The sequence below is a fragment of the Hemitrygon akajei genome, chromosome 25, assembly GCF_048418815.1.
Source record: "Hemitrygon akajei chromosome 25, sHemAka1.3, whole genome shotgun sequence".
Classification (NCBI taxonomy): Eukaryota; Metazoa; Chordata; class Chondrichthyes; order Myliobatiformes; family Dasyatidae; genus Hemitrygon; species Hemitrygon akajei.
Genome location: NC_133148.1, coordinates 16,420,563 through 16,564,741, shown reverse-complemented (window position 1 = coordinate 16,564,741; position 144,179 = coordinate 16,420,563). Strand labels below are relative to the sequence as shown.

Here is a 144,179-nt window from a genome sequence, read left to right as displayed (position 1 = left end):
GAAATAACCAGCAGGGTGGACAAAGGAGATCTAGTGAGTATTATTTACTTGTATTTTCAGAAGGCCATACATAAGGTACCACTCATGACGGTGCTTAACAAAATGAATTCCTATGGCGTTACGGAAAAGACACTGGCATGGATACAGGAATGGCTGACAGGCAGAAGACAGCGAGTAGGAATAAAGAGGATCATTTCTAGTTGGCTGCCAATGACTAGTGGGATCATTATTGGGACAAGCTCTTTTCACATTGTTTGTCAATGATTTAGATAGTGGAATTGATGGCTTTGTGGCAAAGTTTGCGGATAGTACTGAGATTGGTTGAAGGGTAGGTAGCGCTGAGGAAGTAATGCCATTGCTAAAAAAGTGGCAGATGGAGTGCAATGTTGGGAAATGTATTTTAATGCATTTTGGGAAAAGGAACAGTAGTGCGAACTACTATCTAAAAGGGGAGAAGATGCAAACATCAGAGGTGCAGAGGGACTGAGGAGCCCTCGTGCAGGACTCGCAGACAGTTCTTTTACAGGTTGAGTCTGTAGTAAAGAAGACAAATACAATTGTGGCAGTTATGTCAAGAGGAATCGAATATAAAAGCAAGCTGAGGATTTATAAGACACTAGTCAGGCTGCACTTGGAGTATTGTCAACAGTTTTGGACCACGTATGTCAGAAAGGATGTGTTGTCATTGGGAGAGGATCCAGAGGAGGTTCCCAAGGATGATTCCAGGAATGACGGGGAAAACATAACGTATGAGCAGCGGTTGGGAGCGTTGGTCCTGTACCCAATGGAATTTAGAAGGATGAGGGGGGGATCTCACTGAAATCTAGAAAAGACTAGATAAGGTGGATCTGGAGAGGATGCTTCCTGTGATGGGGGTAACTTAACTAGAGGGCACCGCCTCAAAATTGAGAGGCAACCATTCAGAATAGCGGTAAGAAGGAATTATTTCAACTGGAGAGTAGTGAATCTGGGAAATGCTCTACTACAGACTGCAGCGCAGGCCAAGTCCTTGGGTACACCTAAAGTGGAAGTTGATAATTTCTTCATTGGTCAGGGCATCAAAAGATAGGGCGAAAAGGCAGGTGTGAGTGGGATGCGGGATCCGCCATGATAGAATGGCGCAGCAGGCTTGATGGGCTGAATGGCCTAATTCTGCTCCTAAGTCTTATGGTTTTGTGGTCTAGTATTCGACTGTGGTCTAATATTCAAATGCAGAGCAAGGTTTTTATTCATGCCGTTGAGTTTGGCATAGAATTCGTCGACCGAGAGAGAGAGAGAGACAGACGGAGGTATATTTATTGTCAACTCACATTGATTGCAAGGCATCCTGTAGAAGGTCAGGAATCTGCACGCACTGTTTTCATAGTTTCCAAGTGACACCAAGCTTACCTCATATAATCAACAGGAACTGCAAACAAACGCTGACACACCGCACTAACCCATGCACCTGCATTCAAATTCATTCATTTGCCAGCACAGTGTTATTCTCTTCTGTTTGTAGATGCCTAAATTTCTCTGCGTAACTTCACTTATGGATTTAGCTTCCGAGTTCTGATACAGAATATGCAGCGTAGATATTTCAGCACAGCCTTTCGGCCCATGATGCTGTGCTGACCTTTCAAAGGGCTCAATGGTGAATCTAAACCTTCCCTCCCACATAGCCCTTAATGTTCCTATCATCCATGTGCGTGGCTAAGAATTTATTATAAGCCCCTGTTGTGTCCATCTCTACCACTACCCCTAGCAAGATGTTCCCTGTCATCTTAAAATTATGCCCCCTCCTATTAGCCATTTCCGATCTGGGGATAATAATCTCCGGCTCTGCACTCGATTTATCTCTCCTATCATCCTGCACATCTCTATCAAGTCACTGATCATCCTCCTTCGCTCTAGAGAGAAAAACCACTAGCTTGTCCAACCTTTCCTCAGAAGACATGCTGTCAAATCCAAGCCCTGGTAAATCTCCGCTGTCCCTCTCTGAAGCCTCCACATCCTTCTGTAATGAAGCAACCAGAATTGAACACAATATTCTAAATGTGTTCTCACCAGAGTTTTACAGGGTTTCAACATTGCCTCTTCTTTTATATTTAGCAAGCACGCCTGTGTGTATAAACGTACTTACTCGTTGCCTTACTGTTTCGGTCCAACAATTCTTTACTCCATGGATATCTGACAGTATTTACTTCACCTATCGTGTTTTATATTCATTTCCGTATCTCATAAACATTTCCGTGTTTCTTTGTCTGTGCTTCTCCAAACAGCTAGCCCCACGTATCTCTGTCACTGCAGGGACTGACATTCACCAGGAGGCAAAGGAACGTAACTAAAAATGAAATCTCTCTATCATTTGATCACTATTACAAGCAGAAAAGAAGAGTTTTACTAAAGATAAAGAGGCATTCGTGTACATAACAATATGACGACTTTGTTTCCCCCAATAGCAAAACATTGACAGACGAGGGGTGGTTGATAAGTTCGTGGCCTTAGGCCTAAGGCCTAAGATGAGTCACACAGCTCTCGTTAAATGCACATGAAGTTAATAAATCATCTCCTTCCACTTTAGGCCACGAACTTATCAATCAGCCATTCGTGGACACTTTCTGGAGGTCCAAGATCCGTATGCTCCATGACCGGGGGACTAAGTGTGTAAATGTAGGAGGGGACTACGTTGAAAAATAAATGTGCAAGGTTTTCTAAAATTGACTCCTTCTACCTTAGGCCACGAACTTATCAATCACCCCTTGTATTTCGATAGGAACAGTTATGTTTTGCACAATCTAACGGGATGGCACGTTTGAAATGTTACGCTATTGCCTCCAGGCATTTATCGTGCATGCAATTTCGAGTCAACTTGGATCCGACACGTGACAAATTATTCTCCAACACCCTAAACCTTATATGTTGAAGCAAGATAAAATAATCTGCTGGAGGAGCTCAGCGGCTCGAGCAGCTAGGTGGGTGGGGGGGGGGGTGTAGAAGTAGTAAGGAGCCAAGTGTATGGTTTAACATAATATTTATTAAACCTTGGTTACACTGGGTTACAAATATATGATCTTAGCGTAGGGTTCTCTGACGTGATACGAGGCAAAACAGAAGAAAAGAACTAGAATCCCCGCAGTCCTTTTCAGCACCCGCTTCCTTATCAGTTTCATGGATTCTCCCCCAGTTTCCACGTTCATGAGTTTCTTGCTGTCAGAGTATAGTACACAATATAACTTCAGAATATAATAAGTATATTTTCCATTCCCTCGATATTCAGTGCAATTTCTGGCATGAGGAACTATCGACAAACGTGGTTACTACAATGAAAAAGACAGGAATGATAGGACCAGTACTAACAGCCAAATTATAACGGTGAAAACAACATGATACCGGGACGTCTCCAAGCATGTTCTATGACGGGGTGGGCAACAGCAATGTATTGGTCAATGGTGATGAAGGTCATGAAGTGGGGATTAATTGTAAATGGTCGATAGGAGCCAAAAGAAGGGAAATGTGATGAACAAATTATAATTGACAACCCGACATGATGTAAGAACTGTGAGTAGATGACATGATATCCAACAAGTCGATAATGATTACATCAAACAGGAGGACGTGAGTTGTTGACAAGACCTTCTTTGGTGGCATGATATGCCGCAGAGCAAGAGGGTTACCAGCAATGCACAATTACTAAACTAACGATGCAAGTCATCATGATCACCAGTGTTCCGCCGAATGTATCCCTGGAAGACTGCAGGGTTACACTTCCAGTCTGATTGGCTGAATTGATTCCTGACCAGGGCTCCATGTATCTTGCATCCCAGCTAAATGAGGTAACCATTATGATGCTTTGAGAACTATCTGGGAACAAACGATGGGGAATATGGTGAAATGAAGAAGATACGTTATACAGTAATAGTTGAAATGGAATGCAAGTAACTTGAAGGACGAGGTTGCATCTCTAATACATTCATCGCATCGCAGTGCATCAGGTTGTAGTCTCCAAAGTCTTTGGACCGGATGCAAGGAAGTCTTTTGGAATCAGAAAGGAAACGAATACTGAAAAAGAATAGAGTTCGACAATGTTATTAAAATGCTGCGAGAGTAACAAACTATACACAAGAAACGTATATATGGACTGGCGTTTCAACTCTGCACTAAGCAGAAAATGCCAGTCAGTTGACAGGTACTTCGTCACTTCATTCTCCCAGAAGAGAATGCGCGCCCAAAAGTCTTTTCTCTGTCCTCTTATCGAGTTGTTTATAAACGCAATAGTGATCGAAAAGACTTTGTCTAGGGTATGAGAAATAAGTAAGGTATGACCACGTTAATGGGACTATGTTACAGACGGCCCAAGAGTCCTAGGGATTTAAACTTCGAGACATAGAAACCCTACAACACAATACAGGCCTTTCGGCCCACAATATTGTGCCGAACATATACTTACATTAGATATTACCTAGGGTTATCCATAGCCCTCTATTTTTCTAAGCTCATGTACCTATCCAGGAGTCTCTTAAAAGAACCTATTGTATCCACTTCCACCACCGTCGCCAGCTGCCCATTCCACCCATTTACCACTCTCTGCGTAAAAAAACTTACCCCTGACATTTCCTCTGTAGTCACTTCCAAGCACCTTAAAACTATGCCTTCTCGTCTTAGACATTTCAGCCCTGGGGAAAAAAAGCCTCTGACTATCCACGCGATCAATGCCTCTCATCATTTTATACACCTCTTTCAGGTCACTTCTCATCCTCTGCTGCTCCAAGGAGAAAAGGACGAGTTCACTCAACCTATTCTCATAAGGCATGCTCCACAATCCAAGCAACATCCTTGTAAATCTCCTCTGCGCCATTTCTATGGTTTCCACATCCTTCCTGTAGTGAGGTGACCAGAACTGAGCACAGTTCTCCAAGTGGGATCTGACCAGGGTCCTATATAGCTGTAACATTACCTCGCAGCTCTTAAACTCAATCCCACGGTTGATGAAGGCTAATGAACCGTGTGCCTTCTTAACCACAGAGTCAACCTGCTTAGCAGCTTTGACTGTTCTAGGGACTCGAACCCCAAGATCCCTCCACACTGCCAAGAGTCTTACAATTAATACTATATTCTGCCATCATATTTGACCTACCAAAATGAACCATCTCACACTTGTCTGGGTTTCACTCCATTTGCCGCTTCTTAGCCCAGTTTTGCATCCTATCAATGTCCCGCTGTAACTACTGACAACCCTCCACACTATCTACAACATCCCCAACCTTTGTGTCATCAGAAAATTTACTAACCCATCCCTCCACTTCGTCATCCAGGTCATTTATAAAAATAATGAAGAGAAGGGGTCCCGGAACAGATCCCTGAGGCACACCACTGGTCTCCGGCCTCCATGCAGATTATGACCCGTCTACAACCACTCGTTGCCTTCTGAGTGCAAGCCAGTTCTGGATCCACAAAGCAAGGTTCCCTTGGATCCCATGCCTCCTTACTTTCTGGAAAAAACCTTACATGGAGTACCTTATCAAATGCCTACATGGAGTACCTTATCAAGTGCCTTGCAAAAATCCATATACACTACATCTACTGCTCTAACTTCATAACGTGTTTAGTCATATCCTCAAAAAATTAAATCAGGCTCGTAAGGCATGACCTGCCTTTGACAAAGCCATGCTGACTATTCCTAGTCATATTATGCCTCTTCAAATGTTCATAATTCCTGCTTCCAAGGATCTTCTCCACCAACTTACCAACCACTGATCAGAGGGACAAATTTCTAAGGAGATCCCATACTACTACAAAAACACCTTAAGTCTTTATAGTTGGTGATTTTAACTTAGCACGTATTGACCGGGAATCCCATACTGTAAAAGGACTACGTGGGGCAAAGTTTTTCATTTGTGTTCAGGAAAGTTTCCTTCATAATACGTAGAACTCCCAACTAAAGAGCGTATGATACTGCGTCTGGTACTAGGGGACGAGACAGGGTAGGAGAAAGAAGTTTCTCTAGGGGAACACTTTGCAGCCAATGCTAACAATGCCATTAGTTTCAGAGTAAATATGCAAAAAGATAGGTCTGGTTCGCAGGTTGAGACTCTAAATTGGAGAAAGGGCAGTTTTGATTGTGTCAGAAAAGATCTGGCAAATGTGGATTGGGGCACAAAATTTCAAAAACGAAATTTTGAGAATACAAAGCTTGTATGTGCCTGCCAGAATAAAAGATAAAGACAACAAATGTAGGAAACCTTGGTTTTCAAGAGATTAAGAGGCACTGGTAAGAGAACAAAAAGTGCATAAGCAGGAATAGGCAAGTAGGAACGAGTGAGGTGCTTATAGAGTACAAGAAATGTAAGAGTCAATTAAGAAAGAAATCAGAAAGGCTAAAATAAAGCATGAAGTTGCTTTCGCAGACAAGGTGAAGGAGAATCCTAAAGGATTCTACAGGTATGTTTAGAGCAAAAGGATTGTAAGGAACAAAATTGGTCCTCTGGAAGACCAGAATGGTCATCCATATGTGCAGCCAAAGACGGATGGATATGTGAAAGGACGTGCTCGGAATGATCCAAAAGGAAAAAAATATGCAAAAAGGAAAATGCCACTAATATTGTCAATTACGGTTTTAATATATTAATCTCTCTCTCTCTCTCTCTCTCTCTCTCTCTCACACACACACACACACACACACACACACACACACACACACACACACACACACACACACACACTCTCACACACACACACACACACACACACACACACACACACACACACACACACACACACACACACACACACACACACACACACATATTAAATTGCACGGCACAGTTTGCTTTTCCAAAGGACGTTCATCAGGTCGTCGTGCAACGAGATTACTTCATACTGAAAGAAATACTGCAGTTAAACATCAATTGGGATTAAAATTTTTGGTTCACAGCCTGAGTTACAAGTTACGTGCCAAAAATGATTTTTTCCAGTACTGTATTTACTCCTGTTTCTCGAAGGCCATTTTGCTTGCTGTGAGAGGGAGGCAAGGAATCGCATCAATAATGGAACAAACAGGCAGAGTGATGTTCTGGTGGACAATTAAGGAAGTAGTTTCGGTTGTTTGATTGCTATGGTGCACGTAAAAGGTACTTGGTGTAGGCTATACATCCACTGAAGAACAGGTAACACGTCCCACTTTGCCCACAGAAGATGTTTACCCCGGCATGATGTGGTACAAACAATCTGGATTTTAGAAGAACTACATTCCACTGATTCAGTTCCAGTGCCTTGGTAGTCTACCCCACCAATCCTAAATATCCCCTCCTCTCCAGCTTCATTCATTTGCAGTCTGTATGCTCCTCTTTCTATCGGTCACTGGTACCGATATGAACCTTTGGCTATCCTCTCTCTCCACTATAATAACAGTGCACCCAAACCACTCCCGAATATTTTCTCAGGTAGCTGAGAAGTGATACCTTGATATTGGCAGCGAGGATAATTCCACCAGTACCGGAAATACGCCTGCTGGATGGTTAACGTTCTACTGTTGACAGTTCCGTTTTCTGTTTTACACCTCAGTCACGCACATCTCTTTCCTAGGACTGTACTTGCACAGAAATATGCTTCTTTCCTGTATTCAGCAGACAACACTTGTCAGAGAGCGAAACATTCTTTGAAATTTTCTGAAACGCCCCAATAAGTAAGAGCTGGAAAATGATAGGCAAGAGGATCTTATAGAAATCGATGTTCAGTCCATCAGACTGGAGACTAGTCAAACGGAATATGAAGTGTTCTTCCAACCCCATTTCGCTGAATTCTCCTCCGTTGACAACATAACTGGTCCATCAGCTCGCTCTGGTTTCCATTTCCTTGCCAATATCCCATGGCCCACTGTCCCCTGCTATCAGCATCCTTCTTCTTCTGCTCTTTACTTTGTCTACTGTCACCTCCCAGCTTCCACTCTCCCCAGCCACCCTCCTCCCCCCTCAAAGGAGGAATTAGTTGGCACGAAGAAATATGGGTAACTGTCGGATTATGTGAATGGGGGCTTTAAGAATGACACGACAAGAGAAGAGAAGGCACAAAGAAACTGTTACATTGTCATTTGCTATTTTAATATACTGAGCTTACAAATATATTTTAAATTGTATTGGGAAGTCTCCTTTTCCGAATGAAGCGCAGGTGCTCGCCGTGTAATGAGATTGCGTCATAATGAATAAGATACTGGAGTTAAACATCACAGGGGATCAGGAGCCTATTTCAGTGTCTGCGAATAATTTCCACATGGATGCAAGCTGATTGTCTCACTGTGCACGGGAGCGAAGAGTGAACTGTTCTTCTTCAGTAGTTGCTGTTACTTCTCCAAGGGCGTTCATTAACGACAGGCAAGTATGAAATTGCATAATGTGGCGGCTGGATACAGAGAGCGTCAGCAGCACGAGATGGCATGTGGAGATAAGTTGTAGCATTTGTTATAGATTATACTGCTGCCGGGCACTAAGCTGCAACACTGAATCCAGAGGAATACTTTTCTGCTTCCACTCCCCCACCCCCAGCCATTTTCCTTCTTCCTGGTGTTAATAACTTGTTTGCTCCTTCCAAGCAACGGCGGAACAGTTACCCATTGGGTCACTCACATATACTGTGATGAAATGCTTTGGGAGTTTGTTCACAACTGGAATTAACTCCTGCCTGAGTATGATTCCGGGCCCGCTGTAATTTGCCTATTGGCCTACGGCGGAGGCCATCTCATGGGCCTCCAAACGGCTCGCACCACCTGGACAACAGCAACACCGACAAAATTCTGCTGCTCGTTGATTATAGTTCAGCCTTCAACGCCATCATCCTCTCAGTACTGATCAGCAAGCTTCAAAACCTGGCCCACTGTACGCATAACGTGGATTATCCTAACTTGCCGGTCGAAAGCCACTTCTGCCGTGCCGCTCGTCATTTCGCATTTCAAAGGAAGCAGCAGCATTTTCCAATTGGTTGTCTAGTGTGCCACGACAGCGGTGCCCGGTTTCAGGGGTATAAGGATAGCACGTGCGAGAGACTGACCGGGTTTCCTTTGTCTCCAGGGGCTTATCTTCGCACTGATCAGCTGAGGAAGAATTGGCCATGTTGCAGATACATGATACGCGCACACTTAGCCATGTATCTGTTGAAAGATTAGTTTTGTAGTTGTGTAATTTGTGGATACTCAATGAAGTACCTTTTGAGTTTGAAGTGTTACTGAATATCTAGCGGCATAGTGTCAGTGAATATCTAGTGGCATCGAGGTTTTGTTTAATGCTTTACTGTTTGTAAATAAATGGTTATTGAATTTATTCGTCATCGTTGTCTTTAGTCTCACTTACCAAACCCGTGAACCTGTTTCCTCGTAACATTTGGGGCTCCGAGCAGTGTGATTGAAAGGAAGATGAATATCTTCAGAAGGTTTTGTAGAGAGAGAACCTCCTGTGTAAGCAGTGCCGAGTCCCGGGTGGACCGACAACACCTCGGGATTTGGTAGTCTTGCCAACCTGCTAACCGATTACGGGACGCCTGCTGACTGGTCAGACAAGTTAGACGGCCGCGGGGTGAAAATATTGTGTCCGTACTTAAGCAAGTGTCTGTGTAGCGGTGTCCGCGCCCAGGTTTCGGGACACGAGGTCCCGGGTTGGAATCCGGACGGCCCCTTCCTCGCTTTCCATCCGTGCCGGCTTGAGAGTCGAGCTAGCAACTCCGACTGGTAAAACAGAAAAATGCTAAAGAAACGGCCATGGTTGCCACCCGATGCGCCACAGAAGGCGCGGGGAGAAACTTTACTTTTGCCTTTTACTTAAGTAGGTAAGTGTGAGGGTCACTAGCGAACTGAAGTGCAGGAACCACAGAGACTTCGGCAATTCAAACAAAGCTAAAGATTTGGCACAGGGAAAAAAGTTAACAGGAAAGAAAATTTAATGAGAAAAACTAACAAGAGCTCGGGCAAACCATACAAAATATTGATAAACTGATATCACCCACGTTACATAGAAGAACTTGGTCTGAGTTTCACCAGACAAGAACCGGCGACGACTGAACAAAGAGAGGTTGGTATTTCAGCCCTGGAATACACACTGGAGCACGTAGGAATTCAGGATCAATCAGACAACAAAGGTGTCCAGACGAAGCAATAATCCCCAAAACCAGCAGCTTCAATACAAGATATCGACAATCCAGTGGCAATTAAATTATACCAAACTGAATAAAAATGATAAATACAAAGAGAGTTTAAGTATTCCCATAATACCAAATGAAGTGAAAAACCACAGCGAGTCCCAAGACAAACAATGAGATATAAAAGGTAAACAGTCCAAGGAACATTGCATGCGCACGAGGTGACACTGAGAAAATACAGTCCACATACTAAGCAAAAAAAATCTAAGTGAAACGACCCTTGGTTGTGATAGAACACCCCCCCCCCTCTAAAACCGACTCCTGGTGGCTTAGGGCGATCGGAGTGAAGACGATGAACATCATTAATCAGATCAATCCCGGAACAAACCCCAACTCCTTTCCTCCGGACAATTCCTCCCCCTGTCGACCGGAACTGCCTCCTACCTTGCCGGGAGTCACACAATCTGCGGACAGTGTAAAGAGGTGCTCTGTCTATGATTCTAGGAGGAAGGGCAGGCTTCTGGGTAGGGGTTTAAGTTTAGAGACGTGAGTGGTGGGATGGATTCTATAAGTTACAGGGTTGATCATTGTAAGAGCCCTAAAGGGCCCAATGAAGCGAGGAGCTAGCTTCCGGGATTCTATTTTAAGGGAGAGGTCTTGGAGAGCGAACCAAGCTCGCTGGCCCACGCTCGGATAAGGACCCAGGCTTGGAACTACTGCCTCACCGAATCATGTTCTAAAACCCTCTTGGATTAAAGCCAACGCTATTTACAGCGTTCGACAAACGTTTTAGCAGACGGAACATCGACTTCCGCTGTCTGCTCAGAAAAGAGTGGAGGCTTAAACAAAACTGACATTCGAAAGGAATGTTAAGCGAAGAATGGTGAAGAGTGTTTTGAGCTATCTCTGCCCAAATTAAATGGTCACTCCAAGAGGATTAGTTACCAGAAACAATGCAACGAAGAGTGCATCCCAAATCTTGGTTAGTCCTCTCGTTTGTGGGTGAAAATCGTAACAAGGGCGAGAGGTAGCTCCAGTAAATTTACAAAGTGAGTGTCGACTTGGACACAAATGTTAGGGACAGTTTCGGAAGGAACTCTATGTACTCTAAGCACCTCCTGCGATAAAAGGTCCACAATTTCACGGCCCGTGGGCAATTGTGTGAGGGGAAATATTTACAAACCACGACAAAAATATTAGTAAAGGAGCGGGAAGGCGTTAAACGAGAAATGGGACGAGGGGCTGGAGGTGATGGAGAAGACTCTGCGGAAGAAAATGGGAATCTTTGGAACGGGCACAAACGTCAGAGCTTGAACAAATGACTTAACATCCCTATTAGTACCAGACCACCAACAACGTCTTTTTATAAATTCTAGGGTGCGTGAAATTCAGGGTGGGCTGTTATCCTGGATGCGTGCCCCTAGTTGAGGACCTCCGACCGACGTTCGGATGGCACTAACAGGCGACCTTGGGGAACATTACGAGGAACTGGATTCCTCGAGAGCTTGTCTGACTTGGAAATCAATATCCCAAGTGATAGGAGCCAAAGGTTTATTCACCGAAAGTATCGACTCCGGCCTGTCTATCGAATCGGCGGGGCGTTGGGGGGGGGGGAGCAAATTGCATAAGTAGAGCGTCAGGCTTTACCCGGATGATAAGTAATGACAAAATTAAAACGGTTAAAAAAACAATGCCCAATGAGCTTGTCGTGAGTTAAGTCTCTTGGCATTCTGGATATAAGCTAAATGCTTATGATCCGCCCAAACTATAAATGGATGCTCCGCCCCTTCCAACCAGTACCGCCACCCTTCTAAGGTCAGTTTAACTGCCAACAATTCCCGGTTACCTATATCATAACTGGATTCGGTTGGTGACAATCCTTTCAAAAGGTTATCAGAGGTATGTAACTTTTTATAGTTGGTGGAACACTCGGTCAAAACAGGGTGGAACGCTGGGACAAGACTGCTCCGATATCGGAAGCGTCTACATCAACAACTAAGGGCACATCCGGTTTGGGTGGGCACAATGTGGGAGCAGTGACGAAACGATTCCTAAGTTCATTAAAGGCTGACTCCGCCTCTGCCGTCCAACAGAAACGACCCGGCCTTTTCTTGGTATGATTAATTGGGGGAGCAACCAGAGAGCTAAAATGCTTAACAAATCTCCTATAAAAGTTAGCAAACCCCAAGAATCTCCGAATCTGCTTGACAGAAGTGGCAGTGGGGCAGTCCCGAACGGCACGAGCTTTATCCTGGATCTCCCTGGGAAACTGCGAATCCTGAAAAGGAGACATTAGGAACACAAATTCACACTTTTCTAGCTTAACAAATCAGTTATTATCTAATAAGAACCTAACCAACATGGGATGCATGTTGCAGATAAGAATTTCAAAAGAAATCGTTTGGGTACACAAAGACAAACCTGTTGAAAATCTCCCTCAAGACATCATTAATGAATGCCGGAAAAAACTATTGGGGCGTCAACAAACCCATAACTAGTTATTCAGAATGCTCGATGGGGGTATTGAATGCTGACTTCCATTTATCACCCTGATGAATCCGAATTAAATTATAGGCATTGCTGAGATCCAATTTAGTCAAACCTTTGGCCCCTTGCAGCAAATCGAAGGTTGAGTTCACTAGTGGTAAGGGGTGCGATATTTAATGGTAATCTTGTTAAGATCCCGATGATCAATAGAGGGTGACAAAAGAAACCCTCACTCTGCAGGGTTTGAAAAGCCCCGCTGTCAATGCTCCTTTGCCAATGGTCCACAGCTCACCCCTCGGGATGAGAGAGGAAGAACAGCCTCCTGTGGGAAGGGAAGGAACTCGGCAAAAGCTCAATGACGCTATCATATAACGACCCCTGATTGTGATAGCAGGGTTCCCAAAGAGGAACGGGAGCCGACGGTTAAAATCTGGCTGCTTGCAACCATAGTAAGGCAGCAGCATGAGAGGATAGTACAGAGAGAACAGGAGATAGCAGATACTTTGAAGGAGGGGGATGTGATGCATTAGCCCTGAGACATCATGGGAGAAGTCATCGGCTTGGCCCGGACTCGGGCCACAGAGCTGGAAGACAAGACTACGGAGATAGCTTGTCGGCTAATGACGAATCAGCAATCGGATGCAGCCCGGCGGGCTATTGGCAAGCAGATCCCGTTAAGTTCCTAGCCTTGATGCGGCAAGGCGATGATCCCAACGTGTGGGCGGCGGATGGTAATGTCTGGCTGGATGGTGTGTATGGGGAAGGGAGGGTACAGTGGAGTCCTAGGATTTTCCCTCGACTGATCACCCTCTCTCCTATACACCTGAAAGCATTCTCATCAGAACACTTCCACCTTCCCCATACTGATGCCAGTATCCCACGCCAATCTTTGCGCCACGCATTTAATTCTCTGATCTTATTAACCCCGTGCAAATTAGCACGTGGCCCTAAAAACGATCCTGAATATGTGATCCTTTTGGTGCTGCGTTTTAGCCTGGTCCCAAGCTATCGAAATTACGTCCACAGAACCTCTTTCCGCGTTATTTTTACGTCATTGGTGCCCACGTGGATCACGAGAACGGGATCTTTTTCCTACCAATGGAAACTCTTCTGCCGGTCAGATGAGATATCCTGAACCCAAGTAGCAGACAGACAACATGGCCTTCGGGCCAACCAGTACTTGCGAGTGGGAATTTGTGTCTATTTCCCAGACTGGACTATTCCCAATTACAACCACATTTCTCTTCTCACCCCCTTTGAGTGATTCTCTGAAGCACGGTGCCATGGCTGGGTTGTTCATCCTGCCTGCAGGGGGCCCCATTCTCGTCCTCACAGGGAACAACAGTCTCAGACCGGCTGGACAAGCTGCAGGGCTGAGGATCCTCCAGCATTACCTTGTTACTCCTCCTTACCTGCCTCATTCGCAGTCCCTGGCCACAGACGGAATTTAAAGTAGTTAATGTCTGGCTGTCTCGAAAACACATTGTCCAGATAACTCTCCCCCTCCGTGATATCTTGCGTGTTTGAAACTCGGATTCCAAATAATCAATTTTGACCTACGATTCTGGTACTGTATTTAATGTACTGTATTCCTGCATTATTTAATTAGTTGTAATTAAACTATGTCCACTACGGGAACGGCAAGGCACCTAACCACAAGAACCGACAAGGAATTACGAAGACTGCACAGAGGATCACCGGGGTCTCTCTTCCACTCATCCGAGATGTTTTTAGGAGCACAGAGTACGCAGGGCCCTTAGCATTGTCCAGGATCCCACCAATCAGTCTTACAATCTTTCTGACCATCTACCAATAAGCAGGAGCCAGCGCATTAGGAGAAGGATTTTGGGAATGGGAAATCGCTTCTTCCTCCAGGCGGTGAGACTATTGAACTCCCTGCCACTACGCAGGTTTCCTCACGTATCAAGCGCCAGTAGCGTTACGCTGTTTACTTGTCAATTTGTGTCTCTTAAATGTCAATCTTCTGGAATATATTTTACTATTTAATAATTTATTTGTGGTGATATTGATTCGTGTGTTGTGTGTGAGTTATATGTGCACATTGGTCCGGAGAATTGTTGTTTCGTTTAGTGGTATACTAGCAGTTGGCTCCAACAAACAGAGCGAGTATCAAGACTGAGCAACTGACAGACGCAGCCACCAGACTTAAGCACCTCTCAAGCAGCCTCAGGTGTGTCTCGTAAATCCAACTGAGATTCCTCCCAGTGATTAGGGGTGAGGATCTCCGCCCAGACAGATGACATCATTGCTCTTGGAGGTGTCAGCGCCGCCTGCTGAGTGCTTGAGGTGGTACAAAACCTTATTTATTCTTGCCTCTGATCCGAACCCTTTCGAACCAAAGCCCCAAACGTCAGACAGCCACACTGGTCCACTCACACAATGGCCGCTCCAAAACAGAGTCAGGAACTTTGGCCTCCAACTCTTCCCACCAAAAGCCTCTTGAGCCATAACCCCAGTCGCCCATTCTAACTCTGTCCACTCCAGCAATGGTTGCTTCGTTTAAACTTAATTATTTCATTGGCCTTTGCCGGTTGTCTAATAACCCAATAAGACATGACACCATAAGATGTAGGAACAGAATTAGGCCATCTAGTCTGCTCCGCCATTTATCATGGCTGATCCACTTTCCCTCTCAGCTGCAATTTCCTGCCTTTTCCCCGTATCTCTTCATGCTCTGACGAATCAAGAATCTATCAAGGTCACCCATCATATACTCAATGACGGCCTCCACAGCCGCCTGTGGCAACGAATTCCACAGGCTCATTACTCCCTGGCTAAAGAAATTCCTCCTCATCTCCTTTCGAAAAGGTCTAAAAGTCAGCAGAAATTCCCGACTGGTCCCGCCTCAGAGAATTTTCCGCTAGGTGTGAAGTTTCTCATCTCCAGATTATCTTAAAATGTAAATAATTTTAATCTGTATCACAAATCAATCGACGAATGCACTCGAAATCGTTATCAAATTTATAAGATGGTCGATTTAAGTTGGTGAATAAAGTAGTTGAGGTAAAAAGATGGCAGGACACTGAATCGAACAGTAGCTTGAAATGGTTAACAGTCCCATATAATCGTGCATGGACAAAGATACATAACATATCCCTGAAGTTGGGAATATATTCTGCTTACTACACCATGTCTATAGACTCAAGCAAACTAGATAAGAATGTGATGTCACAGGGATTTTCTCTTTCAGTCATTATTTCACGGTTTTAAGGGAATCCCACTCGTACGTCACCCATCATACACTACACGTGAGTTCCATAGAGGGGGCAATGTTGGGTTTTCTCTTTATAGCAACTCATTCTGACACTGACTGTTTCCTTAACCTCTACTCAACTTGATATGTTGCATTATCTTTGGGTGGTCCTTGTTCAACAGTGTGTAAGGAATTGCAAACTACATCCATATATACACACAAAATGCTGGAGGAACTCAGCACGTCGGGCAGCGTCCATGGAAAGGAGTAAACAGTCGACGATTCGGGCCGAGGCCCTTCTTCAGGCCTGAGAGGGAAAGGAAATTACCTGACCTACAGGGTGAGGGGAGGGGAGATTGATGGGTAACGCCAGGTGGGTGGGAAAGGTCTAGAACTGGAGAAGAAAGAATTTGAGAGTGGACAATAGGAGAAAGGCGAGAAGGAGGGGATGCGGGGGGAAGTATTAGGAAGGTGAGAATAAGTAAAAGGTCAGACTGGGGAATAGAGGGGGAGGGGCGTGAGTTTTATTCACAGGAGCAAGAAATCGATATTCATACTATCAGAAAGGTAACTCAGACAGAATATAAGGTGTTGCTCCACCACCTGTGTGTGGTCTCATCTTGGCACAAGAAGAGGCAATGGATCGACACTGCGGAATAAGAATTGAACTGGAATGAAAATGCTTGGCCACCGGGAAGTTCCGTTTGTGGCGGATCATACGAAGGTGCTCGGAAAAGCCGTCTCCAATTCGCGATGGGTCTCACCAACGCAGAGAAAGCCTCATCTGGAACTCTGGACACAATAGACGACCCCAGCAAATTCGCAGATGAAGTGTTGCCTCACCTGGAAGGACTGTTTGGGGCCCTGAATGGAGCTGAGGGAGGAGGTGTACAGGCCGCTTGCCGGAATAAGTGCCTGGAGGGACGAATGGACAAGGGAATCACGGAGCAAGTGGAGTAATCCCTGCAGAATGCGGGAGAGGATGGTGGAGGTATAAACATGTTTGGTGATGGTTGATGGGGTGGTAGGTAAGGACAAGAGGGATACTAACTATTGCAGTGGCGGGATGATATGATTGCGTAATGTACAGAAAAAGAAATAGATGCAGATTGAATTGAATTGAATTTCGGTTTATTGTCATTTAGAAACCACAACTACAATGCAGTTAAAAAATGAAACAACGTTCCTGCAGAATGATATCACAAAAGCACACAACAAAACAGACTACACCAGAAAATCCACATAACGTTTGGCAATCCCCAAATCGAGAGTCCGGAGAGGCTGCTGCGTATTAATATCGCGCTACCATCTCAGCGCGTTCCCCGGAAAGGAGCTCCAAATCCACCAGACAAAACAAGACTACCCAGGCACACCAAGTCAGGAGACCAACTCTACCACCCAACAAACCAAAAACTAAAGCTATAAGACCTACACAAAACCACATAGTTACAACATATAGTTACAACAGTGCAAACAATAGCATAATTGATTTAAAAAAAAAACAGACCATGGGCACAGTAAAAATAGTCCAAAGATGTTAAAGGACTATAAGTTCAAAAGAAATCACATAGTTTCCACAAGTCCCCAGGGTCCCGACAGACTCGCCATCCCACGCCGGCGGTAGAAGGGAATACCCCCGCTATGGACTTCCACGGCGCCGCCCGACTCAGCCTCGCAGACGCAGCACACAGTGAAAACGCCCCGACTGGAGCGGACTCCGACCATCCCCTCCGGCACAGCCTCTCTGGGCACCATCCTCTGCCGAGCGCACTGTGATGCCCCCGCCACCGGCAACGCGACCCCGAGGACTGTGGGCCTGTTCTTCCCAGCAGAGACCCGGACCTCACAACAACAGCTGCAGCAACGAAGAAGGCTTGCTGGAGATTTCCAGATGTTCCTCGGTGCTCCCACGTCCGTTTTTCATCAGATTAGGATTGTGCACGGCACCCCGCTTGACAATAACAGATATCAACTCCGGAGAGGCTGCTGCAAACTACGTCGCGCCGCCATCTTGAAGAGACAGGATGGGGGCATCATCACTAGCCGAGGGAGGAAAGCTCCGTTCTTAAAAGAAGGAGGGCCTCTCCGATGTCCTGGAGTAGAAAGTTACATCCTGAGAACAGATGCGGTGGAGGAGACGAAACTGAGAACATTTAATAGCATTTTTACAGGAGAAAGGGTGGGAAGAGGTGTCGTCAAGGTAACTATAGGATTTCGTGGGTTTTTGAACGATGTCCGTTGACAGCTTGCCTCCAGAGATGGATAAAGGGGAGGGAGGTGTCAGAGAAAGATGAAATGAATTGGATTTAAGTGAAAGTTAAAGACAAAATTGACTAACTAGGCGAGCTGAGCATGCAGAAACATAGAAACATAGAAAATAGGTGCAGGAGTAGGCCATTCGGCCCTTCGAGCCTGCACCGCCATTCAATATGATCATGGCTGATCATCCAACTCAGAACCCTGTACCTGCTTTCTTTCCATATCCCCTGATCCCTTTAGCCACAAGGACCATATCTAACTTCCTCTTAAATATAGCCAATGAACCGGCTTCAACTGTTTCCTGTGGCAGAGAATTCCACAGATTCACCACTCTCTGTGTGAAGACGTTTCTCCTCATCTCGGTCCTAAAAGGCTTCCCCTTTACCCTTAAACTGTGACCCCTCATTCTGGACTTCCCCAACATCGGAAACAATTTTACTGCATCTAGCCTGTCAAATCCCTTTAGAATTTTATACGTTTCAATAAGATCCCCCCTCAATCTTCTAAATTCCAGTGAGTATAAGCCTAGTCGATCCAGTCTTTCTTCATATGAAAGTCCTGCCATTCCAGGAATCAATCTGATGAACCTTCTCTGTACTCCCTCTATGGCAAGAATGTCTTTCCTCAGATTAGAGGACCAAAACTGCACACAATACTCTAGGTGCGGTCTCACCAAGGACTTGTACAACTGCAGTAGAACCTCTCTGCTCCCGTACTCAAATCCTTTTGCAATGAATGCCAACATACCATTTGCCTTTTTCACCGCCTGCTATATCTGCATGCCCACCTTCAATGACTGGTGTACAATGACAACCAGGTCTCGTTGCACCTCCCCTTTTCCTAATTGGCCACCATTCAGATAATAATGTTTTCCTGTTCCTGCAACCAAAGTGGATAACCTCACATTTATCCACATTAGATTGCATCTGCCGTGAACTTGCCCACTCACCTAACCTATCCAAGTCACCCTGCATCCTCTTAGCATCCTCCTCACAGCTAACACCGCCGCCCAGCTTCACGTCATCCGCAAACTTGGAGATGCTGCATATAATTCCCTCGTCTAAATCATTAATATATATTGTAAACAACTGGGGTCCCAGCACTGAGCCTTGTGGAACCCCACTAGTCACTGCCTGCCATTCTGAAAAGGTCCCGTTTACTCAAACTCTTTGCTTCCTGTCTGCCAACCAATTCTCTATCCACGTCAATACCATACCCCCAATACCGTGTGCTTTAAGTTTGCACACTAATCTCCTGTGTGTGGGAAGCTATACCAATGCGGTCATCAATGTCGTGCAAGAAGAGTTGGCGAGCGCTACGTGGGAAGGATTGGAACATAAACTGTTCTACATATCCGACAAAGAAGCAGACATAGCTTGCGCCCGTGCGAGTGCCCATGGCTACCTCTAGGGTTTGGAAAAAGTGGGAAGGGACGAAGGAAATGTGTTCAGGGAGGACCAGTTTTGCCAAACGGAGGCGGTTAATGGAGAGGGACTCGCTGGTTTCTGTCATGGAAGAAACGGAGGGTTTTAAGGCCTTCCTGCTGGGGAATAGAAATGTATGGGGACTCAACACCCATTGTGAAGATGAGGCGGTCAGGGCCAGGGAATTGAAAGTTACTGAGACGATTGAGGGCATGAATAGGGTCGTGGATGTGAAGGAACTGAACCAAGGGAATGTAATGGGATAGATAGCCAGAGGTTCTAAGTAAGATTCTAGTAAGTTTTGTTTCCCACTCTTTGTCTAATAGTACATAGGGAGTGCAGTGAGGATGGGTCTAGGGTTCCTTGTGCGAGATGTGGTGATTCTGGGCCTCCTTCAATCTTCCTGATAACTACAAATGCACGAAGTGCACTGAGCTGCTGCTCCTTGGAGACCATGTTAAGGAAAAGGAGATGCTGCTCGAATACCTTTGCCTAATCCGGCAGAATGAGGAGGTCATAGATAAGAGCTACATAGAGGTAATCTTGCCTAAGCTGCAGGAGGCAAGCATCTGGATGACTTTGTCGGGGGGGGGGGGGGGGGGGGGGAGGAGGAATAAGCAGCCAGTGCAGAGTAACTTCTGGTCTCTCCCCTGAATAATAAGTATACCACTTTGGATACTGCTGGGGGGGGGGGGCGACCCACCAGGGGAAACCGCAGCGACTGGGTTTCTGGCATTTAGTCTGGCTCTGTGGCTCAGAAGCGAAAGCGGAGCAGCAGAGTGAAGTAGTCATAGGGGATCCCATAGTTAGAGGAGCCCACCGAATGATCTGTGAACGTGGAAGAGACACCGGTATGGTATGTTATCACAGATGCCAGGGTCGGGGAAGTCTCAAATCGGATCCATGGCATCGTAAAGGGGGAGGGTGAGCGGCCGGAATTCGTGGTCCAACGACGTGGATAGTAAAAGGAAGGAGGGCCTGAATAAATTGTTAGGGAGAACGCTTAAAAGCAGGAAGTTCAGTGAACATACAGTATCTCTCGATTGTTGCCTGTGCCACACACCAGAGAGGGTAAGAAGACCACGATATGGCAGATGAATATGTTGCTGAGGAATTGGTGCAGTAATGATATTTCGAGAATCGCTAGGTTCTAGAATGGTTCCGGGAGACTTTTTTTTTGGAATATTGCAATGTCATTCCACTCGGAGAAGCGAGCCAGGCATAGGAAAAAAAAATATGAGCCAGTTAGCCTGAATTCAGTGGTTGGGATGATGTTGCAGTCGATTGCTAAGGATAAGACTTCAAGGTACTTGGAGGCACATCATAAAATAAGTCAAAGTCAGCATGGTCTCCTAAAGGGGAAATCTTACAGGACAAATCTTTTGGAATTCTTTGAGGAAATAACAAGCAGGATAAAGAAGAGTCAGTGGATATTTTAGTTGGATTATCAGAATGTCTTTGACAAGATGCCGTACATGAGGCTACCGTACAAAGCAAGATCCCAAGGTAATGCAGGGGAGATAATAGCATGGATAGATGGAAGCAAAGAATGAGAATAAAGAGAAGCTTTTCTGCTTGGCTGTCGGCGATTGCTGGTGCTCTGTAGGGTTCTGTGATGGAATTGATGGCTTTGTGGCAGGGTGGGTAGTGTTGAGGAAGCAGCAAGTCTACAGATGGACAGTCGAATTGGGAGAATGAGCAAAGTGGCATTTCCATATACAATGGTGGGGAAGGCCTTGCTGGTGATGGTCTGGGCTGTGGCGATCACCTTCTCTGGACTTTACATTCTAGGACAAAGGTGCGTCCATTGAAGGACATGATGCAACAGTTATAATATTCTCCTCTGTGCAGCTATGCATGTTTATCAATCTTTTTGGGGTGATGAGCCGAATCTGCACAATCTTCTGGGAAACTAGAGATGCCTTTGTACATTCTTTGAGATGACACTTATGCTCCGCTCCAGGACAGATTATCTGATGAGTTAACACCAAGGAATTTAAAGCTACTTGCCCTCTCTACCTCTGTTCCCCTAACGAGGACAGGCTTCTTCCTGTTATGAAAAGGCATATCGAAAAGAATATTAAATGGCAATAAATTAATTAAAAACCTGTCTGTTATTGAATATTACATATCTATTTTACCCATAACATGGGACGCTGAATATTGCCCTTCATACATCACATACGAGAGGGTCTACTTCGCACAGATCAGCAAATTTTAAGCCCAGAGATCACATAAACTTTTTGTCTTGTTTATCGTCTTCTTCTTAAAACTTTGTAAAGCTATTTGGTTAGGCCCAATCTGGAGTACTGTGTACAACTATAGGAAGGTCGCCTCACTATAGAAAGAATGCTCAGGATTTAAAGAGGGTGCAGTGGACGTTCACTAGGATGCTGCCTGGTTTAGAGAGCACGTCTATCACGAGTGTCTGGATAAACTTGGGTTGTTTTCTCCGGAGCGTCGGGAGTTGAGGGAACATCTGATAGACGTTTACAAGATTATGAGAGGCATAGATAGAGTGGACAGTGTCTGCTTTCCATGGTTGAAATGTCTAATACCAGAGGCCATGCATTGAAGGTGAAACGGGGTAGATTCAAGGGGGATGTGACGGTGAGTTTTTTACTCAGGGAATCGTGGGTGCCTGGAATGCATTGCCTGGTATGGTGGTAGAGGCAAATACGTTAGGAGGTTTAGGAAACGTTTAGCTAAGCACATTGATGTAAGAAGACGGAGGGTTATAGACATAGTATAGGTAGGAGGGATAAGTATTTGGAAGTTTTTGATTTGCTTTTTAGCTGGTTTGGCACAACTGTGTGGGCTGAATGGCCTGTTCCTGAGGTTGTCTTCTTCCTTCTTCTTTCTCCTCCTCCTTCTCCTCCTCCTCCTCCTCCTCCTCCTCCTCCTCCTCTTCCTCCTTCTTCTTCTTTTTGCTCCTCCTCCTCCTCATTTATATCCGCATCCAGGAACCTAAAAAGAATATTGTGGTACCGTGTCTCAGGGGCTTAAAATCTAATGTTTATTTCTAAAATGTCATTATATTGCAACATCACATTCCATAATTCTGCAACACTAAAATAGCGTGTGAATCACGTTGTTTTCTTTCAATCTCCGTTATTATTCCTTGCGCTTCTATCATACACACACTCAAGATCTCAGCTATACTTGGATTTCTGAAAAAAGTACGTTTATAAAGGTTAAGAAGTTTAGTAATCCACATAGGTTTGATCTGCTGTGATTTGCAGCTCACCGGGAAGTTGAAAGCCCAAGGTCTGCAAATCTGCATGTCCGCTGAAGCCTGAAGGACGAGGATGACCTCTCCTGGGATTAGAGGACTGTGCGTAAGGCAGGGAGGAATGGGACATATTTTGCTGTTGTTATTTTGTCCTTTGCCTTGTTCTGTTTTCGATGGGCATGCTATGTTATCCGCCTGAATCTGTAGCCACCAGCACGTCCTTGGGTGTGTTGGTTGTTATCACAAACAACGTATTTCTCTGCACGTTTGGATGTACATGCAACCAGTAAATCTGATTCTGAGTCCTTTTTGTTATAAATTGGAATTGGAAGGGCTGAATTTGTTTCCTTTCGAGCTGTGGAAGATGAGGGATGCTGTAATAGAGATAAACAAATTATGAGTTGGTTTGGGCAGGGTATATAGTCAGAACCTTTTCCCTCTCGTTGATGTGTCTAAAACAAGAAGTGATAGATATAAGGAGAGAAGTTGGAGATTCAGGCGCATTTAAGGGGATTGTTTCTCAGGTGAAATCTGAAGAATGCTGTCTGAGGTGATGGAGGAGGAAGGTGCACTGCAGCACTGAACACCCAGGCTAGAGAGTAGCCAATGTACCACCACGATGTAAAAATCGAGGGAGAAAGAAAGGTAACTATCGAACTTTGATCTGAATGTCAGAGATTGGCCTAACAGAATGTCCTGGGCTGCCTCTTGAATGTATGCCATGTAAATGGATGACTACGTGCTGAAGATGTTTTAACAATCCGTAAGACACTGTTCCATTACAATATGAACATTGAATCACACAGAAGTAGGCGAAGGCCTTTGACAAGTTTCCACATGGAAAGTTAGTTAGGAAGGTTCAATCGTTAGGTATTAATATTGAAGTAGTAAAATGGATTCAACAGTGGCTGGATGGGAGATGCCAGAGAGTAGTGGTGGATAACTGTTTGTCAGGTTGGAGGCTGGTGACTAGTGGTGAGCCTCGGGGATCTGTATTGGGTCCAAAGTTGTTTGTCATATACATTAAGGATCTGGATGATGGGGTGGTAAATTAGATTAGTAAGTATGCAGATGATACTAAGGTAGGTGGCGTTGTGGATAATGAAGTAGGTTTTCAAAGCTTCCAGAGAGATTTAGGCCAGTTAGAAGAGTGGGCTGAAAGATGGCAGATGGAGTTTAATGCTGATAAGTGTGAGGTGCTACATTTAGGTAGGAATAATCAAAATAGGACATACATGGTAAATGGTAGGGCATTGAGGAATGCAGTAGAACAGAGTGATCTGGGAATAATGGTGCATAGTTCCTGGAAGGTGGAATTTCATGTGGATAGGGTGGTGAAGAAAGCTTTTGGTATGCTGGCCTTTATAAATCAGAGCACCGAGTATAGGAATTGGGATGTAATGTTAAAATTGTGCAAGGCATTGGTAAGGGCAAATTTGGAGCATTGTGTACAGTTCTGGTCACCGAATTGTAGGAAAGATGTCAACAAAATAGAGAGAGTACAGAGAAGATTTACTAGGATGTTACCTGGGTTTCAGCACCTAAGTTACAGAGAAAGGTTGAACAAGTTAGGTCTTTATTCTTTGGAGCGTAGAAAGTTGAGGGGGGGACTTGATAGAGATATTTAAAATTATGAGGGGGATAGATCGAGTTGACGTGGATAGGCTTTTTCCATTGAGAGTAGGGGAGATTGAAACAAGAGGATATGAGTTGAGAGTTAAGGGGCAAAAGTTTAGGGGTAACACGAGGGGGATCTTCTGTACTCACGAGGTAGCTGTGTGGAACGAGCTTCCGGTAGAAATGGTAGAGGCAGGTTCGATGTTGTCATTTTAAAAAATTGGATAGGTATATGGACAGGAAAGGAATGGAGGGTTATGGGCTGAGTGCAGGTCGGTGGGACTAGGTGAGAGTAAGCGTTCGGCACGGACTAGAAGAGCCGAGATGGCCTGTTTCCGTGCTGTAATTGTTATATGGTTGTATGGTTATAAACATCTTTAAATGTTGCACGCATTGCAGCATTTGTTTAAGCCAGATCTTAAAGGACCGCAGATAGGTATAGACATGGAAACAAGTCAAATTGCATGGTTAGAATACTCAGGATATATTTAAGCAGAGATGTTAAGTGGGGTAAATGTAGTGGGTGGAAAGACCCAAGGATGAATTTTAGTGGGAAAGAAAGAATAAAGCTGTGTATAATCGGCGCCTGAGGAGGAGGACGCTGTGTAGGAGAGTTTAAAAGAAGGTGAGGCAGTACACCCATATAGGGGCTTATGAGGGGGGGGGGGTGTTGATGCGGGTAATATGTGTAGCCGAGATCGTTTACTTCTGTATGCATTTGTGCACCCGTGAAAATAGTCCTGATGAAAGGTCTTGGCCGGAAAGGTCGATTCTTTATTATTTTCCGGCGATGTTGCTTGGCCTGTTGAGTTGTTTCAGCATTTTGTATGTGTGTTTCTCTGGATTACCAGCACCTGCATTGTGATAACCGAACTGCATCAGAACACAGTCTGAAGGAGAGGTTACAGGCAAGCAATAGCGCTTCAAGAGGAAAATTGTTGCCACCTAAACTATCGATGATTTGTGAGCGGGAAATGATAGTTGCCGATTTCAATTACATATTAGAATCAAATTACATATTCCGAGCTCACGGAGAAAACTGATTCGTTCTCTTTGCTGGTTAATTTAATAACAGCATATGCAATGGGAAATGTGCAAATATGGATCTGAATGATGTTTGTTTAACGAGCGTAAGTAACGTATGAACTCGTCTCCTTTTGAAGCAGCCTAATTGTCAGTCTGGGATTTCATACACTATAAAAAAGATCGCATGACTCTCAGAAGCGTTAGACATTTACGTGTGCCTGGAAAACACGCACTTGATTCTAACAGCAAAATGCACGGACATACAACGGGACCTTTCTTCTCCATTTACTATCCTGTACTGGCAGCGGTTGGAGTTCCAGGTAAAGTTCACAGATGTTTTGTGCATCTAAATTTCAACTGGGTCTCTACTCTCCGCAATTGTCTGGCCATAGCGTTATCTCTGCACGTTTCATTTTCTGTGGAGCTATCTGCTCAAAGCCGTTGTCTCAGTTAGCAAAGTCTCCACAATTTATATTGCGGAAGCCAATTTATATGTGGTGCCAAGAGAGATGGGGGAGATCCTAATATTTATTTTTGCCCATGATTTACTCAGGAGGGTATAGAAGTGAGGCAAATTGGCTTCAACTTCATGAACCCTATACAGATTACTGAAGAGGAGGTGTTTGCTGTCTTGAGGCAAATTAGGGTGGATAAGTCCCCAGAGCCTGACTAGGTGTTGCCTCAGACCCTGCAGGAGGCAAGTGCAAAATTGCCGGGCCCTAGCATACATATTTAAATCATGCTTAGCGACAGTTGAGGTGCCAGAGGATTGGTGAATAGCTAATGTTGTTCAGCTGTTTAAGAAAGGCTCTATAAATAAACTAGGAAATTATAGGCCCATGAGCCTGACATCAGTAGTGGGAAAGTTGTTGTAAGACATTCTAAAGGGCCGGATATATGAGTATTTGGAAAGACATGTCCTGGTTAAGGATATTCTGCATAGCGTCTGAGTGGTAAGTCATGTCTAACTAACCTTAAAGTATTTTTCAAGGACGTTAACAGGAAAGTTGATGAAAGCAAGACATGGGATGTTGTGTACATGGATCTTAGACAAGGTCCTGCGTGGGAGTTTGGTCAGAAAGGGTCAGTCGCTCAACATTCAAGATGAGGTAGTAATGTGGATTAGAAATTGGGTTTGTGGAAGAAGCTGGAAAGTGATAGTAGATGGTTGCCTCTCTGACTGGAGGTCCGTGACTAGTGGAGTGCTGCAGGAATAGGTGCTGATAATGTGGTTAACTGGTTCAGCTGTTTTGCGAGTGACACCAAGATTGGAGTGCCGTGGACAGTGAGGAAGGCTATCACGGCTGGCAGTGGGATATGGACCAGCAGGAAAATGGGCTAAAATAGTAGATGGAATTAATGCGGACAAGTACGAAGTGTTGCCCTTCGGTAGGAACAATGAGTGTTGGTGTTACACAGTGAACGGTAGGGCACTGAGGAGTGTGGTAGAACATGGAGATCTGGGAATACAGGTCCATAGCTCTTTGAAAGTGGCATCACAGGTAGATAGGGTCGTAAAGAAACCTTTTGGCATATTGCATTTATAAATCAATGTATTGAATAGAAGAGGTGGGATTACTATGTTGAAATCATATAAGACATTGGTGAGGCCTAATTTGGATTATTGTGTGCAGTGTTGGTCACCTACTTACAGGAAAGATGTTAATAAGGTTAAAAGAGTACACAGAAAATTTACAAGGATGTTGCCGGGTCTGCTGGACGCGAGTTATAAGGAAAGATTGAATAAGTTAGGACTCTTTTCCTTGGAAGGTAGAAGATTGAGAGATTTGATAGAGGTATACAAAATTATGAGGGTTATATGTACGGTAAATGCAAGCAGGCTTTTTTTCCACTGAGATTGGGTGGGACTACAGCTGGAGATCATGGGTTCAGGATGAAAGCCGAAAAGTTTTAGGTAAACATGGGGTCTTATGGAACGAGGTGCCAGCGCAAGTGGTGCATTCCAGCTGGATTTCAGCGTTGAAGTGAAGTTTGGATAGAAACATGGATGGTACGGGTATGGAAAGCTATGGTACCCGTGCAGCCGACGGGAGTGGGCAGTTTAAATGTTTGGGTAAGGACTTTATGGACCGAAAACTCTGTTTCTGTACTGTGCTTTTCTATGACTCTACGACTCTATATCTATTATGAAAAGTTTCCTCCGAAGAAAAACGATGGGATCGTTTTCATGAACCAGCAAATTAAAATTACATGGAACTTCAGACTCCCCATGTCTTCTAATTTGTGGCCAATTTTACCCGCAAGCACATTGTTTCACGTACTTTAGATTAAGCTACCCAGAGCATGGTTTCAGGATTACTGTCATGCGTGTTTAGTTTCCGCCTCTGCCATGAGAATTGGAATTTCTAACTAGGATAGTTCAATGAGATCGATGTTCTGAGATTACATTTCATTCAGTTAAAAGCGTTTTCCGATACTGGTGTGTTATTAACCATATAACCATATAACAATTACAGCACGGAAACAGGCCATCTCGGCCCTTCTAGTCCGTGCCGAACGCTTACTCTCAACTAGTCCCAGCGACCTGCACTCAGCCCATAACCCTCCATTCCTTTCCTGTCCATATACATATCCAATCTTACTTTAAATGACAATACCGAACCTGCCTCTACCACGTCTACTGGAAGCTCGTTCCACACAGCTACCACTCTCTGAGTAAAGAAATTCCCCCTCGTGTTACCCCTAAACTTTTGCCCCCTAGTTCTCAAATCATGTCCTCTTGTTTGAATCTCTCCTAATCTCAATGGAAAAAACCTATCCACGTCAACTCTATCTATCCCCCTCATTATTCTAAGTATTTAATTAGTATTTAACCGTCGAGTTCCCTAAACATCCAGAATAACTGAATCGTTTCGACCTCTTGATTAATATCTGATTAATATCTGATTGTTAATATTTGTTAATATAACTGATTGAATTGAATTGCTATACTATCAACACAAGTGTCGAGGTCCAATGGAAACCTTGATTCGTATATCATTGCTACAGACCGTTGCATTGCAACAGTGGATTGAGGCAGTACAAGGGAAAGCAATAACTAGTAAATTATTACAGGAACAGAGAGCGTCTAGTGCAGACAGACAATAAAGGTGCAAAGCTATTACGAAATGTATTGTGTGGTCAAGAGGCAATCTTTTCCTAATATAGGAATGTCCAATAATCTTAAAACAGTGGAAGGGTAGCTGTCTTTGAGCACGGTGGTACCTTTTGGGATTTTGTAATTTCTGCCTGATGGGTGGTGGTGGTAGGGGGACAGGTGGAGAATAGATAGAACGTCCAGGGAGGGTGGGGGATTTTTGATAATGCTATCTGCTTTACCAAGGCAGAGATAAGTGTAGATTCTAATGTCTCTGTGCTGGTTGCTCAGTAATTAAAATATTTATTTCCTGCTTTTTGTTGAAACTAGGTAATTTGGCGACGATTGTGATCCTGTTCCGAGGAAGATGCGGTCTTTCCCGATGCGTCACTTGGTACCTGCTCGGTATGGCGGTGGCGGACACCCTAGTTATCATCACGGCGGTGATTTTAAACCGGATCAGTGCTCTTTACTTTCCCGTCGCCTTCCTCTCTATTACTCCAGTCTGTTGCATCAAGATCGCCCTGAACTATGCAACAAGAGACAGCTCCGTCTGGTTAACGGTCGCCTTCACCTTCAACCGGTTTATAGTCATTAGTTGTCAAAAACTGAAAGCGAAGTACTGCACCGAGAGAGTGGCGGTTTTTGGAATAGCGTCGATCTCTGCAGTGAGCTGTGTGAAAAATATACCATTTTACTTCGTATACAAACCTTTATACATAATTGATGGTGTCCCTTGGTATTGCGCTCTGAGGCCAAACTATTACACCAATGTTTTATGGAGAGTCTATGACACACTAGACAAAGTCTTAAATCCCTGCATTCCTTTCCTCCTGTTGTTAATCCTCAATGTTCTGACTATCAGAAATATTCTAGCGGCTAATAAAGCGCGTAAGAGACTCCGGGTGCAGAGTAACGGGGAGAATCAGAGTGATCCCGAGATGGAGAGCAGGAAGAAGTCAATCATTTTACTCTTCAGTATTTCCGGAAGTTTCATTGTGCTGTGGACGGCACATGTCACTAATTTCTTGTACGTCCAGTTTACGAAAGGCAGCTATGCGTCGGGGTCTATTCTGCAAGAAAGCGCGAACGCGTTGCTGCTTCTAAGTTGTTGCACCAACACGTGTATTTATGCGGGAACTCAAAGTAAATTCAGAGGGGAGTTCAAAAATGGAATTACATACCCGCTGAAACTGATCATTAAAGTTATGTCGCAAAAATGAGATGATTTTCCGTCTCGATTTGCACAACGCTCTGCTTCATGATGCGCTTTCTGTAATTGCTTATCTCCCGGCTCAGTTTGCACTTTTATCTCATGTTGTAGCGATCTTCCGTTCTCTCACTCTTTCAAAGGTGCCGGTGTTTCCCATTGTGTTTCCATAAATGGCGACTAGGAGTAAAATCAGAGTGGGATTCCAAAATAGATCACATATCCACTGAAACTGATTATTAAAATATTGAAATCGCGAAGCTTTGATTAATTTATCGAAATATATGAAAATATTTCGGTGGGTAGACTAACTAAGACCTTTATTTGCTCTCGACGGATCCTGTGTGAATCTTTGGAGATGTCTAAATTTACTAGTGATTTACATGGAGTTAACTAGGTTGACATATTTGCACAGGAAATACCTACTGTATTCCATTTAATTTATGCGATAGAAGGATTATAGAAAGTTGGGAGCTTTGTACTGAAGTAACGAGATGGAGGTAACTGGAAATCACTACTTGGTGATGGAAGTTATCAAACGAGCATACTTAAAACATTTTTGTCTGACATACTGTTGCTAACAACGTTTTGTGCCAGGACCTGGGAGTGCGATTAACCAGAAATTTGATATAACATAAATTAGTTTTTTAAAAGTTCTGACACTTAAGGGAAGAAAAGTGAACATTGTCTTTCAGGGGTAACTTTTGACGTCGAAAGTCGAGTTCAGTCGTCCTGCCTGGGTTTGAAACACATGTTTTTTTTCAATTGTGTAATTGATCTGTAGTCCCAGTTTCTCGGTCAATCAAATTTGTTGCATTCAATGTAGAAGAATTTTAAGGTCAAACTGTCACCATTTTCAAAATATTAAACTGCGTAATTTGAGGACATTGTCTCTCTAAAAAAAACCGAATTAAACTGTAGCACCAATAAGTTCGTAGGAGGCCTATTGTAGAAAAATAATCGAATATAGGGTTAAATGAGCCGTGCGTTAAAAGATGCTTGGTGGCCTTGTGTACATCCTGTGTGTTCCCTATTAAATTGCAAGTCTACTAACAAAGATCATTGTGCTGGCTGGCCACAACTACTCCTTAGAGTGATAAGACAACTGCATACACAAGACAACGGTGGACGAACGAGCCACAAATCAATTCTTTGTCTTGCAAATGGTGGTGAGAGTTTTCGCTCACGTGTCTCCTGCTAAATATAAACCCAAGATGATTTCCCTATTGCACAGAGTTCCGCACATTTGGATTGTCCATGGCATCATGCTGAAATGAAAGATTCGCCACTTGAAGTCTGGTGTCGAAATTTATTTTAAAAATTCTCTGACAAATTAGCGTAGTGAAGTAAAATCCCTACAAAACAGAATCGAACGATTGAGTAACAGAGATTCACAAAAGCAACTTCGAGTTACCCCACCCCCACCCCGTTGTGAAATCCGCTTTGAATCCAGCAGCACCTCCCCGGTGATCCTGGCCATAATCGAGTAGGAAAGATGGGACCGGCAAGACCAAGTAGGACAGTCCATCAGGAGGGACAGACGATCAGACTATAAATACCACCGGACGGTCATGCCCAAATATCATCCCTGATAAAGATGGCAGAGCTTGTCATCTAAACGTCGGTTAAAATCGATACCCAAGAAGAGTTTATTTGTGACTGTCTATTCTTTGCTGGACCAGGTAAGTAGATTAAAGGAGGACGGGAAGTAGTAAGAGTAAAATTTATGAGGAATGTGTGGAAATTGTTCCCTATGAAGATGAAGAAGAAAACTGGAAAGAAGCGGAAAATGGTTGAACGAGTGAAGAAATCCCCAGTGTTGCCAATCTGCCCTGCTGATAAGGTATGTCTGGGAACTGGAGAGATCAGGTATATGATTCCTTGTATGGATGGAGACAAGGACTGTGGTCCTATAGGTATTTTATTCAAAGAAAATTGAGTATTTTAAACAAGAAATTGTTAGCAGAGACAGAAAACCTATGTGGAATTATGGTTATATGAGAAAATGTTTAAATTTATGCACTTTCCTTTGTCGAATTGTGCATAATTCATTTGTAGATTTTATTCGTATTTTCATATGTTATGTCCCTTAAGGGTACTACGAACATAACATAAGAAATAGGAGTAGGAGTAGGCCATATGGCCGTCTGATCTGATCATGGACTCATCTCCACCTACCTGCCTTTTCCCCATAACCATTAATTCCCCAAATATGCAAAAATCTATCCAACCCTGTCTTAAATATATTTATTGAGGTAGTCTCCACTGCTTCATTGGGCATAGAATTCCACAGATTCACCAGTCTCTGCGCTTTTGATTATGTATTCTTGACATTTATTTGTCTGAACCGCCTGGTCCAGGATATTATGGCAAAAGAATACATTTATATGGGTATAGTGAAAGTGTTTATTGCTTTTGATATGTTTTTACTGTTGAGCGCTGTTTGGCAGATTTTCTTAGGCTTTGAAGTAAATTCTGTCAAAAGTTTTTCTTTTATCACGTTATGATCTACTTTAATTGCTTGTTTATATCCCAGATACTTACATATCATATCCATCCATCGGTTGTACAGTATACTGCTGCTCCGTTTTTGTATTCTATTAGCTCTACTGCACCTTTCTTTATACTTAATGTTCTGCATTTATCCAGTCCAAAGTTCATGTTCATATCTTTTGATGAAGGAGTATATACATGCTTCATCAGATGTTGAAGGAACTGGATGTAGCTTATACATACTATATTAAGAACTTCTATTAACCATGAATGTGAGACAGAGCCAAATGCCTTTTGGTAGGCGATATAGCAACACGAAAGATTTCTGTTTTTCTACTGGGCTTAGTTTAGAATTATAGCATCTATATCAGTTGGTCTTTACATCCTTTCAGCTCTTCTGTAACTATATTGCGGTTATCTAGGTAAGTGGTGGTTAGATATGAGATGCATGATATTATACTTTTATTTACAGTCTGTAAACAAGTAATAAGATGATAATTTGATAGTCAGCTCTTCTGTAACTATATTACAGTTATCTAAGTAAGTGGTGGTTAGATATGAGATGCATGATATTATACTTTTATTTACAGTCTGTAAACAAGTAATAAGATGATAATTTGATAGATCATTTGTGACCCTTCAGGTAAGATGTGTTTTACCTTCTGTCAAAAATTCAGGCACGTTTCCAGGATTTTTACAAAAATTGCTGATATGCATTAATGCATTAAAGACACTATAGAATATTATCAGGTTTGGGTATTTTTATAACCTCTTCTAGCATATCCATTGTAACTTCAGGTATCTGCATTTCTTCAATCATGTGTGTATGTTGTTTTTCTTCCCTAATCCAGCTTGCTTCTTGGTTGTGCATTACCCTGTTTGACCAGATATTAGACCAAAAGTTCATTATCGCTGTGCTAGGGTTGGTGACATTGGGGCATCGAATTTAGTTTCAATGTCCTGTCTCAACCTTTTTCATCGTCTCTAAATAGATAATTCTGTTTTCTTTGTCTGGAGTATTTCATGTATCTATTTAGTCTGGCTTTGTAATGCACCAAGCTTTTGTTTGTATTTATAATTCAACAATACTTTTGTCAGGTTGATCATATCTTGTATAGACCTTGTATTTCCTTGGATTTTCTCTTAACTTTCTTGCTCAGGTTATTCATTTTATACTTCATTAGGCAGGCTATTTCTGTCCTTAAGGTTTCAATTTTGTTTATAATCCCTTCTGCCTTTCGCGTTCTCAGTCCATTGCTTAGTTTTGAGTGTCTATTAATGAGTGCCTCTATTTTGGAGCCATTGCACTGCATTGCTGTTAATACTCCACAGCTGTTATTGCGTGAAGTTCTTCAAATGTTTCAAGTTTTCCAAAAAGTTGTAGTACTATAATATTGTTCAGAGTAGTAAGAACTTCTGCAAATTTGATTACATATTTTCAAAGGTTCATTTATTATCAAATTGCGCAACTCTGGAATTCTTCTCCCGATAGCCATGAAAAGAAGAAAGATAAGAACGGCATGACGCTCATCAGTCCCCATATCCCTCCACCCTGTACAAAAAAAAAATGAAACGTCCCATATCCCTCCTCCCTGTACAAAAAAAAATGAAACGTCCCATATCCCTCCTCCCTGTACAAAAAAAAATGAAACGTCCCATATCCCTCCTCCCTGTACAAAAAATAATGAAACGTCCCAAATCCCCCCTCCCGTACACACAAAAAAATGAAACGTCCCAAATCCCCCCTCCCGTACACACAAAAAAAGAGAAAACTTGAGCAAAAAACACAGAATGTAAAAAGCTATGAGACTGAACAATGTCTATATCCAAAACACAACAAAACCCAGGCAACATTCTCCGGCACAGCAGCAGACCTTTTCCTCTCCGTAGCAGAGCGATCTCACCAGCAGGCTCCCCTCTCCGTAGCACAGCGATCTCACCAGCAGGCTCCCCTCTCCGTAGCAGAGCGATCTCACCAGCAGGCTCCCCTCTCCGTAGCAGAGCCATCTCACCAGCAGGCTCCCCTCTCCGTAGCAGAGCCATCTCACCAGCAGGCTCCCCTCTCCGTAGCAGAGCCATCTCACCAGCAGGCTCCCCTCTGCGTAGCAGAGCCATCTCCCCAGCAGGCTCCCCTCTCCGTAGCAGAGCGATCTCACCAGCAGGCTCCCCTCTCCGTAGCAGAGCCATTTCACCAGCAGGCTCCCCTCTCCGTAGCAGAGCGATCTCACCAGCAGGCTCCCCTCTGCGTAGCAGAGCCATCTCACCAGCAGGCTCCCCTCTCCGTAGCAGAGCGATCTCACCAGCAGGCTCCCCTCTCCGTAGCAGAGCGATCTCACCAGCAGGCTCCCCTCTCCGTAGCAGAGCGATCTCACCAGCAGGCTCCCCTCTCCGTAGCAGAGCGATCTCACCAGCAGGCTCCCCTCTCCGTAGCAGAGCGATCTCACCAGCAGGCTCCCCTCTCCATAGCAGAGCCATCTCACCTGGAGGCTCCCCTCTCCGTAGCAGAGCGATCTCACCAGCAGGCTCCCCTCTCCGTAGCAGAGCGATCTCACCAGCAGGCTCCCCTCTCCATAGCAGAGCCATCTCACCAGCAGGCTCCCCTCTCCGTAGCAGAGCGATCTCACCAGCAGGCTCCCCTCTCCGTAGCAGAGCCATCTCACCAACAGGCTCCCCTCTCCGTAGCAGAGCGATCTCACCAGCTTTAAAAGGCACCTTCCGCATTCGCCTTGATGTTTCAGCCTCCCTCGTCGCTTTAATCAGCGAACTGGCACCTTCTCGCCATGAGGTTCCCGCATGCTGCCTCTGTTTCTCGGAATCCTCTTGGAAACTGCAGAGTCCCAAACAATCTCCGAACTGCAAATCCAATAGTTCCAGAATCATATTCAATATGAAAAACAAACGTAGAAGACATGAGGTTTCAAGAAGGGGTAGACCAAAAGAGCATTGTAGGCAGACACCATCTTGAACTAAAGTTTTGTTTTGATATGTACTTTTTTTTTTGTTAGGTCAATGCTCATATATTCTGCTAATGTGGTGTTAAATATTAGGATAATTTTGCCCGTGAGCTTAGCTTCGTCATCAGCATTCTGTGAACGCTCTTCATCTGTGTTGTTGCTGTTACCGTCCGATTGTGAAGCAGTTGAAATAACAGTATTTTCGTGAGTGCTTCAGTGCGTTGTATCTTCATTATTTTCTTGCATAGTATTGTCGTAGTCTTTCAGTTGGTTTCTTTCTGGTTCTTGTGTATTTGGTTTAAAATGTCTATAGGGATTAAGTTACCATTACTCTATGTCTGTCTGCTATTCATCTTGCATGAAGGGATGTTACGCTATGAACTGTTTGTCCCTGTATGTTGTCATGTCAGTTTCTTCCATTACTCGATACACATAATCAATGTGGTTACTTCTAATGGCTATTTCATCGCGTCGTTCTTCTCTTAACTGTTTGAGTGGTCTCAGTTGTAAGTGGACTGCTCCCCTGCAGCCGTCGCAGCCTGTGCGGTCGTCTCGTCCTATCAGCGCTGGTGCCGCTGCTGCATAGTTCAGACAGATGAACATAGAGCTTGGACCAGTGCGTGAAATTGCAAACCATTCTAGAGACTTCGTTGTGAAAGGGATACACATTCCTGCATTTCAGTTCTTGATATGTACAAGATACAGAGAATTTTAAAAGAGGCGGAAGAATTGCATTGCAGGGGGAGCGTCACAGGTGCAGACTGAGCAGAAAAACTGAACGGTTTATCGAGGTAGAGTTCAAAAATAAGAATGGTGTCATCATACAGATAGGGTTATGCCATCTACCTGCGAGATTGGAAAAGCTATATAGACACATTATGGAAAGATGTAACAGAAACAGATTGACATAATCAGTGACATAAACTCTTCCAATATTGACTGGAATTTCCTTAATGCAAGAGGCTCAGATGGGATAGAAGTTCTTCACTGCATTCAACTGGTTGATTGAAACAGTCAATGGATAGTCCAACTACTACCAACTGAATCCTCTATCAATATCCTGGGGGTTACCATTGATAGGATACTGAACTGGTCTAGCCATATAAAGACGTGGCTACCAGAGCAGGTCAAAGGCTAGGAATGCTGTGGCATGTAACTCACATCCTGACTCCCCAAAGCCTGTCCACCAACTATAAGGCTCAGGTCAGGAGTTTAATGGAGTAGTCACCACTCGCCTGGAGTGCAGCACCATCAACACTCAACAAGCTCGACACCATCCAGTACAAGGCAGCCCACTTGATGGTACCCTTTCCACAGCATCAATCCCTCCACCATCAATAAACAGTTGCAGCAGTGTGTACTATTTACAAGGTGCACTGCAACAACACACCAAAGTTCCTCAGGCAGCTCCTTCCTGATCCACGACACTGCCGTGTCCTTGCCACAACAAGGACAAGAACAGCAGATACCTGGGAACACCACCAGTTGGAAATCCCCCTCCAAATCACTCACCATCCTGACTTGGAAACATATCGTCATTCCTTCATTGTCGCTGGGTCAAAAACACTGAATTCTCCCCCTAACAGCACTGTGGGTTTACCTACATCTCAGGACTGCAGCGTTTCAAGAAGGCAGCTCATCACCACCTTCTCAAGGGCAACTAGGGATGGGTAATAAATGCTGGCTTAGCTGGTGATGCCCAGATCCCATAAATGAATAATTTTTAAAAAAACTCGGGGAGGAACCACACTGGATTTTGTTTTACCAAATGAGCCTGGCAAGTGCTAGGCCTTTCAGTGGGAGAGCAGTTTTGGAATAATGATCACAACCTCTGCAGGTAAGTCTGGACCTTTCAGGAAGTACAATACTGGGAAAGGGCAAATTACAGCATTATTAGACACAGTATAAGTGGGGTGGGGGGCTAGCTGGGAGCAACAGTTGTTGGGCAAATTTTTATCTGACACACGGGAGTTCCTTCAAGACCTAGTGATTAGGGTTCATGGCCAGCATGTACCAGTAAGGAGGATGCTCAAGAATGGAAATGTAATGTGAATTTGGACAACAGGAGAAGTTCATTAACTTCTTTTTTACTTAAAAATTTTTTTTTTGCAAACAAGAAAACATGTGTAAGTTTAAGAAATCTCTAAGATAAGACAAGTCCCCTGAAGAATATAGAGTTTGCAGGAAGGAGCACCATCAGAGGATTAACAATGCCAAAGGGAGTCATAAAATACTTGGAAAATAGGTTTAAAGAGAATCCCAAAGCATCTTATACTTGTATTACAAACAAGAGAATAACTAAGGAGAACTACTTAAGGATAAAGGGAAGGAAGTAAGCTTAGAGTTAGTGAATGTGGGTGAGGTAATAATTGAGTATTTTGCACCAGTATTTACCTTGGAGAAAGACATGGAGATTAGTGAGGGCAGCACGGGGCAAGCTAATGTCCAGGGAAATCTGATGTAGGAGTTGCTGGGTCTTTAATAAAGCATCAAATTAGATGTCCAATGGCCTCATGGATATATTCAAGGACACAACACACAAGGGAGCAAATTACAGAAATCATAATGAAGATTCTACCCTCACTAGCAACAGTGAAGGTCTGGAGTGTAGCTGATGCTTTTCCTTTTTTCAAGAAGGGAAATATGGATAATCCAGGAATTTAAAGGCTGCTGTGTCTCACCTTTGTAGTAGGAAGGCTACTGGAGAGGAATCTGATGGATACAATTCAGTTGGATTCAATGCAGTTGAGATGTACCATGATCCTGCCAGGATTAGGGCATATAAACTATAAGAAAAGGTTGGACAAACTTTTGTTGTTTTCTTTGGTGCTTCAGAGGATGTGCAATGACCTAATTGAAGCTAATGAAAGTCATAGATTGGGTAGAGTTAGAATCTTCTCCACAGGCTACTCGAAGACATCCAGTTAAAATGAGAGAGAACAAGTATAAAGGTGATTTGTATGGTAAGTTTTTAGCATTGAGCATGGTAGGTGTCTGGTGTCCAGTTCTATGTTATAGGACTCCGTGATGTATGACTGATTCTATAGGTAATGTTTGACTCTTCAGACTACTTGCTTGTAAATATAACTGCTGCACCATTGTCATATTTTATGACTTAGTCAGAAAATGCTGATTTGTAAATTGAATCAACGTTAAAATGTGGGTCTAGAAAGGGTAAAATTAAGCATGATGTACTTAAATGTATTCATATCTAGCCACGTGAGTTAGTGAGACAAAATAGAATTACATGGGTGAGATCTATTTGCTGTTACTTAAGTGTTGTCGTCGAGTAACCTAAATTTGAACCTGAATGTTCAAGCACATTAGATATTTGGGAAGGACAAATGTGAAGAAAAAGGAAGAAAGAAAGCACTATTAATAAGAGATGAGATTGTTTAGTAGTGAGAAAGTACTTGGCTTAGCAGATTGTATTGTAGAATTAGAATGATGTATAAAGATAAAAAATAACAAATCAAAAACTTAACGTGAGTTATTGCTGTACACAGAATAACAGTTGCAATGTTGAGCATAAAATCATAAAATTAGTTGTGTGTGTAATGGATTGTATAATTTCCCGGGACTCATTTATGGTCAAGTTAAATTAGCAAGGGAGAAAAGCCTCCTTTATGGAATGTATATAAGATGGGGTTCAAAATGAAATAAAATGAGGAATTCATGATGGAAAAGCCCAATTTAGGTTCAGTATTCTAAAATGACATAAGGTTAATTAATAATCTTGTCATAAAAACTTAAGGGAAGAATGACTTAATCGGATTTAATGTTGATTATTAAAGTAATGTAGTTAAATCCTTATATCTAAAGAATGGGAGGCATGAAGATATGATAGGCAAGATAGTTCTAGGACTGTAGGGAAACTACAGTTAAAAGTGTAAAGATTAATGGGCGGTGGCTTGCAATTAAAAAGTAATACAATATTGGCAAAGAATATCATATTCTTTAAAGGCACTAAAGAAGCGACAAGAAAATAGTTCTCTTCATGTCATTACTTCACATCATTGCATCAACTTTTCTTCAGGGTAAATTAAACCCAACAGAAAATTTAATGGAAGGTTTACACAGATGCTTCCGAATTGTTTTGCCCACTCTGTTTTCAAGTACTCAGGCTTGAAGATGCGAGAAACAGCCGGCAGTGAAAATGAAACAATTTCACTACTTCAACAAGTAAGAAACTACAAAAATTTTGATGGTATCGACAATCATCTTTATTATTTCAAAAAAAAATAAAGTTTTGGAGGATATACAAACAAGAGAAAATCTGCAGATGCTGGAAATCTGAGCAACACACAAGAAATGCTGGAGGAACTCAGCAGGCCAGGCAGCATCTATGGGGAAAAAAGTACAGTCGACGATTCGGGCCAAAACCCTTCAGCAGGACTGGGGATAAAAAGCTGAGGAGTAGATTAGAAAGGTGGGGGGAGGGAGAGAGAGAAACACCAGGCAATAGGTGAAACTTGGAGGGGGAGGGATGAAGCAAAAAAGCTAGGAGGTTGATTGGTGAAAGACAGAAGGCAGAAGGCCATGGGAAGAAAGAAAATAGGCAGGGGGGTGGAGGAACACCAAAGGGAGGCAATACATGGGCAAGGAGATAACATGAGAGAGGGACAAGGGGATGGGAAATGGCGAAGGTGGAGCAGGCATTACCAGAAGTCTGAGAAATTGATGTTCATGTCATCAGGTTGGAGGCTACCCAAACGGAATATAAGGTGTTGGTCCTCCAACTTTAGTGTGACCTTATCCCGACAGTGGAGGGAGCCATGGATGGACATACCAGAATGGGAATGGTAAGTCGAATTTAAATGGGTGGCCACTGGGAGATCCCACTTGTTCTGGCGGATGGAATGTAGATACTCGGTGAAGAGGTCTCCCAATCTACGTCGGGTCTCACCGATATACAGGAGCCACACCGTGAGCACCGAACACAGTATATCACCCCAACAGAATCACAGGTGAAGTGTCACCTCACCTGGAAGGACTGTTTGGAGCCCTGAATGGTAGTGAGGGCGGAGATGTAGGAGCAAGTATAGAACTTGTGTCAGGAGGGAGATCAGTGGGGAGGAATGAATGGACAAGGGAGTTATGTAGGGAAAGCAGAAAGTGGGGGGTGGGTGGTGAGGGAAAGATGTGTTTGGTGGTGGGATCCAGTTGGAGGTGGCAGAAGATTTGGAGAATTATGTGCTGGACGTGGAGGCTGGTGAGGTGGTAGGTGAGAACAAGAGGAATCCTATCCTTGGTAGAGTGGCAGGAGGATGGGGTAAGAGCAAACATGCATGAAATGGAAGAGATGTGGTTGACGGCAGTGTTGATGGTGGAAGAAGGGAAGCCCCTTTCTTTGAAAAAGGAAGACATCTCCTTCGTTCCAGAATGAAAAGCCTCATCCTGAGAGCAGATGCAGTGGAGACGGAGGAATTGAGAGAAGGGGATGGCGTTTTTACAAGTGGCAGGGTGAGACAAGGTATAGTCCAGGTAGCTGTGAGAGTCCATTAGTTTATCATAGTGTATTATATACATTATATTATATAATGTATGCTATACATCAGTGAATAAACTGTCTCCAGAGATACAGTTACAAGTAGCAGGGTGGGAAAATCTGCAGATGCTGGAAATCCAGAGCAATACACACAAAGTGCTGGAGAAACTCAGCAGGTCAGGCAGCATCTGTGGAAAAGAATAAACAATCAATGTTTCAGCCTGACACCACTCATCATTTGGAGGATGCAAACATTGAAAGCATTGTATGAAGGCAGCCCATTATCTGCACTGATTTTGTTCATTTTGCAGTCAATCAAAGGAACACAGTAGCATGTTGAATGCCTTTTGACAGTGAAACTTGTGTGGTAGAGTTTTGAGTGCGGGAAAGACTTTACACTAGGACATTTCCACTCTGAGCTCCACAGAATTTTGAATCCAGTGGAACAAGTAGTCATCACAGACTGTGGACTTCCTTGTTTGCAATGGATGATGATGACTACTCAGTGCCATGCCATGACAGGAAGTGTTGTAGAACCACCTTGCTGCCTGTTGGATCACACTGTTGATCTCATCTGCCCAGTTTGCCAGAGTTGATTTCACATATGGGACAGGCATGTCCCTAACCCACTGGCCTTGGTTTAACCCACTTGTTGAATCTGTGTACCGGGTGGGTGTGGTTGCTATAACATGCATACAGCTACTTGGAGCTCAGTGTCCAGTGAAGGCCAAAGTTGAGGAGCTGCACTAGAGTAGACATGAAAGACACTTCCTCAGAGGTGCTACCACTCCCTGGACACCCCATACAAGGCAGCGAAAACTGGATGAATTCCTCTGTCAATAACTATTAGGAACTAACACGAGAAATTGCCAGGTCCTGATGAGGGGTCTTGGTCCAAAATGTCGACTGTTTACTCTTTTCCATGGATGCTGCCTGGCCTGCTGAGTTCCTCCAGTATTTTGTGTGTGTTGATTAGGTACTAATACAGTGTTGTAGCGTTGGTAGTGTTCTAATTTGTTCTATGTTTCATTTAAGAAAACAATTCGTTAGTTAAATGGTAGTTTGTCTTTTTTATACCTTTTTAACGATTTCCATTAAACTTTGGCTGTCAATGTTCCGAGTACCTGGTCATACAACCCCACAGCTGCTTATACCATAAATGTATCTTCAAATGGTAATGTGTCTGCTGTGAAGGACGGTTTTGTATTCGTTTCATTCTGAATGTAAACTAGACAGGTGTGGGTAATTCTGATGCTGTTGCAAATACACAGATATCTCCATGTGTTAATACACAAGGATTGTGGGACCCAAATGGAAAGCTGCAGATTTTGTTCAGATTTATTTATCACATGCACATCGGAACATACAATGAAAAATATTATACAGTAAAATATAGTGTAGAAAGTATTATGCCTTCAACACATTTTGTGCTCTGAAGTCCAAGTTCAAAGCAATGACACCAGGTACTGTAGTTGGGGAAAAGCTGAATGATTGGGCCAGTTGTGATCTGGAATACCAGGCACGAGAGCATGGGAGATGCAGATTCTTTCATTACCTTCAGGAGGGAAATGCCACTCTGTTTAACAGAAAGGAATTTTGCAGAACAACTGGGACTGGCATTGGAATTAAATTTCAAAAACGAGCATATTTATATGAGGCACGGGAGGAAATCTAATGTCCAACTCCCTGAGAGTAAAGCAAAGTCACAAATCTCTCTGAGGGAGTATTGGTAAAAGAATCAAATGGTTGGCAATTCCCTGCTTGTCTGAAATTCTATCTCCATGCACTGTGTGTGCTGATGGTATTACGGGATCAGACAGGAAACCCTGTTACTCTGACTTCGATTTTCTACGGAACAGATTCTAAGGTCCATTGAGCTTTCCCAAGTATGTTATAGGAGTAGGAGAGGAAAAGGGTTATCCAACCCCTCCAGTCTGCTGGACCATTGTATTTGGGATGGGGAAGTGTTTCAGATTTCTGCCTCCCTTCTTGTGATCTGATCAACATTCAGTTATCTTTATTGGCATAAGAATTTGATCAGGTCCTATTAACGCTGAGCCTTTATGTAAAATTACCTTTCTGTTCCTGGATTGTATATGATCTTCCTGCACTTATTCACCACGAGAGCTGCCGATTTCCCCAACCATTTTCCATCAGCATGGATGTGACTCGCCAACTTCAGTGCTCAGCGCATGAAATTGGATGAACTGCTGCAGTGATGAACCAAGGTGGGAATTAAGTTAACCCAAAGGAGACACTGACCATAGAGGGTAAGCTGCCCATCCCAGATTTTAACTCACATTCTGGCTCTGTCCATGTAGCTTAATTGCCAAATGCTTCCTTATTCTGCTTTCTCAAATAAATTTGAGTATGTTATTTTGAGGCAACCATCTAGACCTCATTTTAGTGACTCCAGCATGAAAGACTGTTACAGTTCAAGTCAAGTTCAATTTCAAAGTTATTTTCATCTGAATGTACATACAGTGTATACAACCAAATGGAACAACATTCCTCTGGACCCACACAACATATAATGCACACAACACATAAACCAAAGTAAATAAGTTAACAAAATAAAATTCAAAATGCATCTAGTAAAGCACAGTAAACTGTATTGTTTACTGTTTACCTGTGCTGTGTGTGTTACTGCAAGGTGTGCAGTAGGTGAGCAATGGTCATTGTAAAAGAGTAAAGGGGTATTGTCAAAGAAGTAAACAGTGTTACCTGATGCAAGTTCCGATGTGGCAGAAGGGTTTGGAGTGAGCTGAAGTTCACAAAGGGAGAAGACGCGAGCCCAGGCCTGAGAACAACAGCATTAAAACAAAGACATAGATGAAGTATTCAGCAACAGTTGGGCTGAGGTTGGAGCAGCGAAAACAACTGAGATTTCAGTGGTGGGGGGGATGTTAAGTGACGGGGAGGTGCTGACAATAGTGTTCAGCTCACTGTTAGACTGAAGATACAAATAAAGTAGTGAAGCCTTGCAGTGACAAAGAAAAAAAGAGAGAGTGAGGATTGGGGCAAGAGCCTCATGTTCTCGGAAAGGTGAAGAAAACCCAAGAAAACTCAAGGGGTACAAACTTCTACTGGAGGCAATTAACAAACAAACAAACAAATTAACAAACAAAATTAAAATCCATTCTCAGTCATGAATGGTTAAACTCCCAGTCTTTCAAAATGACTAATCAGAACTGAAGGAAATCACACTCCCTCTAAGGTGGGTCAGATATGGTCACTAACTGTACATTCCCTTGAACTGTTGCACCTTTCTAGTGCATTACCACACCCTTCCCAGGAATAAATTTAATTTGCCCTCCTCTTGCCCAACTGGACAGACTGTCAGAGTTTTCCTGCTGTGCAAACATTTCCTGTTAATCGGCTGGCAAGGTTTTCAGCACTAACAATCCTTTGTCTCTTGCCTCATCTCTGAGGAACAGGCTAAGTACTGAGCACACTGCTAATAGGCAGTGATTGGAATTAGTGATTTGCTTGACAGAGCATAAAATGTCACCTAATTAGTGATGGCAATGGAATAAGCCTGTCTGACTGGTTACCAGTCAGCATTCAGATATGTGTGCTTCACAAAACAGAGAACTAAATCAAGTGCTGAGTTTCATAAGGAAGTGCACAAAAGTGTTCAAAACAAGCAAAGAGGAAAAGTGTGAGACAGAATGAAGGGGATCCTGGCCTAGGCTGGGACAGATTCTATTGATGGAATGAAGGATAATGAGTATGGGAGATCATGTGTTAAAGTTTCAGCGTGATGTTTTGATAGGCACAAAGAGATTAGATGGCTTTCCAAAAAGAAGAATCAGCGCTGTTGTGTTTTAATGAGTGAGTTGATTGAGAGAGTTGTACAACTGAGAGCATCCTGACTGGCTGCATCACCGCCTGGTCCAGGAGCTGTACTTCTCTCAAACGCAGGACTCTGCGGAGAGTGGTGCGGGCAACCCAGCAGATGTGCGGGTGTGAACTTCCCACTATTCAGGACCTTTACAAAGACTGTCGTGGTTTCTCATGCCCCACAAACGACCAGGAGACGCAGAAGATTCTTCAAGAAGTGTTAAACTTTAATTTGCAAATCAAAGCTGAGACAGTCATTGAGCTAGTCGCTGATTGCCCACCGATCCTTGTACATAGCATTTTTTATAGCAATCTCCTGGTTTAGTTGCATTAGCATATCCGATCGGTCTACAGTTGCGTATCACTAGTACATCAGCCACTATTGTTTCTACCCATTAACTTAATCATGTTCTAATCTACATCTCTTAGCTACCTCTCATTAACACACCATTATCTTCTTATTTGGCTACATTCTTAAGTCACTGATGTGTTCAATAGTACAGAGACAATACAGAGATTTCATTCTCCTACTAAATTGGATACATACATAGCAAATAGCAAACACAAAGCTGACTACATAGTTTTGTTTACACAGCAAACAATGCAACTTTTATACTCCAATAAGACACATGTGTAAAAAGGGCCTGAAGGATCACTGGGGACTTGAGACACCCCAACCACAAATTATTCCAGCTGCTACTATCCAGGAAACGGTACAACAGCATAAAAGCCAAGATCAACAGGTTCCGGGACAGCTTCTTCCACCAGGCCATCAGACTGATTCATTTAAGCTGATATCGTTGTATTTCTAGGTTATATTGACTGTCCTGTTGTACATACTATTTATTACAAATTACTATAAATTGCACATTGCACATTTAGACGGAGACGTAACGTAAAAATTTTTACTCTTCATGTATATGAAGGATGTAAGTAATAAAGTCAATTCAACTCGATGGGTCAAGCAGCTAATTAACCACAAACATCAGGAGTTCCTGGACTGGAAACTGCACCTTTATTCAACGAAAGGGAGCAGGACCACAGGCATTGAAGGCAGAAGTCTAACAGAAAACCCATTACCTAAAAAATATATGGTCCTAACCAGTCATTCAGTCAGAAACAGGCTATTCATCCCAGCATGTCCAAATGGACCATAAGGCATCACCTATCCAATGAGGGCCACCTCTGAGGGCATGGCACATAGGTGCAATCACAAGATAAGTGCCCCAGCTCATTTACTTTCTTAGAAAGCTAAGTTGGCTTGCTTGTTACCAAACACTCCAACAAACACCTGCAGATCTACTGTGGAAAGTATGGCACTGGTTGCGTACAACAATTCAAATCTGCAAGAATGTAAGAAGCAGCAGAGAGTAAGCGGGTTCTGAGGATAATTCATAGGCACATCCTTCCCCACTATGATAATATCTATAGGAAGTGCTACATCATAAAAGCAACCTCCATCACCAAAATGCCCACCATCTGGCCATGCCATTTTCTCTCAGCTACCATTGGACAGGTGGACAGAAGTCTGACATCCACACTACCAGGTTCAAGACCAATTACCTCCCTTGAACTAACTGGCAAATCCCTAATCTCTATAGTTTAGCAACACTGTGACCACTTTTATTATTTTGTACTAACATTGACTTTCTGAGTGTAATTCTGTTCTTTTCTGTAAAAACTGTACATATTTTATATTTTTCTTGTGAATGCTGCCTACATGATGCGATGTGATCGTGATGCTGCTGCAAGTTTTTCACTTCTCCTCTGCATACATGCGCTAAAGCATAGGACAATAAACTCGACTTGGACTTTGACTATGCTAATCTCATTACCCAGCATTTGGTCTGTAGCCTTCTAAGTCTTGTCTGCTTGTCTGGATACTTCTTAAATGTGGAAGTACCCACTTCCATAGCCACTAAGGTAGTGTTTTCCAGATCCCATTCACTCCCTGGGTGAAAAGGTTTTTCCTCAGAACTCCCTTGAACTTTTTAGACCTTATTCTAAATCTTAGACCCAAGGTTGAGTTTTACACAGAGTGATTAGTGCGTTGGAAGTCCTGCCGGGGTGGTGATATTGGCAGGTACATTAGGGGAAAGTAAGAAACTCTTAGATAGGCACATGGATGATAGAAAAATGAACGGAAGGATTAGATTGATCTTAGTGTAAGTTAAAAGGCTAGCACAATATTATGGGCCGAAGGGTCTGTACCATACTGTAATAGAAACATAGAAAACCTACAGCACAATACAGGCCCTTCGACCCGCAAAGCTGTGCCGAACGTCCTTACCTTAGAAATTACCTAGGGTTAATATAGCCCTCTACTGAGCTCCATGTACCTGTCCAGGAGTCTCTTAAAAGCCCCTATCAAATCTGCATTTTTATATGTAAAACTGTATTGAGACATCCTGAATTCATGAAAGAGAATATACAAACACAAATATTACTTGCTATTTACATACTTAAATAAAGCAATCCAAATTCCAATTGCTACAAAACAAATCTGGTTTTGTTGCCCTTAAGCATTAATTCGTAAAACTTAATCCTATCCAAATTCCAGAAGGCCATAAGTTCCAGGAGCAGGATTAGGCCATTTAGCACGTTGAGTCTGCTCCACCATTTCATCTTGGCTGATTCACGTCCCTCTCAGCCCCCAATCTCCTGCCTTCTCTCCATATCCTTTCACGCCCTGACTGATCAAGAATATTTTTACCTCTGCCTTAAATATACCCAGATTAATGTTCCATGTTCTCTGTTCTACTTGCTACAACCAATAACTAGACATTTGCAAACCATGCACTGGTATATCCAAATACCCCAGAATTCAGGTAACATGCTGCCATGTTATTTTTCCTGCAGAAACAGACAATTTCACATTTTCACTTTATAGTTTACCTGCTAGGTCTTCATTCACTTAAGCTATTTATACACCTTTGTAGCCTGTCCAGGACGTATATTCCCACCAACCTGAACCATCAGCAAACTTAGCAACTATCCCTTTGGTGCCTTCGTCCAAGTCAGTTCTAGGGGTAGATAGAAGCTGGTGGGGGAGTGGAGGGAGTGAAACACTGGGTAGAGAGGCTAGGGGGCTGGAGGACATAAGTGGATCTGGGGGAAGCGGCGATCAGTGGGGAATACAGAGATAAGGGTTACCTGAAACTGGAATATTCAATGCTCTTCTCACTGGACATCAGCCGACTGGTGTGGCGTTGGGCTTCGGGGCGAGAGGTCCCGAGTTCGAATCCAGCTGGCTCCCGTGCATGTTTTCCATCCACGTTCGGTTGAGTGTTTTGCTGGCAACTTGACCTCACAAAAAAAAAACTGCCACAGAAACGCCACATGATGAGCAATCACCAAAAAGATCGGCAGAAAAAGCTTGTCATGACGGCGCCCCGATGACTCCACCAGGAGTTAAGGGCCATTCTCATTCTCTCACTGGACATAATATGAGGTCCTTCTCCTTAACAGAGATATAGTACCTCTGGTCCTCTCCTATTACCACATGAGCATCTGCATCCAACACATCATTCTCCACAACTTCCACCATCTTCAACGGGATCCTATGTAAACTCATCTTCACCTCTACACACACACACACACACACACACACACACACACACACACACACACACACACACACACACACACACACACACACACACACACACACACACACACACACACACACACACACACACACACACACACACACACACACACACACACACACACACACACACACACACACACACACACACACACACACACACACACCCTTTCTGCTCCCTCCACGATTCCCTTGTCAATTTGACCCTCTCCACTAATCTCTCTCCTGGCACCTATCCCTATGATGCACCATCAATAACTCACTCTGAGACGTAAGAAGCGAGATATCGGCTTTTATTGACTGGAAGAATGAACAACACTACATCCTGGAGAATGAGGCCGGGCTCAGGCCTCAATCGCCTTTATACAGGGGTCTGTGGGAGGAGCCACAGGAGCAGTCAGCAGGGGTCTGTGGGAGGAGCCACAGGAGCTGTGGGTCTGTGGGAGGAGCCACAGGAGCAGTCAGCAGGGGTCAGTGGGAGGAGCCACAGGAGCTGTCAGCAGGGGGTCTGTGGGAGGAGCCACAGGAGCAGTCAGCAGGGGGTCAGTGGGAGGAGCCACAGGAGCAGTCAGCAGGGGGTCAGTGGGAGGAGCCACAGGAGCAGTCAGCAGGGGTCTGTGGGAGGAGCCACAGGAGCAGTCAGCAGGGGTCTGTGGGAGGAGCCACAGGAGCAGTCCAGACAGGTATATGTAGTTCACCACACCCTACAAGCGAGAAAAATGCTACTCCTACCCATTCACGCCCTCCATCACCTCCATTCAAGGCCTCAAACAGTCCTTGATGAAATGACAAGCAACTGCGATCTCAAGTTCAAGATATTGTCTGTCGCGGAAAGATATTACTCGGACCGGAGGGGGGTTGCTTCAGAAAGCCTTTATTGTAGCATGATATCATGGAGAGCTCAGACACCTAAAAAGCGCAGTTCTGAGACTCTGTCCAACAAAAGATTACACTCATATTTTACAGTCAAAATCTACATGACAAGAAGCACTTAATCACACATAAAGAATAGAGAAATTTCACGGCATGTTCTAGGTGATAACCCACAGCAAAAATCAGCTTAAAAGTTACTCTGCCTGCAGTGTCAGGGCAGATTACAGAAAAATGATTCCAAAGAAAAATAGGATACCCCATCCTCCTTAATGTACAAGCAAGCATGCAAGTCAGTTACTTATAGCTAGGTACGGTTAGTTAGTTGGCTGTTTACCAAGAACAGACAGTACTGCTGTTGTGGCAGAAATGGCTTAACCCTGTGGTCCCTAATCGGTAATAACACTTTAAATTTTCTTCCACAGTTCTCTCCTTGTTGATCTTTTAGGTCAAAATTCCTCATATGGTATTTCCTCCTCTTCCTCGTAAGGGGGTTCATATCCATAGGGGAAGGGCCTTTCTTTCTTTGGGCACACCTCTTCACCCCACTAGTGTTCCTTGCTAGATTTATCTCTTACCTTTTGGGATACCATAGGGACTTCAGGGCCAGACAAAACTTTCTTCATTAACTGACTACAGCATAACCTCAATGCTCCACATGCGCAACACCCTAAAACACGTATCATGGCCACTATTATAATTCCATGTGTGATCCAGCTTCCCCATCTGGAAAACCACCCCCATATTCCTTCCCACCAAGATCCTCCACTGTTAAAGTTTTCCAGCTGTTCTCCCACCTTCCTCATCTCCTTAACCTTCTCCATAATGCACTGGCCTAAGTCAGTTATATTCTCTGAGGCATCAGGAATACAGGTACAACATTCCTTCCCTATCGTAGCACAGGTTCCCCCTTTTCCAGCTGATATAAAATCAAGGGCCATCCGATTTTGCAAAACTGTCTGTCGTACGGCAATCATTTCAGTAGTTATGCTGTATACTTGAGACTGAGTTTCTTCAAGAACTTCAGCAGTGCTATTGACTAATTCTTCAAATGCCGCGGCCAATTTAGTTCTTTCTGTGGCAGCTCGACCCACTCCATATATAGGAAACATTATCATCCCAAATCGTCCCGCCTCTGATATGCCCCTTCTTGTCCTAGTCTAATGGGGGTGTTCCTTGGGATGATCCATAACCCTGAAGTGGGGCACTAATTATGTTAATTAACAGCACCCACTCCATCCCTTATCCCCTTGGATTACCTGTCCCATCAGGATCTGGCCGCTCTCCCGGTAACCACGGGTAGGCTCAATTTCTACATACCCAGTAGGCCCCACTCACGGGCCTGAGTCCTCCACTGGGGAAATTCAGTGTCTGCCTGCCGGCTACAGGTACTATTCCCCAGCTGATGAGGGGCTCTAGAGTAGTGATTACAATAACAAGTGGCATCCACAGGTTCGGGGGAAGGATCTACTTCAATTCCAAGTATCAATTTTGAGGGATCCGTCCGGGTGGCTGGAGATACCATCCCTGAAAGCAACAGGGGTATAGTATTGGTCTCTACCCTGGCTCCTGGTACAATTATCATCTTTCCTAGTTCCATTCCTCCCACTCGAGTACCACCTAATAGACCTGGTTTCATTCTGAGTAAGGGGAACCATAGACATTGGTATCATGGTTTTACCAGGCTGTGGGACTTCAGCACATAATCCAACAGGCTCCCTGCCTTATCCACTTAGCATAAGTATGGCATAAGGATAAAAAGGTATTAGAGTGGCTACCACCCACAACCTGAATTAACCCTCCTATGAACACCAACACCCCCACCCCCCAACCAATGCATCTTCGGTCCCTTCCGACTCTGTCTGTGGTTAGCTGCTCATCGACTCAATTGCCCCTTCATATTCTACTTTCGAGGGGTAATGTATAACAGCATGAGGCACTCGCACTTCACAGGGGTGGTCGAAGACCGGCGGCAAAGACTTCTCGACCACGGCGGAGACATGCAGGCACCCCCAGGAGGGCCGTAGGGTAGTAGGCAACTGGCCTCTTCCCGCCCCCGTGATTCTGGGGGAGAACTCAGGTGGCGAACCCTCCTTCTTCGCGGATGGAAAGAGCTTTCATAGCTGGGGAGCCCCGAAGCTGGGGATGTAGTTACAGCCGCTTTCAAAACTTGGAATGCGTTTTCTCTCTCAGGGGTCCGTTCGAAATGCGCAGGAGCATCTTTAGCAGTTGCGGCGGCACGGAGGATTGCATTGTGCAGGCAGTAGTTGTGTACCCTTCGCCGACAACAATAGCACCAGATGGAAGGGATGGAAGAATCAGAATTAACGTCAGGTTCCATCCCCAGGAAGGAAAGGACCTCTTTCTTCGTTTCAGGTGGCGGTATCCTTAGGGTGGCCTGTACTCGGTCCGGTACTATTTCTCGAGTTCCAGCTTTTAGGGCAGATTCAAGATACTGTACGAAACTGAGGCTTAGTTCTAGCCGCTCTATGACCCCAGGTGGCTAGGGACTGGAGTAGGGGTCACTGAGTCTCTCACACAGTCTGCTAGGGTAGATGACGCCACCAAAAGGTGATCGGCGTGTTGTACCAATATGGAATTTCCTCCCGGGTGGCACTCGTCTAAGTCAAGTTTAACATCAACGACATACACGCCCAGACTTTCAGTATACCCCTGGGAGGTAGACCCCAGTCGAGTCCAGGTATACTGTTGCCCCTTGTACGTGAAGGCAAACAGATACTGGCTATCCGAGTGGAGGGGAATAGAAAAGAAGGCAGAACACAAGTCGGCAACGGTGTAGACAATAGCATCAGATGGGTGGGATGAAAGAACCATATTAACGTCAGGTACCACCGGGGCTATAGGAATTACAATGTTGTTTACAGCTCTTAGATCTTGCACAAAGCACCACTCATTAGGCCATCCAGCTTCGGGTATAGGCAGTATTGGTGTGTTACAGGGGCTGACAGTAGGTTTGAGAACCCCTTGTTGGAGCAGAGAGTCTATGACCGGGGCTATGCCTTCTTCTGCCTCGGGGGCCAGTCCATACGGTCTGACACACGGTAATACAGCTTTCTTTTTTAGCTTGACACAGTGGTCTGCTGCAGTGAGCACTCAGCCTACGCGAGTCTTGTGGTGGGCCCACAAGTCTGCATTTACTATTTCCAATGCTGAAGGGTCCGCAAGGCCTGGCAGCCCAGGCGGTCCTGTCGTCGGAACTTGGTTAGGGGGTCCTCCAGCTGGCGGGAGATTCCCGGAAGACCTACGCTTCCTTCTTCAGGCCCGTACCACTCGAAATCCCTAATGTGGTTGATAATGGGGGCAGATTGTAAACTCTTAATCATAGGGCGCATCTGTTTCACCTGAAGGGGGGGCCACATGGCAAGGGTCAAGTGAGGTATTGACTCAGGCGGGACAGGGGTTGCTGCTCCGTGGTCAGACGTACCGGGGTACCCAGTCCTTCCTTCCCAAAGTAGAGATAAGGTTCCGGGTGTGTCCTAGTTTTCTGCCCTTCATGAGTGCACGCCTCCTCTCGGTACTCGGGGCCACCTCCCGTTGTACACCAGGCGGTGCAGTGTAAACGGGAGTGGTGTTGACCCACTTGCAGAAAGCCCCAGCGTGAGCCGACGGCGTCAGCTTCTCAAGTTCTTGCCCTAATCAGCAAATCTTAACTGTATGGGGGTTGCTCCCGAGTTGGCAGCAGTAAAATATTGGTTCGAGTTTAGCTTCGGGGGTAAGGAGCAGGGACGTTAACTGATACATCCGGGGCGAGGGTACTACATGCCCTGAGGGGTGCAGTAAATAGTGGCTCCTAGTTTGTACGGAGCCTGGCGTCCCAACAGGGGCTAGGGAGCAGTTTCGGATACGATCAAAATTTCTTCTATACGACTTGTCTTCCAGAGACAAAGTGACCTTCTTTGATAGGGGTCAGACAGGGGGATGCCAGTTACTCCCACGGTTACTACCCTGTTGTGGCTTAGAGGTAATCCCAGCAAGGGGGGGTACAGAGGACAGGGTAGCGCCAGTGTCCACCAAGGCTCGCAAATGAGGGTCTCCTATTGTAATGGTTACCATGGGTTGCATTTTGGAGTCTTGGGAAAGTGATACAACTATTCCCGGCACCACCACCTCCCCTGCCCCCCCCCCATTCTTGCGGAAAAGGGTTGCTATAAGTGAAGGAGGTTACTCCTCTCTCATTTTGTTTAGTAGGTTTTGCGGGCTCTCTGCAGGGGGCACTTCGACACTCCCTGGCCCAATGCCCCTTCTGCCCGCACCTCCGGCATATATCCTGGGATTTATCCCTTCTTTGTCCCCGAGTCTGTCCCCCTTTTCCATTCCCCCTTCCTTGCTCTAGCCAGTAAAATTGTAGGACCATCCTGAGGGCCGACAGAGAGTCCCTCCCGGTCCACGTTTACCGGGGTAGTCACTGTCTGAGCCCAAGGCATAGCCCGCCAATTTAGGTTTCTCATCTTAAAAGTCTGTGCCTGTTGGGGCAGCAGGCAATTGAGCAGTGTCTGAATGGCCAGTGGCCCATTTCCTTCCAACGCATATTCCTCCCATGTATTTCTAAACCGAGCTATAAAATCAGGGGCTCTATCCTTCCTCTGTCGGCATCTAGTCACTTCCCCACGTCATTGTGCTGCCCCCTTAATGGCCTCTTTCCCTCTAAAGGCTAGCCAATGACCCAGGGATTTGATATCTTGCTGAAGTCTGTGCGCCAGGTCCCGTTCTCCCCGGGCGGAGGCTGCATTGTGTCCTTCAGTACTGCCCGGGAACTTCCATAGGCACACTTCAGCAGGGTTCGCAACTCACCCGGGAGACGTCCATAGATTTCGCACATTTGAAATATATCCAGTACATACACAATCCTGAATTGTCTTTCTTTTGTTTGTGCAACCCATCATTTGGAATTCATAAGAGGGAATGGAATCCCAGCAATATTTTGCATTAATATTTTATACAAGTTTATTCCTGATTATCGGGATAGTGTTTGACCAGTCTTGGTAATTTAAAGAATGCTGACATGAAATTAATCTTCTCCCATACTTTAAAACTTTGTTTACTCGTGTTCTGTATAATGTTTGGATATTTTACATACAAGTCTAGTTTTATGCATTCTTAATTTCTTGGGAATGTGTCTGTGACTCAATCATTATAAGTTTGCTGCATTAATGATACTTTTCTAGTTCTCTCGGTGTTGCTCAGTTCAATTGTATGAGTAAGTGCTGCCCAATAAAGCACCTGGAGCTGATGCCATCTCGACTCCCGTGTTGAACTGAAGTGGAGTTTGGCTTTCTGCTGAGTTGTGTACTTCCTATTCCCACACAATACACCTACACTTTTCCCATTATGTCTCCTATACCCCCCCCCCCCCCAATGTGGTTCCAGCTGCCCATCAGCCCTCTCTTATATGTTTCACTTATGACTTACCTTAATTATCAAAGCCCAGCACATGCATATCTTCTGTCTCCACATATCATCTTCCAGCCTCACCTCATCTGGTCCCATCTGCCTATCTCCCATTTGGTACTCCTATGCCCTTGCTAATGCCCTTCCCCTGGACAACATCGGTGGCATGGAGAGGGGAGACCTGCAGCTTGGGCAACTGCCGGTCTTCCATAAAAAAATAACCTTGCCCAGGCTTGCGCCCTGGAAACTTTCCAAGGCCCAAATCCATGGTGTATTGCGACTAACAGGGGCCTACACTACACACCTATCAATCTCACATGTTTTTTCCCCATCTACAATTCCAATCCTGATGTTTTGATCCAAAATGTTGATGATTCCTGTCTTTCCACACATACAGCCTGACCTGCTCTTGGCCCAGCATTGTAGATTTTAGCTCCAGATTCCAGCTTTCAAGTTTATTATCATGGGCATACATGCCCAAGGTACAGATAGCTTGAAGACCGGTTTTTGCAATAGTTACTAGCCTGATGAATATTAATTATGTACATGTCCACACACTGTATAGATGCTTATACATGTATACCTACACACTGCTGACCAGAAATCTGATCAAGGACAGGGGAAGCAGACAAGCCAGTTGTCTTTGTTTCCCCCATTTTGTGGACTCTGAACAGTTTCTTGCTTTTGGATAATCTAATCAGAGCAACTGAATGTGGACATGGGAAGCTTCAGGTAATGATCTGCTAAACCTCAAACAAATAGCCATTTGTTGTGTAAAGGGTGTGGACTCTGAACTGATCCTTGCTCTGTGACAATCTAGTCACAGCAATATACCTGAAACCATTCTCAGAGGAGTAGCTACTTGTTTTGTAAAATACCAGACCTGCAATCGGTAAACTCGTTAGACAATGTCTGGGTTGCCTTATTTAACTGGTTTGGACCAGTCAGAGTGTAAAGACACAAATACACAAGGCTGGGGTGGGCAGAGTCATGAAATGATGTTGGCTGTAGCCCAGTACAATGACCAGTAAGAAGGTGACCCAGGTGGATCAAGTGACCTTGAGTCATTGGGGCGGAGATCCAATGGTTCAATTGATGAGGAAGAGTATAAGACTCAGGAGCTTCAAATACGCAGGGGCGATAACTCTCCAGCAGCCAGAGACCAACCATTGCGGATAAGGAGAACCCCATTGACATGTGGAGATCGGGACCATGAGGAACGGCTGGCCAGCGTAGATTCCTTTCCCGGGTAATATCCTTTTCTCTTTATTGACTGTTCATGGACTGTCAGGGAATTCTAGTAGGGTGCACAGGAGACCGTTCGTCAACCCACGGGCTTTTAGTTGGAACAATAAAAGTTACTTGTCGGTAACTACAGTTTCTCTGTGCCTCACTGATCATTATTACAAGGGGTAATTCTTGTAACAACACATACACAAATACATCATGGACGTTCAAGAATTCAAATGCTGGAATTAGTCACTCATCACTAGTCACTAGCAGTGACTAGTGGGGTACCGTAAAGCTCAGTGCTGGGACCCCAGTTGTTTACAATATATATTAATGATTTAGACGAGGGAATTAAATGCAGCATCTCCAAGTTTGCGGATGACACGAAGCTGGGCAGCGGTGTTAGCTGTGAGGAGGATACTAAGAGGATACAGGGTGACTTAGATAGGTTAGGTGAGTGGGCAAATTCATGGCAGATGCAATTTAATGTGGATAAATGTGAGGTTATCCATTTTGGTTGCAAGAACAGGAAAACAGATTATTATCTGAACGGTGGCCGATTAGGAAAAGGGGAGATGCAACGAGACCTGGGTGTCATTGTACACCAGTCATTGAAGGTGGGCATGCAGGTACAGCAGGCGATGAAAAAGGCAAATGGTATGTTGGCATTCATAGCAAAAGGATTTGCGTACAGGAGCAGGGAGGTTCTACTGCAGTTGTACAAGACCTTGGTGAGACCGCACCTAGAATATTATGTGCAGTTTTGGTCCCCTAATCTGAGGAAAGACATTCTTGCCATAGAGGGAGTACAAACAAGGTTCACCAGATTGATTCCTGGGATGGCAGGACTTTGATATGAAGAAAGACTGGATGGACTAGGCTTATACTCACTGGAATTTAGAAGATTGAGGGGGGATCTTATTGAAACGTATAAAATTCTAAAGGGATTGGACAGGCTAGATGCAGGAAGATTGTTTCCGATGTTGGGGAAGTCCAGAATGAGGGGTCACAGTTTAAGAATAAAGGGGAAGCCTTTTAGGACCGAAATGAGGAAAAACTTCTTCACACAGAGAGTGATGAATCTGTGGAATACTCTGCCACAGGAAACAGTTGAGGCCAGTTCATTGGCTATATTTAAAAGGAAGTTAGATATGGCCCTTGTGGCTAAAGAGATCAGGGGGTATGAAGAGAAAGCAGGTGCAGGGTTCTGAGTTGGATGATCAGTCATGATCATACTGAATGGCGGTGCAGGCTCGAAGGGCCGAATGGCCTGCTCCTGCACCTATTTTCTACGTTTCTATGAATCTGCGGCATAAAAGAGCACTGTAGAAACAGAGCGTTACAGAATTATACATTACATAATTGGTTTATTTTACTAAACCTATTCCGTTTTCTTATGGAATTTATTAATCTAATTTATTATCTTCCCATCCGAAACTGAATTGCACAGTTCACAACGCAATGGCCCCGGAAATGCCCAGAGGTCTCTGCGGCTGGAAATATGCCCGATTAGCCAAAGCGCTGAAAAGCGGCCAGAGCGCTTGAAAGCCGTGTCTGAGCATGCGCGGTAAAAGAGACTGAGGCGGCCTGCGGATGATGCAGCGATTCTGGAACTGGTAGGAAAATCCGCCGGTGTCGTAGATTAAAGTAATACACACAAAATGCCGGAGGAACTCAGAGAGCCAGGCAACATTTGTGGGGAAAAAAGTAAACAGTTGATGTTTTCCCTTTCCCATAGATGCTGCCTAACCCGGTAGTAGGGGAATGTTGGGGGCGGGAAGGAGTGCAGCTTGTGAATGGAGTGGGGTGGGTGTTATTGAAACATCTGAATTAAACGTAAGGACTGGGATTAGAGTTGAAAGACCTGCTGTTCACGGGGTGCGTTTAGCTACAGCTCCGCGGTGAACGGGGGTGGGGGAGGTGTGAACCGGCTCACAGTACTGCGTATGTACGGCTATCTTGGCGGTGACGTAGAGAGCAGAGTAGAAGCCAATTGGTTCGTTTATTTGATTGACAGGCAATTGCAGAATGGTCTGAGAGCATTATAAAAGGTCGGCACAACATCATGGCCAAAGGGCTATAATATTCTATACTCTGCTGCTTGTGCACAATTCTTTGATGCTATTTGCTTACGTGGACTGAGATTTTTGGCCAGCTTTCTCTTTAACAATCTTGCCCTTCTGCCAGTTCCTCAACCACTACTAAACCCCGGTGTTTCCTAGTAGAACTGCAACAGTTCTGGAAGGTTGCTTCTCACTGGTGGTTTCTGTGAGGACATACCACGTCCAGATCCTAAAAGATTAATAAATAACGAAATAATGATCCCATCCAGTTTGTAAGAAGTCTGTAAGTCAGGTTATTAAAGCAACAAAATATCAAGAAGTGGTCAAGACTGGCCCTTATGATAACAGAGCAACACACACAAAATACTGGAGGAACTCAGCAAGTTAGGCAGCATCTGTGGAGAGGAATTAACAGTCAACATCTGGGCCGAGGTCTTGCATCAGGACTGGATAAGAAGGAAGAAGAAGCCAGAACAAGAAGCAAGCTGGCAGGTTATAATAGCAGTGTACACTTTCACTTGGGGGGAAATGTAGCATCCACGTTGAACTTAAAAATTGTGGCGGACAAATTCTCATGTATATGGCAGGCTATTTTTTATGGTCTCAGCCTGCATATTTTTAGTTACTAGTCATGTTAAAATTGTTTTCACAGGTGTTGGAAGAGGAGAATTAACAAATGGTGAGACTTCAAATCACTTCCAAAATCACACCTCTGAGTTTCATTGGGATCTGAGTATCATTGTGTTAAACGTGGAAGGAAAAAATGTATGTCTATGTTGCCACTGAGAAAACATATTAAATATCAACGTGACGGGAAAAGTGTCAGGACCACAGAAGAGTGTTCCAATGCAGGCGCGGGGGAAGGAGTTTTAACACTTACACACCTGAGGAAACACTACCCCCTTTCATAGTGGAGAAAAGCCACTGTGTGTGAAAAGTTGTGTGTCGCTGGGATGTGAACTGATCATTCATCATGGAGAAGCACACCGATACTTGCAGCAGGAAGAAGCCCTGGAAATGTGGGGACTGTGGAAAGGGTTACAATTCGCCTTCTCAGCTGGAAATTCATCGACGCAGTCACACTGGGGAGAGGCCCTTCATCTGCCCAGAGTGTGGGAAGGGGTTCGCTCAGTCCGACAGCCTCGTGGTGCACCGGCGACTTCACACCGACGAGAAACCATTCAGTTGCTCTCACTGTGGAAAGAAGTTCCGGTCTTCATCCAACCTCATCGAGCACCAACGAGTTCATACCGGGGAGAAACCGTTCACCTGCTCTGAGTGTGGGAAGGGATTCACTTGCTCTTCACACCTCACTGATCACAAGCGTCGTCACACAGGAGAGAAGCCATTTGTCTGTTCTCTGTGTGGGAAAGGGTTCACTAAATCATCCCACCATCTCAGCCACCAGCGCCTTCACACAACCGAGAGACCGTTCATCTGCTCCGTTTGTGAAAAGGGATTCACTAGTTCATCTCAGCTTCTGATTCACCAGCGAATTCACAGCAAAGAGAAGCCTTTCAGTTGCTCTGTGTGTGGGAAATGCTTCACGTGCTCAACAAACCTCACTGCACACAGTCGTGTTCACAATGAAAACAGGCCTTATAAATGTTCTGACTGTGAGAAGAGCTTTAAAACCGGAAGAGATCTGATGTACCACCAACGTATTCACACTGGGGAAAAGCCTTTCACCTGCACTGAATGTGGAAAGGGCTTCGCTCGTACATCCGCCTTGCGAAAACACCAGAAAATTCACCAATGACTTGTGATAGTGAACCGTTTGCTTTGTTAGGATGTCAGATAGTAATATGTAGCTCATTCAGGATTAAGTTTAAGAGAGAGAAAGAATATAATCGGTGTTTCTAATTACATTCTAATGAGATAAATGAATAAAAAAGGTAAAAAACACAAAATGCTAGCAGAACTCAGCAGGCCAGACAGCATCTATGGGAGGAGGTAGTGACGACGTTTCGGGCCGAAACCCTTCATCAGGAGTGAAGTAACATGGGATGGTCGAGGGGGGATAAGAAGTGGGGGGAGGGATGAGGTAGAGAGCTGGGAAGTGATAGGCTGGAGGGAAATGGGCTGGGGGAAGGTGGAGAATTATGGGAAATAAAAGAGAAAGAAAGGTAGGGTTGGGGGGAGAGATTATAGTGAGGGGGGAAAAAGAGAAAGAGAACCAGACTAGAATAATAGATAGGGATGGGGGTAAGGGGGGCAGGGGTATCAACGGAGGTCAGTGAGTTGAATGTTCATGCCGGCAGGAAGGAGGATACCTAGGCGGGAGATAAGGTATTGCTCCATCGACCTGCGTGTGGCCTCATCTTGACAGTAGAGGAGGCCATGGACAGACATGTCGGAGTGGGAGTGGTCTGTGGAATTGAAGTGTGTGGCCACAGGGAGATCCCGCCACTGCTGGAGGACTGAGTGCCGGTGTTCGGTGAAACGGTCTCCCAGTCTGTGGCGGGTCTCCCCAATGTATAAATGGCCACATCGGGAGCACCGGATACAGTATATCACCCCAGTTGACTCGCAGGTGAAGTGGTGCCTCACGTGAAAGGACTGTCTGGGGCCTGGGATGGTGGTGAGGGAAGAAATGTGGGGGCAGGTGTAGCACTTCTTCCGTTTGCAGGGATGAGTGCCCGGAGGGAGGTCGGTGGGGAGGGATGGGGGGATGAATGGACAAGGGAGTCACGTAGGGAGCGATCCCTGCGGACAGCCGAGAGTGGGGGGAGGGGAAGATGTGGTTGGTGGTGGGATAACGTAGGAGGTGGCGGAGGATTATACGTTGGATCTGTAGGCTGGTAGGGTGATAGGTGTGGACCAGGGGGACTCTATCCCTGCTGGGCTGGCGGGGGGATGGGGTGAGGGCAGAGGTGCATGAAATACGGGAGGCGCGATGGAGGGCAGAGTTGATAGTGGACGAAGGGAAGCCCCTTTCTTTAAAAAAGGAAGACATCTCCTTTGTCCTAGAATGAAAGGCCTCATCTTGAGAGCAGATGCGATGGAGGTGGAGGAATTGAGAGAAAGGGATAGCATTTTTGCAGGAGACAGGGTGGGAGGAGGAATAGTCTAGGTAGCTGTGGGAGTCTGTACGTTTGTAGTAGACATCGGTGGATAGGCTGTCTCCAGAGATAGAAACAGTAAGATCTAGAAAGGGGAGGGAGGTGTCGGAAACAGACCAGGTGAATTTGAGGGCGGGGTGAAAGTTGGAGGCGAAGTTAATGTAGTCGACGAGCTCAGCATGCGTGCAGGAAGCAGCGCCAATGCAGTCGTCGATATATCGCAAGAACAGAGGAGGACAGATACCGGTGTAGGCTTGGAACATAGATTGCTCCTCGTGGATTGCTCCAATAAAAAAGGTAATTGTTTTGCTCAGGTATCATGGACTTGTTAGTAAAAGAATCCAGCTCACGAATTATTGTTAAAGGGAAAGATGGATGATTACTGGATTAAAGCTGAATATAACCACCTCCGAGTGTCAACGCTTTTAATTCATTAACAAGGTAAAGATCTTTAAATGACCCAGTTCTGTTGTTAACAAGGTTATAAACAGAACAAATGTGCATTTTTCAACAATGCTGTCATTATAAATTCATTGTGAGTGCGGAGGGCAGTCCGAGTGTCCTGGTATGGACCTAGGGCTTCGGTGCTGACGGTCAAACATCCGTTCATACTAATCGCAGTGTTACCCTGCTGCAACCCCATCTAAAGGGGGAGGGTAAGCAGCCAGAGGTCTTGGTGGATATTGGCACCAAAGACAGAGATAGAAAAGGTGGGGAAATCCAGAAGAGAGATCTTAGGTAGAAAGCTGGAAAACAGGACCTCCGGGATAGTAATCTCTGGATTGCTTCCCATGCCACGCATCATTGAGGGTAAGAGTAGGTGATTTGGCAGGTGAATGCGTGGCTGAGGAACTGGCACAGGGGGCAGGGGTTCAGATTTATGGATCATTGGGATATCTTCTGGGGAAGGTAAGACCTGTACAAGTGGGACCTATATCCTTCCATGAGTTGTTCAGAACAGTTTAAGCTAATTTGACAGGGCGATGGGAACCGGATTGATAGTCTTGAGGATGAGGTAGTTTGTTTACAAACAGAGGCAGTGTGCAGTGAGACTGCTAGCAAGGAGAGGCTGATATAAGAGCAAATTTGCAGTGAACAGGATGAGTTGCATTGTAAAAGGTGGACAAAATCGAAAAGGGTGAGTACAAGACTGAAGCTGTTATATTTGAATGCATGCAGTATACAGAATAAAAGAGGTGAACGTAGCACAGTTTACAGATGGGCATGTTTGATGTTGTGGGCATCACTGAATCATGGCTGAAAGAAGATTACAGCTGGGAGCCTATCATCTGTCCCTGGTACCCCTCCCCTCTCCTATCGGATATCTTCATTAGGAGTTTGAGGAGATTTGGTTTGTCATCAAACACACTCAAACTTCTCTAGATGTACCATGTCAACCATTCTGACAGGCTGGATCACTATCTGGTATCGTGGAGGGTGGGGCTACTGCACAGGACAGAACGAAGCTACAGAAAGTTGTAAAGTTAGTCTGCTCCATCTTGGGTTCTAGCCTGTTCAGTATCCAAGACATCTTCAAGGAGCAGTGACTCAGAAAGGCAAGAGTCCATTACCGAGGACCCTCATCAACCAGGACTTGCCCCCTTCACAGTGTTACCTTCAGGAAGGAGCTACAGAAGCCTGATGGCACAGGCAGAGTTTGAAAAACAACTTCTTCCCCTCTGCCATACGATTCCTAATGGACACTGAACCCATGAACACTACCTCACTTTTTTAATATATATTATTTCTGTTTTGCACTAATTTTAATCTAAGTAGTTAATATACATACTTATTGTAATTGATTTACTTTTTTCTTCTTTCCATATTATTATGCACTGTATTGTACTGCTGCTGCTGTTAACAGATTTCTCAACACATTCAAGTGATAGCAACACGATTATTAAAATAAGTAAATGAGGTCTTAAAGTCACACACAAAATGCTGGAGGAACTCAGTGGGTCAGACAGCATCTATGGAAAAGGGAATGTTTCAGGCTGAAACACTGACTGTTTACTTTTTTCCATAAATGCTTCCTGACCGACTGAGTTCTTCTAGAGCTTTGTGTGTGGTGCTTTGGAGTTCCAAAATCTGCAGACTTTCTCATGTTTGTAAATGAGGTTTTACCTGCCTAAACATCTGGAGATGATTGATTCCTGATTTAAATCAGTTTGGATCAATTTGTGTGGTAGAATAGAAATGCACATCATTATGTATCTCTATCATATCCCTTATTTCATGTTGGTCTTCACGGTGGAGGACATGTCTAACATGCTGAAGAGAGATGATACGGATGTGATGGGAGGTGAGGACCTCAGTACAATAGCTATCACTAAAGATGTAGTGCTGAGCAAACTTGTGGGCCTGCGGATAGACGACCCCCTGGTCCTGATGGAATGCATCCCAGGGTACCAAGAGAAATGGCAGAGGTTATAGTAGAGACTTTGGTGATGATTTACCAAAATTCTCTGGACTCTGGGCAGGTCCCAGCAGATTGGAAGAGGGTGATTGTCATGCCACTGCTCAAAAAAGGATGCAGGCAAAAGGCAGGTAACTATAAGCCAGTTAGTTTAACCTCTGTAGTTGGGAAATAGCTTGAAGCTAACATTAAAGGAGAAACAGCGAGGCATCTGGAAAGAAGTGGATCCATCAGGCAGACGCAGCATGAACTCAGCAGAGGCAGTTCCTGCATGACAAACTTACTGGAGTTCTTTGAGGATATAACAAGCACAGAGGATGGAGGGGAACAGATGGACATTATTTACTTGGATTTCCAGAAAGCGTTCGATAAGGTGCCACAATAAAGACTTATCCATAAGATAAGGATGCATAAAGTTGGGGGTGATGTATTAGCATGGCTCGAAGATTGGTTAGCCAATAGAAAGCAGAGAGTTGGGATACATGGGTGTTTCTCTGGTTGGCAATCTGTGGTGAGTGGTGTGCCACAGGGGTCGGTGCTGGGCCCGCAACTGTTCACGATATACATTAAGCATCTGGAAGAGGGCACCAAGTGTAGTGTATCTAAGTTTGCTGATGACACTAAATTGAGTGGAAAATCAAATTGTGCAGAACATACAGGGAGTCTGCAGAGAGACATAGATAGGTTAAGTGAGTGGGAAAGGGTCTGGCAGATGAAGAACTATGTTAGTGTGGCAGAAAAGGTACTACTCAGACACGAAGGGAGATCGCCTTCGAAAGTCTTTATTGTAACATGATATCATGGAGAGCGGAGTTCTAAAAGCGGAGTTCCGAGACTCTGTCTGACAATGGGTCACGCTGTTATTTATATCCCAAGCATACGAGAGAAAAACACATAAATCAGACGGAGGAACTTCAATGGCTGAGTAGCAAAGTTGCAGGATATGTCCTTGAGCAGTTACACGTTTACTTCAGTGTTAATTCCTCAAGAGTATATCAGACATGATGATTCTTAGAACAACAAATATAAACAGTTATTTTAATCAGACTGACTGAAAGGCAGCACAGAGTACATTAGTCACAGTAGACTTTGATTTTACATTTGAAGATCATTAACCCTTCTTTGCTCAATACAATGTCAGCTCTGGATATTTTCTTCCACAGTTCAAGTACAGAGCACTGCTGTGAAGAAAAAACTCTATAACCCCTTAGTATCTAGCTAGTAACTAAATTTCTTCCACAGTTAGTAAATGTGAGGTCACCCACTTCGGAAGGAAACAGTTAAGGACCGTACTCTCTCCGGTCCTGTTCACCCTGTACACATCAGACTTCCAATATAACTCGGAGTCCTGCCATGTGCAGAAGTTCGCTGATGTGGGGTGTGTCAGGAATGGACAGGAGGAGGAGTATAGGAAACTGATACAGGACTTTGTGATATGGTGCAACTCAAACTACCTGCGTCTCAATATCACCAAGACCAAGGAGATGGTGGTGGACTTTAGGAGATCTAGGCCTCATATGGAGCCAGTGATCATTAATGGAGAATGTGTGGAGCAGGTTAAGACCTACAAGTATCTGGGAGTACAGTTAGACGAGAAGCTAGACTGGACTGCCAACACAGATGCCTTGTGCAGGAAGGCACAGAGTCGACTGTACTTCCTTAGAAGGTTGGCGTCATTCTATGTCTGTAGTGAGATGCTGAAGATGTTCTATAGGTCAGTTGTGGAGAACGCCCTCTTCTTTGTGGTGGCGTGTTGGGGAGGAAGCATTAAGAAGAGGGACGCCTCACGTCTTAATAAGCTGGTAAGGAAGGCGGGCTCTGTCGTGGGCAAAGTACTAGAGAGTTTAACATCGGTAGCTGAGCGAAGGGCGCTGAGTAGGCTACGGTCAATTATGGAAAACTCTGAACATCCTCTACATAGCACCATCCAGAGACAGAGAAGCAGTTTCAGCGACAGGTTACTATCGATGCAATGCTCCTCAGACAGGATGAAGAGGTCAATACTCCCCAATGCCATTAGGCTGTACAATTCAACCGCCAGGACTTAAGAACTTTTTAAAAGCTATTATTAATGCTTTTTGAGATAGTGATTTAGATGCATATCATATTTTTTTACTGAGTTAAGTATTGTATGTTATTAGTTTTGCTACAACAAGTGTATGGGACATTGGAAAAAAAAATTGAATTTCCCCATGGGGATGAATAAAGTATCTATCTATCTATCTATCTATTAATTAAATGGTGCAGAGGGACTTGGGAGTGCTTGTGCGTGAATCGCAAAAGGTTGATTTGCAGGTGCAGCAGGCTATCAAGAAGGCAAATGGAATGTTGGCCTTCATTGTTAGGATTGAATTTAAGAGCAGGGAGGTTATGCTGCAAATGTATAGGGTACGTGAAGCTGCATCTGAAGTAGTGCATGCAGTTTTGGTCTGCTTAGTTGAGGAAGGATATACTGGCTTTGGAGGTGGAACAGAGGAGGTCCACCAGGTTGATTCCAGAGATGAGGGGGTGAGACTATGAGGAGAGATTGACTTGCATGGTACTGTACTTGCTGGAATTCAGAAGGACGAGGTCTTTTAGTATCATATAAAATTATGAAAGGGTTACCTAAGATAGATGCAGAAAAGTTGTTTCCACTGGAAGGTGAGACTAGAACTAGGGGACATAGCCTTAAGGTTTGAGGGAGTAGATTTAGGATGGAGATGAGGAGGAATTGCTTTTCCCAGAGGGTGGTGAATCTGTAGAATTCTCTGCCCAATGAAGCAGTGAATGCTACCTCAGTAAATATACTTAAGACAAGGTTGGATAGATTTTGCACAGTAGGGGAATTAAGGGTTTGGGGGAAAAGGCAGGTAGGTGGAGATGAGTCCGTGGTCAGATCAGCCACGATCTTATTGAATGACAGAGCAGGCTCAATGGGCCAGAAGGCCTACTCCTGCTCCGAATTCTTATGTTCATATACTGTTTGCATTGAAATATAACACCTTCAGTCCTGTATTCACCTCCAATTTTTCAATTTAGCTTGAAGCTAAATTCTTATCCCTTTCTATACGTTTTCTCTTACTCTTTATTCAGGAGTTTTCAGCAATGCCTCCTGCACTCTCCCTCCCTTTTAGTTTGCACGTAATTTTCCAGGTTGTTGAACTAAGGCCCTCCCCTTACTATTTGAGGTCAATTAAGGATGAGAAATGAAAGCTGGCCTTGAAAGTGATATCAGTATCCTAAAAAAGAAAAATTAATAATTTGCTTGGCAAGGGGCTGATGGTTAATTAATGTAATGTCTTTGCTTCAGAATCGCAATAGTGTAATAACCAGTCAGTGAGAAATGGCCCTTCAAATGCCTCGCTATTCCTATTTTACATTATTTATTTTCACTGTAACTGAAAGTAACTTGTTGTACCTGCACTGTACTGTTGCCACGAAACAACAAATTTCAGGACTATTGTCAGTGACAATAAATGTCAGTGAGAGTGATGTCCTGATTATACAGACCTTGAAGTCCACAGTCCCCATCGATATGTCTGAAGAAATATTTTCCTTGACCCAATTTTATTGAATTGTATGCACTCTTCAGAGGGATAATGAGAATGTGGTAGATTATGAAATATTTAAAATTTCAAAAGGCCATTTGATAATGTACCCATTTACAGCCAGATGATCAAGGCCAGGGAACAGGCTCAGGGACAGGGAGCTGGTCTCAGAATGGGGAGTGGTGTGATGGCGCTCCCCAAGGATAACTGCTGTGGAAGATTAAGGTTTAGACGCCGAATTATAATTTCTAAATTTGTGCTTGACATTAAAATAGGCAGATGGTGTATATTGATTACAGAGGCTACAAATTATGGAGATCATTATTACATTTCACACTGACTATATCACTGGAAAATGAGTTCAGCACAGACAAATGTAAGGTGAGAGTAGGGAGGTCACTTATTTCTGGGAGTGGATGGGTTAATGTGGAATGCTATTAACAACCACCAGGAAATGCATCGAGTCGCGAGAATTCCTTCATAAGTGGCAGTAGAGGTGCAGGGCTGGTATGGGGAAGAGTACAAACCACCCACTATTTCTGTCACCACCCCTTGTCCAATCTGTGCAAGATCTCAAAGCAGTTTCACCCATTGATTGGAATAAAAACAATTCAGCTTTGACCCTGGGAAACTGCCCAAGAAGAAGGGAGAAAGATGTTTATGATCAACCCAGAAAGAGAGTTAGATAAAAAGTTGACACAAAATAAGATGGTCACTGAAGCTGATGTTGCAAGTTTGGTGCTGCGAAAGAAGAGCTGAGTAAGGGAAATGTAGAGCTTTAATTTCTGTTTGTGGAAGAGTCCCTGAATGTTTGAGTATAAACATTTTAGGGGTCCATACATTCCCTTTCTCAGAAGTCCCTCTTGTGAAAAATCGTGTGCCACAAGGGGGCATTTTCTACCAGCGCCATTCCTTCGTGTCTTTGATTTCACAGGAGTTGTGAGGGGCAAGTTTTTGACACAGAATGGTGGGTGCCTGTAATGTGGTGTCCCGGTTGGTCAGAGGCAGATACGTTAGAGAGTTGTAAGAGACATTTAGATGGGCACATGAATGTGAGGCCAATGGAAGGATATGCACATTGTTTATGCTGAAGAGATTAGTTTGGCAATTTGATTACTAATTTAATTGCTTCAGCACAACTTTGTGAACCAAAGCTCCTGTTCCCCTCTGTACTTTCTATGTTCTATTTTACAATTGTTAAGCACCTCAGTGACAGTCTTTCCAACAGGCATATGGTGCTTTCATTTAGTTCAGTGTTTTTTGTCTATATATCTGTATTGTTTTGGAGATAACAGAGTTGAGATTTTGGTTTCGATTTAACTTACAACTGTGTGAAGTTTTTCCAGAGTTTGTGATCTGGGGTTGTCAAATAAAATTCGGATTTCTACTTATAATGCAAAACAGGGGCAATGAATTTTTGACAGCAAGTCCCAGCTGCTCAGTCTTTGCAGGTCTGGGCTCACATACACACCTAGGATCAATGAACTGGCACACCAGTCTGGAAATCTTTGTCATTACCAGACCATCAACAGTCTTCAAACAAACACTGGGTTGAGCTAAATACAGCAACATCATTCATACACGTGCAGATTTTCAACTGCGTATCTCTGATCTCCAAGATCATAACCTCGCTCACGCTCTTAACTGAATCTCTTAAGAACACCAGATTCAGGTTTATTTGTCATATGTGCAGTACATCAAAACACAAAGTGAAATGTGTCACTTGCATTAACCACTGACACAAGCTAGGGATGTGTTGTAGGCACCAAACTCGCAATGCTCAGCAGAATAACATATAACATAATAAACAGAACACAAGCAACAAAATAATCCGCACTCCTCCCTCACACACACAAACTCTCTCACTCTCTCTCTCTCACACACTCTCACTCACTCACTCACGCACGCACTCTTCTCCATCTCAGGACAGGGCTCCAGTCTTCAGTACCAACCCCCGGACTAGCCGATGATGTGACCCCGAACTGGCCCTAGTGCCTCCTGCTTGCACGGCATTCAAGCACAGAGCAGAGGCCTGGACTGCAGCTGGCTTCACGTCCAGGGGCAGGTGCAACCTCAGCACCAAAGCACCACTTGCTACGCAGTCTGCACGCACCACAGGAAGCAGCACCCAGGAAGGGTGACCATGAGGACCTTGACAAAAGTTTAGCTCTCGTTCTCCATAGATCAGGCTACACTTGCACTGAAGAGTACGATGACACAGAGAACAAAAACCAGTTGGTGTAGTTTTAATGTGAGATTTAGGAGATTTAAAGGGGATCTGACTGACCAGTTTTCTGTATACGGAGACTTGCTGATATCTGAAACACGCCAGGAGGTGGGATCAGATACAATCAGATCCGCTTAACAGGCATTTAGGCAGACAGTACATAGGGAAAGCATGGAAGAAAACATTCCTAATGCAGCTAAGTAGGATTTGTGTGGATGGAAAAATGCTGGCATGAGCAGGATGGGCTGAAGGGCCTGTTCTAGTGCAGTATAACTCTGTGGTTGTATCACCTTCAACCTAATAACCAGGTTCTTTCCTGCTCTCGAGAAGGAGAATCAATTCCACATTGCAGGTTAAAGCAAAGTGCTGCAGATGTTAATAATTCTCATTCTGATCTTTCAGATTCATTCTCTGACCCTGCAAGAGAACCCCTTCTCTCCGGTGCTGGGCCTGAGCTCTTGTGCTTCTTTCCAGCTGTTTTTTTCTTCTTTTTTCCAGGACAGCTGGCCTCACTCAGTAGTTTCAATGAATATTATTATGGCCTCGGGTTCACAGCACATTGGAATACGTTCCAGTCCTGCTTGGATTCAGCCGGGAGCCCAGCACCCAGCATCAAACCAGCCAGAGCTGGCATGCGAGCATGGTGAGAGCAGGTCAGAAGACCCCAGCGGGCACCAAATGTGAAGTGTAAATTAGAGTTCCTGTGTATACATCCAGTGATAAGCCCACATAATAAGTTTGAAGTTGTTTTAAATTAACCTGATTCATGTGAGAGCTTGGATCAGCTTTTCTCCGGCCATGATCACCTTTAGAAACCTGTCAATCAGTGAATGTAGCCCCTTCAATAGTCCAATAGCTGAATGGGAGAGAGAGTCCTAAAAAGCACGAATGAACTTGCTTACAACAAAGGAGGAGGCTATTCAGCATTCGCATGAGTCTTACACACCCACAAGTCATTTCTAGACAAACATAGAAAACTGCATTACAATTAAGGGGCAATGTGAAGAGATACAGAGAAGACTTAGAATTTGCTCCTCACCCTCTGTCCAAGAAGGACTTCCTCCTTGAACCATCTTTCTGTGACAGACAGCTTGTGCACCTGCAACTCTGTGTTAAGTTTTCTAGTTTATAGGTATTGCATTCGTAATTTGGGAATCTTTTGTACAATTCTAATCACTGTTGGAAATTTACTCAATATAAAACATGCTTCATTTAAATCAGAATAACTGTGGTAAATCTGCTTTCTTAGCTGCGGGCATCTCCTTGGACTGAAATAGTGTCAGCTAAAACCCCTTTGAAAAATCTTCTAACGTGGCTAAGTAAATTAAACTTTGAAAATTAGGTTGATACAGTATAACCTCCCCAAAGTGAGCGTACTAGTGGACATTTATAACAGATAAGACTTCAGTTTAGGTGTTTAAAACACGTACACTTAATACCATCAGGTAGTGTGGTGACACTTGTGTGTTGCTCCAACACACCATAGGGTGTTGTATTTGAATTTATGTTTCAATGTACATGTGATAAATAAACTTGAATCTCGAATCTTGAGGAGAGAGAACCTTTATATTGAATCCCAGAGACACAGCTGTAGATTAAGTGAACATGTCTGCCCCATATCTTTGGTACTTTCATCTAATTTCTCCTTTCAGAAACATTGCCAACTTGTTAAACCGACAAGCATCTATTCCAGTATTATTCTCAGAATAATAGATATGAACTAGAGTTTGTAAAACAAAAATAGATTGTAAACATTCAGTAACCAAGGCTACAGGTTAGTACTTGAAAAGCGAAACCCAGTGCATTTTTGGGCAGAAGTAACTAAAGACCACATGAGAAGAGCAAAGATCAATCTTAAAGCCCTCAAACCTGCTCCACCATTCAACAAAGTCATACAAACAGCATCGGGAGTAAAGCAGTCAGCTCCTCAAACCTGACCTACTGTGATACTCAAATCAAGGCTGCTCTGACTGCAACCCTGTCTATCAACAGAAACATTTTACTCCCTTGCTTATTAAGAATCTGGTTTGCTTTGCCAGAAAAATGTCCAAATCCTCTACTTCCCCTGTCCTTGAAGGAAGATTTCTAAAGACTCATAAATCTCAGGAAACAAAATTGTCTCATCTTTATCTTAAGTGAACAAGCTCATATTTTGAAACAATGACTTTCTAGTTCTAGATTTGCCCATAAGAGGAAATACCCTCTGCATGTCAATGTTACCAGGAGTCACCCAGATATAATGTGCACAAATCATCATTTCTCACCATTCTAAACCAGCAAGTACAAACCCAGATCGCCAAGCATTCCTTATTGCACAACTTGTCCATTCCGGGCATTATGATGAAAAAGCAAGTCAAACTGCTTCCAACATTATCATCCTTCGCAAATGAGGAGACCAATAACCATATAACAATTACAACACAGAAACAGGCCCTTCTAGTCCGTGCCGAACGCTTACTCTCACCTAGTCCCACCTACCTGCCTGCACTCAGCCCATAACCCTCCATTCCTTTCCTGTCCATATCCAATTTTACTTTAAATGACAAAATCGAACCTGCCTCTACCACTTCTACTGGAAGCTCGTTCCACACAGTTACCACTTTCTGAGTAAAGAAGTTCCCCCTCGTGTTACCCCTAAACTTTTGCCCCTTAAATCTCAACTCATGTCCTCTTGTTTGAATCTCCCCTACTCTCAATGGAAAAAGCCTATCCACGTCAACTCTATCTATCCCCCTCATAATTTTAAATACCTCTATCAAGTCCCCCCTCAACCTTCTACGCTCCGAAGAAAACTTGTTCAACCTTTCTAACTTGTTCAATGCAGATTTTGTCAACGCGACATACACTTGAACACAACAAAAGGCAGAAGGGCCTATTCCACATCGCAGCTCAGTAAATAAATAAATAAAATCCTCTATCTTGAATTCAATTCCCTGAGCAATATACCATCATATTATGTTAGATTTCCTAAGATCGAGTGGATAGCCAGAGACATTTTTTCCTTGTGCAGAGTTGGCTAATACAAGGGGGCATAATTTTAAGGTGATTGGAGGAACATAAAGAGGGTATGTCAGAGGTTTAGTTTTACACAGAGCGGTTAGTGGGTTGGATGTCCTGCCAGGGGTGGTGATATTGGCAGATATATTAGGGGAAACTAAGAAACTCTTAGATAGGCACATGGGTGATAGAAAAATGAAGGGAAGGATTAGATTGATCTTAGTGTGAGTTAAAAGGCTAGCACAATATTATGGGCTGAAGGGTCTGTACCATTCTGTAATAGAAACATAGAAAACCTACAGCACAATACAGGCCCTTTGACCCACAAAGCTGTGCCGAACATTCCTTACCTTAGAAATTACCTAGGGTTAACATAGCTGATACTGAGCTCCATGTACCTGTCCGGGAGTCTCTTAAAAGGCCCTATTGTATCAGCATTTTTTTATATGTAAAATTGTATTGAGACATCCTGAATTCATGAAAGGGAATATACAAACACAAATATTACTTGCTCCTTACATACTTAAATAAAGCAATCCAAATTCCAGTTGTTACAAAATACTGTAAATCTGATTTTGTTGCACTTAAACATTAATTCTTAAAACTTAATCCTATCCTAATTCCGGAAGGCCATAAGTTCTAGGAGCAGGATTAGGCCATTTAGCACGTTGAGTCTGCTCCACCATTTCATCTTGGCTGATTCACGTCCCTCTCAGCCCCTAATCTCCTGCCTTCTCTCCATATCCTTTCACGCCCTGACTAATCAAGAATAGTTTAACCTCTGCCTTAAATATACCCAGAGTAATGTTCCATGTTCTACTTGCTACAACCAATAACCAGACATTTTCAAATGATGCACTGGTATATCCACACCTCTACAGCGCTCCCCCTCCATACATTCTGCTTTCTGCAGGAAGCACTCCCTCCACGATTCCCTTGTCCATTTGACCCTCTCCGTTAATCTCTCTCCTGGCACATATTCCAACAAATGAATTTCTACTCCTGCCCATTCGCATCCTCCCTCACCTCCATTCAAGGCCCCAAACGGTCCTCCAGGTGTGGCAATACTTCACCTACAAATCTGTTGGGGTTGTCTATTGAATCTGCTGCTCCTGATGTAGCCTTCTCTATATTTGTGAGACCCAACGTTATTTGGGGGACTGCATTGTCGAGCACCTCCATTCCATTTGCAAAATGTGGTATTTCCTGCTGGCCAACCATTTAAATTCCTTTCCCCCATTCCTGTTCCAACATGTTGGTCTATAGACTCCTCTTTCGCTACAGTGAGGCCACTCAAAGGGTGAAGGAGCAACACCTCACATTCCGTCTAGGTAGCTTCCAACCTGATGGGGTGAACATTGATTTCTCCTTCTGGTATTTTTCCCCTTCTGCTTCCCTCTTCTTCTATTCCCCACTCTGCCCTCTTACCTCTTCTGCTCACCTGCATCTCACCATCCCCGGTGCCACTCCATTCTCCCTTTCTCCTGCGATCCACTCTCCTTTCCTATCAGATTCTTTCTTCTCCTGCCCTTTACCTTCCACCGAACTTTACATATCGCTATATCTAGCTAGTCCTCCCTCCCTTCCCCCACTTTGTTATTCTGGCACCTTCTCCCTTCCTTTCCACTCGGCCCATGCCTGACCAGCTGAGTTCCTCCAGCATTTTGTCTGTGTGTTCAGAACATGAGGTGTTGTTCTTCAGCCCTGGCAGTGGAGGAAGCCAAGGATGGACAGTTCAGCGTGGGAAGGAACAGGAAAGGAGATGAAATGACAAGCAACTGCGATCTCAAGTTCAAGATAAAGTTGATTGTCATAGGTATATACCTACACAGGGTGTTAGTGTCTGGAAAATTAGCCTTTTCAGCAGCAGTGAGGTATATTAGCTGAGGATGGCCAGTGCAAACAGACAGGTGCTCCATTAATTTCTCACTTTGTCTACACTTGAGGCCACCGACGTGAAAGTCACAGAGAGCACCAAATCCCACCACCAGTCACAGCTTCTGCTGCACACCCTTTACTGCTTTCTGCAGAAACCATTCTCATCTTGATTCCCTGGTCTGCTCATCCCTCCCAACCCAAACCTCCCAGCCACATGGAATGTTTCTCTGCGAGCACAGGGGGCACAAAACTTGTTCCCCACACCTCCTTCCTCATCACCAACCAGGACCTAAATAGCCCTTCCAGATGAGGCAGTGATTCACGTGCATCGCCTACAACCTCCCCTAGTGCATTTGGCGCTCTTGAAATGGTTTCTTCGACATTGGTGAGAACAAGCAGAAACTGGTGATGGTATCCGTTAGTCTGCGCCTGGAAAGTCCCCTCTCCAGGACGCAGGCCTGGGCAAGACCGGCAGTCACCCATGCAGTGAGCCTCCCCTCTCCACGACACCGATGTTGTCCAAGGGAAGGGCAAAGGCCGATACAGCTTGGCACCCGTGTCATCACAAGAATTGCCAGAACGAGGTTGAAGGCAATGTTGGACTGCCTTAGGGAGCATAGACTAGGTCACTGATTTGTAGACCATTTCATATTCTGCCTAGGTGCTCCGAGTGGAATCAATATTGAAACTTCCAACATCAAATTTCAGACTGAGACCGTTCTTAAGGACTGGAAAAGAAGCGGTAAGAATAAAAAGGTTGGGGAGGGGAGAAAGGTTGGACAAGCTAGAAGGTGGTAGGTGAAGTCAGGTGGGTAGGAAAGTCTGCAGATGCTGTAAATTCAAAGCACCACACAAAACGTTGGAGGAACTCAGCAAGCCAGCTATCCTCAGGGTGGAGGTACAACAGCTGATAATCTTTCTGGGTAGCCTGCAACCTGATGGCATGAATACTGATTTCTCCTTCTAGTAAAGAAATTCACCTTCCCCTACACCGACCCCCCCCCCCCACTACTCTGTTCCTCGATTTCCCACTCTCACCTGCCTATCGGTTCCCATCGGATCCTTCCCTTTCACCTGTGGCCCATTCTCCCCTCACATTCCTTCATCTCCATCTCCCACCCACCTGGCCTCTCCCATCATCTTCTCGCTAGCTTCCTTACCCTCAACCCACCTGTTTATTCTGGCGTCTTGCACCTTGCTTCTCAGTCCTGAAGAAGGGTCCCAGCCAGAAATGTTTGCTTTTTATTAATTTTCATAGAGGCTGACTGACCCACTGAGTTCCTCCAGCACTTTGTGTCTGTTGATTAGGAATGATTAAAGGCTGGAGATGAAGGAATCTGATAAGAGAGGAGAGTGGACCATAGGAGCAAGGGAAGGAAGAGGGGACCCAGGGAGAGGTGATAGGTAGGCGAGAAGAGCTAAGAGGCCAGAGTGTGGAATAGAAAGGGGGAGGGGGAGGGAAACATTGTTTTTTACCAGAAAGAGAAATCGATAATCATGCCATCCTCCACATCCACAAGAATATTCTTAATTTTCTCCCACAACAGTACATACACAATCCTATATTGTCTTTCTTTTGTTTGTGCAACCCATCATTTGGAATTCATAAGAGAGAATGGAACCTCAACAATATTTTGCATTAATATTATATACAAGTTTATTCCTGATTATCAGTATAGTGTTTGACCAGTCTTGGTAATTTAAACAATGCTGACATGAAATTAATCTTCTCGCATACTTTAAAACTTTGTTTACTCATGTTGTGTATAATGTTTGGATATTTTACATGTAAGTCTAGTTTTATGCATTCTTAATTTCTTTGGAATGTGTCTGTGACTCAATCATTATAAGTTTGCTGCATTAAATACTTACGATATTTTTCTAGTTCTCACAGTTTTGCTCAGTTCAATTGTATGAGTAAGTGCTGCCCAATAAAGCACCTGGAGCTGATGCCATCTCGACTCCCGTGTTGAACTGAAGTGGAGTTTGGCTTTCTGCTGAGTTGTGTACTTCCTATTCCCACACAATACACCTACACTTTTCCCATGATGCCTCCTATACCCCCCCAACGTGGTTCCAACTGCCCATCAGCCCTCTCTTATATTTTCACTTATGACTTACCCTAATTATCAAAGCCCAGCACATGCACATCTTCTCCCCCACTTATCATCTTCCAGCCTTCATCTGTACCTTCACCCTCCTTCCTCTCTCCGAGCAGGTTCTATCCTTTTGTTGCCTTGTCTGTTTCCAACTAACTGCTCCCACCCTCTTTCTCCTCAGCCTCACCTCATCAGGTTCCATCTGCCTATCATCCTCTCTCCCATCTGGCACACCTATCAACCTCACATGCTTTATGCTCCATCTACAATTTCAATCTTGAAGTCTCAATCCCAAATGTTGATGATTCCTTTCTTTCCACACATACAGCCTGACCTGCTCTTGACCCAGCATTGTAGATTTTAGCTCCAGATTCCAGCTTTCAGGTTTATTATCATGGCTTATTATCATGGTTATCATTATTATCATGGTTTATTACCTGGGCCTACATGCCCAGGGTACAGATACCATGAAGACCAGTTTTTGCAATAGTACATTACAAGCCTGATGAATATTAATTATGTAAATGTCCACACACATATGCACACGCACACAGTATATATACATGTATACCTACACACACATACACAAATACATCATGGAGGTTCAAGGGTTCAAATGCTGGAATCTGCAATACAAAAAGCACTGTAGAAAAAGAGGTTTACAGAACTATACATTACATAAAATGTAATCATTCGTTCTCTATTTTACTAAAGCGATTCCGTTTTCTTGTGGAATTTATTAATCTAATGCATCCCAAACAAAATTGCACAGTTCACAACGCAATGGCTTCAAACCTACCCAGAGGTCTCTGCGGGTGGAAATATGCCCGGTCTGCCTCAGGAATTGCTGCTGCAGTTCTACACTGCAGTCATTGAGTCTGTCCTGTGCACCTCCATCATTGTGTGGTTTGGAGCCGCCACCAAGCAGGATAGAACCAGACTACAGCGCACAGTGAGGACTGCCGAGCGCATCATTGGCGCCTCGCTGCCCTCTATTGTGGACCTGTACTCTTCCAGGTTGAAGAAGAGGGCGGGGAACATCATAAAGGACTCCTCCCATCCTGCGCACGGACTGTTTGATCTGCTTCCGTCTGGTAGGCGCTTCAGATCCCTCCAGACTAAGACTAATAGGCACTGGAGAAGTTTTTTCCCTACTGCGGTCACTTTGCTGAACAGTTAACTGCCGGTTAACTGTCGGCTAACTATTACTTGGATTGCACTACCTGTATGTATAATCTATATTTTCATTTATATTTATCATTATTATTGTTATGAGCAGAGAGACAACATCTGCCGGAAGTAATTTCCTTGTATGTGCATAGGTACTTGGCGATTAAAGTCTGATTCTGATTCTGATTCGCCAAAGCGCCGAAAAGTGGCCGTAGTGCAGTTGAAAACCGTGTCTGAGCATGCGCAGTAAGAGACCGAGGCGGCCTGCGGATGTTGTAGCGATTCCGGAACTGGTAGGAGAATCACAGTAAGGGAAAATCCGCTGGTGCTGGAAATTAAAGTAATACACACAAAATGCCGGAGTAACTCAACAAGCCAGGCAGCATCTGTGGAGAAAGAAAGTAAACAGTGGATGTTTTCCCTTTCCCATAGATGCTGCCTAACCCGGTAGTAGGGGAATGTTGGGGGCGGGAAGGAGTGCAGCTTGTGAATGGAGTGGGGTGGGTGTTATTGAAACATCTGAATTAAACGTAAGGACTGGGATTAGAGTTGAAAGACCTGCTGTTCACGGGGTGCGTTTAGCTACAGCTCCGCGGTGAACGGGGGTGGGGGAGGTGTGAACCGGCTCACAGTACTGCGTATGTACGGCTATCTTGGCGGTGACGCAGAGAGCAGAGTAGAAGCCAATTGGTTCGTTTATTTGATTGACAGTCAATTGCCGGACGGTCTCCAGACTCCCGTCCACTGTTGAGCGAGTGCTTTCCAAGGAGCCCGCACGGCGCGGGATCTCGGACTCCACAAGCAGCAGACTAATGCAGGTCGCGATTCACTGAACTGAGCAGCCCTGCAGTCCGATAATCCACTCTGTTTTGTGAACCCTGGGGATGTAGGGATAGCACAGCAAGTGGCATAGACCAAACATTCCTGGTCCAGTATTCAAAGGGATCCTGTGCAAAATCAGCCATTTCCCCCGTTTCAGCTGGAATGCTTCTGCCCAGCTTGTAAACGGGCCAAAATAAGACTGGCAAAGGCAAAACTAGTACTAAAAAGCCATCAGGGATTTGAACTACGTATATATGTATATTTTTTGTGACTATGTTTTTCTTCTGTCATAACCATATGTGCTATAGAACATTACAGCACAGAAACAGGCCTTTCGGCCCTTCTTGGCTGTGCCGAACCATTTTTCTGCCTAGTCCCACTGATCTGCACCTGGCCCATATCCCTCCATACACCTCTCATCCATGTACCTGTCCAAGTTTTTCTTAAATGTTGAAATTGAGTGTGTTGTGTACTGTTGATAATGAGTTCTCCGGCACCTTGGTCCTGGAGAAACAGTGTTGAGTGATAATTTAACTCCAACACACACCACGTAAGTGTCAGGAAGTGACCATCTCCTACAAACTAGCTTAACCATCTGTCTATCAGGCATACACACAATAGGATTACTGGTCCTTCCAAGTTAATCAGCTGGAGTAGCCTTGGAAAATGAAAATTACAAAATGGCAAATAGTGGAAATCTGAAATGAACACAAAATGCTGGGAGCATTCAGAGATTTATGTGATGTGCTTGGAAAGTGAAATAGGATTAATGTTTCAATTGAACATCCTTTGTCAGATCTGACAAAGGGTTTTTACCTTAAACATTAGTTGTTGCTCTCATCAGAACTGCTTCCTGATCTACTGAGTGTTTCCATCATTTTCTGTGTTTCGTTCAGCCACATAAGTGCTGCTACAACATCGGGTCACTGACTGGTTATCCTGAAAGGAACCTTTCCACTGCAGGCCATAAGTCATAAGAAGCATCTTCCCCCAACAGTATCCAAACTAGTCTATCAGTTTGGGCAACACACACAAAATGCTGGTGGAACACAGCAGGCCAGGCAGCATCTATAAGGAGAAGCACTGTCGACGTTTCGGGCCGAGACCCTTCGTCAGGACTAACTGAAAGGAAAGATACCAAAAGATTTGAAAGTAGTGGGGGGAAGGGGAAATGTGAAATGATAGGAGAAGACCGGAGGGGGTGGGGTGAAGCTAAGAGCTGGAAAGGTGATTGGCGAAAGTGATACAGAGCTGGAGAAGGGAAAGGATCATGGGACGGGAGGCCTCGGGAGAAAGAAAGGGGGAGGAGCACCAGAGGGAGATGGAGAATGGGCAGAGAGAGAGAAAAAAAACAAACAACTAAATATTGTCAGGGATGGGGTAAGAAGGGGAGGAGGGGCATTAACGGAAGTTAGAGAAGTCAACGTTCATGCCATCAGGTTGGAGGCTACCCAGCCAGTATATAAGGTGTTGTTCCTCCAACCTGAGTGTGGCTTCATCTTGACAGTAGAGGAGGCCATGGATAGACATATCAGAATGGGAATGGGACGTGGAATTAAAATGTGTGGCCACTGGGAGATCCTGCTTTCTCTGGAGGACCGAACGTAGGTGTTCAGCAAAACGGTCTCCCAGTCTGCGTCGGGTCTCACCAATATATAAAAGGCCACACCAGGAGCACCAGACGCAGTATACCACACCAGCCGACTCACAGGTGAAGTGTCGCCTCACCTGGAAGGACTGTCTGGGGCCCTGAATGGTGGTTCCCCACTACTTTCAAATCTCTTAGTTTCTTTCCTTTCAGTTAGTCCTGACGAAGGGTTTCAGCCCGAAACGTCGACAGTGCTTCTTCCTATAGATGCTGCCTAGCCTGCAGTGTTCCACCAGCATTTTGTGTGTGTGTGTGTTGTTTGAATTTCCAGCATCTGGCGATTTCCTCGTGTTTGCTATCAGTTTGGGAGGGGTTCTGCACGACCTTCCTGCTGCTGCTCTGTCTGTTAATCACCCATTCCTGATCTTTCCCTTGGGCCTTAAACTATGGTGTAACCAACTCACTAAATGTGTTATCCACGACATTCCCGGCATTGCCAATGCTCCAAAGTGAATCCATGCAGAGCTCCAAAGTCATCATGCAGTGCACCAAGAGCTGTAGCAGGACACACTTCCATGACATGTCGTCATCAGAGATATTTGCACAGGTACAATGAAAAACTTACTTGCAGCAACATCACAGACACGTAGTATGATATACACAACATTTGCAAGGAAAACAAATTAATCTTAAATTATACTCCATTTTTAAAAGAAAATACAATAAGTACAAAAGTTAAGCAGTCTATTTTTGTTGAATGTGGTCAATGTGGCCATAGTCTTGACAAATACTATAACCACTTTCATTGTGGTGATTAGGGCTTTGCCGGTTAGTTCAAGAACTGGATGGCTGAAGTTCAAGGCTTCTGATGTTAGCTGCAAGAAGAAGGCATGGTCTGGAATGTGGGAATCTTTGATGATGGATGTTGTCTTCTTGAGGTGACATCCCCTGTAGATTATATCAATGCTGATGAGGGATGTGTCTGCTAGCCTCTCCCAAATTTGTATCTCATACCACCAAGAAAGAAGAAGGCAGCAGGCACATGGGAAAACCACTAGATAGAAGTTCTCCTGCAAGTTGCAGACCACCCTGACTTGAAAATAGATATAACTTGTCCCTCATTGTCACTGAATTCCCTGCAACAGGTTCAAGGTAGCAGTTCACCACCACCATCTCAAAACAATGAACAAAGGCAACCCTAAACAGTGACTAAATAACTCCCTTTAAGACCTGATTTTAATGTTAATGTGAAAGTATTGAGCATTTTATTTGATGATAAACACATAAAATACAGACACTCCCTGGGTTATGTATGGGTTCTTCTCCTGAGAACTGTTCATATGCTGATGTCTACATCAGTCCATTTTCTATAGTTGTCCACTTCAAATCCTTTCCATGCACTTGCTCTAATTCTTTCCTTTCATTGAATAGTCACAGTAACACTACCCAAACTTAATCAAATGGAATATATTACTGCATCAAGTCACTGTGAAATATTATTATTAGCTTGAAAATGCATGGGAGCATTTGCATAAAGTTGGAGCTCCCTAAGTTGGTAATTTGTAACCTGGAAGCTCCTATAATCAGTAAAATGAAAAAGCTGATAAATGGAGACTGTTTTTCTTTTCATCAGTAAGTTGTCAGAACCTACATCAGTTAATGATAAAACTACATTAAATACTGGTTTAGAAGTGCACAAATCAAATCAAATTACAGAACAGCAAAGTGTTACTAAATTGGAAAGTGCTTTTAAAGAGTATCACATGTACAATCCAATGATTGGCCTCCTATTCAGCTGCATTATTCCCTGAATTTGACGTATTCCCTGACTGGAAGGAAGTGTAGGGAGCATGTGACAATTAAGTTATTTGCACAGAGTGTGGTGCATACGTGGAATGCCCTGCTCGGGGATGGCGGATTAAGGTGGGGATTGTAGAGGCAGATACATTAGGGACGTATAAGAAACAGTAAGATACACAGATGATAGAAAGATGGAGGACTATGTAGGAGGGAAGGGTTAGATTGACCTGAGAGTATGATAAAAGGTCAGCACAACATCGTGCGCCAAAGGGCTATAATGTTCTGTGCTCTGCTGCTTGTGTACAATTCCTTGATGCTATTTGCTTACGTGGACTGAGATTTTTGGTCAGCTTTCTCTTTAATAATCCTGCCCTTCTGCCAGCACCCCAACCACTACTAAACCCCGGTGTTTCCTAGTAGAACTGCAACAGTTCTGGAAGGTTGCTTCCCACTGGTGGTTTCTGTGAGGACAGACTACGTCCAGATCCTAAAAGATTAATAAATAACGAAATAATGATCCCATCCAGTTTGTAAGAAGTCAGGTTATTTTAGCAACAAAATATCACAAAGTGGTCAAGACTGGCCGTTATGATAACAGAGCAACACACACAAAATACCGGAGGAACTCAGCAAGTTAGGCAGCATCTGTGGAGAGGAATTAACAGTCAACATCTGGGCCAAGGTCTTGCATCAGGACTGGATAAGAAGGAAGAAGGAAGCTGGCAGGTTATAATAGCAGTGCATACAGTCGGCCCTCCTCATCCGCGAATCGCGGAAACTCGGAAGTGCTGTTCCAGCACTTGTTGTTCGAGCATGTACAGACTTTCTTTTCTTTTCATTATTCCCTAAACAATTCAGTTTAACAAATATTTTACATAGCATTTACATTGTATTAGGTATTATAAGTAATCTAGTGATGATTTAAAGTATACGGGAGGAGGTGCGTGGGTTATCATGGATCGGGATTGAAAAAAATCAGAAGCTCTCTTACTAAGTAAGTCGTGACAGGTACATCCAGTATTATTTAGCGTCAGTCAAACGTTTGTCTTAGTATATAGATTATAGTTTACCTTTCTATGCAAAAAAACACTTAAGAATGTATATTTCAGCGCTGGGCTCGGGAAGTTCCCCAGTTCGATCCAGTGACAGACCGCTCCCGAGTGCGCTCTCCACCGGGCTGGGTTGATGTGGAGGATCAAACCCCCAAAACCCAATAATTAAACCACTGCACACAAAATGCTGGTGGAACACAGCAGGCCAGACAGCATCTATAGGGAGAAGTGCTGTCAACGTTTCGGGCCGAGACCCTTCGGCAGGACTAACTGAAAGGAAAGATACTAAGAGATTTGAAAGTAGGAGGGGGAGGGGGAAAAGCGAAATGATAAGAGAAGACCGGAGGGGGTAGGATGAAGCTGAGAGCTGGAAAGGTGATTGGCAAAAGTGATACAGAGCTGGAGAAGGGAAAGGATCATGGGACGGGAGGCCTAGGGAGAATTGCTTAGTAATAATTGTAGTTTTCATTGAGGCAGAGCCTTTCTCACTATTTCCTTTAAAATTCTTCTGATCATTCTGATCCGATGCAGCCTAACGCTTTTCCAGTGACCAATGGTGTTTCACCTTTTTCTGATCGCTTTATTATTTCCACTTTATTTTCAGTCATGATCGTGATTATTTTTGTGAACAGAAACACTGCAGATTCAGATCTCTGCCGCTGGGTCCTAATGTCCACCACACTGAGCCAGGTTAAATAAGGTGTGGGGTTCCACTGGGTCCTAAGGTCCACTGCATTGAAACAGGTTGAATAAGGGACTTGAGCATCCGCGAATTTTGGTATGCACGAGGGATCCCGGAAGCAATCCCCCGCAGATAAGGAGTTGCCGACTGTACTTTCACTTGGGGGGAAATGTAGCATTCACGTTGAACTTAAAAATTGTGGCGGACAAATTCTCGTGTATATGGCAGGCTATTTTTTATGGTCTCAGCCTGCATATTTTTAGTTACTAGTCATGTTAAATTTGTTTTCACAGGTGTTGGAAGAGGAGAATTAACAAATGGTGAAACTTCACATCACTTCCAAAATCACACCTCTGAATTTCATTGGGATCTGAGTATCATCGTGTTAAACGTGGAAGGAAAAAATGTATGTCTATGTTGCCACTGAGAAAACATATTAAATATCAACGTGACTGGAAAAGTGTCAGGACCACAGAAGAGTGTTCCAATGCAGGCGCGGGGGAAGGAGTTTTAACACTTACACACCTGAGGAAACACTACCCCCTTTCATAGTGGAGAAAAGCCACTGTATGTGAAAAGTTGTGTGTCGCTGGGATGTGAACTGATCATTCATCATGGACAAGCACACCGATACTTGCAGCAGGAAGAAGCCCTGGATATGTGGGGACTGTGGAAAGGGTTACATTTGGCCTTCTCAGCTGGAAATTCATCGACGCAGTCACACTGGGGAGAGGCCCTTCATCTGCCCAGAGTGTGGGAAGGGGTTCGCTCAGTCCGACAGCCTCGTGGTGCACCGGCGACTTCACACCAAGGAGAAACCATTCAGTTGCTCTCACTGTGGAAAGAAGTTCCGGTCTTCATCCAACCTCATCGAGCACCAACGAGTTCATACTGGGGAGAAACCGTTCACCTGCTCTGAGTGTGGGAAGGGATTCACTTGCTCTTCACATCTCACTGATCACAAGCGTCGTCACACAGGAGAGAAGCCATTTGTCTGTTCTCTGTGTGGGAAAGGGTTCACTAAATCATCCCACCATCTCAGCCACCAGCGACTTCACACAACCGAGAGACCGTTCATCTGCTCCGTTTGTGAAAAGGGATTCACTAGTTCATCTCAGCTTCTGATTCACCAGCGAATTCACAGCAAAGAGAAGCCTTTCAGTTGCTCTGTGTGTGGGAAATGCTTCACGTGTTCAACAAACCTCACTGCACACAGTCGTGTTCACAATGAAAACAGGCCTTATAAATGTTCTGACTGTGAGAAGAGCTTTAAAACCGGAAGAGATCTGATGTACCACCAACGTATTCACACTGGGGAAAAGCCTTTCACCTGCACTGAATGTGGAAAGGGCTTCGCTCGTACATCCGCCTTGCGAAAACACCAGAAAATTCACCAATGACTTGTGATAGTGAACCGTTTGCTTTGTTAGGATGTCAGATAGTAATATGTAGCTCATTCAGGATTAAGTTTAAGAAAGAGAAAGAATATAATCGGTGTTTCTAATTACATTCTAATGAGATAAATGAATAAAAAAGGTAATTGTTTTGCTCAGGTAACATGCACTCGTAAGTAAATGAATCCAGCTCACGAATTATTGTTAAAGGGAAAGATGGATGATTAGTGGATTAAAGCTGAATATAACCACCTCCGAGTGTCAACGCTTTTAATTCATTAACAAGGTAAGGATCTTTAAATGACCCAGTTCTGTTGTTAACAAGGTTATAAACAGAACAAATGTGCATTTTTCAACAATGCTGCCATTATATATATATAAAATCAAACCCCTACCAAGAAAGCCAATGGGTAAGAACAAGGAAAAAAATATTTTAAAAAGTGTCGCTAAGTTGTTAACAAAGAATAACATAATAAATAACATCTACGTAGAAAAAAAACTTCACAAGTTGGAGTAGTAGTTCATAAAAGGACCCCATGTCGTGTAAAAGTACTGTACTGAATTAGAAATAGAACACCGAATCTTCTCCAAACTAAGATGAGTCGTAATGTCTTCTAACCACTGCATATGAGTAGGGGAGGCTGCTTCTTTCCATTTAAGCAAAATCCGTCTTCTCGCCATAAGTGAGATAAAAGCTAGAACACACAAGTCTGAGGGAGTTAAAGTTATATCTTGACTTCTGAGAATACCAAAGAGAGCAGTAAGAGGATTAGGTTCAAAGTTAGTGTTAAAAAGTTGAGAAAAAGTAAAAAATACTTTCCAAAATTTTTCTAAGCTGGGACATAACCAAAACATATGAATTAACAAAGCATTGGCTGAATTACATTTGTCACAAGTTGGAGAAATATCAGAATGAAAATGGGATAATTTTTCTTTAGACAAATAGGCTCTATGTACCACTTTAAATTGTACCAAAGAATGGCGAGCGCAAAAAGATGACTTATTCACTAATGCTGTCATTATAAAATTCAGTGTGAGTGCGGAGGGCAGTCCGAGTGTCCTGGTATGGACCTAGGGCTTCGGTGCTGACGGGCAAACATCCGTTCATACTAATCGCAGTGTTACCCTGCTGCAACCCCATCTAAAGGGGGAGGGTAAGCAGCCAGAGGTCTTCGTGGATATTGGCACCAAAGACAGAGATAGAAAAAGTGAGGAGATCCAGAAGAGTTATCTTAGGTAGAAAGCTGAAAGGGCGATTGCAAGTCAAGTCGAGAAACATCAGGAAATTTAAGGAAGACCTTCTTTGTTGCTGCTGCTGCTGTGAGGTCAGGGTCTCTGCTGGGAAGAACAGGCCCCCAGTCCTCGGGGTCGCGTTGCCGATGGCCGTTGGCGGGGCCGTCTTAATATGCTCGGCAGAGGATGGTGCTCGGAGAAGCTGTGCCGGAGGGGATGGTTGTCGGCTCGGAGGTTCGACGGACTCAGGTGGCTTTTGGTGTGTGCTGCGTCTGCGAGGCTGAGTCGGGCGGCGCCTTGGAAGTCCATAGCGGGGGTACTCCCTTCTGCCGCCGGCGTGGGATGGTGAGTCTGTCGAGACCCTGGGGACTTGTGGAAACTGTGGTGATTTCTTTTGAACTTAGTCCTTTAACATCTTGGACTATTTTTACTGTGCCCATGGTCTGTTTTTTTTTTAATCAATTATGCTATTGTTTGCACTGTTGTAACTATATGTTGTAATTACATGGTTTTGTGCAGGTCTTGTAGCTTTAGTTTTTGTCTGGTGGATTTGGAGCTCCTTTCTGGGGAACGTGCGAGACAGTAGCGCGATATTAATACGCAGCAGCCTCTCCGGACTCTGGATTGGGGATTGCCAAACGTTATCTGGATTTTCTGGTGTAGTCTGTTTTGTCATACGCTTTTGTGATATCATTCTGGAGGAACGTTGTCTCATTTTTTAACTGCATTGCATTTGTGGTTTCTAAATGACAATAAACTGAATCTGAATCTGAAGTCGTCAAGTCAAGTCACTTTTATTGTCATTTCGACCATAACTGCTGGTAGAGTGCATAGTAAAAATGAGACAACGTTTTTCAGGACCATGGTGTTTCATGACACAGTATAAAAAGCTAGACTGAACTACGTAATAAAAAAAAACAACACAGAGAAAGGTAGATCTAGGTAGAAAGCTGAAAAAAAGGACCTCCAGGATGGTAATCTCTGGATTGCTTCCCATGCCACGCATCATTGAGGGTAAGAATAGGTGATTTGGCAGGTAAATGCATGGCTGAGGAACTGGCACAGGGGGCAGGGGTTCAGATTATTTATGGATCATTGGGATATCTTCTGGGGAAGGTAAGACCTGTACAAGTGGGACCTATATCCTTCCATGAGTTGTTCAGAACAGTTTAATCTAATCTGGCAGGGGTATGGGAACCGGATTGATAGTCTTGAGGATGAGGTAGTTTGTTTACAAACAGAGGCAGTGTGCAGTGAGACTGCTAGCAAGGAGAGGCTCATAAAAGGGCAAATTTGCAGTGAACAGGATGAGCTGCATTGTAAAAGGTGGACAAAATAGAAAAGGGTGAATTAACAGAATATAAAAGGTGAACTTGTACCACAGTTTACAGATTGGCGTGTATGATGTTGTGGGCATCACTGATTTATGGCTGAAAGAAGATCATTGCTGGAGCTTAACATCCAAGTTAAACAATTTAAAGGCAATGATACCAAATACTAACAAAGTGTGCATTAACAAATGTGCATTTTTCAAGAATGCACAAAGTGTATGTAAACTTCTGACCCACTGGGAAAGTGACGAAAGAAATAAAAGCTGAAATAAATCATTCTCTCTAATATTATTCTGACATTTCACATTCTTAAAATAAAGTAGTGATCCTAACTGACCTAAGACAGGGAATGTTTTCTAGGATTAAATGTCAGGAATTGTGGAAAAACTGAGTTTAAATGTATTTGGCTAAGGTGTATGTATAAATTTCTGACTTCAACTGTAGGTAGTTTTGAGGAAGTAGAGACCAGTGAAGAACTTAGGAGAATAGGCAAAGAAGTGGCAGATGGAATACAGCCATGCACTTTGGTAGAAGAAATAAAAGGGTAAACTATTATCTAAAAGGGGAGAAAATTCAAAAATCTGATGTGCAAAAAGAATTGTGAGTCCTGGTGCAGGATTCCCTAAAGGTTAATTCGCAGGTTGAGTCTGTGGTGAGGAAGGCAAGTGCGATGTTAGCATTCATTTCAAGAGGACTAGAATATAGAAACAAGGATGTAATGTTGAAACTTTATAAAGCACTGGTGAGGCCTCACTTGGAGTATTGTGCGCAGTTTTATACCCTTATCTCAGTAAGGATGTACTGAGAGGGTTGAAAGGAGGTTTATGAAAATGATTCCGGGCTTGAAAGGCTTGTCATATGAAGAGCATTTAATGCCTCTGGGCCTGTACTCACTGGAACTCAGAATAATGAGAGGTGACCTCATTGGAACCTATCGAAAGTTTAAAGGCTTTGATAGAGTGGCTGCTTCCTATGGTGGGAGAGTCTAAGACCAGAGGACACAGCCTCAGAGTAGAGGGACGTCCTTTTAGAATGGAGATGAGGAGGAATTTCTTTAGCCAGAGAGTGGTGAATCTGTGGAATTTGTCACCACAGGCATCTGTGGAGGCCAAGTCTTTACAGATATTTAAGGCAAAGGTTGATAGAGTCTTAATTAGTCAGGGCATGTCAGGATGAGGGGAGAAGGCAGGAAAGGAAAATGGATCAGCCATCATGAAATACTGGAGCAAATTTGATGGGCCAAATGGCCTAATTCTGCTCTTATATATCTTATGGTCTAATCTACTCACCGAACACTGGGGGCAATTTACAATAACAAATTAACCTACCAGCCCACTCACCTTTGGGACATTGGAGGAACCTTCAGCACCTGGAAGAAACCCACATAATCACAAGGAAACGTGCAAACTCCACACAGTCAGCACCGGAAATCAGTTTTGAATCCAGGTTGCTGGAAGGCAGCAGTTCCATCTGCTGGACCGTTGAGCTATGGGAAATATAAGAGGTCATTGTGGCAAAATAAGCAGGATTGAGGCATGCTATGTAGGCAATAAGAGATGGACAAAAAAAAGAACTATTAAATAGTACAGGGTACAGTTGGTAGGATTCTAAGTGGACACAGGGCTAACTTTGCCTAAACTCTGTGGTTAGACTTAAGAAGTGTCAAAAGGAAAATCAAGGGGTCAAACAGACCATTGATTTAGTGACATTATCTGGGTCTTGGTCACCGTAACATTTTAGGGGTAGTGCCCTCCCGAAATGCCCTCAGCGATATCTTCCGCTGATGAATGTTTGTGATGCCCCCAGTTAGGGGACCACGGTATTGTAACAATTAGTGTGACGCTACTACAGCTCGGGGCTTTGGGAGTTCAGAATTCAATTCCAGTGCCCCCTGTAACAAAGTTTGTACGTCCTTCCATGTGCGTGTGGGTTTCCTCCTACAGTCCAAAAGAGGTACCAGTTAGTACGTTAATTGGTCATTGTTAATTGTCCTGTAATTAGGCTAGGGTTAAATTAGTTGGTTGCTGGGTGGTGTGACTTGGGAGGGGGCAGGGTCTGTTCCACCCTGTGTCTCTAAACAAATAAATAAAATTAAACCTGGGTTACTTCCTTTAATCTTCCCACAGCCTGCAAGGATTGGATCCTGTTCAATCTTTCCTGGTCAACTCTCTTATAAAAGTTATTCTTGTACCTGCTTCAACCACTTCTTCTGGCAGCTTATTCTACATAGATACCACCCTTTGTGTAAAATAATTGGTCCTGCGAGTTCCCATTAAACCCTTCCCCTCTCATCTTAAACCTTTGCCCTCTAGTTCATAGAGTAAGCATGCTTCAATATTCTCATCCCAAGCTTCTCAATTTATCCCTCCCTCATATGGAAGTGAGAACAAGATAGAAAAATGCAAGTAATCCTCAGAAGAGCTTTCTCAATTTCTTGGCTTTGAGCTGCTGTTTGAGAAGGAAGCAATGGGTACAAAGCAACGACTGTCTTTAAACAGTGCTTCTCTTAAAGGCAGAGATTTTACCACATAACAAAGGTGTCTAAAACTAGAAGACATCAGTTTAACGTTAAGGGCAGGAGGTTTGGATTATATTACTTGTGAACAGGAGGCTCCTCTATTCTTGAGTTTTTATTTGAGTAAATTTTTCACAAACCTGGTGGCTGCATTCTGGAATGCAATGTCGGAGAAGGTAGAGGATTTGAATTGAATTGACTTTATTACTTACATCCTTCAAATACATGAGGAGTAAAAACTTTTATGTTACTTCTCTGTTCAAATGTGCAATGTACACTATAGTAACTTATAATAAATAATGTACAACAGGATAGTCAATATAACATAGAAATACAGTAGTGTCAGCATGAATTAATTATTCTGATGGCCTGGTGGAAGAATAAGACCACAGAGCCTACTTTGGTGCTGTATGACTCAATGATACTCCCAGCCAATGTCGATGCAGTTTCCTTTGTCTAAATTATGAGTATGGATTGTAATCAGATAATCCCTTGGCTCTGGCTCCTCTGGTATTGAACAAGCTGCAACACAAGTGTGAAAACACCACATGCCGCCCTCGTTGCCACTAGATGACTGACAGGAAAAAAATGATATAAATATTAGAAGGCAGTAAGGTTGGGGAGGAATTAGAGATGAAGACAGAGACCACCCGAGAAGGATCTCTTCCCAGAGCCCCCTTTCTGTGGCAAACAACACGTTCAACTGCAACTCATTGGTATGGTCTTCTACTTTTTTTAAAACTCATACTGATTTTGGAAATCTTTTGTAGAAATATGATCTATGTTAGAATTACTCCTCGAATAAATGTGCACAACTTAAAGTAAATACTTTTCTTTAATCTGTGTCATTTGCTGGAAGTATCTCCACCTTGGTTGGGAGGGAAGGGGAACTCAGTGCTCTGGGTAGTGATCATAGACAGCTTCAGAACGTCCCTTCAGAACAGAGACTAAATTAGCTATGTAAATCAGTCTTTAAACTATAGGAGGTACAGAATCCTCTCCAATAGCCTCACTCACACTCAGCTGAGGCTCACTATTGAGACTGATACTATTTTATAATAATCATACCATCTGATGTGAAATATTAGCAATGACAAAATGTGGCAACTTGATTGCTGTAACCGTCTTTATTGAAGTAATGCAAGGGATTTCAAAGGTATGGGTTCACGAGTGTTGGAATTATAAAGGTGTGTGAGAGAGAGAGAGAGAGGGAGGTTGATGGAGAGAGAGGGGACAGCAGCGGTCAACTAATGAAAGCTGCCGCCTCACAGCCGCTGAAAACTGTGCTCGATCTTCAGCTTGGTTGCTGCCTGGGAACTTGCCTGTTCTCCCCGAGGCTGCTTGTCAGCTGATTGATCTGTTGGTCACTGTAAATTGCCCTGGGCCTGAACTCGCTGGAGTTTGGGAGAATGGGGAATTTCATTGAAACCTACTGAATACTGAAAGGCCTAGATACTGTACAGTGGATGTTGTGAGGATGTTACCTAAAGCTGAGAAATCTGGGACCAGAGGACACAGCCTTAGAATAGAGTGATGATAAATTTAAAACAGAGATTAAGAGGAATTCCTTTTCCTAGAGGGTGGTGAATCTGTGGAATTCATTGCCACAGATGGCTTTGGAGGCCAAATCATTGGATACATTTAAAGTGGAAGTTGATAGGTTCTTGATTATTCAGGACATCAAATGTAATGGGGAGAAGGCAGGAGAATGGGGTTGAGAGGGATAATAAATCAGCTGGAAGACATACTCCTATGTCTTATGATCTACTATTCCAAGCATGGTCTTTCCAATTACTTGTATGGCTGCAACAGGATGTCCTGACTCTTATATTCAGTGCCCTGACCACTGAATGCAAGCATGCAAATACTTCGGTGCCCTGTCCGCCTGTTACACTATAATATACAGTATATGCCAGTTTCTTGCTTCACTCGAGTCTCATTGAATTGTAACAGCAGAACTTTTACTCCTCATGCTTGCCCACCTTAAATTCATCTTCATTTGATTTATCCATATCTTGTATTGAGTATCGCAACCTTATGCACTTAGACAATAGATTGTAAATGGTTTTGTAAAGGTTTATTTTTGTCTTACCACAATCTAATTAATTACTAGGTCACTCTGTTGTGTTCTTTGTATGTACCGTGGGTTACTAAGAACAAACCATATACTGGAAGAATTAAAACTATAACTTTAATTTACAACAGCAAACAGCAAGCACATTTTCACCATAAAGTTTCTAGATCATTCTGTCATTTCTGCGCATGCTCCAAACTCTGTCCAATCACGTTTACACGTGACACATATCACCACATCTTCCTTAAAAAGAAAAACAATTAGCAACATTAATCAAAACAAATGCATAATTTAACATGTCTCTATCAGTCTCTCTGGGGGTTTACAAACACGAGTAGACCTAAGTGGTTCCCACAGTTCTTATGTTTCGTTGTCATTTTCATGTTTTGCCTGATCTGCATCAGTTAACTGAAACTCTGAAGTTGGCTCTTTCTTGAGGTCTTTGCGATTTCTTCTTTACACTGCTCCTTGTTCTGTTTGGACCATGTATGATCTGGATTGTACTTCATGTACTGTAGCTTTCTGTGTCCACGTGTTCATTTTGTCTTGTGTCCTCACTTCATCTCCTTGGTGCAGTTCACGTAATGGACAAGAACATCTGTCAAAGTATGTTTTCTGCTTTGCTTTGTGTTCATCTTTCCATCTTTTCACTTGTTCACCTCCCTCTGTTCTCAGAAGGCTCTCATCTATTGGCAGATTGGATCTCAAACGGCGTCCCATCAAGAGCTGAGCAGGTGAAAATCCACATTCAAGCGGAGTACTGCAATAGGCTAACAAAGCTTTATAAAAATCACCTCCACTATCTTTTGCTTTGTGCATCAGTTTCTTGATCATTCCTACCGACTTCTCAACCAATCCATTGGACTGAGGGAAAAAATGGACTAGAGGTTGTCTGAACAAAGCCCCATTGATAAGCAAAATGTCTCATACATTCACCATTGAATTGTGGACCATTGTCTGTGAAAACTTCATCAGGTACACCATGTCTGGAAAAAACTGATTTCATGCATGTAATTACATTCTCTGCTGTTGTTCTGCTCAAACCACACACTTCAGGATACATTGAGTAGTAATATGTTATTAATAGATAATCATTGTTGTCAGTTACAAAAAGATCAACACCTACCTTCTGATAAGGTCTCTGAAGACTAGGATGTGGATGCAGTGGCTCTGTAGGGTTGCTAGGTTGGCACTTTTTTGACAATATTTTGACATATTTGACAAGACGACACCAAATCTGCAATTTTTTGATTCATCCTGGGCCAAAACATCACTTCCCGCGCTCTTCTCTTACACTTTTCAATACCTAGGTGGCCTTCATGAATTTTCCCAAGCATTTCTTCTCGGAGACTTTTAGGAATCACAATTCTGCTACCTTTGTATGATATCCCATCCACAACAGAAAGTTCTGATCTGTGGTTCCAATATTCTTGTACTTCATAACCTAATCCGAATGTAAAGAAGTAATGTGAATGTGTTAATCTCTGCTCACGTAGCATGAGCAAGGAGAGTTTGTTTCAGGGTCCAGTCTGAAAGTTAAGCGCATGTGTGCATCTTAGATAAGATGAAATGCATTTTTTTTTTAATGTTGTGTACAAGGCAGATAGTTGGTGGGATTCTAAACACAAAGTACACTGCAGATGCTGTAGTCAAATCAACACGTACAAACAAGCTGGAGGAACTCAGCAGGTCAGGCAGCATCCGTTGAAACGAGCAGTCAGCGATTCAGGCCGAAACCTGAAAGTCCTGACGACGGGTCTCGGCCCGAAACGCTGACTGCTCGTTTCAACGGATGCTGTCCGACCTGCTGAGTTCCTCCAGCTTGTTTGTACATGTTGGTGGGATTCTAATATAGTTTGTATTGTCTTTTAGTTTTTGTATATTTGTTTTTTTTTAAATTTTCATACTGCATATGTAACTAGTGTGTGGGCCAAAATTAGGCTGAGGCTCTAACAGTGGGAATGATTTTCTTTTTCAAACTCATTTTGTTGCTTTTATTTTTGATATCCTCTTTCTGCATTAAAAAAATATAAAACAGACAAAGGAAATAATAACCCAAAAAAGTATTGGTTGACCTGAGTGTATTTTCCTGCAGGTGGGTAGGTTCTTGATTAGTAAGAGCGTCAAGAGTTACGGGGAAAAGGCAGGAGAATAGGGTTGGGGGGGGGGAATAAATAAATGATCGAATTGCAGAGATGGGCCCAATGGCCTAATCCTGCTCCAATGTCTTATGATCTTATGGCTCCTGATATGTCAGGGAGTGGTAAAATCTTGGGGGTGGACAGGGGAACTGCCAGATGCTTGTGGAGAACAGGTGACAGGAAAGAAATAATTGGGGAATGGGATTGCTCTGAGAGCTGGCATAGACTCGAAGGGCCTAATGGTCTCTTATTATCATAAGGATATACAGTGGGTAATCTTGCATGCAGGTGTCCATGTCCACAATGATAACTAGCCTACAATGGTCGGGTCCTGGCTGTTATACTGGGATCACTCTAAATGTGGAACTCCTTCATGGACCCTGAAGGAGGCAATGTTCCCTCCGAGGTGTGTGCGCGAGTGTGCATGCACACATCTTTTGCAACTAGCACGGGAAGGGCCTATGGCGTTGCTCTGACTGCCAGTATTGACTCCATAAGCTGAATGCTCCCCTACTTCCTGTAGGAGTAATGGAATTTAAACTCTGCACAAAAGGTTGCTGCCCTATACCTCATTGGCATATTGCACGATCATACACAATCACATTTCCATTCCAATTTCTGATGTGGACAGTGTCGACAATATGGAGTTTGTGATAATTTGTCTGCAGGTTTTAGAACTGGCTTATTTCACAATATTTTTATTGACGATATTTTATTAGTCAGTGCACACGTGATGTCACTGGGCAAAAAATTTGCACAGCACAAGATTTTTGCACACACTGGTCATTACAGGTTAGAGGGAATATTGCAAGGAGGTGGTAGGCTCAGGGAACAGGACCTCCAGAAGCAGCTCTACTGAAGCTGGACGTCAGTATCTTGGCTGAACCCTTACAGTTTCATTGGTGAGGCCTGGAGATTGATATTCCAAATCAATTCTCAGCTTCTATCACGTCAAACGTGTTTAATTGTAACATATGTCTATGAAGGTTCTCAGTCATCCAGTTCATTGAATATCAAGCAGTAGCAAATCAAGGCAATTGGACTTGCGGTGTTGTCTAGAACACAGAAACACGACACAGCAAGTCCAGTTGCCTTGATTTCCTACTGCTTGATGTTTAATTGTAACCATACACAAACAGTTGGTGTTTTCAGAAATGTACACAAAGACACAATGGTTAGATTGGTTAACTAACAGCTTAACTTATGTTCAGATCACTACAGAACAACATGCAGTCAATAACAGCTTCTTTATTTAAAGTGGAGGGAATTATGACCTGTGGCATGATGTTTATTTTTTGTGCATGATTTGCTGAAAATCGGTTTCAGCCTCTATCAGTGGCAGTTTGAGTCTTTATCCAAGTAACAGGGAGTAGAGGACCATTCGGCCTACCGAGTCAATACTGGCAGACAGAGCAACGCCCCATTCTGCCACTTTTCTCTCTACAGCCTGTTCTGTCCCTCAAGCCCACCAATTCCTCTAGTTCTCTTGTCATTCATCTACATAAGGGGCAGTTTACAGTGGTCAGTAAACCTACCCGCATGTCTTTAGCGTCTGGAAGAAAACTGAAGCACCCACGGAAAGAATGGGTCATGGGGATAATAGGCAAATTCTATATGGACAACACTGAAGGTTAGGATTGAACCAAGGTTGCTGGAATTGAGAAATAATGGCTCCTCTAGCTACCGACTGCTCAGCAAAGACTCTATAGTTCTTTCCAATTTATTTTCCACATTCCCTTCCTTGACACTAAATCTGAGCTTTTGGATTGTTGACTCAATGACTACGAACAGATCACCTTCACCTCTAAGAGATTTTAAATCACCCAAATGAGTCCATCTTGGAACCTCACACAGCAATCCTGTCAGTCCAATTCACCCATGGCCGCTCTGCCAACTGGTAACACCCAGGAGTCTATTTTCCCTCTCAAACCCTTTGTTTCCACGCCAACCATTGCCCAAAGCTTCAAACCCCTCACACAAAGTTTTCAACCAGCCACTAACAGGAAGTTTCCCTCTGTTTACCCTACATAAGCCAGTTCTGGTCTTTAAAGCCAGAACTGGCTTTAGCGGACCCGAGTCAGCCCCAACCACAAACTGTTCCAGCTGCTACCATCCGGGAAGCGGTACCGCAGCATAAAAGCCAGGACCAACAGGCTCCGGGACAGCTTCTTCCACCAGGCCATCAGACTGATTAATTTATGCTGATACAATTGTGTTTCTATATTGACTGTACTGTTGTACGTACTATTTATTATAAATTACTATAAATTGCACATTTAGACGGAGACGTAACATAAAGATTTTTACTCCTCATGTATACGAATGATGTAAGTAATACAGTCAATTCAATTCTGCAATGATTTGTTCTCCACTTGGACACCTTACTGGATCTCAAGAGAAACCAGGAATTTATCACTATTAATCTATCTCTAAAAATTGGGACTTAATTCTCTAGAGTACAGGAACTAGTTATAAATACCACTCGCTCACTGGGCCACTAAAAGATGCAAAGCTGAACGCTCTCAGCATGGAGACACTGCAAAGGTGAATGAGCTCACCCCCACCCACCAGAACTTCTCTGGAAATTTGCAACAACTGCAAAAGCACGTCTTCTCTGAATGACAGCATTCAGAGTTCTCCCAAGTAAGCAAGATTATCACAAAGATAAAGTGAAATGCGTGCCTATCTCAATTTCTCTACATTTTACATCTGCCTTCACATTTATAATTTTTGGATACTGGTCCATTTTTTGAGGCTGAAAACTTCGCCTCTATTGTAGGGGATGGAAACCTATATTCCAAAATCCACCTCTGTCTGTCTGGAAACTGACTAAAGATGCACTGGTTTTCACTGCAATGGCCATTCTGGTTGGGGTGACATGCTGGATCTTTGCTTGACAGAAAACACATCTTAAGACCATAAGACAAAGGAGCAGAATTAGGCCATTTGGCCCATCAAGTCAGCTCCGCCATTCAATCATGGCTGATCTTTTCTTCCCCTCCTCAGCCCCACTCCCCAGCCTTCTCTCCTGTATCTTTGATGCCCTGTCCAGTCAAGAATCTCTCAATCTCTGCCTTAAATACACCCAGCGACCTGGCCTCCACAGCTTCCTGTGGTAATAAATTCCACAAATTCACCACCCTTTGGTTTAAGAAATTTCTCCGCATCTCTGTTTTAAATGGACGCCCCTCTAATCTGAGGCTGTGCCCTCTTGTCCTTCGAGATTCTCCAAGGGGCAAGAGTATTCTTGAAACTAGACTTGTGGGCCAATACTCCCAAAATTATTTGTATTCATTTATCGTTGCTGGCACAAATGGTCTTTATGCTTTTAAAAATGTTTGCGTGAGTAGTTACTTACAAAATGCATACAGCATCTACATTACAGATGATGAACAATTTCCAGAAAAAGACTTAGAATTTAGGTAAAAATTTGGCATTCACTAGTCAGGTGTCTGGTCTGCCCAACTTTTCCGTAGACTGAGAAGAAACAACTCATGGATTGGAAATGGGTCAGGAACCACACTGTGTAGACAAGTGCCTCATAGGCAGGGGTTTATCTGTCTCCAGCGGTTGGCTCCTAATGTCCCTAACTATCTCAGATTTGCACAGCAGGCCAGGCAGCATCTATAGGGAGAAGCGCTGTCGACGTTTTGGGCCGAGACCCTTCGTCAGGACCAAGGGTCTCGGCCCGAAACATCGACAGTGCTTCTCCCTGTAGATGCTGCCTGGCCTGCTGTGTTCCACCAGCATTTTGTGTGTGTTGTTGTTTGAATTTCCAGCATCTGCAGATTTCCTCCTGTATCTCAGATTTACTTCATTTCAAGGAATAGTGCTCAAAACACAGTGATGATGGAAGATAGATAAAAAGCAGGGATGTTTGTAAAAGCAAGTGGAGAAAATGCTTCCAGAGCCACCCAAGGGCAGACAACTGTTTAAGATTCAGTGCGACTCACAAATAGTTTAAAAGCGATTGGAAATCATTTCATCTGAGCTCCCACACAGAGTTAAGAATCAGGAGTGAGGTAGGCCGCTCAGCTCTCAGCCTGCACTCTCATTCAATCAGGTCATAGTTGATCTGGTTATAATCTGCATTCCTACTGACTACGGGCAACCTTTCACACATTGCCTATCAGGTATCAATCTTCCTTTGGCTTACAGACATACTTACGGGCTCTGCTCCCTTGGAGAAAGAATTCCAAAGTCTGAGAGAACCATAGTTCACTTATCAGTCATAAATGAGTACCATATATTTAAAACTGTGACTCTAGGACTGGTTAACCCCAGCCTCTCCACATTCACACTGTTATGACATTCTCACCTCCTAATGTTTCTATCAAGTCTCAGCTTTCCAAACTTCAGCAGAAATAAGATGAGCCTGTCCAACTTTTCCTCATAGGGTCAACTGCCATATTCCAGATATCAGCCTAACAAAACTTAGAATGCATTTATATCCTTTTGTAAGTACTCCAGGTATTGTTTCACCAATGTCCTATACTACAAAACATGTAACCTTCCTACATTTGTACTTAATTCTCCTCATCATAAACATTAATATCACTAGCTCTCATTTTATACGTGCATATTGCTTTTGGCAAGACATTCATTATGATACCCAGATCTCTCAGCATCCCTGGGCTCCACCATCTCACGCCATATAGAGAAAACGCTGATACCGTATTTTTTCCCCTGCAAAATGGTTAATCTCACATTTTTCCACATTATGTTCCATTTATCGATTACTTTGCTGATTTCACTACCTACCTATTTCCCTTGAAACTATCTTACCTATATTCCCCCCCTCCCCCCACACACAACTCACTTTCCTCCCAGTGTTATCAGCAGATTTAATCTCTCTCACCTAGATGGGGTCAGTTGTGCTGTGAGGATTACATTCCTTGACTTCTCTAGTGCCTTTAACACCATCCAGCCCAAGATCTTAAAGCACAAACTAACGGAGATGGGAGTAGACTCTCACATGGTGGATTGGATAGTGGACTACTTGACAGATAGACCTCAGTATGTGCGGTTGGGAGACTGTAGGTCTGACACAGTGGTCAGCAGCACAGGAGCGCCACAGGGAACCGTACTCTCTCCGGTCCTGTTCACCCTGTACACATCTGACTTCCAATATAACTCGGAGTCCTGCCATGTGCAGAAGTTCGCTGATGACACGGCCATAGTGGGGTGTGTCAGGAATGGACAGGAGGAGGAGTATAGGAAACTGATACAGGACTTTGTGATATGGTGCAACTCAAACTACCTGCGTCTCAATGTCACCAAGACCAAGGAGATGGTGGTGGACTTTAGGAGATCTAGGCCTCATATGGAGCCAGTGATCATTAATGGAGAATGTGTGGAGCAGGTTAAGACCTACAAGTATCTGGGAGTACAGTTGGACGAGAAGCTAGACTGGACTGCCAACACAGATGCCTTGTGCAGGAAGGCACAGAGTCGACTGTACTTCCTTAGAAGGTTGGCGTCATTCAATGTCTGCAGTGAGATGCTGATGATGTTCTATAGGTCAGTTGTTGAGAGCGCCCTCTTCTTTGTGGTGGCGTGTTGGGGAGGAAGCATTAAGAAGAAGGACGCCTCACGTCTTAATAAGCTGATAAGGAAGGCGGGCTCTGTCGTGGGCAAAGTACTGGAGAGTTTATCATCGGTAGCTGAGCGAAGGGCGCTGAGTAGGCTACGGTCAATTATGGAAAACCCTGAACATCCTCTACATAGCACCATCCAGAGACAGAGAAGCAGTTTCAGCGACAGGTTACTGTCGATGCAATGCTCCTCAGACAGGATGAAGAGGTCAATACTCCCCAATGCCATTAGGCTTTACAATTCAACTGCCAGGACTTAAGAACTTTTTTTAAAGCTATTATTAATGCTTTTTGAGTTAGTGATTTAGATGCATATCATATTATTACTGAGTTAAGTATTGTATGTAATGAGTTTTTGCTACAACAAGTGTATGGGACATTGGAAAAAATGTTGAATTTCCCCATGGGGATGAATAAAGTATCTATCTATCTATCTATCTATCTATCTATCTAATAATCTTTGGTTACTTCAGAAAACAAAGCCTGCTCCAAGCCTTCCTGAGTAATGCTCCCCAATTATTTCTCTGCTACATCGAGGACTGAATTGGTGCTGTTTCCTGCACCCATGCTGAGCTTGTCAATTTCACCAACTTTGCCTTCCACTTCCATCCTGCCCTTAAATTCACTTACTTCTCTGGCATCTCTCTCCCCTTTCTCAATCTCTCTGTATCCATCCCTGGAGAAAGACTGTCTACTCAACCTACTGACCCTCACAGCTACCCAAACTATACCTCTTTCCACCCCGTCACTTGTAAAAGTACTATCCCTTTTCTGATTGTCTCCGTCTCTGCCGTCTCTTTCCTCAGGATGAAGCTTTCGTTTCAATAACATCTGAGATGTTTTCCTTCTTCAAAGAAGGGGTTTCCCTTCCCTTTACCATTGACGCTGCTCTTATCCACTGCCCTCATTCCATCTTCCCACTGCCTTAACAGAGAGTAGAGTTCCACTTGTCCTTACCTAGCACCTCACGAGCCTCTGCATCCTGCAAATTATTCTCTGCAACTTCCACCATCTTCAACGGTATCCTACCGCCTAACACATCTTAATCTCCCCTCCACAGTGCACTCTCCCCAGGGATTGTGCTCTCTCTATTCCCTTGTCCATTCTTCACTCCTCGCTGATCTCGCTCCAGGTATTTATCCCTGCAAGCAGCACAAGAGCTCACCAGCCCATTCACCTCCTCCCTCGTCAGCATTCAGGGCCCCAAACAGTCCTTCTAGGTGAGGCAAAACCACACCTGCAAGTCTGTCGGAGTCATCTACTGTATCCAGTGCCCTTGTATATCGGTGAGACCCGATGTAGATTGGGGACTGCTTTGTCGAGCACCTTTGCTCTTCCCCCCTTTTTAATTTCACTCCCCCTCCCATTCCAACCTATCAGTCCATGGCCTCCTCTATTAGCACAGTGGAGCCACTCTCAGGCTGGAGGAGTGACATCTCATTTTCCACCAGTGTAGCCTCCAACATGACAGCGTGAACAGTGATTTCTCTAACTTAGAACATAGAACAGTACAGGCCCTTCGGCCCACAATGTTGTGCTGACCCTCAAACCCTGCCTCCCATATAACCCCCTACCTTACATTCCTCCATATACCTGTCTAGTAGTCTCTTAAACTTTACTAGTGTGTCTGCCTCCACCACTGACTCAGGCACCAACCACTCTCTGAGTGAAAAACCTTCCTCTAATATCCCCCTTGAACTTCCCTCCCCTTACCTTAAAGCCATGTCCTCTTGTACTGAGCAGTGCTGCCCTGGGGGAGAGGCGCTGGCTGTCCACTCTGTCTATTCCTCTTAATATCTTGTACACCTCTATCATGTCTCCTCTCATCCTCCTTCTCTCCAAAGAGTAAAGCCCTAGTTCCCTTAAACTCTGATCATAATCCATACTCTCCAAACCAGGCAGCATCCTGGTAAATCTCCTCTGTACCCTTTCCAATGCTTCCACATCCTTCTTATACTGAGGCGACCAGAAATGGACACAGTACTCCAAATGTGGCCTAACTAGAGTTTTATAGAGCTGCATCATTACATCGCGTCTCTTAAACTCTATCCCTCGACTTATGAAAGCTAACACCCCATAAACTTTCTTAACTACCCTATCTACCTGTGAGGCAACTTTCAGGGATCTGTGGACATGTACCCCCAGATCCCTCTGCTCCTCCACACTACCAAGTATCCTGCCATTTACTTTATACTCTGCCTTGGAGTTTGTCCTTCCCAAGTGTACCACCTCACACTTCTCCGGGTTGAACTCCATCTGCCACTTCTTAGCCCACTTCTGCATCCTATCAATGTCTCTCTGCAATCTTTGACAATCCTCTACACTACCTACAACACCACCAACCTTTGTGTCATCTGCAAACTTGCCAACCCACCCTTCTAACCCCACATCCAGGTCGTTAATAAAAATCACAAAAATTAGAGGTCCCAGAACAGATCCTTGTGGGACACCACTAGTCACAACCCTCCAATCTGAATGTACTCCCTCCACCATGACCCTCTGCCTTCTGACAATGACAATTTGTCAAAATGACAATGACAATGACAAGTTCTGACAATGGAGATGATGATGGACTTCAGAAAGACTAAGCTTGCACTACTCCCTGTTTCTATTAATGCTAGGATGTGGTGAGGACCTACAAGTACCTGGGGGTGCACCTGGATGACAGACTCGAGTGGAACACCAACACAGAGCCTCTACTTCCTGAGGAGACTGAGGTCCTTTCGAGTATGCTTGCCTCTCCTTCACATGTTCTACCCGACTGTTGTCGCCAACATCATAATCTATGCAGTGTGTGCTGGGGCAATGGCATCAACACAAGTGATGCCAACAGGCTCAATAAACTGATTAGAAAGGCTGGCTCTGTTATAGGAGTCAAACTGGACATACTGCAGGCTGTGGTAGAACAAAGGACCCTACAGAAAATCCTGGCAGTTCTGGACAATGTTTCTCACCCTCTGCATGCCACCTTGGCTGAATAGAGAAGCACTTTTAGCAATAGACTAGGACAAGTGCACTGCTCCAATGAGGACTATATCAGGTCATTCTTACTCTCAGCCATTAGGTCCTATAATGAGTCAACCTATAGCTGGGGAAATGATGACGCCCTCCTGTTAGACTGTTTAAGGTAACTTTTTTTTATTCTTTCTTTCTTCTCTTCTAATATTTGTATATCTGTGCACTTGTAATGCTATATGACATTGTAATTTCCTTTGGGATCAATAAAATATCTATCTATCTGATTTTCCATATCCCATTCTACCTCCCCTATTCACCCATCTATCACCCCCCACCCCCCCAGTGCCCCACCTCTTTCCCCTTCTCCCATGGTCCTCACTCTACTCCTAGAAGATTCCTTCTTCTTCAGCCCCTTTCCTTTCCCACCTTTTGCCTCCATACTTCTCAATTCATCCTTCCTCCTCCACTCCCTCACATGGCTTCACCAATCACCTACCATCTTGTACTCCTTCCCCTCACCTTCTTCCTTCCTTTCCAGTCCTAACGAAGGGTCGCGACCTGAATTGTGGACTGTTTACTTCTCTTCATCAATGTCGCCCGACCTACTGAGCTCCTCCAGCATTTTGTGTGTGTGTGTGTGTGTGTGTGTTGCTCTGGATTTCCAGCATCTGCAGAATCTCTTGTGTTTACTTCACAAGGCTCCACTAACTTGGAAAAATATTCATTCCCCTTCTTGAAACTATACTGGCCCAATTTCTTGGATTTTCATAATTCCCCCACTATAGCAGTAATAGTTTCTAACTATTTTCCTATCTCAGATGTTAATTGCTATGTGGAATCCTGTCTCCATTCCTTTTTAAATGAGCTATATTTGTATGTCCAAAGAAATGGAAAAATCTACACAATTTTGGGAAGTTAATACCAAAAGAGCAACATCATGTGGGCCACTTCTTTTGAGACCCTTGAAAGAAGTCCAACAAGTCCCAGTGATTTTTCAGCCCACATTTCCAATAATTTACAGAGGAGCATTAAAATGTGACTGTAATTTTCCTGACTTCCTTCTTCCCAATTAAGGTATGGCGATTACTGGGGTGTTACATGTTATCTGTATCCTTCGTCGTGAAGATCGATGTAGGTCAGGTACAGCTTGATCTTGTTTGGTTTCAAAATGTGCGGTTCTGAGAAATGATCCCAAAATCACTGTGCTATGCACAAAGGGAAATCCTCCGTGACCTTCACGGTACCTTTCTGTTAAGTTTGGTGGCTCATTCTGCAGAGTGGGCCAAGTGGTTTCCTAACTTTGTTTCATTTGGTGGGATACGTGTATATGGTTGAATGACAATAAACTTGAACTTATTTCTAATTTCCACCCAAACCATTTCTGAATGCTTTCAACTCGACCTCAGAACTATTTATCTATCAGCCTCTATCTGTTTGCATAATTTGTTTTTTGCACATCAGTTTTTACTTATGCAGTTTTTCATAAACTCTATTGTATTTCTGTACTTTTATGTAAATACCTACAGAAATATGAATCTCTAGGTAGTATATGGTATTTGATAATAAATTTACTTTGGTTTGCTGAATCAAATCCCCTCCATTAATTAACAGAGCCACTCCCCCATCTCCCGATCTTTCCTAATTGTCCTGCATCCTTCCATACTCAGCTCCAATTTGCCACATTGCTGAAATGGCTGTCACACAATACCTGCTTGCTCCTATTTGTGTTCTCAGTACATCTGTTTGTTTCAAATACTTCACGCACACAGATGTGCAACCTACAGTTCTGTGCTTTTATTATTTCTGTCATCTCTAGTCCTGCCCACTGAGTTGATTTTAGATTTGTACTCTAGATCCCTTCAGGTCCGTCTCTTTATCATTGCTATATTAGTATCCCTTGCTCAAGCCTTCTCTGTACTATTCAAGCTCATTTCCCCAACTTTAATCCCCTATCGCCCACTACTTGTTTTAAATCCTCCCTACTTCTCTAGCTCTGCGAGGTTATGAGAAGACTGATCCCAGCCTAGTCCAGATGTAGATCACCCATCTGTGCGACCCAGTACTGATATCAGAGCCACACAGACCATAACCCACCTTCTACAAAACTACTGCCGCTTATTAATTGACAGAACATAGAACACTACAGCGCAGTACAGGCCCTTCGGCCCACAATGTGGTGCTGGCCTTACAACCTACTCTAAAATAAATCTAACCCTTTTCTCCTAAACATTTTCTGTCTTCCATTCATGTGCCTATCTAAGATTTTTCTGTCTTCCATTCATGTGCCTATCTTCCATTTTTCTGTCTTCCATTCATGTGCCTATCTAAGATTTTTTAAATGTCCTGGCAGGGCATATACCCACCCCTCTCTATATAAAAATCTTATCTCTGACATCTCTCCTGTACTCTCCTCCTTAAAATTATGCCCCTACATATTAACTCTGGCTATCGACTTGATCTATGCCTCTTACCATCTGGCACACCTCTATCAAGTCACTTCTTTTCCTCCTTTGCTTCAAGGAGAAACACTCAACCCATCCTTAGAGGATGTGCTCTCCAATTCAGCCGGCATCCTGGTAAATCGCCTCTGCACCCTCTCTAAAACTTCCACATCCTTTCTATAATGAAACAACCAGAAATGAACATGATATTCCAAATGTGGTTTGATCAGGGCAGCAACAATTGTCTCATATGCCTGTCAAATTGTACATAGCTGAGGGACTGATACAGGGATTATTAACTAACGTGTTGTAATTTGGTGGCCAGTTCCTTCCCACCCAGACGATTCCTTGTCCTGCCTCTGTCGTTGGTACCCAAACTTTTGGACTTTGCTACACAGAACAACGTTAATTTCCCCCACTATAGTTTCTCCCCCAACCACCACATTCTCATTTGATCCCCTCTCCTTATTTGAATGGCTTTCTTTACTAATAGTGTCAAGAAGCCATTCACGGTTCAAGCTTTTTCCCATTATTGACTATTAGTACAATAAAATGGGACGTTTGATCATATAGTCTATGTTATTATGGCCAACTTCCGTCCAGCTACATTAAACGTTCCCTGTAACTGTAACACTTGTTTCCCTTGTACAAATCAATGCACTGTTGAAATGAAATCTTCTGCATGCAAAACAAAATTCTTCACTGCACCTCGGTACAGGCAAGAATAATAGACCAATTTACCAAGGTATGTTTTGGAGATTTTCACTGCTGCTTCTCATGATCTTCTGTCCCCTGTGGCATCGGAGACGAGCGTCTATAAAGGCCGTTGTGCTTCACTTTCAGTTCAGAGTTTGATCTGTGTGTTCTTTTTTCCTGATATCTTGAAACTAATAGTTTGTCACCATTTTAGAAGTATTAGTTTTAAAAATAGTTTCCAATATTGATTTAATTACTGTGTCACTAATGCTAATCTTTACCTGTGTTATGTGTCAGCTGACTGCACGGTGTCAGAAAGATGAAACACAACCTCTTATACAAAGGGATCCCTGTATCAGGTGATTCAATTAATCAATTTCCCTTCTTCTTCCATAGAGGTATCATTACATATAACATGCAAATCAGTACAAATGCAGTATAGTTTGATCAACACTTTCAGAGATGCTAACAGATAAAACATTTCAAACACATTGAGATGGATATTGCACAAAGGTCTCCAACGATGTTATCAAAGCAAGCCCGCACTTACAGCAACGACATAAACAAGCAACGGAAACAACCCAGACTCTCAGGTCGAAAGGCATTTTGTCCTGGTTATGAATAACCACAGCGGTACAGTCAAATACAAGCTGCAGTCACTTGTGAACTTGCTGGTGTCGCAGCAGGCTGGATGACTGCGTGAATCCCTTCCCACACAAAGAGCAAGCGAAGGGCTTCTCCCCAGTGTGAATCAGCTGGTGTCTCAGCAGATAGGATGACAGAGTGAATCTTTTCCCGCACTCCAAACAGGAGAAGGGCCGCTCCCCTGTATGGACTCGCTGGTGCCTGATAAGGTTGGTCGAACATCGGAACGCCTTTCCACAGTGCGTGCAGTTGAATGGTTTCTCTCCGGTGTGAACACGCTGGTGCCTTTGCAGGTCAGCGGATACAGTGAATCCCTTCCCGCACTGAGAGCAGGTGAAGCGCCTCTCTCCACTGTGAGTCCGCTGGTGTTTCAGCAGTTCCTGCTTACTCTTAAAGCCCCTTACACATTCAAAACACGTGAAAGGTTTCTCATCAGTGTGAACCAGTTGGTGTGCTGTGAGGTTGGATGACTGGGTGAATCCTTTCCCACACACGGTGCAGATAAACGGCCTCTCCCCAGTGTGAGTCTTTTGGTGTTTCAGCAAGTGACTTCTCTTTTTAAAGCTCTTCTTACAGTCCGGACATTTAAAAGGTCTCTGGTCAGTGTGAACGAGCTGGTGTGCGGTGAGGTTGGATGCAGAAGTGAATCCCTTTCCACAAGCAGAGCAGGCAAAGGGTCTCTCCTCACTGTGTACGTGCTGGTGTTTCAGCAGATGAGCCCTGCTTTTGAAACTCTTCTTGCAGTCGGAACACTTAATAGGCTTTTGATCGGTGTGGACAAGTCGGTGTGCGATGAGGTGGGTTGACTGCGTGAATCCTTTTCCACACATGGAGCACGTGTAGGGCTTCTCCCCAGTATGAATTCGCTGGTGTCTCAGCAGGGTGTATGAACGGGTGAAGCCCCTCCCACACACAGAGCATACAAATGTCTTCTTGCCTGCCAGAATGGACCTTCTCACTTCCATTTCCAAACGCTGAAGAGCTCTAGGGCTGCATGAGTCACACGGTCTGTTCTGGTCTTGACACGATGTTTTGTTTGAATTTTCCATCCGAGGATTCTCCTTTTTTAATATCCTGTGAGATGTTTTCAATGGATAAAATACGAGGAAAAAAGATGAGTGAGAACCCACAAAATAAGCAAAGGTAGGTTGAAAAATTGAACTTCATGAATATGTTGAGTTGTGGGGCTTGTGCTAGAAAAACACGCCAACTCAGTTGGTTCATTAGTCTCCTTCGGGAACGGGAATCATCAGCTAATCCTGACCTATACCAACATCTGGGCTCTTTGGCAGGGAAAATACAACAGAAGAGGGGTTGGGGGAGAAGGCAGATTTTATACACCCTGAACACATTTTCCGACAGAAACTTTCTAGCCTGCAGACTCCAGCTAAAAGAGTGAAGTAGCTGGATGAAAATATCAATGCTTCCCACCTCTCATCCTAATCCCGCAGCACTCCAACTTAAACAGCTTGACTATCTTCATTCCCGTTTCTATAACATTGCACAATAAAGATATTGCTTCCTAAATACTTTTGGGTGTATCTTATGGATTTTGGGCTGCTGATCATGAAAATCACCATGAAATTTCCCTACCATGCACCATTTTTTAAAAAAAATTGCCTATATTCTTTATTTCAATTCAAGCCAGAATAACTGATGCCAAGATTAAGGAAGGCATTTTTGCTGATCCACAAATCAAACAGGTAATCAGTTAGAAGAACTTTTAGTAGGACTGGAGAAAATTGCATGGAAGGTATTCAAAGGTGTTGTTAAAACTTTCCTCAGCAACTATAATGCACCAAACTACACGCAGCTGGCTGACAACATGCTTCAAGCATACAAAACAATGAAGTTCAAAACATCACTAAAAATTCACTTTCTGGATTTCCATTTGGACTTCTTCCCAATAATCTTTACGTTGTCGGTGATAATCATGGTGAAAGACTTCACCAGGACATTGCAGTCATGGAGAAACAATATCAGGGCGATTGGAATTCATCAACGCTGGCTGATTATTGTTGGACACTTAAGCAAGAAGCCTCAGACACTGAGTACAAATGAAAATCATCCACAAAACATTTTTAGCTCAGTTGAACTATTGCAGAGCATCAGAAGATTGATGCAATTAAACAAATTATATTCAATAATAGTTAATTTCTTGTCTTTCTAAATTCCCATGTGATGCAAGAAGTCTGAAATTATATTTGTGTTCAGCTTCAAGAGGTCTATCATAAACAAAAGACAATTCTGAGAAAGCAATACTTCTGGAAATAAAATGGTTGTCCAGTGTAATCAGGAGCAGCAAAGTGAGAGTACTTTCACCACATAGACTGCAGTTCTGTCCGATGTCACCAACTTTACAAAGGCCATTTGAGAACAATGTTACTGTTCGCCTTGCAAGTGACACTGATATCAAGTGCAGCAACAGAAAGGTTTCATCTCTACAGAGAGTGCATTGTTGAAAAAATAGAGCTTATGCCACTAATAATCAAGAATTGGGTTGGGCAATAATGGTAGCTACGCCACTCACACATGCATCCTGTAAACGAACTAGAAAGAGTAGATTGCTGTTCAGAAATTCAAAGCGACTCACGTTGACTACTCCAGCACAGTGCCCTCTTTGCTGTCTGTCTCTGAGCTTTCTTCCTGCTGGCTTCTAAGCAATTAATCCATACTTGTCAACATTATGATGCCAGGTGAGGCCCAGGGGCTCTGAGGAGGTACAAAAATTAGGCCATGATTTTAAGTTGGCAAATGATCAATGAAAGATGATTCACTTTATGAAACTTTATAATTTAACCCAAATTGTATGACTGTTATCGTTAATCAATTCCTTATGCACCGCATGGGGTTTGCTTTGATCCATTTATTGATCTAACCACCCAAATACAAATCTATAAATAACATTGGGTACTAATGTACATAAATGCTTTATTGCAAGAGAATTTGAGTACTAGAATATGGATGTATTGTCATGGCTGTATAGGGGTCAGAAGAGCTGAGACTCCATCTGGAGTTCTGGTCTCCTCATCAGAAGATCTTGCTGCCATGGGCGAGGTATAACAAATGTTTGCCAGTTTGATTCCTTAGATGGCAGGACTGTATTCAGGGCTTATATAAAATCAGAGCACAACTTACAGAATCCTCTGAAACTGTAACAGAACCAGACAGGTAAGATACAGGGAGGATGCTCCTGGTGGCCACAGATTCCAGAACCAGTAGTTACCAACTCAGGACATGAGAAAGCACATTTCAAATTCAGATCAAGGGAAAGTTCTTCACCAAGAGGGTAATTATCCACTACAGAGAAGGCAGTTGAGACCAAGTCATTGAATATGTTCAAATGAGTAAATATATGTTTTAATGATAAAGCCATCAAGGGATAAGGGTAGGAGCAGGTTCTGGAAGCCATGGTCCTCTTAACTGCAGCAGGTGTGAAGCCTACTCCTGTTTCTGTTCTCTGTTACTATGACAGCATTAGCTTATGGAGAGGCGGGGCGGTCTCGACGACCCTCGTGAGCTAATTCTGCTCCTGTATCTTATGGTAAAAGCCTTACACAAAAATATTGATCGTGAGCAAAAAGTAAGCTGCTGGAGCAAGTCTCTCGTTTAGACTTTCAGCCCAGATGAAGGGCCTCGATCCAAAGCCCATTTCTTTCCACAGTGTTCCTTTAGCAGCTCACCATTTGCATCAGATTCCAGCAGCTAGTCTCACGTCAATATTAATTTAGCCACAATTATTTTGCTCCTGCTTAACTTTATGGAGTAGTTTAAAGCCTGCCTGTAGGAGAAATTCACAATAATACCTGACATCAGTTATCAGCAGAAATTGGAGAAGCTACAATTATTCAGCCTAGAACAAATGAGGTTAGAGGGCGATGTAACTATGGAATTTAATGCTGTGTTTTAAGGTAATTGACGGCGAAATCAGAAGGTGTACGGACAATATTATTTTTCAGTCTGAATTTCCAGCATGGAGCACAGATTCTTTAAATAAGTTCTCAGCAGATTTAATAGTTATGCCGAAGAAGCAGATATACTATATTAAAAACAGCTATCTAGGGAAAAGCAGTAAAAAAAAAGGTATCAACTAAGGTGCCAACATGGACCCTAAAAGACTTATTTTAACGCTGGCCAGTCGTCTCGAAAATGGCGAGTGATTATACCCAGGATGCCTGGCGGGCTGGACAGTGGCCTATTTCCTGCAGACGGTGGGTGGGGGCAATGCGCCAAGAAGCGGGGGCGGGGGCGGGGGGTCCCATGGCCGAAGAGTGTGTTTGAAAGGAGCATGCGCAGTGCGGCCTACGGTCCCTTAGTGTGGCGGCTGCGGGCCTCAGAAACACCGAGCGCGCTTCGTTGTGCTCGGATCAGAGCCGCGGCATCGGCCGAATGGATGGTAAATCCCCTTCGTCGTTAACTGTATGGTGCAACCCCTCCCCCCTCCTACCCGGCATCACCCGCTGACTTCTCCCGTTTCCACGGCGTCCGGCTCACCCGCAAGAGCTTTGACGCATGCGGTATCTGCATGACTCGAGGCACATGGTGAGCATGCGCACTCATTTGCCGTGGATGGGGGTGGTTCAGGTTCCAGAGGATTCTGGGTACTGCTACCGCCATTAATCGATGACTCGCAGTGATAGTCTTTGTACAGTTGTTAAGTTAATATTAAGTGATTTGAGTTTGAACGACCTTCTATCTTCGCGTGGTTCAGGACCACCACTGACGTCCTGGACATGGAATGCTTAGATTAGATTAGATTCAACTTTATTGTCATTGTGCCGAGCACAGATACAAAGCCAAATGAAATGCAGTTAGCATCTAACCAGAAATGCAAATAATAGTGTTATTTACAAAAATAACTGCGAATAAAAAGTAAGCGCTACAGCACACAAATATAAAATTACTGAGACAGTACAATATGGGTGCTATATTGCTTAGCGCTGTGATGTGAGGCTCAGCAGGGTCACAGCCTCAGGGAAGAAGTTCTTCCTGTGCCTGCTGGTGCGGGAGCGGGGGCTTTTGTAGCGCCTACTGTTTGTCCGCCTACTGTATCCGAATTACATGACTTCTCAACCACCCTGAACCTCCACAGTCCCAGATTTAGGAAGTTTATTTATAGTAGAGATTTTGGAATTCGCCACTACAGTCCTGATGTTGGACCGCAATGAAAAGCCACTTTACAGGTTTGTGTTCGAATAATGCTCTATTATTTCCAGGTTTGGAATGCCTCTGTACAGTCCGGTAGTTGAATACCTAACTGCAGTCCTTGACTCTGAACGATTGTTTTTATTTGTGGAATAGGAATGTTGGGCCTGGAATTACCTCTGGAATTTCAGGGCTGGAATGTTGCTTTATAGTCCCAGAACTGTGATGATTGTTCTCTGAGGTTGGGATGTACCTCTGTGGATCTGAGATTGAAACCTCCTGCGACTGTTTTATACTGTTATGTCAAGTTTGACAATTCGGTCCATCAGTCTATACTAGCTCTCAGAGCAATCACATCAATCCTAATTCCCCTGCTTATTTCTCTCACCTATTCTTTCTTACATACCCATAGATTGTACCATGAATGTCCCACCGGCATCCATGCAAAAGGGCATTTACAGTGGTCAATTGACCATGTGACCAGCACAACCATTGATCAGATTTACATATGAGGAGTGTTTGATGGGTCTAGGGTGAAGTTTAGAACAATAAGGGGTGAATCTCATTGAAATCTATCAAATATCGAAAGGCCTACATAGAATCATCATGGGAAGAATGTTTTCAATGGTGGGGGGAGTCCAGGACCAGAGAGCACAGCCTCAGAACACAAGCATGTCCCTTAAAAACAGATGACCAGTCATTTCTTCAGGGTGGTGAATCTGTGGAATTCGAAGCTACAAATGGCTGTGGAGGGCAAGTCAGTGGGTATATTTAAAATGGAGGTCGATAGGTTCTGGATTAGTAAGGGTGTCAAAGGTTATGGTGAGAAACCAGGAGAATGTTGTTGAGAGGGTTAATAAGTCACCCGAGATCGAATGGCAAAGTAAATCCAATGGGCCAGATGGCCTCCTTCTGCTTCTATGTCTTGTACTCTAATAAGAGAGACGGGAATCAGAATCAGGTTTCATAACACTGGCATACGTTGTGAAAATTTGTTGTTATGCAGCAACAATACATTGCAATACATAATAAAAACTAAGTATATACATTATACAATAAGCCCCATGAGGTGGCACGGCAGCAGCGGCCTTTCAGACCTGGTCAATACCCGAAGCCTGGACTGACACCTTGCCCTACTGTCCTGTTTATTATTTATTGTAATGCCTGCACTGTTTTTGTGCACTTTATGCAGTCCAGTGTAGGTCTGTAGTCTAGTATAGCTTTCTCTGTGTTTTTTTTATCATGTAGTTCAGTCTAGTTTTTGTACTGTGTCATGTAAACCATGGGCCTGAAAAACGTTGTCTCATTTTTACTATGCACTGTACCAGCAGTTATGGTCGAAATGACAATAAAAGTTGACTTGACTTGAAGTATATACATTAAACAACGCACACAAAATGCTGGTGGTACACAGCAGGCCAGGCAGCATCTATAGGGAGAAGCACAGTCGACGTTTTGGGCCTAAAGGTCTTGGCCCGAAACGTCGACAGTGCTTCTCCTTATAGATGCTGCCTGGCCTGCTGTGTTCCACCAGCATTTTGTGTGTGTTGTTTGAATTTCCAGCATCTGCAGATTTCCTCCTGTTTGCTAGGTATGTACATTATATATTTAAAAGGTTAAGTGCAAAAAGAGAGAAAGATAACGGTAAGGTAGTGTTCATGGGTTCAATGTCCATTCAGAAATCTGATCACAGAGGGTAAGAAGCTATTCCTGAATCACTGAGTGTGTACCTCCTCTCTGATGGTAGCATTGGGAAGAGGGAATGTCCTGGGTGATGGCCGGGTCCTTAATGATGGATGTTGACTTAATGAGGCATCGCTCCTTAAAGGAGACTTGAGTGTTGGGGAGGCTAGTGCCCATGATGGAGCTGACCGAGTTCACAACTTTCTACGGCTTCCTTTAATCCTGTGCAGTAGACATGCCAGACGGTGATGCAGCCAGTTAGAATGATCTCCGCAGTACATCTGTAGAAATTTGCGAGTGTCTTTGGTGATATACCGAATCCCAACAAACTCCTATTGAAATATAGCTGCTGTCGTGCCTTCTCTGTAACTGCGTCAATATGGGCCCAGGACAGATTCTCAGAAATGCTGACACCCAGGAACTTGAAATTGCTCACCCTTTCCACTTCTGATTACTCGAAGAGGACTGGTGTGTATTCCCTCGTCTTACCCTTTCTAAAGCCCACAATCAATCGTTTGGTCTCACTGATGTTGAGTACAAGGTTGTTGCTGCAAAACCATTCAATCTGCTGATCTGCCTCATTCCTGTATGCCGTCTGAAATTCTGCCGACAATAATTATGTCATCAGCAAACAGATGGCAATTGAACTGTGCCTAGCCACATCGTCATGGATGTAGCGAGAGAAGAGCAGTGGGCTAAGCACACATCCTTGAGATGCGCCAGAGTTGGTTATCAGTGAGGTGGAGGGGTTATTTCTGATCTGCACAGATGGTGGTCTTCCGGTGAGGAAGTCGAGGATCCAGTTGAAGAGGGTGGTATAGAGGCTCAGGTTTTGGAGCTTTTTGATCAGAATTGTAGGAATGATTGTGTTAAACATTGAGCTGTGGTCAGCAAACAGTAGCCTGACGTAAGCATTTGTATTGTCCAGGTAATCCAACATCTTGAGAAGAGCAAATGAAATCGCTTCCACTGTAAGCCTATAGTTGTGATAAGCAAATTCTAGTGGGTCCAGGTCCTTGCTGAGGCCGGAGTCGATTCTAGCCGTAACCAACCTTGCCAAGCACTTCATCACCGTTGATGTAAGAACTACTGGGGGATAGTCATTAAAGCAGCTCACCCTGCTGTTCTTGGGCACTGGTATGATTGTTGCCCTTTTGAAGCAGTGGGAACTTCCGACTGCAGCAATGAGAGATTGAAAATGTCTTTGAACACACAGTTGTTCAAACAGTTGTTTGACACAGGTTTTCATAGCCCTACCTGCTACTCCATTGGGGCCTGTCGCCTTGCCAGGGTTCACTTTCTTGAAAGATGATCTGACGTAAGCCTCCAGGACAGAGATCACAGGGTCACTGGGTGCTGCAGTTTTATTCTTCCTTTCAAAGTTTGCATGAAAGGTGTTGAGCTCATCCGGGAATGAAGCATCACTGCCATTCATGACATTAGGTTTTGTTTTGTAAAAAACAATGGCCTGCAAACCCTGCATCTGATTCTCCCTGTAACATCAATCAGAATTGTTCTTTTGCTCTTAAGGTAGCCCTCTATACTTGGCCTTCCTGTAGAGTCCTGGATCACCAGACTTGAATGCCACAGATTTAACCCTCAGCAGGCTGCGAATCTCCTGGCTCATCTGGGGCTTTTGATTTGGGTATGTACGGTATGTTCTCAATGGGACGCACTCGTCCACGGAGGTTTTAATGAAGTCACTGCCAGCTGTCGCAAAGATAAATCCCTCAGTACTGTCCAGTCCACCGGCTCAAAGTAGTTCTGTAGGCGCTGCAATCTTCAGTATCTGCCAATACTCAGGGAGTAGAAGTACAGCCAGGCGATCAGATTTTCCAAACTGTGGGCATGGGATGGCATGGTATCTGTTCTTGATGGTGGTGTAGCAGTAACAGGAGCACAGGGGGTTTATAATATGATGCGTGCAGTGAAAAGATCAATTTGAAAGACTGATCAGCTATTGCAAAACCATGAATGTATTTTGTACAATATTATCAGACTCCGAATCAGGTTTATTAGCACCAGCATGTGGCGTGAAATTTGTTAACTTAGCAGCAGCAGTTCAATGCAATGCATAATCTAGCAGAGAGAGAGAAAAAAAATTAAAGAAAATAAAACATAATGATAAATAAACAAGTAAATCAATTACATGTATTGAATAGATTATTAAAATGTGCAAAAACAGAAATACAGTATATTAAAAAAGTGAGGTAGTGTCCAAAGCTTCAAAGTTCATTCAGGAATCAGGTGACTGAGGGGAAGAAGCTGTTCCTGAATCGCTGAGTGTGTGCCTTCAAGCTTCTCTATCTCCTGCCTGATGGTAACAGTAATATTATTAATATTATGTTATTATATTATTGCACATGCACAAAGAGCCACATATAAAATATGCTCACAGCACAAACCATTCCTGTAACCTCAGTGGCCCTTCTCTTGCTGTGATCCACTGGCACCCTGGTGAACACTACCCTCCGTGCTCTTGTTCGCATCAGACTGAGTGTTCACAAATACATTCCCCATACTTGAACTTGGAGAAAGGCGCCTGCTTGGGCACCACGCCAGTTTTCGGAGCCTGGCAAGAACTTCTGAGGGGTGGTATTGCTGGGCTGTCTCATGTGGAACAGGTTAAGTAAGTGCAGCAACAGCTCAGGATGGCCCGATTCTTTTCCAATATCTCATGGTCTTCTGGGGCTGAGAAGGAAAATGGATCAGCCATGGTGAAAGGGTGGAGTAGACTCGATGGGCCAAATGGCCTAATTCTGCCTCTATATCTTATGGAAACAAGCTCTTCAGCCTAACAGTCCATTCCAAACAAGATGTCCATCCAAGCTAGTCCTACTTGCCTGCATTTGGCCCCTATCCCTCAGCACTTTCCATTCCAGTACTTTTTAAATGTCGTTAATATACCTGCCTCAACCACTTCACTGAAAATTCATTATACAGTAGATTCCGAGGGAATTATACAGAGGGTTCCTGATGAAGGGTTTCGGCCCGAAACGTTGTCACTACCTCCTTCCATAGATGCTGTCTGGCTTGCTGAGTTCTGCCATCATTTTGTGTTTTTTTTTAATTCCCTCTGATTCTTGATTCCCCACCCCTAGGAAAAACACTGCATGAATTACTCATCTATAACCTTCATGATTTTATACACCTCCATGATATTACTCCTCTTCCTACGCTCTAATGAATAATGTCCTGGCCTGCTCAACCTCTCTCTGTACCTCAGTCTTTTGAGTCCTAGCGACATCTTCATAAGTCCATTCTGCACTCTTTCCACTCTTCTTATATCGCTTCTAGAGCAGGGTGACCAAAACGGAACAGAATATTCCAAAAGAAGCCTCGCCAATGTTTTGTACAGTCACGACCATAACATCTCAACTTCTTAACATTTGCCTGCATGGCAAATGCCTTCTTAACCACCCGTCTACTTGGTGATGCCACTTTCAGGAAACCATGTACTTGTACCCCTAGGTTCCTATATTCTACAACTCTCCAATACAATTACTGTGAAAGTCCTACCCTGATTTGTCCTGCCAAAATGTAACTCTTTGTATTTATGTGAATTAATCTCCATTTGCTTTTTCGCAGCCCACTTACACAGCTGAGCAAGAATCCACTGTAATTCTAGATAACCATCTTCACTGTTGACAACAACACTTACCATAGTGTCATCTGCAAGCTTACTAACTGTGCCTTGTACATTCTCATTCAAATTTTTGATATAAATGACAAGTAACAATGGGCCTAGCACTGACCCCTGAGGCACACCACTAGTCAAGGCCTCCAGTCTGAAAAACAACCTTCCATCATTTCCATCTGCTTCCAACCATCAAGCCAATTGTGATCCACATATCATCTAATCCAACTTTTCATAGCAACCTACCATGCAGGTCCTTATTGAAGTCCATACATAGCACACCTACCATCATGCTATCGTCGACCTTCTTGGTCATTTATTCCAAAAAAATCCAATCAAATTCATGAAATATGATCTCCCACAGACAAAGCAATGCTATGCCTAATTGACCCCTGTCTTTCCAAATGCATGTTATTGGAGTATAAAAGTATAAATTTTAACTATGAAGTCAGTTATTTGCTATGCATGTACTCAATTTAGTAGAATGAAATCTTAAGAATGTAGAAGACAATGGTGTGTTAATGAGAAGTAGCTAAGAGATGTAGATTAGAACATGATTAAGTCAATTGATAGAAACAATAGGGACATGATATACGTGCAGTACGTGTAATATGCAACTATAGATTGATTACATATGCTAATGCAACTGGACCAGGAGATTGCTATAAAAACTGCGGTGTCCGGAGGTCGGGGGGCAATCAGCGACTAGCTCAATGACTGTCTCAGCTTTGATTTGCAAATTAAAGTTTAACCCTTCTTGAAGAATCTTCTGCGTCTCTTGCTCATTTGTGAGGCATGAAAAACCACGACAATGTCTATCTTCATGCTCAGTGTTTTCTGCAGTAACTCGCCTTGCACTGATAACAGGCTTACTTGTCTATAGTTCCCAGATTTTCTTTAGAGTCCTTCTTAAGTAAAGGCACAGCTTTACCATCCTCTAGTCCTTTGGCAACTCACCTTTTGGGGCCATTTCTGGAGGCTGTCGCTCTCATCATCTCCTGGTGAATCTGATGAAAGCTTTGTGCCCCCTTTTTTATTAGGCTACACAAGGTCCAAGGTCAACTACCCATTTTGTTGTCAGAGAGAGATCTCCTACTGAGGAGAACTGTGCAACCATATAAAGAGGGAGGGAGACCACACTTTCCGCCACATTCAGCTGGAGGAGTGTTAGGTGTTTATCTAAGAAAGGATGTGTTGGCATTGGAGAAGATTGAGAGGAGGTTCACAAGAATGATTTTGGTATTGAAATGGTTAACATATGAGGAACGTTTGATGGCTCTGGGCTTGTACTCACTGAAGTTTGGAAGAGTGAGGGGAGGAGGAATCTCATTGAAGCCTATCGAATATTGAAAGACCTAGATAGAGTAGATGTGGAGCAGATGTTTCCTGTAGTGGGAGAGTCTAGGACCAGAGGAAAAGAGATGAGGAAGATTATAGCCAGTGGTTGGCAAGTCTGTAAATTTCATTGCCACAGTCAGCTGTGGAGGCCAAATCTGTCAGTATATTTAAAGTAGAGGTAGGCAGGTTCTTAATTAGTAAGTGTGTCTGAGTTTTTGGCGAGAAGGCAGGAGAATGGGGTTCAGAAGGTAAGAGTAGAAAAAATCCCCAGGACCTGACAGGGTATTCCCTCGGACCTTGAAGGAGACTAGTGTTGAAAATGCAGGGGCCCCGGCAGATATATTTAAAACGTTGGTATCTACAGGTGAGGTGCCCAAGGATTGGAGGATAGCTCATGTTATTCTGTTGTTTAAAAAAGGCTCTAAAAGTAGTCCGGGAAATTATAGGCCGGAAAGTTTGACGTCAGTAGTAGGTAAATTATTGGAAGGAGTGCTAAGAGATAGGATCTACAAGCATTTGGATAGACAGGGACTTATTAGGGAGAGTCAACACAGCTTTATGCGTGGTAGGTCATGTCTAACAAATCTATTAGAGTTTTTTGAGGAAGTTACCAGGAAAGTGGATGAAGGGAAGGCAGTGGATGTTGTCTACATGGACTTCAGTAAGGCCTTTGACAAGGTCCCACTTGGGAGGTTAGTTAGGAAGATTCAGTCGCTAGGAATACATGGTGAGGTATTAAATTGGATTAGACATTGGCTCAATGGGAGAAGTCAGAGAGTGGTAGTGGAGGATTGCTTCTCTGAGTGGAGGCCTCTGACTAGTGGTGTGCCACATGGATCAGTGCTGGGTCCATTGTTATTTGTCATCTATATCAATGATCTGGATGGTAATATGGTAAATTGGATCAGCAAATTTGCGGATGATACAAAGACTGGAGGTGTAGTGGACAGTGAGGAAGGTTTTCAAAGCTTGCAGAGAGATTTGGACTAGCTGGAAAAATGGCAGATGGAGTTTAATACAGACAAGTGTGAGGTATTGCACTTTGGAAGGACAAATGCAGTAGAACAGAGGGATCTGGGAATACAGATACTTAATTCCCTAAAAGTGGTGTCACAGGTAGATAGGGTCGTAAAGAGAGCTTTTGGTACATTGGCCTTTATAAATCAAAGTATTGAGTATAAGAGTTGGAATGTTATGGTGAGGTTGTAGAAGGCATTGGTGAGGCCGAATTTGAAGTAGTGTGTGCAGTTTTGGTCACCGAATTACAGGAAGGATATTAATAAGATTGAAAGAATGCAGAGAAGATTTACAAAGATGTTGCTGGGACTTGAGAAACTTAGTTACAGAGAAAGGTTGAATAGGTCCTAACCTATTCCCTGGAGTGTAGAAGAATGAGGAGAGATTTGATAGAGGTATATAAAATTATGATGGGTATAGATAGAGTGCATGCAAGCAGGCTTTTTCCACTGGAGGCTAGGGAAGAAAAAACCCAGAGGACATCAGTTAAGGGTGAAGGTGGAAAAGTTTAAAGGGAACATTAGTGGGGGCTTCTTCAGAGAGTGGTGGGAGTGTGGAATGAGCTGCCAGATGAAGTGGTAAATGCAGGCTCACTTTTAACATTTAAGAAAAACTTGGACAGGTACATGGATGAGAGGTGTATGGAGGGATATGGTCCAGGTGCAGGTCAGTGGGACTAGGCAGAAAAATGGTTTGGCACAGCCAAGAAGGGCCAAAAGGCCTGTTTCTGTGCTGTAATGTTCTATGGTTCTAAGGATAGTAAATCAGCTACAATTGAATGGCAGAGCAGACTTGATAGGCTGAATGGCCTAATTCTGCTCCTATGTCTTATGGTCTTAAGGAAAGAGTTAAATTTGATTCCCCCTTGGCATATGCTAAAAAAAAAGGTAGTTTCTGGGACAAAACTGTGTTAGCTTAGAAGTGTGACTGTTTCGAGGAAAGGAGTACAAGTCTACAGCCTTGAGAACAGAGAATGATGAATACATGTTCGTTTGGGGACGGACCGATCATTGTGCATGTGCAGGTACCAAATGGTGCCTTATCATGGACAAATGATAGTGTAAGGGGTTATGAAGGGTATAAAAAGGGGCAATTTCTTTGTGCAAGAGGGAATCTTCTCAGGCTGGGTCGCAACTGGTGCTAAGGGTTAGAGATGGTGAGAGAGAGAGATGAATGTTTGTCATATCTGTGTCCCCTCTGTCATTTTGCAGATCAGTTCATCAAGCGGATAAGTATTATTTTGTCTCTGTGCCACTACTTCATTAATCATTTATTTTTCTTTCTGTATTGTATGTTTTATATGACCCTTAATAAAGTGATTTCATGCGGCCTAACATAGTGCCTCCTTTTGTTTGCAAATACATTTATGAATACTCCTTGCTGAATCGGGGAAGAATATGGAATGCATTTGAAAAGATTTTCTTCACAGGAAATTGTGAGAGAGCACGTGGATCCAGGTGGTCTGCCAACACCAAGGAGCAGATGGTGCCCACACCCAAGTGAGCTGTCGCAGTGGTCCCCCTGGCCTGCCCAGCACCAGCCTTCCCACAGCAGCGTCAGCGGTACATTGCAGGACCCTGACGCAGCATGGGGGAAGGCTGGGGTTCACACCTGGTTTGGCTGAAGTTTTCGGCAGTAGTATTGCTTGGATAGAGAAAGAAACAGGTGTGGAGGGAGGAATGGTCAATGCTTAGTGTCTGCAGTTTTTCATCTGCTCCCTCTCTGTCTGCAGGCAATGGTGAGATTGCACAGATTACTATCAAGGAAGGATAATAATCATTTGCAAAATGCAAATGGAGAATGCTGATCACATCTTATAACTCTCTTGGTAATCACCCCAACCAACAGCTCCTTAGTGAAAACATTAAGATCAAAACAGAGGTGTGGGCCATTCAGCCCCTCATTACTGTACTACCATTCAATAAGATCACGGTTGACCATTTCAAGTCAAGTCAAGTCAAGTCACTTTATTGTCATTTCGACCATAACTGCTGGTAGAGTGCATAGTAAAAATGAGACAACGATTTTCAAGACCATGGTGTTACATGACACAGTACAAAAACTAGACTGAACTACGTAAGAAAAAAACAACACAGAGAAAGCTACACTAGACTACAGACCTACACAGGACTGCATAAAGTGCACAAAACCAGTGCAGGCATTACAATAAATAATAAACAGGACAATAGGGCAAGGTGTCAGTCCAGACTCAGGATATTGAGAAGTCTGATAGCTTGGGGGAAGAAACTGTTACATAGTCTGGTCGTGAGAGCCCAAATATTTCGGAGCCTTTTCCCAGACGGCAGGAGGATTTACAGAGGCTTTTGGGTGGGTCCCTGAATACGCAGGGAATGGTGGGATATAGATCATGTGCAGGTAGAAGTGAATTTGGTATTTTGTTTGTATTGTGAGCTCCAGGCCTGTTCCTGTGCTACACTGGTCTGTGTGTGGGAAGGGATTTGTTCAGTACTGCAGTCTATTGATTCACCTGCAAGCTTTCAATGAGCGGACTCAACTATTTCTGCTGTTAATCTTATTTGTTCTGTCATTTGTTTCTGCTATGGTTAACTATTCCCTCATTAATAGTTAATATTAACAGATGATTAATACTTTGATATTTTATCAACACATCTTTATGTCAAAGACAATTTGTCACGTTCTGATTTCACAGGAAGACTAACTAATGACCTGTTTGCTATGAAGTCATTTGTAACTTCACACCTCTGTCTGGATTGTTTTTTCCCCCTTCGGGCCATCAGATATTTTCCTGGGCTAGTCCCAGCCTCTCATTCCTTGGCGGGGTTCATCCAGCCACAAGTGAGGATGGAATGGGGATATTTTCAGCTCCAGTACTTGGTGAGAGTCCTTTGGTATCCCTTTCCCCTCTCTGAGTCAGCTGAACATTTAGCTGGAATTATTGTTAGCTTATTGGATTCATACAGGAAATGTAATGATGTGAACACTATTTTGGATAAGTGAAGAGCCACAGATGTTTCTCTCTTGGCATTCTTTGTTGCAAAGTGTTATTGTTGCTGAAGTCCAAGGCACCCATTCACTGTGGTTCTAGGCCTTACATGATTAAGCTTAGTAACATGTGCCCTGGGGTGGGAGTAGGAGCCAATGAGCATCGGGAAGGGCTGTGATTTTGATCTCAAGTGTTGGATTGGGCTTTGAGGGAGCAGGATGTCATCACTGGGGCAAGCATAACTGGCTGGCTGATGTTCAGGGCAGAGAATAAACAGGACTTGGATGCAGTGTATCAGATGGGCCTCAAGTGCTTCGAGACAGGTCACCTGCCTCATGGCTAGGAATGAATTCATCTGTCAATCAAGAGTCATTGTCCAACCATGAGGCCGGAACTAGGAGGCACCGGTGTAAGATGAGGAGGGATATTTTTAAAGTAGATTTGGAAGGTAGGTTTTTCATGTGGTTTGATGGAACCACTTGCCAGAGGAAGTGGTGTACGCAGATTTAATTACAATGTTGAAAGGGCATTGGGACAAGTAGGAAGGTATGGGTCAAATGCAGGCAAATAAGAGCAAGCACTGTGTCCAGCATGGATAAGATTCAAGATTGTTTAATGCTAGTCGGAGAAGAAGGCATTTGGCATGCCTGCCTCTATTGATCAGGCCACTGAGTACAGGCAATAGGACTTCGTGTTGCAACTGGACAAGTCATTGGCGACCACACTTGGAGTTTTCTGTCACCCGGCTATTGGAAAGGTTAGAAAATTTCCAGAAAAGATTCACAAGAATGTTACTACGATTACAGGACTTCAGTTAAAAGGTGAGGCAGTGATTTTTTCCCCCTGAAGCATATATATAGGAGACTGAGGGATGACTTGCTTCGCAGGTGGATTTATACCTGAGAGGCATAGATAAGATGAATAGATATGGTCTTTTCCCCAGAATAGTCCCCTCAAAAATAAAGGGACGTACGTTTAATGTAAGAGGGGAAAGGTTTAAAAAGGCCACAGGGAGCTGCTTTTTCTCACAGAGGATGCTGGATGTGATTTGGGCAGATACAGGAATAGAAAAGGATATAAACCAGACACAGGGAAATCGGTACTATATTCTCTATGATGCCGATCCTCTTCTCAAAGTTATTGCCTGAACTGATGAGCGCCTCCAGCATTTTCTGCTTATATTTCTCGGATCCGGCGTTCGCCGTTTCGGCTCTTTTCATGTTAGTGGGAGGGATTTATTCCTTGAGGACGACGTTGATTGGCTAAGAGACTTCAGCACGTTGTTGATTGACGGACGTCGCAGCCGCCCGTCGCTGATTGGTGGAGTCTGTCGCCCGCCGCCGATTACTGGGTCTGCCGTTGTCTGCCACTGATTGGTGGAGACTCGTGCTCTCGCCGCTGATTGGTAGTGTTTGCGCCGACCCCTGCAGTTTATTGGTGGACCACGGCACCGGGTAACTCCTCCGGTTGAAGATGGCGGCAGGGACGCGTGTGTCGAGTGGTCGCGATGTGAATGCAGTTCCAGACGTCGGGGAGAGTCTGGGTACAGCGGGTGGGCAGGGATTCGATTTCCTCTGCATGCCCATCGTGCACCCCCGCTTCAGGAGGGAGTTCTGCGCGGGGCCGGCGAAGGACCGGCCGGCGGCCCTGACCCGCTCCGATCTGTTGCTGTCTGGCCGGGACTGGAACACGCTGATCGTGGGCAAGCTGTCGCCATGGATACAGGCGGACTCGGAGGACGAGCAGGTGAGGAGAAACTCGGAGGAGGCCCTGCTGCAGGAGCTGAACTTTGCGGCCTACCTCGGTGTCCCCGCGTTCCTGCTGCCGCTGCGGCAGATGAACAACAGTAACCTGGCAAGGGTGCTGATCAACCACCTGCTGACCGGACACCATTCCACTGTGTTCTGGATCCGGGTGCCGCTCATCTCCTGGGAGGACATGCGGGAGGACCTAGTGGAGAATGACCCGGTGGTGCGCTCGGAGGACTGCAGCGAGGAGGAGACGACCTGGCTGTGGTGGCACCATTTCCGCTCCTTGTGCGACTACAACAAGAGGATCGCGCTGGCCCTAGAGGTCGGGCCGGACCTGCCGTCCGACGCTGTCATCGACCGCTGGCTCGGGGAGCCCATCAAGGCGGCCGTGCTGCCCACCAGCATCTTCCTGACCAACAAGAAGGGCTTCCCCGTCCTGTCCAAGATGCATCAGAACCTGATCTACCGGTTCTTTAAGCTGGAGGTGCAGTTCGTGATCACCGGGTCAAACCGTCACTCGGATAAGGAGTTCCGCTCCTACCTGCAGTACCTCGAATATCTCAACCAGCACCGACCCCCACCCAACTCGTACGAAGCCTACGCCAAGGGCTACGAAGACTACCTGCAGTGCCCGCTACAGCCCCTCATGGATAACTTGGAGTCTCAGACCTACGAGATTTTCGAGAAAGACCCGATCAAATACTCGCAGTACCAACAGGCCGTCTACAGGTGTCTGCTGGACAGAATCCCAGAGAGTGAGAAGGACACAAACGTTCATATCCTGATGGTTCTGGGAGCGGGCCGGGGCCCGCTGGTCAATGCCTCTCTGCGGGCTGCCCGGCAGGCTGACCGGAAGATTAAGGTGTTCGCCATTGAGAAGAACATCAACGCCGTCGTCACGCTTCAGAACTGGAAGTATGAGGAGTGGGGGGACCAGGTGACGGTGGTCTCCTCGGATATGAGGGAATGGCAGGCGCCCGTGAAGGCGGACATCATCGTGAGCGAGCTGCTGGGCTCCTTCGGAGACAACGAGCTGTCGCCCGAATGCCTGGATGGAGCGCAGAGGTTCCTGAAGGAGGACGGAGTCAGCATACCCAGTGAGTATACCTCTTTCCTCGCTCCCATCTCCTCCTCCAAGCTTTACAACGAGGTGCGCGCCAGCAGAGAGAAGGATCGAGACCCGGAGGCTCAGTTTGAGATGCCCTATGTGGTTCGGCTGCACAATTTCCACCAGCTGGCTGCTCCGCGGCCCTGCTTCACTTTCACACACCCGAACCCGGGTGTCTTCAACAACAACCGCTACAAGTGCCTGGAGTTTGACATCAAGCTGAATACAGTGCTGCACGGGTTTGCCGGCTACTTTGAGACCGTCCTGTACAAGGAGGTGACGCTGAGCATCCGCCCAGAGACTCACTCGCCGGGCATGTACTCCTGGTTCCCCATCCTCTTCCCCCTGAAGCAACCCATTCCAGTGAAGGCAGGGGAGACGGTGTGCGCCCGCTTCTGGAGGTGTGCCAATCCCAAGAAGGTGTGGTACGAGTGGGCAGTGACCTCGCCAGAGTGTTCTGCCATCCACAACCCTACTGGCAGATCGTACACCATTGGCCTGTGAGGTGGTGCCCGTTGGCAGTTTTGGACGTGTTCCACTTGTACTTGTGTGCATGTTCAATAGGTGGGGCAGCTGACAAGGATTGGCTCCCATCTCGTGCTGCTGAACTCTGATATGTGTCAAGGGGTCAAACTGATGTGTCTACCAGTGCTGGAGGGTGGGTGGGAAGATAAAATGGGAGGGTTCTGCAGGGGTTTGATGTCTCTCTGGCTCCCGTTTGGGGATATGTGATTCTAAATTGTGTTACTGACATTAAATTGGTTTTGCTGCAAAGCTCTTTAAAGTCTTTAAATCCAGAAGTAAAAGGGGCAGCACAGTGCGTTGCTGCTTCATGCCATGTTTGATTTGGCCTGCAATGCCACTTGGAATTTATCCATTCCACGTGGATTTCCCAGGTACTCTGATTTCCTCCTGTATCCCGAAGAAAGCAAGTTGTCGTTCCCGTGGCGCATCGGCAGCAACCTTGCCGTTTCTTTACCATTTTTGTCTTTTTTTTTAAACGAGGCTGAGTTGCCAGCTCGACGCACAACCCAGCCCAGATGGGAAACATGCAAAGGAGCCGGCCAGAATCGAACCCGGGGCCACTCACCTCAAAGTCCAGTGCGGATGCTACCACACCACTGGCTGGCAGAGAGTAGGTAAATTGGTTACCGTAAATTACCTCTAACATAGATGGGTGATAGGAGAATCTGGGTGGAAATGATGACGTCTGTAAGAGACGTGGTTGCGGGGAAACAGCTGGGGAGTTGGGATTGCTCTGTTAGCTGGTATAGACTCAGTGCATTAAATGGCCTTCTAAACACGAGCTAAATGTACCACAGATGTGTCTGGCCAGGTCTTTTATATCGATCACAAATAAAACTGCAGCTGCTGGAATGAGGAGTAGAATAGAAATTGCTAGAAGAGAGTCACTTTCACAGTGTCTGTGGAAAGAGGAACCAGAGACTCTTCCTCATAACTGCGGGAGCTTGGAAATTTTTATTTTTGGTCATGCAAGCTCACCTCGCACTGTCCAGGGTAGTACATGGGCTTCTTTTGCGTTGAGAGGGAGCAGTCTGGGTTTGGGCTCCATTGTTGGAGCTCTGCTTGGAAAATTCTCTCAAGGAACTGAAATCAGAAGCAAAGCAAAATGAACAGGCTGTCCAGTTCTGCCATTTAATTGTGTCAACTGTTCAATTACACACAGATCACTGTAAGTAATGAATTCACAAATTCTATTTCTCATTTGGAGATTTCTAAATGAGACTGTTTACCACAATAACTTTTTATCATATACAGATCTTGATTTCCACTAATTTCTTTAAGAAGCAGTTTCTGACTTGTGGGGAAAACTGCTTTTGACTGACTTATCAATGAAATTTGATTTTTAAACACCAAACAAAAGGTTCCATTTCATAATGCACAAGAAATAAAAAGTATAAATTGCATATCATCCAGGAGGGTTGTATTACAACATAATACTGTTCTATAGCCATATAGAGTGAACATACTTCCATACACTGGTGATGTGAAAGGTGTTATATGTGCCATAAAATTGTAGACTTGGTATTATTACAGAGCTGCATTAAATCTTTGCTGAATAATTACCAAAATTACTTTGGAAGTTTAAAGTCTGCTGTTTCATGTTTAGTTAGGAGCTCATTGTAGTTTTATATCTCCCAGGATTTCGGTATATTCCCTGTATTTGCATTGGCCTTCCTGGTTTCTGTAAGAAAGTCTTGTGATACACATGTAGGATCTCTCAACTGGCACAAGACTTGCCTGTGTAAGAACTTGCTGTCGCTGAAGGTATAAAATGTCCCTCTTCACTATAGCCTAAGCGTACTGTGATACTAGATGTCATTTGGCCCATTGGCTCCATTCTAGCTCCTAGTAAAGCAATCCCAGCAGTCCCTGTTCTCCGATTTGCAATCTACACATTGAACAACCAGTTCTTTTGCAGACAGTTTTTCCAAATTATATTTAAAGGTGATTTAGTTGACATATAAAGAATATCCGGGAGATATTGATAATAACTGGGTGTACTCCAGTTTCATGCTTTTTAGTTCAGTCCTGGATGTGATGAATGGTAAAACTGTGCAAATTAATTTTTACTATATTTACTGTCCCATGCTTGGAGCAGATGAACAGCTGAGGTATTGGTGCTTCAGAAATGCCATTGTGCGTTTAGATTTTTTTGGGTAATTCATACATTTGAATGTGTTCAGTGTGAACAAGCTGGTGTCTTTAAAAAGTCGGATAATTAAGTGAATCTCCATAGCTGGATCAAGTGAGTGATCTCTCCACAATATGAACTCATTGGTGGGCATAGATGGGACAGACAAATGAATCCCCACAGTCAGAAAAAACTGAATGGTCTCTCCCTTGTGTGCAGGTTACAGAGGATTGTCTTGACATTCAATCATATTTCAGATGACACTGACATAGTTGATTATCAGTGTGTATGTGCTGGTTGACTGAATGTTTTCCACAACTGAAACAAGTGAACACCCTCGACCCAGTGTGAAATCATTGGCAATTGAACAGATTGATTCTATCATCTGCAGCCCTTAGTTGCCTCCACCTACTATCCCCCCCCCACCTCTCACTATTTCTATTAAATCCTCTTACCTATGCCTATCACCCCCTCCTCACGTGGATCCACCTATCACTTGCTCCACCCCTTCCATTCACCTTTTTTATGTTGTCTATCAAAAGATCTCAATCAATATAAATTATTGACTTCCTCGCATGGTGCCTGCCGTACTGAGATTCCCAAGCAGTTTGTTTATTGCTTCGTATGCCAGAATCACAGACAAACAGCTGCAGGACTTCAGCAGGAAAACAATTGATGTTACAGACTGACACCCTTCGTCAGTGAGAATGGCTCCAGGGGATGTGGTGAGGTGTGGAAATTCAACGAGAACTCCAGCCTCCGGAATATTTACAACCTCATCAGGTGCACAGAGCTGCATCTCCTCAGAGAACATCTTAAAGAACTGGAGCAGCAGCTCAATAAACCTATCCTCTTCCAGGAAACTAATCGGGTAATAGATAGGAGTAACAGGGAGATAGTCACACCTGAGTTGCAGGAAGCAGGTACCTATCAATGGAGAGAAGGGAAATGGGTCTCCAATGCAGAGTATCCTTGTGGCCGGTTCTCTCAATAATGCGTACAGTATAGCACTTTGGAGACCGTTGGGGGGTCAGCTTACCGAGGAGGAGCCACAGTAACTGGGAAGGGGAGGGGGAAGAGAGAAGAAGAGGGCTGCAGTAGTGATGAGGGATTCCTTGGTTAGAAAAGACGACAGGAGATTCTGTGGGCGTGAGAGAGACACGCGGGTGCCAGGGACAAGGACGTCTCGGATAGGGTCCATGGCATTTTAGAGGGGGAGTCTTAGCAGATAGAAGTATTGATACATATTGGCACAAATGAGGAAGTAGGAAAAGGGGTGGGACACTGGAAAGTGAATTTAGGGAGTTAGGTGGAAAAACCCCCCTTCAAATTGCCCCGTGAATAGACCAGGGTTAAATCGGGGTTTGCTGGTGGCGTGGCTTTAAGGGCCGGAATGGCCTACACCGCGCTGTATTTTTAAATAGAACAACAAAATTTTCAATAGAGAAGCAATTACAAGAATGGCGAGGCGGTGCAGGGCAGTTAAACGTAATCTGTTGCTCCACCTAAAATATCGGCCTAGCATATGAAACTTGAATGTATGAATATATTACGCTTAAAATGGTGGGTATCGCTACCCAGAGTGCTCTGCGGCGTAAACGGAACCCTATTGAACTAAAGTGGACCACGTGTGCAGACTCAGCTCCGGGAAGCAGAGCGGATTTCGGATCAGAGCCAGACGGTGAGTCGGTGTAGTTCTCCTTTCCTGCTACTGCTTCTAATTCTGCGCTGCACAAAAAAAACATCGCTCTACACCGCGGCCATGGTGAGTATGCGGTAGGTATGCATGCACTGAATAGAACCATTGCTGTGCCGAAGAGAATTGTGGGTTCGCAGGCCGCCATCTCTTAGGGACTTAGCCAAATATTCAGTAAACTGCAAATGGAGCAGTAACGACTGAACTTAATCTGTAAAGTAGTTTTCAACCAAATTCAAGTTGCCAGTTTTGAAATGTATTATGATTATTTATAGCGTGACTAGATTGCTAAACAGATTGGCGGCGTCTATCGATTGGTAATGTGTAAGGTCAAAAGGGTTTCTGAGCTATAAGTTTCTGTGTTCCGGCATCTGTAGCCTCTAGTCTCTGTTCTCTCAGGAATCTCACAAGCTTGCTTTGAGGGTATTGATGCTAAGTGTCTAATTTATTTTAAAGATTGAAATATTTTCTGACAATTCTGCAATGATGATTGCGTCCCTTATTTACTCATTATTATTCGCAATAGCTGTAAAGTCCCTCTTGTCCACAAACACGAGAAAATCTGCAGATGCTGGAAATCCAAAGCAACATATAGAAAATGCTGGAGGAACTCAGCAGGCCAAGCAACATCTATGGAAAATTAATGAGTCGACGCTTTGGGTCGAGACCCTTCATCGGGACTGGAAAAAGAGAGGTCAGATGAAGTTGATGGCGAGAGGGGAGGAAGAAGTACAAGGTGGTAGGTGATTGGTGAAACTGGGGGAGGGGGTGGAGTATAGAGTTGGAAGTAGGTGATAGGTGAAACCAGGAAATGGAAAAGCTCTTTACTGCATCCCCCCCCCCCCACCGTTTCACCTATTGCCTACCATCTTATATTAATTCTTCCCTCCCCCCACCTTCTTACTGACTTATCTTTTACCCCCCCCCCCAGTCCTGATGAAGGGTCTCAACCCAAAGCATCAGCTGTTCACTCTTTTCCATAGATGCTGTTGCCCTACTAAATCCCTCTTGCTGATTGGTTAGGGTATGTATGTGATAGATTCACAGAATTATAGAGCACAGAAAATGTGGCCAATCTTTTTACCATGTACAGTAATTACTTTTTCCTTCATTGGGAACACAGTACCTTCCTACTTCATGCATACAAAATGCTGGTGGAACTTAGCTGGTCAGACAACATCAATACATAAACAGTCAACGTTTTGCTTGAGACCCTTCTTCAGGACAAATAAGCATCTATGCTCTGCTTATTTATGTGTCTGTGTATATGCATCCAAACTGACTCCATAACCTCCTCTTCCAGAAATCAGCCATTCTTGGGGGTGGGGTGGGGGGCAAGCCTCAGGTTCCCTCTAAAACTCTCTCCATACACCTTAAATTTATTCCTGTTGTTTTTGATACCCCTATTGTGGTAAAAAAAAATCACGACCTTCTCTATCTATGCCTCATAATAAGTTGGGTAGAAAGCTGAAAAGCAGGACTTTCAGTGTAGTAATCTTCAGATTTCTGCCCATGCCATGCACCAGTGAGGATAATCATAGGATGATTTGGCAATGAATGAGTGGCTGAGGAACTGGTGCAGGGGGCAGGGCATCAGATTTTGCGATCATTGGGATCTCTTCTGTGGAAGGTACGACCTGTACAAAAGGGATGGATTACACCTGAACCTAAGGGGGACCAATTTCCTTGCGGGGCAGGTTTGCTGGAGCTGTTGGGGAGGGTTTGACAGGGGATGGGAAACAGTGATGGGACTGAGGATGGGGCAGTTGGCATACAAGCAAATGTGTGTCAGGAAGGACAGCAGACGATGGGGCAAAATTGCAGTCAGTGGGATGAGTTGCAGTGTAAAAGGTGATAAATACTGGAGAAGGTGTTATATTTGAATGCACGCGGTATACAGAATATCGTGGTAAAAGTTTTTGATGGACCTTTCCTGTCCATTCCTCCCATAACCTTGTTTACTTGTATCTGTTCATTCTCCTTTTACTTGAGAGAACTCAAGCTTGGCTATCCAGTCTCTCTCCACAACTAAATTAATTCAATCCAGTCGACATTCTGATGAATTTTCTCTGCACTCTTCAGTGCAATCTTCCTATAGTCACAGAGTCATAGAACACTACAGCACAGAAACAGGCCCTTTGGCCTATCTAGTCCATGCCAAACTATTAATCTGTCTAGTCTCATCAGTCCCAGACCATAGCCCTCCATACCTGTCTCATCCATGTATCGATCCAAAGTTCTGTTCCATGTTGAAATCCCACGTCTACCACTTGTGCTGGCAGCTTGTTCCACAAGCACCACCCTCTGAGTGAAGATTCCCCCTCAGGTTCCCCTTAAGCATTTCACATTTCACCCTTAACCTATGACCTCTAATTCTAGCCTCACCGAGCCTCAGTGGAAGAAGCCTACTTGCATTTACCCATTTACAGTTTCTATACGCCTCAATTTTGCATACCTCCATTAAATCTCACCTCTTGGCATTCATTTCAAAAGGATCGGAGCTGCACACAACACTCCACGTGTGCTCAGCCAGTGTTTGGTAAATTGGCAACATAATGTGATATAACCCTTGTATTCTGTGGCCTGAGGGGTGAATACAAAATCCCAAATACCACCTTCATCGTTCCAACTCTGTGTTGCTGCTTTCTTAGAGTTAGGGGGTTAAGGCATTAGGCTGCTACACCTCTTTGTTCAGCAACATTATTCAGTGCTGTACTGTGTATATCCTAACCCTATTTAATTTCCACCCTTGGGGAAATCGCGTTTCTCTCCTTGGTAGAGATCGTAAAAAGCACCAAATTTCTTGGTGTTCACCTGATGGAGAATCTTACCTGGTCCCTCAACACCAGCTCCAGAGCAAAGAAAGCCCAGCAGCATCTCTACTTTTTGCAAAGGCTGAGAAAAGTCCATCTCCCACCCCCCATCCTCATCACATTCTACAGGGTTTGTATTGAGAGCATCCTGAGCAGCTGCATCACTGCCTGGTTCAGAAATTGCACCATCTCGGATCGCAAGACCCTGCAGCAGATAGTGAGGTCAGTTGAGATGATCATCGGGGTCTCTCTTCTTGCCATCATGGACATTTGCAGTACACGCTGTATCCGCAAAGGAAACAGCATTATGAAGGACCCCATGCAACCCTCATACAATCTCTTCTCCCTCCTGCCATCTGGGAAAAGGCTCCGAAGCATTCGGGCTGTCACGACCAGACTATATAACAGTTTCTTCCCCCAAGCTATCAGACTCCTCAATACCCGAAGCCTGGACTGACACTTTGCCCTACTGTCCTGTTTATTATTTATTGTAATGCCTGCACTGTTTTTGTGCACTTTATGCAGTCCAGTGTAGGTCTGTAGTCTAGTGTAGCTTTATCTGTTTTCTTTTACGTAGTTCAGTCTAGTTTTTTGTACTGTGTCATGTAACCCCATGGTCCTGAAAAATGTTGTCTCATTTTTACTATGCACTGTACCAGCAGTTATGGTCAAAATGACAATAAAAGTTGACTTGACTTGTATAAGGATTGGACATCCATGGTGAAAATGAAGCGGTCGGGACCGGGGAACTGGAAGTTATTGAAGAAGTGGAGGGCATGGGATGTATCCCAGATGTAGGTAGGGAGGGACTGAACTATGGGTGACAAAATGGAGTCGAGGTAGGCAGATACAAGTTCGATGGGACAAGATCAGGCTGAAACTATTGGCCTACCAGGACAGTCAGGCTTATGGGAGGAGGTAAAAGCAAGCAGTGTGGGGTGTGGGAATTATGAATTTTGGCTGAGGATGGAAGGTCTCCAGAGTTGGTAAGGGCAGTGATGGTACAGGAGACAATGGTTTGATGTTTGAGACCAATGATGAGATCCTACTATGTGAATTCAGGATGTCACATGCCAAGCTCAAGAACAGAAGTTCCAGGGTTGTAATCTCAGTATTGATACCCATGCCACATGCTATAGTAAGGGTCTTTTTTAATGTAAGGAGTAGGTAAGGCTGAACAGTGTGGATCACTACGGGGAATTGTGACTACGTAAGTGAGATTTGTTTGCACGAGTGCCAGAACAGGCAGCTCAATATTCCAGGGCTCCGTTTCAGACCTGATTGAGTGGGAGGGATTAAAGAGGAAGGGTGGCATTACGCATTTGTGGAAAAGATCATGGTACTGCTCATACAGGACAGATGGGGTCTCATGTAGTGAGGCTAGGGTGGAATTGAGGAATAAGAAAGGGCTGCCCAAGTTAATGGGATTATATTATATACCACCCAACAGTGAGATTTAGAGAAGCAAGTTTGTAAAAAGATATTGCAGGCAGTTACAAGAAAAGTAAGTTTGTGGTAGTAGGTGATTTTAACTTTTCATATTGACTGTGGCTTTGATACTATAAAAGGGCTGTGTGTAACAGTGGTTACTTTCTAAAGTATGATGCTGCATCTCATCAGAGAAAGAGGCAGGGTTAGATGACAAGTGTGGGTAGCATCTAGTGATCTTAATTCCATTAGTTTCCGGAATGGGTCTGGTTCTTGTCTGTCAAGCAGTAGTTGGTCCTTGCCACTCTTGTTGAGAGGGAGTGTCCCTTTCCAGCCAAATATTAGTTACCCAAGGCTGGAACTAATCCTGAACTATGCAGCACCTTGCCTTAGCTGGCTTGACTCGGTCATTAGAACAAAAAGCTGTTCAATGCACAGCAATCACACATGAAGAAATATCTGCGATCAACCTGCAGCAGCTGCTGAGACTTGTTCGCAGGCACCAAAGTTCAGCTGCAAGCTATGACTGCTCTCTCTGATCTGTACCATGGTGGGCCTGGCACTGGACACTGGCACCATCCAGCCCCCTTGGGACAATATTGCCTTCTGACAATAGTTCAAAAATTGGCTCACTCTCCATTGTTTGAGTCTCCTTAGCAAACAGTGACACCCATGAAATGCAGTGCAGCCTTTTGATTAGAGTGAACTTGAGCATGACCTATCTAACATAGCAGTGCTGCCCTTCCTCAAGATGCTTTGGGTACTAGGCTGCCTGTAACAGGCATATCAAATACTACAGTACTGTCTTCATAACTAGTTTGCTAAGCATTTCACAGCCAGTGAAATTCTGGACAAATGGAGAATTCCAAGATTTTATAAATGAAGAGAAAAGGTTGCCCAGAAGGCGGTGGGTCACCTTGTATATCAGTAGTTGGTTTAGGGCTTTCTGGTGACTGCTGGGAGTTATCTTGAAACTTGCAACCCTTCCAGTTTCAGCTTCCCATGTTAAAACCTGATCTGGCATGCCTATTGGACAGTAACCTGGTACACCAGAGATTCCCAGCCTTTTTCATGCCATGGACCCCTATCATTAACAGAGGGGCCTGTGGACCCCAGGTTGGGCACACCTGAGGTACACTGATTCTGAGATCATTTGATTTGGTGCATACGTGCTGTTGTAAACTCTTGTTCAACTTCACGGGTATATTTTACATGTACATGGCCTGTAGGTGCAGAGAGCACTTACGGTATCAGAACAGGAAAAAAACCCTGATTCTTTGACCAATGTTTCTCCTGCATTGCTTTTGCATTTAGAACCATAGAACATTACAGCACAGAAACAGGCCTTTTGGCCCTGCCGAACCATTTTCCTGCCTAGTCCCACTGACCTGCATCTGGCCCATATCCCTCCACACACCTCTCATCCACGTACCTGTCCAAGTTTTTCTTAAATGTTAAAAGTGAGCCCGCATTTACCACTTCATCTGGCAGCTCATTCCACACACCCACCACTCTCTGTGTGAAGAAGCCCCCACCAATGTTCCCTTTAAACATCCCCCTTCACCCCGAACTCATGTCCTCTGGTTTTTTTCTCCCCTGCAATTTCAACATTAGTCTCCTTCAAGGTCCGAGGGGATACCCTGTCAGGTCCTGGGAATTTATCTACTCTGATTTGCCTCAAGACAGCAGGAACCTCCTCCTTTTCAATCTGTATAGGTTCCATGACCTCACTACTTGTTTGCATTATTTCCATTGAATCCATGCCAGTTTCCTGAGTGAAAACAGATGCAAAAAAGCCATTTAAGATCTCCCGCATTTCTTTTGGTTCCATACATAGCCGACCACTCTGATCTTCAAGAGGACCAATTTTATCCCTTGCTATCCTTTTGCTATTAATATACCTGTAGAAACTCTTTGGATTATCCTTTACCGTGACTGCCAAAGCTACCTCATGTCTTTTAGCCCTCCTGATTTCTTCAAGTATTTTTTTTGCACTTTTAAGACTTCTCAAGCACCTTATTTGCTTCCTGTTTCCTATACATGTCATAAATCTCTCTCTTCTTTATCAGAGTTCCAATATCCCTTGAGAACCAAGGTTCCTTGTTCTTATTCACTTTGCCTTTAATCCTGATAGGAACATACAAACTTTGCACACTCAAAATTTCGCCTTTGAAGGCCTCCCACATACTAATCACATCCTTGCCAGAGAACAATCTGTCCCAATCCACGCGTTTTAGATCCTTTCTCATTTCTTCAAATTTGGCCTTTTTCCGGTTTAGAACCTCAATCCGAGGACCAGATCTATCTTTATCCATGATCAGGTTGAAACTAATGGTGTTATGATCACTGGAACCAAAGTGTACCCCTACACACACTTCCGTCACCTGCCCTAACTCGATTCCATATAGGAGATCTAATATTGCATCCTCTCTAGTTGGTACCTCTATATATTGATTTAGAAAACTGTCCTGAACACATTTTACAAACTCTAACCCGTCTAGACCTTTAACAGTATGGGAGTCCCAATCAATATGTGGAAAATTAGAATTCCCTACAATCACAACCTTGTGTTTCCTGCAGTTGTCTGCTATCTTTCTGCAGATTTGCTCCTCCAATTCTCGCTGACTATTGGGTGGTCTATAATACAACCCCATTAATGTGGTCATACCTTTCCTGTTTCTCAGCTCCACCCATATGGCCTCCGTAGACAAGCCCTCTAATCTATCCTGCCTGAGCAGTGCTGTAACATTTTCCCTGACTAGCAATGCTACCCGTCCCCACTCTTCATTCTACTGCCTCTATCACGTCTGAAAGATCGGAACCCTGGAACATAAAGCTGCCAGTCCTGCCCCTCCTGTAGTTAAGTTTCACTAACGGCTATAATGTCGTAATTCCACGTGTCAATTCACGCCCTCAGCTCGTCAGCCTTCCCCCACAATACTCATTGCATTGAAATAGATACACCTCAGAAGATTATTACCACCACACACAACCCTTCTATTTGTGACTTTGCATGAACTTTTAACGTCATTTATTTTCACCCCCGCTCCACTATCTTCTCTGGCACTCTGGTTCCCATCCCCCTGCAAATCTAGTTTGAGCAGGGATTATCCCATTGTAAGGGATACGTCATACCATCTGATTAGATAGTTTTGCACATAATCCTGCTCACTCACTCATGAATGCCTGGGTCTGGTTTATTTGCATACTTCCTGGTAATGATTACCTGGCAGTTCATTAGTACTTATTCAGTGCTAATACAATGCTCAATCCATTACCGATCACTGTCTCTTGTGAATATTCTATATTCAATTTGTGCTTTAAACATGACTATTGACACGCAAATTAAGGATGACGAATACTCTGGATTGGTTAATTTGAAAATATGAGCCTTTTGCGATGGGAATGCAAATTTCCTAGGGGATAATTACCACGCCAATACTATCCAGTGATAGATCAGTCTTGCCAGTAAAACAGTTCATCCCCTGCATAATGAGGTCTAGTACATATTCAAAGGAAGGCAGATTTGAGTAACTATTGAGATTGCTTGACAAGCCTAGGACAGCACTTCAAGTCTGCAAGCACTTTAATGTCAACAGGATTGCAAGGCAGTGGACGTTGTCTACATGGACATTAGCACAGCCTTTGACAAGGTCTCACAAGGGAGTCTTATCAAAATGTTTCGCTCATATGGCATTCAAAAACATGTAGGGAACTGAATTCCACATTGATTTCATAGATAAAGCCAGAGAGTGGTAGTAGATGGTTGCCTCTGACTGGAGGCCTGTGCTTAGTGATGTGTTGCAGGGATCGATGCTGGGTCCAATTTTGTTTATCATCTGGATGATAGTGTGGGGGGTAAACTAGATCAGTGGATGACACCAAGACTGTGGGCATAGTGGACAGTGAGGAAGGCTAACAAAGCTTTCAGCAGGATCTGGACCAGCTCAAAAAGTGGCCTGAAAAATGGCAAACAAGAAAATCTGGAGATGTTGGAAATCCAGGCAACATGCATAATAAAATGCTGGAGGAACTCAGTATGCCAGGAGGAATCTTAGAAAAAAGTAAACAGTCGATGTTTTCGGCCATGACCCTTCACTAGGACCCAGATTTGAAGTTTTCTAAATTGAGTGTATAGATCGGGTAAATACTGAGTTTGGGAAGGCTAGAACTAGTGGTCATAGGTTAAGGGTGAAAGATGAAAGGACAAACATTTTCACTAGCACACTGGTGAGAGTGTAGAACAACCTGCCAAATCAGGTGGAGGATGCAGGTTCAATTTCAACATATAAGAATTTGGATCATGGATGGGAGGCGCATAAACGCCTATGGTCCAGTTGCGGATCAGTGGGGCTAGGCAGAATAACAGTTCAGCAAGGACTAGATGGACCGAAGGCACTGTTTCTAATCTGTAGTTCTCCAACAAGTGCTCCAAACTCTGGATAGCTGACCTTCGACTCACCAGCATTCCCACTTGCACTCTGAATACATGCTTCATTGACTCTTCATTTTCCCTCATCCCCATCCCCAAACTAACCTGACCCCCTAACTCCCTGCACCATCCCTACAAACCTAAAGAAAAAAAAAAATTAGTCTGAGGCACAACATCAACAACGGACAGACATCGCAGCTTGGCACCATCTTACCCGAACACCCGCTCCTTCACTTGCCTCTTCATTTACTGCTGTAACTCTACCTCATCCCTGTCCCTAAACCTTAACCTGACCCTGATCTCCCTGCACTCTTCCCAAAACCATCGCTACAAACCAAAAACAAAACAACTAGGTCTGAGCCACCACATCAAAGGACATCACAACTGATAGCAACTCCAATCACAGAAGCTACAGAACCTCAGCCTCTGCAACGAGATCCTCTATTTCCTAATTGGAAGACCACAATCTGTGCAGATTGGAAATAACATCACCACATTGCTGACAATCAACATGGGTGTGTGTTTAGCCCACTGCTCTACTCTCTTCACACCCATGACTGTAGCTAGGCATAGCTCAAGTGCCATCTATAAATTTGCTGATGATAGTCTTTGTTGGCAGAATTTCAGATGGTGGTGAAAGGGCATACAGCAGCAAGATATACCAGCCAGGTGAGTGGTGACATAGCAACAACCTTACAAGTTAGAAGGTGGGTGTAACGTGTTACGAACCCCGTAACTGGGTCACTTACCAGCAAAGATAGAGAGGTCCGTTGAAGTCTGATGGTACTATTTTTAACAGTATTTATTAGTAAAAATACACAAAAATAATATCAATGCAAATATACAGATAATATACGTCGTCAATACTAAATCTAAAAGTGCGGGTATAATAATAATCAATAAGAAATAGCTCCATCGTTGTCTAGGGGATAATGTATTGTCCGATGGAAATATAAAGTTCACTCAGTTCATGCAGGCTGCAGCCTTTGGGGACCGCTGGGTTTGCAATGGTTGGAGAGAGAGAGAGTTTTGGAGAAGAACTTGCCGGCTTTTCCTTTTATGATTTCGATCCATCGGAGTCTCGTTGGTGTGCCGTTCACTTGTGGCCTCTCCTTTAGCTAAAGCCGTTCTTCCGTGGTGAGCCCGCCAATCCCAGGCAAGGGAAGGACGTACATGAGCCCCCCACTGGCTGTCGCTATTAAACACTGTCATGGGATTTCTAGCGTTTCTCCTGGTGCGTCTAAAGGGGTTGTTCCTCCAGACCTTCTTTTATCCTTACTGTCAATCAGGTTGGGATGATACAATCCCTCAACCAGCCCACTCTGGTCATCCCCTGAGGGGCTTCAATGAATAGTACAGTACTCAATACACAATTCCGTCTCCAAGAGACAATAGCCGTTATCGGGGGTTTTTGTTTCGCTGAGGCCAGGACACATTCCAAGCCTTGTGTATTCTGGACGTCTCTCTCTCATTTCCTGGGTCCCAGACCCGAATGAATAGCGATCTTGCGATTCTCAAAAAGGAGGGGGCGACTTTGTACCCTTCGGCCCCTCAGAGTTGCGGCACATTCGTAACACATGGATGTAAGGATGGAGAAGCCAATGATTGGGTACAAATGCAGAAAGAGCAAAGAATTAAGTTGTACCACATAGGCAAAATTCAAAAGGGCAATGAATGCAGGACTGAAGATGCTATATTTAAATATGTGTAGCATTCAGAATAAGGTGGATGAGCTCATGGCACAATAGAGATTGATTGTTATGACACTGGGGGCGTCACAGAGTTGGGAGCTTAACATCAAAGCATATACTTTGTATCAAGAGGACAGGCGGGGAAGCATAGGCAGTGGTGTGGCTCTGTTGGTAAGAGATGGAATTACATCTTTACGAAAAGGTGACATACTGTCAGAGAATGTTGAATCTTTGTGGGTGGATTTAAGAAATTGCAAGAGTAAAAAACCAGTATGGGAATCATATATAGGCCTCCAGATAGCAGCCAAAGTGTGGGGTTGAGATTGCAACGGGAGCTGCAAAAGGCATGTAATAAGGGTAATGACACAATTGCAATTGGGGACTTCAATATGCAAGGAGATTGGGAAAATCAGGTTGGTGTCGGATCGTAAGAGAGGGAGTTTGTCAAATGCATACAAGATGGCTTTTTAGTGCAGCTTGTGTTTGAGCCTAGTCATGGAAAGGTCATCTGAGATAGGGTGTTGTGCATCTGTATTGTAACGGAATAAAGGGAATTACAGAGGCATGAGAGAGGTGGATTGGAGGAGGATACTGGCAGGGATGACGGCAGAGCAGAGATGGCTGAAGTTTCTGGGAATAGTTCACAAGGCGCAAGATAGATATGTCGAACAGAGGAAGAAGTTCTCAAGTGTCAGGGGTAGGCAAGAGTGGCTGACAAAGAAATTTAATGACTGCATAAAAGTCAAGGAAACAGCTTTCAAGGCAGCAAAAGTGAGTGAGAAGTTGGATGATTGGGAAACTTTTAAAATCCAACAGAACGGAACTAAAAAACCTGTAAGAAGGGAAAAGATGAAATATGACGGCAAACTAACCGATAATGTAAAGCAGGATACAAAAAGTTTTTTCGTTATATAAAGATTAAAAGGGGGATGAGAGTTGATATTGGACCACTGGAAAATGATGCTGGTGCGGTAGTAATGGGGGACAAAGAAATGGGTACTTTGCACCTGTCTTCACTGTGGAAGACACTAGCAGTGTGCTAGAGTATCAGGGAGCAGGAGTGAGCGTCATTGCTATTCCAAAGGAAAAGTGCTAGGCAAATTCAAAGATCTGAAGGTGGATGTCACCTCAGCCAGATGGATTACGTACCAGAGTCCTGAGAGAGGTTGCTGAAGAGATAACGGATGCATTGGTCATGATGTTTCAAGAATCACTTGAATCTGGCATGGTCCTAGAGGACTGGAAAATTGCAAATGTCACTCCTCTCTTTTTAAAAAAAAAAAGGCAAAAGAAAAGAAATTATATACCACAAACAAGAGAAAATCTACAGATGCTAGAAATCCAAGAAACACACACAAAATGCTGGAGGAACTCAGCAGGCCAGGCAGCAACTATGGAAAAAAGTACAGTCGACGTTTTGGGCTGAAGCGCTTTGGCAGGACTGGAGAAAAAGTGCTGAGGAGTAGATTTGAAAGGTGGGGGAGGGAAGGGAGAAACACCAGGCAACAGGTGAAACTTGGAGGGGGAGGGATGAAGCAAAGAACTAGGAAGTTGATTGGTGAAAGAGACCGAGGCCATGGAAGAAAGGAAAAGGAGAGGGGGGAGCGCCAGAGGGAGGCGATGGGCAGGGAAGGAGATGACATGAGAGAGGGAGAAGAGGATGGGAAATGGTGAAGGAGGAGAGGCATTACTAAAAGTTTGAGAAATTGATGTTCATGCCATCAGATTGGAGGGTACCCAAAAGGAATACAAGATGTTCTTCCTACAACCCAAATGTGGCCTTATCTCAACAGTGGAGGAGGCCATGGATGGACATATCAAAATGAGAATTAAAATGGGTGACCACTGGGAGATCCTGCTTGTTCTGGTGGATGGAGCATAGATGCTCGGCGAAGCAGTCTCCCAATCTACGCCGGGTCTCACCGATATACAAGAGGCCACACTGGGAGCACTGAACACAGTGTATGACCACAGCGTCACAGGTGAAATGTCGCCTCACCTGGAAGGACTGTTTGGAGCCCTGAATGGTAGTGAGGGTGTAGGGGCAGGTGTAGCACTTGTTATAGGTCAGTTAGCCTAACCTCAGTAGTTGGGGAAGTACTGGAGTCTATTATTAAGGATGAGGTTTTGAGGTACTTGGAGACATAATAATGTAAGTCAAAGTCAGCATGGTTTCTGTAAAGGGAAATCTTGCCTGACAAATCTGTTAAGAGTTCAAAGGAAAGGCAGTGGATGTCATTTACTTAGATTTTCAGAAGGCGTTTGATAAGGTGCCACACATGAGGGTGCTTAACAAGATAAAATCCTATCACATTACAGATAGATACTGGCATGGATTGGGGAATAGCTGGCAGACAGCAGGCAGAGAGTTGGAATAAAAGGGGCCTTTCCTGGTTGGCTGCCGGTGACTACTGGTGTTCCTCAGTGGTCAGTATTGGGACTACTGCTTTTCACATTGTTTGTCAATGACTTAGATAATGGAATTGATGGCTTTGTGGCAAAGTTTGAGGATGATACAAGGATAGGTGAAGGGTGAGGAAGCAATGTGATTGTAGCAGGACTTTGACAAATTCGAAAAATGGGCAAAACAGCAGCAGATGGAATACAGTGTTGGGAAGTGTATGATAATGCATTTTGGTAAAAGGAACAGAGTCCACACAGTAGTGTGGACTATTATCTACATGGCGACAAGGTTCAAACATCAGAGGTGCAGAGGGACTTCAGAGTCCTTGGGCAGAACTCCAGAAGGTTAATTTACAGGTTGAGCCTGTGGTAAAGAAGGCGAATACAATGCTTGCATATATTTCAAGGGGAATAGAATATAAAAGCAAGGAGATAATGCTGAGCCTTTATAAGACGCTAACCAGGCTTCACTTAAGAGTATTGTCAAAAGTTTTAGGCACCATATCTCAGAAAGGATATGCAGTCATTGGGTACAGTCCAGAGGAAGTTCACGAGGATGATTCCGAGAATAAAATGATTAATAGATGAGCAGCAAGCTTTGGGCTTGTACTCATTGGAATTTAGAAGAATGTGGGGGGATCTCATTGAAACCATATGGTCAGGCCCAGGGGCTTTATCTGCCATAAAGTACTTTATAACCACTAATACCTTGTCTTTGGTAATTTATACGTGGTCCAAGACATAACAAATCACTCCCCTCAGTTCCTCTGATTCATTAATCTTCTTCTCATTAGAAAATATTAACTATCTCACCTATTTGCAAAAGCAGACGACCACAGTGGTCTTTAAAGGGAACTATTCTCTCCCTAGCCATCCTGATTGACTGCACATCCTCTTTGGGTCCTCCCTAAGAAGGCAAAGATCTTATAAAAGGAGCAGATGCTGTTTAGTGGAAAGATTCCTGGAGTGAGAAACTATTCAGGCGGATGAGATCAGCATCAGTTTTCTGAACAGTCTATGACCATCATCTTTTATTTATTTATTGTAACTTAGTCATTTTAATGTCTTGCACTGAAAGGAAGACATTAAAAAGGAAAGTATAGAGAGTGGAATATGTAGGACTTTTGGGCGCAGAAGATTCTATGATGCCAGTCTTTGGCACCAAGAAGGGAGCAAAGCAAGTGTTGGAAATGAGTTGTGCAGAATGCACGCCTTTATTGGCTGGAACATTGAGTATAAAAGTCAAGAAATCTTTGCCACTTTATCAAACATCAGGGTGCATTTAGACTATTGTGTGCAGTTCTGGTTGCTGCCTTATAGAGAGGAGATGGAGGCTTTGGAAGGGGTGCCTGGATTAGAGTATTAACTATAAGAAGAGGCTTGTTATCTATCTAATATCATCCAGGTTATTCCCATGTACCAGAGCTGGGTCAGTAGCTTTTTTATTTCCTGTGTTCACCTCCTTACAAATGTTGTGACTACCAGCCTCTACCAATGCTCAGTTTTATTATGGTCTCTCAATGTTTCTTTTTCACCTTTCCTTCCCCAAAGTGGAATCTCCACATTAAGTTTATCAAGACCTTATATAATATTAAAGGCTGTGACCAGGTCACCCTCTACATGCTCATGAGTGTTTAAGTGACCCATGGATATAAAGGCACCCTCTCCCATCACCTACCTAGCAGATAGCTTCTGTTCCATATTTGGATAAACCCAGATGTCAGGAGCGGGCTCCTGGAGTTCAGGCAGGCAGGCAGAGTGGAGCGGAGCATATGTCCCGGGTAGGGCCGCTTCCCAGGCGGAAACACCGGAGGCCTGGGCACAACGCGGACCCCTAGGCGGGTGCGGGGCACAATCCCAGGGTTCGGGTGGAAGAGGAGGACAGGGTAGAACCCCTGCCGAGTAGAGGCAGACCGGCCGGGCCTGCCCGACGGAGGCAAGGGGTAGGAACGGGCATAGGTCCAGGGTGACCAACACAACAGTCATGATAACGGGAAAATCGGGAAAGGCTGGCAGACAGCGCGACCGCGCGAACAACACAAACGAGCGGAGAAGTGGTACCAGCGCATGGGAAGAGAGGTGGGGGAGCGAACCAACCTGGCAGTACTGGTACGGGGCAGAGAAGCATGATGAGGAGTAGATCTGAGCCTGGGCAGGATAACAGAATGCAGAGAAGAGTTCAGAGCCAGCGGAGAAACAGGAAACAGAACAAAACGACCACCTGTCTGGTCCCAGTCCCAAGGCCCCTTATAAACACCTGCAGCTCAATGAGTTACAGGTGTGCCTCCTTGAGCCAGGAGGGTCCTAACTAGATCACGGGTGACGGGAGGGACAACTGCAGGACCCGGAGTCCGGAGCCCCCGGACCGGATTGAGACCTGGAACGCGGATTCCAGACCGGACCAGACCCTGACACCAGAGTTGATGAAAATCTCACACTTCTGTCAC

The 144,179-nt window shown here is 44.1% G+C and overlaps 4 protein-coding genes across 7 annotated transcripts; 3 read left to right on the top strand and 1 right to left on the bottom strand.

Moving 5' to 3' along the window:
* The first annotated feature begins 57,123 nt into the window (after nt 1-57,123).
* Nucleotides 57,124-59,626, top strand: LOC140716424 (uncharacterized). The gene is made up of 2 exons (XM_073029142.1): nt 57,124-57,177; nt 58,277-59,626. Exon 2 carries the CDS (start codon nt 58,598-58,600, stop codon nt 59,381-59,383), a length of 786 nt encoding a protein of 261 aa, XP_072885243.1. The 5' UTR covers nt 57,124-57,177; nt 58,277-58,597; the 3' UTR covers nt 59,384-59,626.
* Nucleotides 59,627-76,912: 17,286 nt separating this feature from the next.
* LOC140716425 (uncharacterized) lies at nt 76,913-84,593 on the top strand. 4 transcript variants are annotated; one of them, XM_073029144.1, is made up of 2 exons: nt 76,913-77,058; nt 83,241-84,593. In XM_073029144.1, the coding sequence occupies exon 2, from the start codon at nt 83,562-83,564 to the stop codon at nt 84,345-84,347; it is 786 nt and encodes a 261-aa protein (XP_072885245.1). In that variant the 5' UTR covers nt 76,913-77,058; nt 83,241-83,561; the 3' UTR covers nt 84,348-84,593. The 4 variants fall into 4 exon arrangements, with proteins under 4 accessions (XP_072885245.1, XP_072885248.1, XP_072885246.1 ...); XM_073029147.1 differs by lacking the exon at nt 76,913-77,058 and adding an exon at nt 77,253-77,343; XM_073029145.1 differs by lacking the exon at nt 76,913-77,058 and adding an exon at nt 77,257-77,310.
* A 20,545-nt stretch (nt 84,594-105,138) lies between these two features.
* Nucleotides 105,139-110,502, bottom strand: LOC140716207 (uncharacterized). Its single transcript, XM_073028831.1, has 3 exons — nt 110,417-110,502; nt 108,563-108,681; nt 105,139-107,043 (listed from the first exon to the last, which is right to left on the bottom strand). The coding sequence occupies exon 3, from the start codon at nt 107,016-107,018 to the stop codon at nt 105,981-105,983; it is 1,038 nt and encodes a 345-aa protein (XP_072884932.1). The 5' UTR covers nt 107,019-107,043; nt 108,563-108,681; nt 110,417-110,502; the 3' UTR covers nt 105,139-105,980.
* A 12,708-nt stretch (nt 110,503-123,210) lies between these two features.
* On the top strand, nt 123,211-125,387 carry LOC140716380 (protein arginine N-methyltransferase 5-like). The gene has a single exon (XM_073029062.1). The coding sequence runs from the start codon at nt 123,228-123,230 to the stop codon at nt 125,115-125,117; it is 1,890 nt and encodes a 629-aa protein (XP_072885163.1). The 5' UTR covers nt 123,211-123,227; the 3' UTR covers nt 125,118-125,387.
* Nucleotides 125,388-144,179: the final 18,792 nt, after the last annotated feature.

What these genes read in the sequence shown, in the direction of transcription:
- LOC140716425 (XM_073029144.1), top strand. Translation starts at nt 83,562, where the DNA reads ATGGACAAGCACACCGATACTTGCAGCAGGAAGAAGCCCTGGATATGT.
- LOC140716424 (XM_073029142.1), top strand. Translation starts at nt 58,598, where the DNA reads ATGGAGAAGCACACCGATACTTGCAGCAGGAAGAAGCCCTGGAAATGT.
- LOC140716380 (XM_073029062.1), top strand. Translation starts at nt 123,228, where the DNA reads ATGGCGGCAGGGACGCGTGTGTCGAGTGGTCGCGATGTGAATGCAGTT.
- LOC140716207 (XM_073028831.1), bottom strand. Translation starts at nt 107,018, where the DNA reads ATGGAAAATTCAAACAAAACATCGTGTCAAGACCAGAACAGACCGTGT.